At 38.8% G+C, this 144179-nt stretch overlaps 1 long non-coding RNA gene across 4 annotated transcripts; it reads left to right on the top strand.

Moving 5' to 3' along the window:
- The first annotated feature begins 40851 nt into the window (after positions 1–40851).
- LOC135328745 (uncharacterized) lies at positions 40852–108316 on the top strand. Of its 4 annotated transcripts, XR_010389771.1 has the most exons (6): positions 40852–40921; positions 44201–44318; positions 46266–46330; positions 88028–88079; positions 98637–98800; positions 107235–108316. It is a non-coding gene; the product is annotated as an uncharacterized LOC135328745 (long non-coding RNA). The 4 variants fall into 4 exon arrangements; XR_010389773.1 differs by lacking the exon at positions 46266–46330; XR_010389770.1 differs by lacking the exons at positions 98637–98800; positions 107235–108316 and having other exon boundaries at positions 88028–91115.
- Positions 108317–144179: the final 35863 nt, after the last annotated feature.

Raw genomic sequence — 144179 nt, 5'->3', positions numbered from 1 at the left:
GTCTCCAGTGTCCTATGGACTATGCCAAATGCTGTAGTAAAGTAAATCTTCTATTTTACATTCTATTTTTGATTGAAAATTGCTGCCATGATGCAGAAGCTATGCGGGCATCCTTAAGGAGTTAAAATGTTTGCTAGCAAAGTTATGGACATCTGTAATGAATGGGATTATCTGTACTACTCATCAGTACAGAAAGAATAGCACTAATAATGCAAGTAAATTCTCCTCTTGCAGATGTTTTTCTGTTTCATCTTAGAAGTGAATCTGTTCACTCATAAATCTTGCTTTGGTTCTAAAAAAAAAGAAAGAAAGAATTAGTATTCTAGTAAGTCCTCTCCATGGAATGACATTCATCATTTTCAATGTAAACGAAATGTTGCAAGAACTGATAGTCTCTGTTTTTCTTGCATGAATTAAAAAGATACGTGAATTTTGGAGAAAAAAAAAAGAGAACTATTATGTACTCGATTTCAAACACTGTGAAGTATGGACTCCATCTCACAAAGTGTTCCTAATAGGCAACAGTTCGTAATAGCAACTAGCAAAGGAGTTACTCCAAAATTGCCAGCAGAAGCTTTTTGCCACTGAAGAAAAACATTCACTAAGAAAGGAATTAATTCTGTCTCTGTATTCACCCACAGATTCTCCATTTATGTGTACAGAAGATACACATGTATATATGGAGGTATCTTTTTTCCTGAGTAGTCCATACGATCAGCTCTTAAGGGTTCTGTGGAATATTAATATTTAATTTGCTTGTTGTGAGCCAGACCTCTCTCACATGCACAGCAATATAATTAACAAAACAGACATATTTTTAGTAAGTATCCTTCATTATCACAACCTTCTTCCAAAACCTCCCATCTTTCGAGGGAAAAAAATCCAAAGAAACCCCACAACCTTTCCCTCCCACACTACTATCCATTTATCCAAGGATGGGGCAAAATGTGAAGTTCAATTTGTGCACACAAATATCTGCCAGTTTAGAGGATGTCAAGTTTCCACTCTCTGAAATGAACAGGTATGCTCTTACAGTAAGAACTAACGAAGTCTGACCCTCCATTAGCTATAGAACAAGTGTCAGTTTAGGTTTTTTTAATCATCTTAATGCAATTTTTCTACTACATAGGGAAACCAATCTCCATATTTCAACATGTTAGTTTAAATGAGTGGTCTCTAGCCTGTACTGCGATCAGTAAACCTACTACAGATTTGTCTTTTTCTCAGGACATAATTTTTTTCTTTACAAGCATTTGTCAGTGGTGCCGCTTACTTGCAGTACTCCAGAATAACCAGGAATTAAATGTACACTGTCTGAGGCTTTCAGAGGAGGCTAAATGAGCTAGGCCTCCAATCTCATTGAAGGACAGTTGTGCTTGGTCCCTTCATCATTCTTAAATCCCACTGAAACTCCTAGAGTTGGCTCATGCTAGAGAGTCAAATATGTCATAAAAAACAAGCGGTTAAATGACTGCTCTGTTAGCAGAAGTAAAAGAGAAAAGTCACTCTGCTGACTCCCCAAAATAGCTTCCTTCTGTAAATAGCCTGGTGAGATCTCTTGGCACATTATGATACATTAGTTTCCTTTAGAACAACTGATAATAACCTGAGACTCACAGATTCAAACTCTGCTTCCAGTAATATTCCAGCCTCTCACTGCAAAATTTGGCCAACTCAGTCTTAAATACAACACCTAGAACGTTAACAAAATATGTTTCACGTGGCTGGTAAAGTGGCTGCTTTTTATTTCAAAGCCACTGACTTCAAAGGCTGCTTGGATTGTGTGCGTGTGTGTTTTCTTTTAAAAATCTTCATACTGTTTCTGTCTTTTTTCTCACTATCAAATAGATCATTACATTTTCAACACTTAAGGACAAAAATTCTTCCTTCAGATCTGCACGGCAGATCTTGACAGTAATATTCTGCTCTTCCGCACATGCCGGGAACTCCCGTTGACATCAAGGAGAGAATTGTGCAGGTGGGTCTAAGGAGGATGCCAGCACCAAGACCTTCTAGGTCAGGGTCTGGTGGGAAATCTGACCCCATTTTCCAAACTGGTTAGTGCCTTGGGATTTTGATGCCCAGTATCCCCTATCCGTTTGGAAAGTAATCTTGAGGAGCTATTGAACATCCATTTTCTGATAACAACTGCATTCAAAATTCCAGCTATGCCCTTCAGGGCCACGGGGACACTCCCTCATATTCACTTGCATGTTATTCCCTTGCCAGCTGGGATATTCCTGGTAGGTGTAGCAGGAGAATGAAGATTTGATTACCCTTGTCACCTAGTTAGTTGGCTGTGTATTCAGGAATAACCTCCTATTTTTGCTTGTCATTCTTTATGCTAAATTAAGTGATAAGACGCTTAAAACTGTGTTGTATGTTTCCCATGAGCTTTGGCATCAGGAAGTTTATGTTTGGAGTCACGGTTATTCCTATCCCACAAACTCATTGATAATATGAACTCCACTGCAAGCATCAGTTGATGGCCAAGGGAGGGAGTTTTTGTTTATTGTCGGGGGGGGGGGGGCTTTTGGGGTGAAGGTGTTGATTCTTCTTTATTAGTGCTAATAAAGTATTTGTGAAACAGAAGAGACTTTGACAGACAGCTGGTTATTACACTTCAAAATGCCAGAAGGTTGGTGGCTGTTCTCCATTAACATGTGAGGCTTTGTTTCATTTCTCTTTTGATTTTTACCATAAACGTATTCTCACTATTCTAAGCATACTCTTTTCCCATCTCTTCAAACAATGACAACAATTCAAAAGCCAGAAAAAGCCCAAGTATGAAAAGGAATTCAGCCATGTTAGCATTTCTTCCCAAAAAACCCAGCCACCATGGAAAAGGATTAGCCATTTAAATGGGCACGATTAAAAAAAAATTAGGATAGATTTGTTCCTTCTCTCCTCAATTCAGTCTTCCATTGTGTATGTCTAATGAATGACACAAGGAGGGTGAATAAGTTAAATAAGGCAAATAAGGCCTTGGTTAACTTAACTAGTTATATGATTAATTCTTTGCTCTAGCTATTTTATTCATGTGGGAGTGTCTGTGTGTGTTATGAAATATATATTCAAAATCAGTGGCTCAGTTATTTGAAGTTGTCAGGTTCTTATTTACACCAATTTACATCTAGTGTCACATAGAGCAGCTTAAAGGGAACCTTACTGTTAGCAAAATTCAGGCCAAGATGCAGGACTACGGAGAGTCAGTCTTTAAATAATCAGACAACTGCTTTTATAGTCCTGGCACAAACATTTCTCAGACATACCCTAACTGACCTCTGTAAAGCACTTTTTAAGGAGAATAACCAGATAGAGCCTTGCCTTACGTGCTGACATCTCTCTGTTGCAGCTCCCTCCTGCCCCGCAGTCAAACCAGAAAGGAATAAAGGGGACCTGAGAAACAGCCAGTGATGACCAGAGAGAGATTCAGCTATCCACCTCTCTATTGACTGGGAAAGAGCCTGGGACAAGTTTACTATTAGATCAATATACTAGTTGCTAATGTGAGATTAATCTGAGCAATGCAATGCATCTAAGCAGGTACAGTTCTTATTAATCATGAAGAAATATAGATGGGCATGGAGGGATGGAGTAACCAGCAATCGTCTCAGAAGATTTCTAATGACTGCTGCTGCTGCCTGCTCTGGGACTCATGTACATGTACACGAAGCTTGTTTCAAAAATTCACAATTCAGAGAACATTCCTGGTGGGACACGTGGACTCCTGTTGCATGAGCAACATTCTTAGCACTAGGTTAGCTTGCAGTACCTGTATCAGCAGATTGCAGTTCTGCTTTCTGCAAATATTTCTTAAATATTTGCACAAAACTTGCTAGTCTACAATAAAAAGAAAATAACAGAGAATGAATATAAAGGTTGGGTGAGTAAATGTGCTTAAAATTTCCAATGACTGTGTTGTCAGAAATCTTTTTCAGTCACTTCTATGTAACAGAAAACAGTGACTGCACCTTTCCTTCACTCTGCCTTGCCAATCTCTGCTATTTGAAAATGCTGCTTAAATACCATCCACACAGTTTTAAATACAGAAGCTGAATGGGCACAGGCTATAACGATTTTGCATCAGTCTTTTCAATTGTCATCAAAATGAACAAAAAAGTGGTAGGAAGAGGATTCAGTCAGCTAAACAGCTCTGGGCCCTCTTGAGGGAAATAAAATTTATCACAGGCTATCAAATTTTTATTTTGGTATTTGTGATAATTTCTGTATAACAGAGGGTGGAAAGCTGTGACATGTAATTCAGCCATGTAAGAGGTGGGTGCTTTTCTGCCTTTTTGCTGGAAAATGGAAAGAGTCACGATAATCTCTGACCTTCCCAAAGGGTTTGAAGGGCATATTTGACCCTCAGCAAGAAAGCATTTTTCCAGACTTACCAAAGTATGCATACGGAGGAAGTACATTCCTCTACTGCAAATCAGTGTACATCTTTCAACAGAGATTAGTTTTAATTCCAAATTTTAACAATGCCTGATGATCTATTTCTACAGAAACTTTCAAAACATCAGTAGCAAAAACCCTGACCTGTTTTTTTCCACGTCAGGAGAATTGCTTGCAATCGTATCTCTGCCCTCACCCGTGTCCTATGTCCTCTGTGCGCGCTTATTAACAACAGGGAAAACTGACATTTTCTTATATTTAGAGCTGACATGAAAACCTACCCCAAATTTGCATCGTTTACGCTTGAGGGTCATCCGGGGGCCTGCGGCTCCGAGGCTGCGCGGCCCAGGGGACAGGCGGCCGGCGGGCGCCTCGTGCGGGGGGCAGCGGCCGGCGCTGGCAGAGCCCCTCGCCGCCTAGCGGCCGCCGCGCCTCCCTCGCCGCCGCGCCGCGGCCCGCTGCCCCGCCGCGCCCCGCGCTCCCTCCGTAGCGGCACAAGCCTCCAAGGCGCGGATTTCCCTTCCTGGTGAGCGTCTTCGGGGCTCTTGTTCTCTCGGGTTATCGTTTGCTTCTTATTTTAACTGTGGAATTGGGGTGTACTTTTTTTTATTCTTACTATTGCCTGTCGCAGTTTTTCAGAAACACACATACAACAGCTCTTGAGGATCAAACGGAACAAATGGGAAGCTGAATAAATCAACGTATTATTGGCAGTGGAGTAAAACTGTTTCCAGCAGAGGAATTGCCTCTTGCTGTGCGTTTGTTGAGGGCGACTCCGTTATCCTTCCGGACACTTTTTAGGTGTAGTAATTAGTAGCAGCCCTGAACACTTTTATCCTACAAGCCTGGAAAGTCGCTGAACGCCGGCATTCCCGCAGCCCCCGAGGTGCTGCGCTCTCACCGCCGGCGGTCAGGGACACGGCTGCAGGGCCCCTGCTCGAAGGCGCCGTGTCACTGCAGACGGCCTCCGCCAGGCGGGCAGTGACCCTAAGCCCTGCCGTGACCTAGGTGCTAACGTGCCCTGTAAAATATGTATTTCCACTAAACACGAGTAGTGTATTTCTCAGTGTTAGTGTTTCAGGCATTTCATTTATATTTTAAGACTGTAATTAATTAGTTCTTGAAGTGGTGCAAAAATAAAATAGGACTGTTTTAACTTGGTCAGATACTCCCTTGGTCAGATCTGCCTTTGTGCTGCATAATGAAAATGCAGTACCAACTGTAAAGTGTCTGAGGTCAGAAAGTGCCTTCCTCTTTGTCTGGTCTCTATTAACTCTCCCTGGAAAAAGCTGTCTTCTAACAGATTTTTTTTCCCAGCATGCCTTTTTGGGACTGAATCTTTAAATTTCACAGAACCAAGCTGATACAGCTTTCAAATGTAACCTGCTGCTATTTGCTCTCTCTCTCTTTTCCAGCTGGTAAGTGTTAGCTCCCATCGCCTTTGCTTACAGGTTTTCATTTCTTAGTCCTGGCAAGTACATTTTCACATAGGGCAATCCTCACCCCCCCCCCCCCCATAAGTCATAACAGAATCATTTAAACACAGATGTAGCCATTTTATGGTTGTTGCTAAGATTGTTTGGCAAAGGTTATGCATACTGTGAAAACTGTCTTCTGCAGAGAGATACCTGTGTATGAGGAAAGGTGGACTCCAGCCTCATTCAAGCCATTTGTTTGATAGGGAAGGGAAACCTGGGAAGAACACTTCCCCTGATGCTGTCTCTTTGCTACACCAGCCTGAGTGTAAGCGGAGCCCAGGGTCAATGAAATAATAAAGCAGAAGATTAGTCGTGGGAATGGGAAGATGGGGTGGAGATACTTTTTTGTTTTTTCCTGACTGTTCAAATAGAAGTTAGCCCAGCAAATAGAAAAGATGGACATGTCTACCAGAGAAAAGGTCTCCTGACTGAAAGCAATGTTTTAATCTGCTGGACATGGTTCAGTCCTTAATGTAGACATGAATGTGTCACTTTTAAAAATATGTTTTGTGTCTCATAGCACTCCTAACAGATCTTGGTCATCTAAAGGTAAAGTCATATTTAACATAATGTGAGCTAATACCTGCTAGTTAACTCATGTAAGTAAAGCCCAAAGAGGAGTCAAAGGTCTCTTTTGGAGTACCAGGCGAAGCATCATTAATATCTTTAGAAATCTTCACTAAAAATCAAAAGCGATGTGCACCACTTAAAAAACAAATCTATAAAAGTGATGAAGTCATAAAAGTAGACTAGGTATGTTTCAAGTTAATTGCAATAAATGCATATACCATGATTACTTTGCTCACTGGGGAATAACTCTACTAATTTTTTGCTCTTAAAAAGGATTTGTATTAAACTTCATCTTGACATAAATTCAAAATTTTACTTATACTCTGAATAAATGTAAGCCAAAGTAAAAACGAAAATATGAGTTGGAATCAAATTAAATGTTAGGGTAATTTTTTTAGGCTACTTTAGGGAATGCGCACTGGATATAAATTTCTCTGAGTATTATTTACAGCATAGAAAATATTTAAATATACAGGAGAAATTTATGCTCCTTATTTAAACTAAGTTATCTCAGGGGTAAATTTGGCCCAGCAGGTTTTAAGCTATTCATGATACAATCAGAATATCAAAAAATAATTTTTAGCAGCATTTGTCTCATAAATGGGCAGTTTTGATACTGCAGGATTTATAATTACTTTGTACATTTCATACATATAGCACAAAAGATCCAAAAACTGCATTTGCTTTGATAGCCTATTATGCCTGACATGAATTACATATCACATCTTGTTAGGGAAATTTATCTTATGTGGGAGATTTTCAAATTACATTTGCAAAATATATAAACACCGAATGAGTCTGTAGCTTAAAAATAAACTAAGGAACACACATTTAAGGGCAATTACAATCATTGTGAACAGCATTTGGCCATATTTCAGGGTATTTATTCTTGAATTAGTTCTCTTGCTGTGTGGGAGGAGTTGCTTTGCCCCCAGCATAGGAAATTTAGCTCCCGGTGCTGAGGAGCACAGCACAGCCCTGGGGAAATGTTATGGGAGCAGTAATGTTGTTTTCTTTTGTTTATAGTGGCATGAAAAGCAATGGGGGAGAAAAAACATCACCTTTGCAGCTGCCATCCCCTGGTCACCAATTTCTTCTGGTCCCTGCAGTCCCTGTGCCCCTGCGGTCTGTGCCCTGGCTGCCCCCTGCGTTGCAGGGTCTGGCCGGAGCGCCTCGGGGTGGCAGGATTTCTTTCTCTTCCGGGCTGGGAAGAGCGTTTTGAGCACCTCTCACTTCCCACAGCCTCTTACAACTCCTCATGCCAGGTGTGTTGAGGAGTGGGAAGAAACAGAGGAATCATCCGGTTGCTGACAAATGAAGGGCTGAAAGGTGCCCATGCCACCCTAGGTGGCACGAACACACAGTAGTGCCTCCACAAACTTCTTAGGGATAGTGGGGTCTAGGGAGGCCCAGGAATACCCAAGCCCTGATCCTCTTCTATGGTGCGCGGTGTCGCTGGGTTTTGTATGAATCTCATCCTGGTAAGACACGAGGCTGAGGCTGTGCCCTGCCCACAGGCAGTGAGGGATGGTTGGGAAGGTGAGGAGGCTGTACCCGCCCAACAGGTGCAGCAGTGCATCTCTCTCCTGCTCCCTTCCCCGAGCTGCTAATGGTATCACTCCTTTCAAAGGCAGAATAGCTCCAGGCAAATCTGTTCTGCAGATTGTTTCCATCCGGTGTTCCCCATGGTTCTGGCTCTGTCTGTATATTGTAGATATAGTAACTTTGCAGCTTGTAAAGATTTGTCTGCTCTCCAACCCCCTCCCCCCACTCACTCCTTAAATCAGTGACTGGGAAAAGTACATTCATATTATAGGTATCAGAAAATGTAGTTACAGACCAAAGACTTCAATGTGCCACGGGCTCTAGTAAGACCAAGTTATTCCCCGTCCTCCTGCTTGGTGAGCTCTAGCAGCTAGGCCATACTGTACCCCTTAGGAAATCACTGTCCCACTGCTAAGCCATAGGGAAGTCTGGATGTCAGAAGGCTGCATACTCCCAATGCTCAGTCGTTGAGGGGCACAGCTGAGACACAAGAGCCCTGGGGAAACAGCCAGTACCTGGCTGGCACTTCTAGATATTACCATTGCATGAATGTTTACTAATAATTACTAACTTCTGCAGCGGTTTGCACTAAATACAGGTTCCAGTTTGATGCATCCATTTTGTGGCTTCTCATACTCCAGTTACCTGAACATACACATGCCCACATGCACACACACTCGCTCGCTCGCTCAAATCACTGCTCCCTGCTCCCACCAAGCACTTGCACATCACTTGTGTTTTGCTGAAAATAATGACACTATTGCCCCTGTGCTTGGAGACTAGGCTATGGCAGAGCTGGGTCTGTGATCTGAAACTCTCTTCTATGAGAAACCAGGATGTTCCCTCACTGCCAGCTCTCAGCATGAAACGAATTCCTTTTTTCAGTTTTTCTTCCTTGATTTCTCCCACTTCTTTCTCAAACACCCACTCCCACAAAATGTATACTTTTGTGTTCATGCAAGCAATCCCTCATGTAGCCTGTGAAGAAATGGACACCAACGGGTGCGTTTGGTGTTGATTTTTAGAAAAATGCCTAGAATGTAAATCTTCTGGTATGCAACTCCATGCTTGATTCCCATGGAATCCATTTCTCCAGGACTTGCACAGACAGATACAGATTTGCGAACGGAATTTGGTCCACTGTATCTGGGATCTCCAGCTCCCCTATGTATACCCCGCTAGTCATATTCTGCTTTGCAGAATGAATTTCGCTGAACACCTTCAAGTTCCTGTAAGCAAACAAAACCCTTTCTTCCTGCATCGGAGATGGAATTTTAAAGCTTGAGGGCTGCAGCTCTCCGTCTGATACCTTGTTATGCCAAGTTGGAGCACACAGTAAATTTCTTACAGCCGAGTTATAAACCCCCTGAAAATAGGTTTTATTATGGAAATGCAAACACAACCATGGCTATAGCAACATGAAAGGCTCTGCTGTAATAATGCTCAGATCCAACTCTTTGTGCACAATTGGCATAGAAAAGTATTTGATTTTTGTCATTTTTTTGCTGTTACATGTCAGTGTCACTTCACAGTTGGTCTCAGTTTATAACCAAATGCATAAAAATTGTTAGTAATCCTCATTTATAGCTAGGAACTGAGAAGCGCCATCTCAGACATTACTTTACCTATCAAACATGGCTAAAACAGCTATTGACATTTGGAACAGTTATTCCTGGAGAGAAAGATTTGATGTTCACAGTTAACTAAACAGAGTGTCTATTGAGTTTAGTGTCTCTCACACACTTAAGTATTAGGCTTACTGGCCTAGCTTTGATAATCAGTTTGCTTTAGCCAAGAAGGAAAAAAAGACAGAAGCAGGAGAAGGGGGAGAATCATGAACACTCTCAGTCTAAGATACTGTCTTTTGCCATAAGTGCAAATGCTCTGCATATTTTCAGAATCCTGAGATTTTCCTAAAAATATCCTCATGTTTCTATTTCTGCTTTTCAGTTAGAAAGAAGGTGACCAAAAAAAAGCCCCAAATATTTCATTGTACTCCAACAGTTTCCATCACATAAATAAAGTCACCCCTTTATGGAAAGTTGTGCTCTATGCTGATCTCTTTGAGGGGAGAGACAAATTGTAGTAAGCAAATATGCTGAAAATCGGAGAAAAAACACTTGCTGTTCCCAAACTCCCTAGCACACTGTGCTGAATCACCCTGCCCTAAAATCCCCAAATGTAACAATTTCATTTCTATGGTTGGAGAGTGCTTTTCAAGCACAAGGTCAGGTTTTGCTTAAATTACTCAAAAGAGTAGATCTACTAAGTTCAGTAAATTGGGTTCCATTGTGAGTGTAAGGTTATCAGTATTCAGCCATATGCCTTCACCATAAAAGCAACCCCTTACCTGTGCCTGCCTATTTTCCTAAAGTATTTTTAACGATCAGAAGCATGAATCTCTACTTCACTGGATCAGACCCATCCCTTACATGTCAGTCATCCTTGCCCTCATTTCAGTTCAGCAACTTTAGCAAATTTATTTTGACTGCCATGGACTTGATACTCAAATGTGCTAAGCATCAGCTTTCCAGAAATGGTTAAGAAAACAGACTAACCTAGCAGGCTAAACCTAAAGACTGATCTGGTTGGTTTGTTTTTAATATGAACATCCCTCCTCTCAATAGTTTAATTAGTGATTATATGTAAATTAAATAATTTTAAGCGGACACTTTACAGATGAGGTAATTTGGCTTGGCACAGGAAAAATGAAGCACAGTCTGAAAACTCTAAATAAATATGAAAACCTACCCTCTCAAGATTTCCAGTGTTTCCCTCCCCCTCCCTGCCCTACACCTCAGGATGTATCTCCAGCTGGAGCAGGCCAGGCAAATGCCATGTGTTTGTAATACACATATAACTGTATTGGCTCTTCTGCTGCTATTGTGGTGCTCTTGGAGATACTCTGTATAAAATATAAGCCTCTATAGAGGGACATAAAGTTTAAATGTAAACTCTGTGGTGAGATCATATTGCCCAGGCCAATTTAGATTATCTTTAATTTCCAGGCTTTGCTTCCATAAGAGCTATCTAGGAACAACTACTAAATTTTACCCAGTTTTTAAAACTTCACATATCTAAGCATTATTACTTTTGCATATATACTGTTTGGACCCAGAGGCACTATTGTCTTAGTCTCTTGTCTGGAGAGAGAAAAACTGAGGCCTTACATTTTCAGAAAGGAATGGTCTTCACCGGGTATGAAATGCATGGCCATATTGAAGTCAAAAATCAGTAAGGCTTTGCCTCTGGTGGGCATCTGGCCCTCAACCAGTCTCACTCAAAACTATTTTCAGAGGCTTAGAGGAATTTCCAGCAGTCTTTTCACACATAGACAGTTTGTAATAGTTTGTTGTTTGGGATCCTGGGTTGTGTATTCATCAGTTTCCAACAATTTGTTGTGACAGTACTTAAAGCACTCATGAGTGATACTCTCCAGGCAACTAAATGAATAGCATATTGCTATGAGCAAAAGTATTTTTACTGTTCTTTTAGTGACTTTTATGTTTAAACTACAACTGTCATTTAATATGCAGATTCTTTTTTATTTTTATTTTTTGTTCAATTGGAATAACTAGGTATGTCAATTATTGAACCTTCCCAAAGAAGGGTGCTAACGTGGAACGTAAGCGGGAACAGTTTTTTATTTGGCGTTGGAAGGTTTGTCTGTTTGTGATCTAGAGGGATTTGCCTATTGTGGACTTTTTTTTTCCATTATTTGACTCATTTCAATGGTGAAGCAATTAATGTTGTCTGAAAAACTTTCCATCAGAATTGTCCTTTTTTTTCATCCTTAACATTTTGTAGACACTCAGCCGGTCTGTTTCCTGATTTTTATTGTCTATTTTATTGCTATTTGCCTAAGAATCTGCCATTTTTTCTGATGTTTATTGGTCACTGTTCATTTTTAATTTATTGCCACTTCCTTGTTTTTTCATCATATTTGTCAATGTAGTTATGGTTGGAATTATATGCACACAATCAGTAATGCAGTTGGGGAGTACTTCATCTTTTGGCTAACTGAAAAAGTCCCTTTGAATGATTAATAGATGAAATGTAGAAAGTCTAGCATTTCAAAGTTGCCAAAACTTGTGGAATATTTTACATTTCAGTGGAGTCATCTGTTTAACAGCCCCTGTTTTGTTTTGTGTATTACTCTCCCATACATATGCTTTTGGTTTTGAATCTTTATTGGTTTTGTCCTTTATTTCCACTCTTTCCTTAGTACAGACACATAGGAAATCATAACTGAAATAATATTCATAGTTTGGTATATGGTGCGAATAGAAGCAAATATTCCCTGTTTCCATCTGAGAAGCAGACCAGGATAAAAAAAAAAAAAAAATTGTATCAGAGCTGGTGCACCGATGCTTAAAATGGAAGCGGGATCAACATCATTTTTAATAAAAGAAGTAGGTTAGGCCTGGGAAGAAAATAACAAATACAACAAGCTGAAATATTCTTGTACTAAGTTAGTATCAAATCCTTGAAGATGTTTAGAACATTGCATTGTGATGGAAAGCTCCCCATGAGATTTGAAAGTAAATTTTACATATTTTATTATTAAGAAATATATTTGGAAGTTCAAAAAGTGTGGATCACATTCTGTTTTATGCAGGGTATTAAATTTATACTTTTGGAGCTGGAAGTAAAATATGGTCCATGATTTCTAAACCCTAAAATGTTTTTGGCACTTTGGGAGGAAGTGAAGAATGACTGTTTAAAATCTATTTCCTTTCAGCCTCACTGCTATATGTCATCTGTTAGCAAATATCCACTAGCACTATTAATAGCTAACAGGAATATATATTTTAAGCCTTTGTTTTTGGGGGGGTGGAAAATACACAAAAAAGTGCTCTCAGAGCTGATAACAACCCTAATTAATTGGATAGTGGAGTTGTTATTTTTTTAAATCCTGTTTGAAGGAAAAAGTATTTAGCCATGTAAAAGTATAAGACTGTGCATAAGAATTAATTAAATCACCTGAATAGTGAGATGTCACAATGTATTGATGTGGCATTACTCTTAGGTGAACTCTGAAACTATTTAATTGACTCTGAAATGACCAAATAAAATTTGGACTCTGTAGTGTAATGCATGCTCATTGTTTCAACAGATGTCAAGAGGAATGGAGGTAGTACCTGAGCGATGAGGTATTGGCTGAATTCCTCACCTCAGCAAAACTCATAAGCTCATTTGTAGTTTTAGACATAAAAGTGGGGGCCAGAGGGAGACACACGCTTAGCACACATCTGCTAAGATGCTTTGCTGACTTGGGGCCTTATAACTTGCCTCTTCTGCTGCTTAAATTCTCGACTCTTTTTAATTGATGGCAGGAGTTCCCCTAACTCCAGGACACAGAACAGGGATGCAAGTGAATCATTTGTACTAAGAAAATACAGTCTAGAGCCAATGCTGTCTTATGCAGTAACAGCAGCCAAGGCTAAGGGATCAGAGAGCTAGCAGGGAAAAGAGGGAAAGAGAAAGAAAACATTGCCTCATCCATACTCTCAGAGAAACTTAATCATTCTTTATCTAAGGGAGAAGACTGTTACTTGGCTCTTGATAACTTTAATCAGTGTTCCACAGGTGTTTTTCTTAAATCCGCAGCCCCTGGAATCATGTGATTATGCAAAACTTCGAGGTTTCATTGAAATTTAATTTTGTCTGCAACCAACAGAGCTAGAATTTTGAAAATTAAAATCCTCAAATGCAGAATAACAAAATAAAAAGATTCCAGAAATTGTTATTAAAAAACGAAAAAATAAGGTCCACTCATAATATTTATAGACCAAAGGAGGAGGAACTTCTTAAATGCATGGTATGCCCATGCTGCCCCACCCCAAGATACCGCAGAGTCCACGCATGTAAGCTGCAGTGGCCAGTGAATACCGATTAATTGCAAAAGAGTGCAGCCCACCTTTGAAATGTCTTCTCTCCTTTGCTGTGCCTTCTTACTGCCTCTTTTGTTTCTGCCCTGCAGTTGTTGAATGTCTCTACCCCACAGCTGGACCCTGAAAGGCCTAGTAAGAGTAAGACGGGTCCTTGGTTCATTTAAGATGACCACAGTGAAATAAATTTATCCAGAATTGATGCCTTGCTCCTATGTTACTTGACGTCTCACTGAAGATTTTAATCGCTGAGGTGAACAATTATGTTCTGCCATGCAACCCAAAGTGCATCAAATTGTCTGTTTATAAGTTGCCTGGTGTTTCTCTCCCCATAACCTTTTATTCCATGTTAGTTTGCAAGCCCCTAGAGTGCAAGTGCTGTCTGGATGTGAGTGAAGTGAAGCATCAAGCGATCTACAGGCATGGTACTGTAAATAAATATTAAATGTGGTGAACAGAAGAAAGCTTATTTAATATTGCTATGGTATTACAATAGTATCATGGAAAGGTGGGGCTTTTCAAACTTAAAAGCTTTGTTGTCAAAGGCATATGTAGACTGCCTGTGCCTTTCTTTATAAATAAATAAATAAACAGATAGATAAAAGATGGTGCTAACACAGGATCTTATGTCCACCAGCCTCAGCCGGAGCTCTGAGTAAGGAATGAGGCAGGATGGACCCAGAGCTTTTCAGCATTCGAAAGTAGGTGTGTATACTTCCGGCTGCCATTTTCTATTTGCTCCTCTTGAGAAAACAAAACAAAACAAAAAACTCCTATTAAATCCTTTTAAACATTTCAAAGCTGCTGAGCAGACTTGACCACCTTTCTCCAACTCCTCTGCTTTTACTCTTCTTTAAAAAAAAAAAGAACTAAACCCTCCCAAGCTCCCCAAGGAAATTAACTACAAAAAACTATGCTAATGGAACATTAAAGTTGTAATGTAAAACCATAAAAGTCAGGAAATTCAGAGTTAGGGCTCCCATGGTACCTCTAAGTCTGTCACCTCATGCACATGCACTACGATAGGACCCTCGGAAATGAACAATTGGGGTAAATGCAAGTATCTTGTTATCCACCCAGGTATTTTATCTATTCTTAAGGTTGTTTTGTTGCTGGTAGGGTGACGTTACATGGCATTTTTTGGAACTGAGTCTTGGAAGGTGCTGAGACATATGTTGCCATTAACATGAAAGGTGCTCATCATGGTGCAGAATCAGGGCCCAGGACCATGACAAGTGACTGTTTGCAGAACAGCATCACTGCACAGGCTGGGGCAGCTAGAGATTCAGGGTGCTCCTATAAATTTAAAAGCACAGAAGATGCATAGATTTGTATTTCTTTTATGTGTAACTTTAACATAAGGTTAGTTAATCTCAAGCAGCAGCAGTATGAGAGCTGCAGTTTTGTTTGGGCAGGAGATCAAGTTCTTAGCAGAATGATTTTAGAAGGAAAAAAAGCAAAGAAAAAGAGGAGGAGGGACTGGGGCAGCTGTGCACAAGCGATGGCAGATACCTTATTCTGTGATTCTGTAAAAATAATATTGTAGCGATAGCATTTATGAGGGGGATTTATAGGACAATTTTGCAGCCCACATGTGTGTAAGAGTCACCAAAGCAATTCATATTGAGGAAAGAGGGCAACACATTTCAGCAAAGCAATTTTTAACAAATATCCTTTCTGATATGCAATATATATATTTATATAATTGAAGGTCTGTGTACAATAAACCAAGCAGATTCCTGTCTTTCCCAGGTTTTACCTTTTGACACCCTCCTCAGCCCTAAGCATGAACAGTGAGCCACTATTCAATAGGCACAACTGACCAGAAGAATCAAAACAATTCTTGGAAAAATTAGGTTATCATTCATTAGCTCTCTATCATTTGGCCACCAGTAGGCTGCAGGATATGAGGGCCATTTAATTAGGCCCTGCACTACTCTCTGGTGTGAAAAAGGCTCTCAAAAGCTTTGATTCCCCACAGCTTCACAGCAGGAAGTTGTTGGCGATAATTGACACAGGATTTCCTTGTTAACCAGCAGCAGACATGCTGGATTAAAGCGACAGAGATCTAGAGAAGAAAGTGAAAAGAGATAAGAAGCTCGGAAAGACTTCTGCTTATTTTGCACTTGAGGATGATGAGCAAATAGCAATAACAAACTGGAGTGCTGCTCCCTCTGAGTAAGGCCTCCACTTATCAGACCCATTTCAGCTTGACTGATCAAAGATTGACTTCCCTTAAAATAACATAGGCCTGGGGTTTGTTAGTTTATTAAGCTGCAGGTTTTATGAATTATCAGAGTTTTAAAGATGGATTGCAGTTTATGTGAAGGAGTAGAGGATTATCAGGTTTTCATCTAAACAATTATAAAATATCACAGCTGAAAGCTTGCTTGCAAATGACATAATTTTCTCCTGCAAACTAAACAGGTCATTGTATGCCTTCATGTAAGCATTTCCAACAAGTGCACAAATACAGTAAAATTAACTCTGCAGTTGAGATGATAGCCTTGTAAAAATATATATTTTAACTTCCGAAGCACACACAAACCTCATATTCCCTTGTGCTGTTCCAAAGGTAATTGTATTTAATTTTTGACTGGCACCTTTTAGGTCTAGTTATGTTAAAGAAAGGAAAGAGAGAAATGGCCTATTGAGATGTTTCTTAAAATGTGGTCGTGATAAATGATACTGAAACAGATCCACATGAGTATAGTTAAATGAAACGTCCACTTTAGAGCAGAGACAATTATTGGATATCACTTAATAACTTAACCTTACAACAGCACATGTGGCATTAATAAAGAACTGAGAGTAATAAAAGCTACTACTACTGCTACGCTCGGTACATGCAGGCAGACGTATGTATGCGTATGGGTTGGAGCGAGGGGAAAACCAGGGTCCTGGGGGGCAGAAGGAGAAGGGAAAGGAAGGTAGGAAAGAGGACCAAGGCAGGACCAGGTGGTGGACTGTGGGTGGACAAGATGGGAAGGGAGAGGCAGGTGCAATCAGGGATGGGACACAGGCAGGCAGTGTCAGTATCTGTGATTCTGAGCCCACATCTGCAGCTTTTTGCTGGCTCCTGGGTACCTGTGAACTCCCTCACCCAGCAGAGCCTCAGTCTTCCTTCCCCTTGAGGCAGCCCTACAAGGAACTGCAGGGTCTGTGGTCATCAGCTCTTCTGTCAGCAGAGGAGAGAAGTGTATGGACCTACAGCTTCCACCCACCCTCTCCACTACCAGGGTTTGGTTTAGTTTTTTTCAAGCATAACTTTATTTTTAAAAGGATGGAGAGATATGGCCACCGCCACCCCTTCTCACCCCTCCTCCCCCTAAAAAGTTAAGGGAGCAACAGTGCAATATTTTGTTCAGGCATTGAAGTGTTGGGAAGAAACCAAAATTGTGCTCAGTCTCCGCACAAACCAAATTAATTCACAAGGCATATTCCCACTTCTGGAAAGAGGAGGGGAAAAGAGATTATGTGACTACTGCTACTTCCAGGATTCTGCAGCTAAACCCTGCGGTCCCTGGAAATCCCTACAGGGTGGAAAGATTCAGGAAAAAACTGTCCACGGGGCTGCATGCTATGCCTAAGGCTTCTGATGTTTTAGCTATTTTTGGCTGGAAAGTGGCAGTTCAACTGCACGCTGAGGAAAAAAAGTGAGGCTTCAGTAATTATTTTTATTATAGCACAGAAGCTGCTGTTAATGATTTTCCAAAATGATAATAAAACACTTCCACTCCCCCACCTGTTCCTAAGCTCTAGAATAACTCATCTTAACCATTTTAACATATTCTGAGCCCAGAAACTTCTGTCCTGGCAACTGAAGCCAGGAGGATGGAAAATGGACATAAAAACAGTCTCAACAACATGTTGTGGGTTTTTTTTTAAGTCCTCAAAGGAAGTCAGTAATGTCCTCTGCAATGAAGATAGCGCATGGACAATACTGAACTGCAGTGCCCCATAGCAGTTTCAGTACCACTAGGTTTAGATTCTCCCATGATTTTAACCCATCTGAGTAATGTCACCATCCCAAATTCATGCCATGAAATCCTCCCAGAAACCACATCATGAGGAGCTACGCACTTCTGTACACAATCTCACATCCTAACAGTTTTCTTAGGATTATTTAAGAAGCACTAGTCATTGATTACCCTCCACTGTACTGTAGCTTCTCTTAACACAACAAAATTGACAAATAATTTTTCATGATGGCATCTTATCCTTCTCCCTGAAATTGGCATCTAGTTCAATGAAGTGAGACTGAGCCCAGGCAGCCAGCTAAGCACGTTGGAAATCAGTGCAGCTGTGCTCAGGCTAATTCAGCCTCAGCACCTTTTTACTCCTAACATTCTTTTTCCATGATAATGAACTACGTTTTACGAAGTGGTGGGCTACTATGATGTAGACTTTATAGTGTAACCTGATGAACTGAAGGCTTCTACATTAGACTTACTGTATCACTGGACATGAACTGGAACCAAAGATCTGGATATTAACAACCCGATTTTTAGTGAGAGAGACTGAAACCCAGACCCCCACTTTTCATCTGGTTCCAATCTCTGTCATGGACTACATTAAAATTTTAGGTCAAAACACCTTGGACTAGACTGAAATATCTCCTCCCTTCCAGTCCTATGTTTCTAACATCCTTCAGCAAGTAAGGTTAAAAATCAATACCTTAATTATGTGGTTTACCATGTCCTTCTTTCTATTTCCTTTCTGACATGCTTTATAATTCCCCCTATCATTTTTACCTCTCCTTATTTTAAATTGGTTGCATATAAATTAATTATCGTGTTCTCCTGTGTATTAGCAACATCCTTTTCAGCAAGGACACCCAGCTGGTAAATTACCATGTGTTTTAATCATGCTGATATAGCACCCGATTCTAGAGGCCCTGCATACATAGAACTTAATGAAGATCAGTGGCGGTTTTACATGTGGAGGATTTGCTGCATGAGGCCCAGAGTGTGGTATCTGTTTAAAGACCGAGAATTTCTTTCTGTTGACAGATAGCGGTCTCATATTTAATCCTGCAGTTCCTTGGCATTTGCACTAAGGTGGCTAATGCACAAAACCTCACTATTACATGATCAAAGTAAAGACTGTTTATTCTCACATAACTTCATTTCTAGCTACTGCAATACCGTTGTCTTAAGCTGTTTTCTTACAGGCCTGATACAGATCTTGTTGTAACCAAATACTCAAGTGAATCCTTGTGCCATATTGCTCTGTCATGTCACATAAAAATATGGTCAGCAGAAAAAAATGAAAGTCTGATTGATTCAGTATTTCAGGGTTCTAGAGCAACCTGGTCTTATTCAATACAGAGCAGGCAGAACTGAGAGCAAATACATGCTGCCATTGCAGCACTGGCCCCTTGTGAAGGATTAGTACCATCATATGTTAAAATGCTAAGTGCTATCTTTTTGTTTTGAAATATACAGTGTCATCCTATTTGAAAAAGACAGTTTTGTACATTTTGAAGGGAAGAACACAGATTGGTGAGTTTCTTGATATTTTTGGTATTTATTGCTTCTAATATTCCGTGCAGTTTTTAATGGTAAAGAACAGAGTTAAATTAAAACTACACTTCTTTGAGTTCTCTTAGTTCCAATGTTCACTGCATTTTTTAAAGATAGGATTACTTCAGTGGGCACAGCAACAGAATGAAAAACATTTCTTTTTATATAATGTAAATAAAAAGCCTATTCTATTTCAGTTTTGACACAGCAAATCTAGATTTGTGGTCAACTAGTAACTGGCTTCCTGGACTAATCCATCTTAATGCTAGCAAAAGTGTTTGTTAATTTTCCTGGGAAAGAAGGTTTCTTTAATTCACATATCTACATATGGTAGATATGATTCTTTCATTTACAATGGCATTTGATAAAATCCTACTTTTATAAATGATGCATCTGCTTTTAATGTCTTAAATCCCGTGATTGAATAGACAAATCTTCCCCCTTGTCTTGTTTTTTTTTTAATATTTAAAAGGCCTTACTGCCTTAAAACATACATCAAGCAACATTGTAATAGAGAAATACACTTTTAAGACAAAGTGACAGATTTACATATCTGTGTGATGTGACTCTCTTGACAACCAATAAATGTATTATATTGATGAAGTGAATATGTCCTCTATCTGGTCATTTTCAACTGGAAACTAATAACCAGCATCACCGTATCAGGCATGCAATAACCTGGGTTAAAACTAGGTTCATCAAATAAATCACTCAGGAATTTTTCTATTTCTTTCCCAAGACACGTTGCACATCTGCTTAGTGAAAGGAGGAAAGAAGCAATATTTCTTTGATCAAAGTCTTTTTTAATATCCTTGTATCTGTCCTTTGGGAATGCTATCTCTGGACCTAGGCCTGGGAGAGACGCTCAGCATCTCCTGGAAGGTGCTAAGCACCCTTTTACTGCCATTGACTGAGGCAAGAATATTCAGTTCCAGCAAGATAGGGCTTCGTTTAGATCAGTTGCTGATGCTGCATCACTTTCTAATGATCCAGTGAATGACATAAATTCAAGATTTCTAAAAACCAAACAAACACAAGGTGTTTTTAATGAGTCCCAGTTTATATCAACAGCTTTCATGAGGAAAACAAAATTCTTAGCCAGAAAAGTATACTGTATTAAATTCACCCCAAGGCTCTATCTCATAGACATGAAACACCTATGCATATATAGCGATCTCTAAGAAACACTTTGAAAAGCCATGTTGTGCTTTTAACTTTTTATAAAGTCTTATTAATATCATTTAGAGTTGCCATGTGGCTGGCTTCCTGCTTGGCCTCTTTTACTATAGACTTGGCAGTTGTTATCCCAAGCACTGCACATGTGCAGACTAGGCTGAGTGTGGGTAGCAGCCATTTGTCTGAGGCGGCTGGGTTTCGTCATATTTCAAACTGGCAACCCTAATGCCTGTTCTTACGAGATACAAATCTGATATGAAACTCCCAGAGTCGAGTTAAGGCTTGGCCTGGCACCCATGAATCAGCTCCTTCACGTGAGAATGGCTGGAGCAGCGCACTGATCTCAGGCGAATTTCTCCACTGTTTCCACGTCAGTGAGAGCCTTGGTGGAGCCAATGCGAGTTGGGTTAGGCCTTGACAATTTACAGGATCAAGCCTTTAAAATGCAACCTCCCCCCTCCACACACCCCCTTCTGGTTGTGGATATGGGACTGTTGCTTGGTTAGGAGGTGGCAGGCATGACCACAGCATCCTTTGCCCAGCCTTGCCAGTGTTTTAGATCAGAACTGTGCTGAAAATGTAGTGATAATACAAAGAAGAGGAAATGGCAGCTATGCAGCTTTTCTTTAGCATGGTGTTTCCTACCTCCTGAAAGAGAGGAGAAGATCTGGAAGCAGCTCAGACAGCAGCCTTTCAGCACTCTGATGTTCTCCAGCCCCGCAGCTCCCCTGAAGAGCCCAGACCATCTCCATTGCTTGGCGCTTCCACACAAGGGCGAAAGCCCTGCAGGAAGCACAGCACATATCTGGTGGAGAATCCTAGATTTCTACAGTCTGTTTTAGTTTCATTGCGGCGCAGAACAATATAGACACAAACTAAAGAATTGTGGATAGGAGTCAGTTTCACATGCTTGAGGCCAAATATTTAACTAACTTTTAAAATAGGCAATATGGGCCTGCTGTCATTTTTCTTACCTGTTCCCTAGGTGCTACCCAAGAACCATGTCTCTGATACAAACTAAAATGGGATGTGTTATGGGACCATTGTTATATTTCTAGGCAAGGCTCATGGCCCTGGAGTCACCTAGCACTTCTCATTATGAAGCACTATTCCCATGAGCTATATGGGTAGGCTTTTTTCCATGTTTCATTGTCTTACTCAGGCTTGGATTTTTGGGTAAGGCTATAGCAGAAATGATTCAACAGCAATTTCAAATACAGTAAGGGATATGCCTCCTGCAGTTTTGTGCAAATTCCATGTCCATCCTGCTTTGGCCTATCCATGAGCCTCTTTCTTAGCTCTTGTTCACTAGAGCCTTGTTAGCGCTTGAATTTGCATCAAGAATGTCTCCTTCCTATACAGGGTCTAGCTGAAAGCTGGACCATGTTATGAAGTGAGGGGAATAGTGTAGGGAGAAGGGGAGATGTTAGGGGACAGAGACAGAAGGATCTTTAACTGTCTTTCCTCTAGATCCTGGATTTGTAAGTAAGAATATACCTGCAGATCTCTGCTGACAACAAATAGCTGGGAAACCCACCCATGAAGCTGATGTCTCAGCCCCCTCCAGAGGCTGCTCCATAGATGGGGTAACAATCTACTAGTGCTATTTATTGCTCTAGTAGCAGAAGTGACAAAACCCTGTCTTTAGGTATAATGCTGCTAGTGACTCATGGCTATCAATATGGTTCCACACAAAAGAAGTACTTCACTTTTTAATTGTCTATAAAAAAGGTATAATCTACAGTAAAAGTAAATCCACTCATTTTGTGTAATTATATATATATAATACAAACAATACACAAGAAACAATACAAATACAAAAACCCTCTAGTAATACATATATCCACATAAACAGTAGTTAAATGGGAGCATATTCATGACAATAAAACTCCCAGAATAATTTATTAGATAATATATCCAAGGCAAAGCAAACATGCACTTCTTTAAATGTGTGTGCAGCTGTGCATTTTTTATCTTGCATTTGTATGTGTGTTTTGTACCTATTCACCAGAAAAAGCAGGATCAAATACTTTAGAATGTAACTTTAAAATGGCTGTTTTAATTTCATAATGCATGTACTTTACACAGAATATACTTTATGTGTGAGTAATAATTGTTCCATGTTTCCTTTTATGACCCTTTCATGAAACAGTTTTTCTTTTTGGATTCAGAGTGAGTGGATGGTCCATGTCCAGCCCTGCCAGAATCACACGCTGGCAGGCTCTGAAGGTGCAGTTTCTCTTCAGTAATTGCCTAATTTTTATACCACTTAAGGCAGCACTACCTGGAGAGGCTTCAAATTACACCTTGACCTTTCAGGAAAGTCAGCCCACTGTGTACAGAGACTTGGCTCCTACTGTTTGTTGTAAGGTGTCCAAGTGAGTTGGTTGAAATAATCTGTGATACTGTGTTTATTGTCACAAAGTGAAATTCAGCCTAGTGCTCTATGCCCACTAAAGATCTCCACCTCACCTAAGATCGGAAGTCAAATCCCAGTTCTGCTGATTCCACAGGACTTGTTTCTTTGCTCAGGAGATAAGTGGAATTGAAAAGCTCCTGCGAACTTGACATGGGTCCAGCAGACTTGGGTGAATTTCACTCAAAGATTGTCCTTAACTGGATGTCATACAACTTTTAAGAAGCCATTTGCTACCAAAGTAGTGTGCAGGATTGCTGAACTAACATGACTTTTAAAAGAAAAGGAGAAAAACTTACTCATTGTGACTTGGAAGCAAAAGCTGGGGTTTTTGGCACTGTGATGAAAATATCTGCATGCATCTGCATAAGTAGGAAAATTCTCTGCTCAGAACTGCCTTTGAAGATAGTATGCTTGACTAAATGGGTCTAGCATTTCCTTTCAATACACTAAAGGTTTGTATCCTGTGAAACAGCAATCCCAGAACTGTACTGGTCTGCTGTTTACATTGTCACTCAGTCTAGAATGATTAAGAAAGGAGATTTGGGCTAGCTCTCACAAGGTTTTGGATGCAGGTATATGCAGGTGAATTGACTGCAGGTCTGTTTATCTCTGTTTCTCCAGAATAGGGAGTGGTGGGGAGAAAGATGAAATGGATGGGCCCTGGTTCAGGTTCCCCTTTTGCCCTGGCAGCACCTGGGGTGGAGGAAAATTACCTTCCTCCAGTAAACAGCAGTGGGGGGAGATATCTCTGAGGAGCAGTGACTCCAAAGGCGACGGGACAGATGGAGAACATACAGTTTACACATCATCCCATGCCTAGAGTTCCTCCTGAAAAAAACAAATATAGTCTTAAATATTGAAAATCTGAATTCTGAACTACAGTTATTAGAAAAGTGAAAAAAAAAGTGAATGTTCGGGGAATCATTGATAGCAATATCTCATGACAGAGGCAGTTTTTGTCTGTGCTCCAAGCTTATGTTGTCTTTATTAAAAACTAGTAGTTGTGCTAGTAACTTGCTTTGTTTTTTAACTCCTAAACATGAAAAGCAAATGTGAATCAGCCTCTTTAAATTAAATATGAGAAACAATTATATTTTGACAGTTTAATTGCATTCTTTCTCCAACATGGCATTCTAAACAAGATACCACATGTATTTAGCATGCTGATTATATTTTTAGATTGTTTTGCAATTAAGAAAGTATCCCTAAAAGAGATAAAATAATTGGTTGACTAAATGACTATTTCTTGAGGGAACAATATTAAGAAATGAATGTTGAATGGCTATATCCATAATAATTAGCTTTTAAATCACTGCTTAAAGGTTTTAGGTTTTTAGCCTTCAAAATTGTATCTGTCGTTCAATTTGCTGCATATTATTCAAATTTGCTTATGTAAAAAAAGAAAAAAAATAACCACTGCCAGCAAAACAGCCTTCAGTATAGCGGACATGGGATCTCTTGACTATCAGTGTAAAAAAAGGCAGGCATCTGAAATGTCTTTCACCAGAAGGACAGTCCTAGTGCACATGTGTGATGGGCACTGTGTCATTGCAAATGGAGAAAAAGGCACTAACTCATTTCTAAAATCACGTGAATGTATTCAAGCACAGTCCAGTTTCCCAAGAGTGCTGGATGGCCTTTATTATTATTATTATTATTTCAAACAAAGCTGCTTCTTTCTCCTTTAGAGAAAATGCAGATTCAATACCAGAAAGGTTCATGAATTTCTGTTATTTTGCTCAGTAGTTCATTTAAATGGAGTGATGGGATCTGAGTTTGAAAAAGAACACACCTGCACCCCAGTTTAAAACAACTCTTGGGTCACAGTCTTCTGAAACTTTGTTTTAGAAATAAAAGAAGCTACTTAAAATTTCCAAGTCGGAATCAAACTTGCAATGCTGTTGAAACAAAACTGTGATTTTAATTGACATTTCAATCCACAGACATCTCTCAAACATTTTATTATGACAAAATATTTTCATTCAACTTCTCAGACCAACAAAAAGCTAAAAAAATCAACTTATTTCAGTGAAGTCAAAGCCAGTCTTTATACTGATCATTTTCTATGTAAATTTTTATAAAGCAAAGCCAGTATTCAGACGGGAGACACAGTAGGTTTATGATTCACAACAGGACCAGATGGAATTTCCTGGAACTTGTTTTTAAGATACCAAATAAAATCACATTTAGAAGGAAGAAAGTGAAAGGCTGAACTGCAGCTGAGTCTGAAACAGCATTGTTGAGACTTTTCATTAGGAAAATAAAGTTTGATCTGTTTGTGATGCTCTTTATGTTGATTTCATACATTTACTACTGAGGTGTGTACAAAAATATGTGGGCAGAGATGCCAGCTGTTCACAGAGGAATGATTTGTAAGGGAAAAGGAAGGTTAGGAACATATGGGACAGAGTGAAGAAGACATGCTGGTGAGAACTGGAGTGAAACAATGCTGAGTGGTCTAATCAGCTGAAAATGTTCCCAAGCCCTAGTAGCAGTATAGCAGAGATGGCCCAGGGTTAAGAACAGAACCAGATAGGTAAGGAGAGATAATTTGGAATAACCAGTAGATACAGCTGGAATAAATGCACAGACATTTCGACACACAAGTTCACAGCATCACGCTTTACCTATTCTTCTATAAAGTGACTGTGAATGTATTGTCCACTCTGGTGTTTTGCCCTTTTATTATTCTAGTGCAACCCAGTTTTATAAAAGGATGATTTCAAGTAACTGGCAAACCTAAAAAATAAGGTAATAATAGACAGTCCCAAATGCAAGCTCCCAGAGAAACAACACAGTACTAGATATACCTCATCAGGTGCAGGAAATGGTTTCAGAACTGTTATTTCAGGGGTCAGGAAAGAATGAAGTGTCTTCTGGTGGCAAAGTATAGCCCAAAACTCTTTCCAGCCCATGGGAAAGCAGTGGGAAGCATTCCTGAACTGTGAAGAGCGTGAAGAAATTCACAGTAGAAACCTGAAGGAAGGCTATATGCCTTGCATGTATTGCTGTTTTTTCAACAGTTACTGTACCAATAAAGGATACTGCTTCCCCACAAATTCTTCTCCTCAATACTGCAGTAGTAAAACTGAATAAGCTTACAGAGCTGTAGCTTGTTGCTGAGATTCCTTCCTCAGCCGTCTTAATTCAACAGACTCGATTCAGCCTAGATATGCTGATAATCCTGTCTAAAAAAAAAAAAAACAAAAACAAAAAAAAAACCTGGGAATCTCTCTCTAGTTCAGAATTAGACTTTGGAATTTTCTTAACCTGTAGCTGTTTTTTTGGCACAGGGGACAGACTTTAAATGAGCACAAACTGGTGAGCTACAGAGTTAGAGAGAGGATTAATTAGCTTCAGGCCAGATATTCTGGGGGAAACAGACCAGAAGTAATATCTATTCCAAGGAGAAATGCTGATAGGCTGTGGAATTAAAGGCCAGCTCTTTCTTGTCTTTCCTTATAGTCTGGAGTTTGCCTTACAGCTCATCATATTTTTGGCTTCTGGCACATATTTTATTAACTTCCATTATATATAGAAACAAAACAGACCACTATTGAAAAAAAATGCTGTGAGTAAAAAAAGAAATGTAATGGCATATTCAAAGAGTAATTAAAGACTCTGTTATGAAAGTTAAAAGCCAAGAAGAGTTTGAGAGACTTTCACACACAAAATTCTGCACAGAATTTATATGAACCCTTTTGTGTTCACATTTGTGAGCCATGTGACTCCCCGTGAGATTTAGTTTGGCTTCTCAGTCTAAAGCATTACAAATACTGAAAACTGAGGACTAAAAATTTGGCTTGCATTTATATCAAACTATAGCTTCAGTTAAGATGATGCAGAAGGCTATAGAATCTGGACCTCACTTAACTCATTCCAGTTTGCTCAGTTACTGTCACTATTAGAAAGGACTTCATCTGCCAAAATCCTCTAAGCCCAACAGAATCTGATAAAGATGCCTGCAAAGGTAAAAACTGTAAAACTTATCAGTATACTGTGCATGGGCTGAATGCCATAAAGAATGAAAGATACACAGGAATGCAGGTTTGTTTTTCCTTTCTGTTCTTCCTGTTCCAGAGATCCGGTCTTATCTCAGATATTTGTAAGTGGCACTAGGGCCACACAAAGCATTAACACAAAATATGCTGTCAAATGCCATGTGATTATGGAGCTAGACTATGGGCAAGGTAAAGGCTGGTAGCTGTGGAAGTAGTTGATGCTACTCTTATTGTTTTTCTTTTGCAGCAAGCATTTTGCTGTGCACAAACAGTCTGGTCTGTTCCTCAGTTTAGGTGTAATAGTTAAGACATCCTGGAGAATAAGCAAGAGAGCCCCCAGTAATTTTAACCATGTCTTCTGGAAGAAATCTGCCCAGGAAAAAATGCCTATTTTAGCTTGTCACTGTTTCACAGAGATTAATGAAGAAGATGGAGGGGCTGCTCAGGAGTTTCCTCACTCTCCCCTGTGCGCTGCAGAATTGGCATTACAGCAGCTTCAAATACTTCGGCCTCTGTTGTGACAACTGTAGGCCAACAGGAAGAAGGTGCAGCTGGAAGAAAACAGTCCACAGAAGTGAGGAAGGCTATGTATTTTTGTAACCACCACAAAAGCACCTTAAATCAGGTAAGCTGTGAAGAGGAGAGTGCAGGCAGGCTCAATTGTTATTAAGTTCAGCTTCCCTGAAAATAGCAGTTTATAGTTACACCTGACCTAAACTTGCTATGAAATCTGCAAAACATAGAACACAGTTAATATCTGATTTCACTGTGTGTTAAAATTCAATTCCTGGGACAAATGGTAAGCTCATGTAAACCGATGCAGTTTCCACGGAGTAAATGGATCTCTGGCATTTCATCCCAGCTAAAGATTGGGCCTAACATTTGTTAAAAGATTTTCCAAGTTTGCACATCTTTTAAGTGAACAAGCACCTTACTCCTTACAAAGTCTGAGAGATCTATAGTTCTGCAGCAAACTCATCGAAAACCTACCTTTTTCATGTGGTTTTAACCTAAAACCTTATGTGCTTTCCAGAAATCTTTCTTTGAGTCTTAGGACTCATTAGAGCTTGAAAATCAAAGTGGAGGCATGAAAGGAGGGAAACCACATGAACTGAGAATACAAATCCACGTATAATCAAGTGTGAATCTGAATTATAACCTCAGGCCAGCAACCATCAAATTTTAGGAGGTTCCTGAACCCATGAGCCCAGGAGGAGCTGGTGCATGTGAGACAGTCTGCCACTATAACGCATGTGCTGCAGTTCCAGCAGAGACGAGACATTGATGTCTTTGTATGAATAGCACTCTGGGACACCAGTTGTTTTAAAGTGTACTAACTCATTTATTTCCTCACACATATGTCCTCTACCTCATAGCTACAAGCCAATGGGAAGTTATTAAATATCATTACACAGGCCTTTAGCTGGATGGGAACTGAACATCATGCCGCATCAGAGTAACTTTCTTTTCCTTCTGTCCCTCCCTGGTTCATTTCAGTGCTTAAAATAAAGGGAATGGACTGAAATCTTAAAGCATATTACATAAATAAAAGCACAATATAATTCCTCATTGAAATAAATTATCTTTTCATATAAAAATCTTCTAAAGCCCATTTCTAGAAGAGTAATAGAGCTGTCAGTCCAACACCTGCAGGGTTGGAAATAATTTACTTAGCCTTACTGACTTTTAGGCAGGTTCTTCATTTGATGAATGACCCAATTAAACATCTGTTAATCACAACATTATCTCATCTCGAGGTGAAATACCTATTTCTCATATCCTATCTTTCTGTGAGATAACATCAGATATTCCCTGATGCACGAGGCAAGATGCATCTTATGGTTTAAATAAATTTGCTGGGGAAAAATAGCCTTGGCCTACTCACCCGTCCTGAGGAAACAATTGGGAGGCCTGTGTTTTTTATTGCCCTTCCCCCATCAGCACAACCTTCCCATAACCTCAGGCTCCTGAACTCTCTTGTACATTTTAGGCCTTGATAATAAAGCAACATCTGCAAACTTACAAGTGCTTTACTTGAGTTAATTGAGTAAATTGAAGCAAGATGCGGTGCAGGGGTGATCTATGATCCCAGGTTGCGGGCCTAGAAGGGAGACAACAGATTTACTGCAAAGACAGTGGGCGGCCTTTTGTTCAGGCCCTGGTTCACGGGAAGTTTGAGGTCACGAGGGATTAAAATATCTTCAGAAACAAATGGAATAATTTGACTGAAATATAAGGCACACAGTGCCAGCTTATGCCAGGAAAACAGGTGTGATTTATGTTCCTGCAATCCAACACATTTTTGTGATATCTGCCCCATTAGGTTGAATTTATAGATTATTGGGAGAATATGTATCCTTGTCTCTCCTTTTTTGACATATTTGTACTCTGGGGAGCAGTTCCAAGTACTGCAAAACAAATAAAACAGTGCATTACCTTGTATTCACAAGAACAAGGGCCAGTTCTATTTAAATCTTAGAAAAAAAAGAAACAAACCAAAAACAAAAGCCCCACCCCCCATTTACTAAACTTGTTTGGGAATTACTTATTAAAAAAGACATTAAACAGGTAATGCTTTTTCTCCTATAATCTGTACAAGTCATTAAGTTTAAACACAATTCGCCACCTTGAAGCAATTGGATACATTGTAATTTGTTTTATGGTCTCACAGATGCAAGGTATTTGCGGAGCTATAAATACATAAAAGTGGTTTATATGAGCAACCAGTGCTCAGCCTGAGTTAGGAAAGGAGAACCTCTCCTGCTTTTGCTATTCACACACACGCGCGCGCGCACACACACACACACACACACTCTCTATATATCTGCTCATATTATTTTTTTAAAGCCTGGCTCACTTTTAGTGGGATATATTGTCCCTTTTGTAGTTTCTCTGCTGCTTTATTAAATCCCAAATTCCTTGCAAAACTGTACAATTTTAATAACACAAATCCATGCAGGTCATAAAGCTGTCGAAATGTACATAGCACCAGCCGTGATCAGCTGCAGTGATATCATCAACCCTGATTAGCTAGAGCTGGTCACACGACAAGGTTTTATTAGAAGTGTCATTTACATTTTTGACAGTTTTACAAGGCTTAATGGCTTTGTATTAAATACATTGTGTTTCAGGGAAACTGACAGTTCAGAGTATCTTGTAAATACAATGCTGTGGCATTTCCTCAGAAGCAACATTCAGGAAAAATGAAACATCTAGTATTCCTATTGTAAACATGGACATTTCACAAAAAAACTTTACCCAAACCATTTAAATCCAAGAATCAGAAAAAGCTAAGAAAATGTATTTTCTTTTATCTAGTGGGGGGGTTACTTCTATATCAAGCTATGTATGTCATCTTGTGACACACTAAAACTTTTGGTGACAAAAACATTAGCAATCACAGAAAAAAACAAGGAATTTTCCCCAAAGAAGTTAATGGAAAACTGCTCTTCACAGCTCTTTGCAAAAGTTTCCTAAGAAAACCTGATTTTTTTTTTTACAAACACTTGTATTTACTAGCTCTCTAACTGATTAAATTTGTACAACCTATTATTTAGTATATGAATTAGCTTCTTATTCCCAGATGTATTTCACTCACTGCTGTTCCTGTGCCAATTTCTCAACAATACAGCACAAATATTGCTTATCATTTACACACACAGTTTTTATGATTTTCATTATATCAGCATGATAAAAATGGTGCAACCTACGTGTTACCACCTCTTCTTTATGTGATGACCAGCATGAATTTATTCATGCCAGTAAAGGTTATACCAATACCAGGGGATGAAAGATTTTTGGTGATATGGTTGAATACACACTAGAGATTAACTCTTCAGGTTAAAAGATGAACAGTGGCAAAACAATACTCCCAAATAAAGTAGTTTTACCAGCACAAGAAAATGATCTTGCCCTGGACCTTAAATGGTAAAAGATTGATGCTGTTTATTTCTCTGACTTGAGCTGAATAAAGCATTAGAACTACCGTGACATTTTTTGAATGTATCGTTCCTTAAAGGCTTAATTCAAAAAGAAAAAATAATTCAACCTGTGATAACTTGCCATCTTTGCTGATACCAAGGAACAGAAAGGGAGCTGCTGTTTGGTTTTGCCACATGCATGTTTGTTTCAAGTTTACATTATTTCTAGAGATGACTCTGGCATGTCCCTGCACTTATTAAAAAGCACAGGCTTTTTAACCACTCACTGATTACCTAAAATGGGATCAGCCATTTGATTCACCCTAATTCTGCATATGTTATTTCAACAATAGTGTCTCTAGCCCAGATGCAAGCAATAGATCGACTCAACAGATTGCTGCCAATACAAAAGCACTGCAGTGTCCATAGCAATTATCCCCAAACACTGCAGGAGTTCAAGAGACAGACTGGTATTTAGGGTAAAGCACTGCAGAGTACCTTTGGTAAAGCGATTCTGTCATGGCTTGTCCGGTGAAGCTCTGTAGGCCGTCTCCTGTTCCTGATTTGCAGGCAGTACTTTCTCCCAGGAATAACCATGTAAGGGGTGAATATAATTTATGTTGCTCTTCACAACTCTCTCCTCCCCTCATTCATTCCACTGAGCCCCGTTACCACTTGTTCCCTTCCCAAGGCATCTCCTCCCTATCTGGTCAGGCCAGCCAGAGGACAGTTGTTAAGAGCCACCTCGTACAGGGCAATCACCCTTCCTATCTGTCATTGGATCCTTTGTTGAGACTGTAAAAAAGTCAGTTTGACCTAACACCAGGCATTTTCTAGGTCAGAACTTGCCCACCGTAGAAGAGAGGAACACACGGGTTATTGCAACACAGAGATCCGTGGTTTTTAGGTTGGCAAGAGGGAAAGGAGCAGCCGGACCCAAGTCCATGTCGGGCGGTGTATGGGCTGTAGAGAAACCACTTGTGTGAGCACATCGCTCTTCTCCCCACTCCCCAGCTCCTCTGGCAGCATGCTGCTCTTGTCGCTGAGGGCCCCCTCGGGCAGGTTGCCTCCCAAGGCAGACGGTGCTTCCTCCCGTCTGTGGCCCTGCAAACCGTGGCCTCCACTGTCTCAGCAGCAGGTTGTGGATGGACTGTTCTGTATTAAAGTTTGGAAATGAAAGTGAAAGCACATGTGAGACCTGCTGAACAGAGCAGCAGAACCGGAGACTTAGCTTTATGCCAGAAGCCACAAGCAGATAGAAATCACAGGTTAGTCAGGAAATTACTTGCATTTAATTTGGGGCCATGTCTCCTGGGAGGAGGCTAGCCTTTTCCTGTTGTGCAGTGATGTTGCCCCTGGGTATAATTTGCCTTTTTCATAAGCAAGGGTGCTATCTCCTCCTTCCTCAAAGAGACCTTTCAAAGCCAGCTGAGGAGAATCAAATGTGGCACATTAGCAACAGGACAATGGCAAAGTCATTATAAATTGCCTTCCTCACTGTGAGCTTCAGTAATCTTGATGTATTACTAGCATGATTCTGCAATAAAACTGAAGCAGCTAGTTCCTCCACTTGAATTAAAAACACCCTTCCCTACCACTTCAGAGAGGCAACCCCGCTCCCATCTTCTGGGGATGACGTGAGGTACCAGGCAAATAAGTCTCCTTCTCTTTACTCTTATACCCAAGAAAAGGATCGTTTCTGACCAACTGTGGACACAGCCACAGGGCACAGCACACTTTGCAAGTCTCACAAGAAGCAGCAGCAGACTCTGTCTTCCTTCCTAGCTCACGTGTGCTTTGCACACTCCTGGATACAGAGAAGCTGTCTGGGGAGGAGAGATGAGAGGGACCTGGCTATGTCCCTGCGCTGGCAGACACCCTTGGGCATGCGGCCCTGGTTTTTGGAGGAGCTGGCTGTTTCGCTTAGCAATCTCCAGAACACCCAAGGCAGATCTGGCCAGGACCCAGGCACCATATTTCCTTCTCCCCCACAACACATATATTGGAGAAGGCTAAATCTAAGTTCTGGTTGTACAAACTACTCCTAAGTGAAGAAGCCGTAATCATTTCAAAGTCTGCTTCACCTGAGACTCCCACCTCCCCTTCCGCAGCAGGTTGCAGATGGTAAGTGAGGGCTGTACAATTGCCATCTTGCCACATTTCCCTCAACCCAGAGGAGCTGCCCTTCGCAGATAGAGAGGTCATCTCTGAAAGCCCTAATTAAGAGCTGGAGCAAAAGTTGATACCCTGCTCTTGCCCCCAAGTTTCATAAGTACTGCAGCCTGTGGTCCGTAGCTAAGTATGCGCTTATTGCAGGCAGAGATTCTGGTTGTACCAGTGACTTCTTGACTGAGGCAAGGCTGGGGAAGCCATCTTAAAAATGGATAGGATGTTGTAACGTAAAGCATCCGCCAACTTTTCCCCTTGTTTTTTCCTCCTGCTTTCCACACAAACAATAGCAGTTTTTACAAGCATGTGTCTGCCATAAATAGAGGACTCACTATAAAAATAGCATTTCATTCAGAGCAAATAAGTTTTCAAAAGTGCATTTTCTATAGGGCCAGGTTTTTCAACAGTTCTTGGCTCCTGCTTCCCGATAGAATTCATAAAAATGTTACTCTGGATCAAGTGAGTACACTCTTAGTATAATTATGCTTTTTTCTCCCTTCTTAATCCAAATATAAACATTAATGGTTGTGCTCAGGTGTAATTGTTATTCCTATTCAAGATGTTTTGCCACTGTTACTCTGAAACTTCTATATTTTGTGTCAGATTTGTTTTGACCAATTATTAATTCAGTGTCAGCAACTTCACATTTTGCAGCCTTTTGGCAATCAATGACTCTCAGTTAATGTCCCTTTATCACTAATTTACATCAACTGTGTATGAGGCCATCCTGTCAACTAATTAGTCTGACAGTGTGATTTTCTGTATGGTACATACTAACATTCTACAGGGTTCACTTGCTGAAAATGGCCAAATCTCACAGATCTGATGCTGATGTCTCTCTCTGATGGCATAAATTGTGGTAAGACCACATGATCATTACCATAATGTGATCATTAGCATAATGTGATCATTATCAAAATATGAGCAGGGTTAGTCATGTGGGACTTGCAAAATTCATGACTTCCATCACAACTGCAATGTTTGTTCTTAAACTTTCTGGGAGCGCTGATTGTGGGCACCAGCTCTTCCCATGTTGCACACCCTGAGCTAGCTAGCAGTTAAGCCTCACAGACATGGCATGTCCGCTCTGAAGCGTCAGCATGCCTCTGTTCCCAGGACTGTTCAGCACTTCAAAAGAACAACAGACTAAATAGTTAAATGAAACAAAACAAAACAAAACTAAACAAACCCACCATTGCTTCACAAGCACTGCAGCCATAGCCTGCCTTGAAGGGGTTAATGAATTCCAGTTTGGTAAAAGTCTGGATAACTAAGACTTTCCCATGGCAGTAAAAGTCCATATTAAACTCAACTGGTCTTGGTTCCTCAGGCCTCACACAATCTCTTTTTGAAGCAGGACTACTGGATGTTGGTGGGAGTTTGGTCAAGGAGAGGGTTTAAGGAGAGACTTTGAGGGATGCAATCTCAGGGGACAGGGCGGGGGTTTCTGTCAGAGCCAGTTGCAGGATCAGGCCTAGCTCAGGTCTCCAGGACTGGGTTCAGGTAACTTGAGCCAGATATGTTAGGAAGAAAAATGTACATGTTTCTGGTATTTCATAAGCTGTATTTTTCCCATATGCTGAAGTATTTTTCCCATATGCTGAAGAGAATCTATTTACAATATTAAAACAATATAGACGATAACAGTGGTTAGTGGGCTACCAAAATAATTTAGTTAAGCCCAAGTCTAATTAAAAATATCCCATTAGCTGTGAATCTGTGGGGGGCAATTTAAAATAATGCTTAAAAATAGTGTTTCCTGGGGTTATAATGTGGAGGTTTACTTTTCTTTTTTCTTTAGTTATTTCTTTTCTTTTTTTGTTTTGTTTTGTTTAAAGGGTAAATTAACATCTGACTGCAGGCTTCAGCATTGGCTTGCCTTTAATACCACATATTGTCACTTCCATTAAAAAGAAAAAAATCAGATTTTTTTCATTTTCCTCCTTTGTCTACAATATGTGTAAGGAAAAGTGACCGAAAGGAGAGGTTAAGAATAGTTCCTTCTTTCAAATCTATGTTGATTGAATTAAAATGTTTGAATTTTATTGAATAGGGAAAAAGAGATTTTTAAAAGCCTATCTGTAGCGCCCTATAAAAGCATTTTTTTTAATAAAACTTCTGTTTAAAACGTATGTTATTAGCAGTATATCCTGTGCTGCATATTAATAAAACAATGGAATTTTGTATTTCTTTTTCTCATAAATTACATAATTCAAACCTTAAAACACCTTTAATGAACACTGACTCGGCATGTGGCACTTAATAAAACTGGGCTAAACTCGTTTTCTGCCTGACAGGCTACCAGTGGAGAATGTGCCCTACAAGTAAATGATTAAGAGGCAGAAATCTTTTCTGGACTACTATTAAACACTTCAAAGATTTTCAAAGTCAGATAAAATGAAAAGCAAATGTGTTTCACTGCCTCTCAAATACCTCAAATGTTTTAGCAGGTGCAAGCAATGAAACCTTCTGTAGTGACAGCACTTTAGGGTCTGCAAAGTGCACCCTACTGAATTATGGGAAAGCAGGGCTTACTTCATAAAAATTCATGATTTTAGATGAGGAGAGATGCATGTTCTTAATACCCATCTACATATGTAGCACAGAAGGAGAGTCCCGTTGTGTGTCTCTGTCCTGTCTCCTTGGTTAAGACAGGCTTGTCTTAACCCTTTCTAGAATTGCTGGACTGTTTTATGTTGAGTTTCATAGTCTTTAACCCTTGCAAGCTTTGCCTTTATTTTAATGCATTAACAGAGGAGCTGGCAGTCTATCTTCTATGTTGTTTGTGCTCCAACAGATAATGCAGTCTGGGAGAGGAAAATTCAGCCAATGGGCAAGAACAGTTGCTGGGAACCAGGGTGTCTTGGATTCTAGTCCTTACTCTGCAACAAACTTCTTAAGTAGTTCCAGTGCCGTTATTTAATCTCCCTGTGCCTCAGTTTCCCCCGTGCACTATGTGGGCAATGGTACTTCTTGCCTCCTGGGGTGGTACAGGTACTTAATACTGCGAAGCATTCAGATATCAAGGAACAGGGCTGATAGTCTGGCTGCTTTTTTAAATGGCACTTACAGCCTAAGATGACTGGGGAAATTTCTTTACTATTAATTTCTCTGGCATATAAAGGAAAGTCTACACATATTAAATAGTTGTAGCTGCTTTGAACTTTCTCTTCCAGAAAACTGTAAATGAAAGTAGGGCTTATAAAAGCACAGATAGGTACCATCTGGGCAGGTGCTGGTAACTGCTCTCAGGCTCTGCCAATTTACCAGACCATGTACCTCAACCTTGGTCTGCAACTACTTGAATTTTGATTCAGGAGGATTTTATCAGATGGTGGCACAGGTTTTGAGAGCCTGACCAACAGCCCCTTTCTTGTGCAAGATTGTCACTTTTCCTTTGATCTTTTGTTTTAACATTTAACTGACAAATAGTTTTTAAAGGATTAATATATGACTAATACAAGCTAAAAATGCTATGGACCAGAATATTATGGGCTATATGCAATCAGAGGAAGAGCAGAAAAAGTGGTAGGATAGTTTTAAGCAAACTACTCTGGGATTCTGTAATGAATCTGTATTTATTAGAATGTATATTAATCAGGAATTAATTCTTTATATGTCCTCTATAAATGGAATGTAAATATTTTTATTTGTGTTTATTTGTGTCCCAAAAGAGATTGTGTAACTAGAAAGTTCGATCATTTTTTCCTGGGCTAGTGAGAGCATATTCCCCTACCTCAGTCTCCAGCAACCCCATGCAACCAGGCCGTACTGTGGCTGTCCTGGCCTGGATAGGTTCTGCGGTGTGGCTGTGCTTGCCCCTGTCCCAGGGAGCTAGCAAAGGAAAGCCTGAGCACGTTCACTAGCCACATAACAAACCCAAACTCTGTGTTGCACTGAGGAGACAGAGCTATTTCAAACAAAATGCTGCACAGGAGAGAGGACCATTATGGGAGTGGAAGAGCACAGATTTAATAAAGTCTCATTATCCCACTACTCGGCATCTGTGGAATCTATTTACCCTTGTGTCAAAGTGCTAAGTGAAGTGTCCAGCATAAACTCTCTGATGAATAATAACATGCATGATTAACTTTAAAACCCCACTAACATAACTACATGCAAACAACTACACTTAGTGCAGTGTTATGGTGGAAATTTTTACATGACCAACAGCTTGACATTCAGTGCTATGCTTCCCACAGCAGCTGCAGCTTCACCCTTTCACACCAATATATTACTTCCCATGGATAAATGTAGTGATAGTAATTCTTCTGTTAGGATGTCTGTAAGTGTGTAGATGGGAGGATGTAGAGTGAAATCATGTTACAAGCACAAATGTAGTCAGTTGGGCAATAATAGAACCACACGAGTAGTCCCACATTAAAATAAATTCACAGAGTCTGACATTATAGAAGCTGAGAACAAGTGTTTTACCATGTAATCCATAAAGAAAATTCATATAATATATAAAATAATCCAGATCAACTGAAAATATTTATGGGCTAGTCATGCAGCTGGTGTAAATCAGCATAGTTCCACTGAAGTCAATGGAGCAACACCAGTTCTAGGCATATGAAGGTTTGGCACCCAATTTGGATTTTCAGCAAGAAAACGCAGAGCTATTTCTCCTGTGGATTTGATGACTGAACCTCTGTTTGAAAGGTTGTGTTTTGAAATTCTGAATCAAGAAAATCGTATACTACATTTTGGGTTTTGAAAAGCTTTTGCTGGTTGTGGAAACATTTAATTCATCACAGGTGGCACTGAGTATTATCGGAGATAGGGTAATGGAAACCTCTAAGGATTGAGGAGATCTTTAACATTTTACATGTGTATTTACCCTTTTTATTTTCTAATGCAAGTACAGGATTGTAGGGCATTGGAGTCTGATCCATACTCCATTACATTCAGGAAGAGTCTTTTCATTGGCTTCCAAAATCTCTGGGTCATTCCTTTGGTCAGCCAGACACTTCTGAGTTGTACATATATGTATATCTCATGTATTGTCTATATTTATTTTGTGAGATGGGAAAAAGTAACATGCCTACCATTTACTGAGATGTTTGCACATGAACATTACATCACACATTTAAATAAATACAGATGAATTTATTTCAGCATGTGGATATCCAGATGTCTATGCTTGCCTGGCATACATCTGGATAACTGAAGCGTTCTCTTTCCACTTGTTTATAACTCCTTTCTTTCTGAACCAGTCTTTTTTCCAACTTATCCAAGCCCACATTTCTCATTGGAGAGTGCATGACAAGTTTGAACTGTTTTCGGTTACCCTAGCACAAGTAAAACATTTGAAACAATTCTTTAAGCATGCTCAAAACCAAACATATGGATTTTTACCGAACTTTCCAAAAGCAACAAAAGTATCATTCTAAAGAAGTATTTTCTTTTGGAAACTTATTAAGGGGCTTAGAAAGGAAGTACCTTTTTAACTAGCAAGGAACACTCAACTACCAGAGAATTATATTTAAGGAGTTTTAAAGGGCTATTTCTGGTCAAATTCATATCCTGTGCTGTCCTCTTATGTCAGAAAGGTTGGGTAAATTTTGAATTCACTGCCAACACAGATAAAATACATGAAAGCACCTTTTAAAGCATACATTGAAACTGTAAGTTGGGAATTTGGTCTTAACTTTTGCCACATTCTCAGAGCAGTTTGTTATTATGCCAGGTTGTGCTCCTGAAGCAGCAACGTTTGGAGATGTTGACTTCTAGTCTGGCTAGAATCTGGAACAAGGTATCGGGTCTGCTATAACAGGAAACTTAGAAATGGGAGAGAGGGAAGGAAACTGACTCTGAACTCCAACCTCAGTGTCACAGAGGGTTGCCACAGCTTCTTGTAGTGTGGCAAAGAAAGTGCCTTATGCTTAGGCCCAGCTAACATAAGTGCAAACAGAGCAGACAACACCTGAGCAGAGGAGACTGTTAACCTAAGCACCTTGGCTAGATCCTAAAAGAAGCAATGTAGATAATCCCCATACGGTACATTCTTTTTCTAACAGACTTTGAGTGTCAAATTTTTGGAGCTCTCTTTAATTTTAAGATATGAGGTTCTTTCTTAAGTGAAGTAGTAGAAATTAAGTTACCTTGTTCTTTAACACAAAACAGCAGTGGGTAGTCCAGAGTCATTATGATGCACTAGTAAAGAACACTTTACAGCTGGAGTTTGGGCTGCATCAATGCTCCTGTCCAAACAGGAAATTCAGATCCAGAACTTGCTTTACTTCTGCTTATTTTTTACTGTAACCAGGATAAAAGATATCCATGATTTAAATCACCATAGACTTTTGAAATATTCAAAACTACATCTTGAGGTGAATATTCTTGAATTTCAGACCAGCATCACTCATAACTTCTGAGCCATACTCTTTGCGTGTTCTCGCTCTCGGTCATACATGCCCTGAACATACACTATAAAATCACGGGGGCTTGTGCTGCTAGTCATGAGAAAGGATGTCACACTGCCCCCCGTCATTGAAGTGTACTTTACGCTAGCGTTCATCAGCCACAGTAAGGGGTACCTCAGGGCTCTGTTCTTAGGACAGCTATTGCTGCTTTGCTTTTGTGATCCTTAAACTGCCAGCGTTCTCATGAGAAACTGCACAGAGAGCAAATGTAACAGTGAGTGTAAGTAGTATTTTGAGGACATAGGTGACTGTGAAACACTATCCTGACTTTCCTCCCCATTTAGTCATGCCTTTCAATCCACCCCCGCTTGCAGGTGACATGAATTCGATTATCCCAGCTGCTCAACCACCCAGTGAAAAACAGCAGCTCCCATCCAGAAGCAAATCAGCATGAAATCAGACAATTGACAGTGGTTCCTCAGAAACTCCCTTTAATGTAGTTACATTGGGGACCAAGTTGCCTGTTCAAAACAAGCTGATCTGTCACATCTGATCCAACAGAACATCACTGTGTCTGCATTCATCCCATCCAGCCCTTTCATGTTTTCAGATTACAGTGGTGGCAGGAGGGAATCCTGAGGTGTTTAACAAATACTTTTATTTTATAAGCTCTGTTAAATAGTTAGACAAATATTCTGTAATCCTTCAGGCTCATCTTAGGTCAACCACATAGTTAATGAACAACGATACCAAATGAGTAAGTTGAAATTGAAGCTGTGGCGAAAATGCTCCATCCCTTCATCACATGCATGTATGCACACATGCAGAGAGTCTGTTAAGCATTTACATTTTGGTTCAAACTCACTTGCCACACTCAAGTCACTTTTAATAAGAGGGTTTAAACCAAGGGCATTTAATCTTTTATGATCAACAACAATATTTAAATGCTAGAATATATGAAATCTACTTATATCTACCCCTTCTTGCCTAAGTAATATTTCCTTAGCTAATGAAGTGGATGTTTAAAAACAGATTGTTAGAACCATGTTTGTAAAAGTCTGCTTTACTTTTCAAATGACTCACAGTAGATTCTGTAGAGGTTTCTATTTTTATTTATTTTTTTTACAATTTAATCTTTAACATGATGCAAATACGTCTTAGCTGAAACACAGAATTCCTACTTTTGGACTTGCCATACAAAACCAGCTCCGTCCCCATATGGTCTATAACCATTGTTTTCTTTGCCAAAGGCTAAAATTTATGGCAAAGTATACAAGCACAGTACTATGTAGACATCAACTAGTCTACATCTTAAAGTACTGATTAAACAGAAGACCTAGAAAATGCAAATGCCTAGATTTCCACGCTAGAGTTGTAATGATTCATTCTTGTTTTACACTGTGTCAGAAGAATGACAGGCACTGTACAGAAGAAATATAAGCCTCTGTCCTCCAGATGCAGGTAGAAATTGTGTGGGTTTATTGTACTGTAAATTGTGCAGCCTCCATATATTGCCTTCCAAAAAAACTTCAAGTGTCTCCTGGTAGCAGGAGGGAAGCCTGTGGGGTCCTTATTCAAGAAACTGTAAGTGCAAAATGGGGTCATTTTTTCCTTCCTTTTAAATACTTCATTCTTCATTTCTGCACGTTGACTTCGTATCCTTTTATGCAGATGGGGTCATTTTTTCCTAGAACTGTGTAGGATTTTAGGCACCTAAACTGTTGCCATCTTCCTGTCATCTTTTCATTGTCAAGAGACAAAGCCCTGTGCAGCACTGGAGAAATTTAAGGGAAATATTTCTCAGCAAGGTCCTGATGCTGTAAGGTGCTTAGCATCAGATAGAACCGGGTCCTCAGATAGAACCTATTCTGTTTTTAAATGGTCTGCGAGGGACACACTTTGCCTGCAATTCATTCCAGCCCAAGATTGTGAACATAGCATACAATAGATGGATTGGTGTAAAACTATCCTAGATAACTGCTCATACATCTTTCCTCTGTCAGTGAAATTTACCATGATGTGTTCAAAGCCAAGAGGCATTATTTGTGCTGTCCTGGATCTGTTAAGGAATGGCAGGGGGAGGACAGAGATACTTAGGGATTTAAAAGCAGAGAGAACTCTATGAAAGAGATAAAAGGAGTCAAATGCACAAACCCTATTTGAAGTCCTTAAAGCATAAGAAAAGAAAGTATTAGACTTACCACATAGGGAGAGCTGGAATTTGTGTAGCTCTGGCCCCTGTGAACTGTAGCTGCTATTTTAGGGGTGGTCTGAATGTTTGAAAAGCTAGCTTGAATTCACAAAACTTTTCCCTGTTACTTATAATACTGTCCTTTTTCTCTCTCTCTTAAAATCAGTTCTTTTTATTCTTGTTGTTTTTATGAAATACATCCTAGCTGATGCATCTATTGTCATGTTGGATATCAAAACCAGGAGTGAAGTCCATGGAAGCTGTGCAATGGAAGGAAGTGAAATGTATTTTATACTGCAGCTGTCTCCCATTATAAGTATTTCTCTTCTCCATAGTGCTAATACGCTAGGTCTCGGACAGCCATGATTATGCTAATAATTTTCTCTACAAGAATTCTCTGCATCTTTACTATCTTCTCTCTCATATAACCTATTTCTATCATTGAACCTTCTTTCCCTTTCTGCTCCTTTTTTATCGCATTTTCTCCTAAACAAAACCAAGCTCAATATTGATCAAGTCAGTTTTCAAAACAAATGGCTTCCGATGAGTTTGTACTCAGGTAGCATTTCTCCTTTATTCAGTGCCTCCAACATTTACAGATCTTTTCTGATTTAACATTCACACTGATTGCCCTCAAAAAAATGTTGTTAGTTTCAGCAATATAGATCAAGGAAGAGCTCAAAGGATATTGTTTGCTGAGCTGCCTGTCAGAGGCTTGTCTTAACCTTACTACTAAATAATAAGGACATTCAAATTGCTTTGTTCACTGGATTTACAACATTGTGCTAGGAAACTCAGTAATTTCATGACCAAGTAAATTCTGCATGTTTCCTATGTCCTGTCAGCTCCAAAAATATTGAGGAAAGACCTTTTATTTACAGTAGTTTGTCAAATGGGTCCCAGACCACAGTGGTGAAAAACCTGCAGAGATGGAAACAACAGAAAAGATTTAGTCAGACCTTTCAAACATTGCATGTATTCCCAGCTCTCTGAGCCTGTTTCCCAGCTCCCTGACACAGACATATTAAGAGGCTCGTATGAACGAGGGTGTCTCTAAGTGTCAGAAGGACAGTTTTGTGAACATCTTCCAACTTGAAAATCACTGCCTGAAGCCTTAATGGCTTTCAATATTGCAGAGAAATAACCAAATTCACAAGGTTCACTTCCAAATCAGAACAACAGCCAGTTCCTAAGACAATTCACACCATTGTTGCTATTCACAATCACCTTCTGAGTGTCGGTTTTGTATCAATACTACACTTTTTTTCCTAAAGTTGAGAATAAGTATATTTCTTTGCCTTTTGGGCTTTTGTCCCTGTCTTGACTGTATAGGGTTGACCATCTCCCAGAGTTATTGTCTCAAAACTACACAGCACTTCTTCACTAGGACTGTGAGTATAATATGTTCTTTGCCTCATCAGAAGCTCTGCTCTGTAGAGTTATCTCAAAGAAAAATAGCAGGTGGGTTTCCTCCACTGCTGGATATAGTGAATCTTTTCTTGAATGTAATATCTGTGACTCACAGGTTTTTTTAATATCAGGCATGAGCCAAAGAGTGCAGTTATTTGCTGTGATCATAGTTACTGTTATTATTTCCACTACACCATAAAGAAGCACTGATACTATAAAGCCATGTTTTTTCGATATTGGAGATTTATATAGGTTAGTTCTTAACAGTGAGAAAAGTAAAAGCAAAATATTCTCTTCTAATTTTGGTGAACTTTATTTCTAAGCCAAATAGGCACTGGGACTACAACTTCATTTCATAACCAGCACAAGCACCTCAGGCAAAAGTCTGTGCACGCTGAGGTGTGCCCTACTACAGACTAGGTAACACCATGTAATTAATTGCACTTTTCATGGCCTACAATGCTGACCCTTTCCTGAATTCCAACCTATATATGTATATGTATGTATATGTATGTATAATATGTGTATATAATGTGTGTGTGTACATATATATATGCATGTGTGTTTGTATATGCGCATATGTATACACATACATACGTATATATGTACATCCATGACTCCACAACAGTATTCCAAAGCAAATGTGCATGGTGAAGAAGACACGTCAGGAGGTATGACATGTATGCTCCTAAAAAGAACTTCTGGTGCACTGAAGGCATTTTGTCATATTTGGGTGATTTTGTAAAATCTCTCCTGGAAATTCTTTCCGATAACCAGAAGGTTCACTGTGAGAGAGCTACTGAAGTGACATCTAAACAATAGCCCATCTTTTGCTGAAGTAAAAGGTATTTCCCTACTGACCAAATTAGCTCAGTATTTCTCTAATCCACAGATTTCTTAATAACTTATATATGGCCATACAAAAAGAGTCAAGGGAAACCTTTAGCTGTTTTCTGATATCACATAACTGAGTGAATAGAAAGAACAGTGAAATAGCAAGAGTACCCAGGAGTAGTCACTGTGTTGTTGGTCTACTGCTAGGAATACAGTTTTATCACATACACCAGCTAATAAGGTACAGTGGTATCGGCAGCATTCTTCAGGACTGTGACTGTTGTAATAAGACAAAGATCTTTCAGGTGAGATGGTCATCCAAGAGAAAGATTTGGTGATAGTCACCTTGCAAAGACATCATCTGAAGACTGCAGCTGTATGACAAGAGAGAGAGTTGAACATTTACCATGACTCAAGATTTACGTAAGTAGTATCTGATAGCTTTGTTAATGGCTCCTAGTGCTTGTTTATGTCTCAACTCATTGCAGCCTAGGGACTGGCTATGACCAGACGCAAGCTCTGCAACTCCTGACCAGAATTATTTGCAGTTACTCACACATGAAGATACTTTCCTTTGGGAGGACTTGGTTTTGAGGAGATAGCTCATGGAATTTAGTGCTGTCAGCCTAAGTGCAGGTGTAAGAGTCTGGCCCATATGTTCTTGGCTCATCTTCAGAAAGTGAATATTGGCTTATTTGAGTAATTAGGCCATGTGGATCAAAAATGGGATAAAGAAGATGGGCATTCCTCTTTAACACCTGCTTGATGTGTCTTACAATGCTTTTGTGTTGAAAATCCAGTATTAGAGCCCTAAATTCAGCTGTATCCTTATGCGACTTCAGTGGTGAACCCCAGTTGCCTCTCTCAGGACGACCAAACAGAGCAGCAGTTGTCTATGTGGCCCACCACAAAGCAAAGGTGTAAGCATAGATGCTTTCAATAACACAAGAAGTTACCACCCTTAACTGTTATCTACTGTTCCCCAGTCAAAGGTTCCTGTAGCCCAGCTGAGATGTTATAACTGATCTGTTGATTGCACGCAGTCCATTTCAGAGAGATTTGCTTATATCACTTCTAGAGTGATATGTGGTGAGGCAGATAGTTATCACTGGTTTGAAATAGCTTCTCTTCAGTACATAGTCAAAAATAATAATATTTGGATACTAATTAGTGGATGAATTACAAGCCCATGCTTAGGCAAGAAAATATCTTTTCTTTTTTCTGAACTTCAGCATTTCTGTACATGCTTTCATCTGCCTCATTGACCACTAGCCATATTTAATCAAGGATTCAGAGAAACTCTTTTCTAATTATTAATCCAAGATCAGGATGCAGTAATTTTTAAAATAGGGAAATAGGGATTCTCTATAAATTTTTGGAGCATTCCTATGAGGTTCACAGGAAACTTCTGATTCTGAAATTCAGGATTTCATTGAGTGATCACAATGGAATCCTCTCTTCTTAACCAGGTGGTATTTGTCAAGACTCATAGCTGTAATTACAGATGTAATCAAATAGGCTTCTTTACAGGCATACTGTTCAAGTTCCAGCTCTGTGTCCTTTGTTTAGCGCCGACTATATTATCTGGAACTCTAAGGGACAGCTAGTGAACAAACACTATATCCAAGTAAATCTGCCACATAATCCTTTTGAAATTCAATTTCATAGTTTTTTTCTGATGTGAGTGAGTGCTACTCAACAAGTATCATGAGTCAAGCTCGAGTCTTTGCCCTTTTAATTTCCATGAGCAGGACCAATAAAAGGTTCTGCAAAATGCTGGATTATAGGCTGAGCAGGCTAGATGCAGAAGCCAAATTAACAACCTGCCATGGTGTAGAAAGCTGCAGATTTCCTCTGATGAATGGAGCTCATAGTAATTTTTTTTTTCTGAGTGAGAATTGAAACATTATTGTACAACTATTAGTTTCCAGGAAAAAAATGTAATTGCTTCTAGATGCTGCTCGTTGTTTTCAAGAGCTCTTTAACCTTTAACTTTTTCAGTACAAAGGAAGCCTTGCTGTGCAGTGAATCTAACAAGACCATCATTTATAGTTGGCAGAGTTCATTAGTCAGTCGTAACAGTTTAATTATTAGCATTTTAATGCATGAGTGTTTAACTAGACAAAACAACAGTCCTTTAGGTACAGCATGAGACTTCTTAAAAGAAAACGAATTAATTGGTGCTGTTGTTTATACTGTGTCTCATTACTAAAATTAGACAACTAAAATTCAAGAAATTTTGAGTCAGATTTTATCACCCATTAAATTAACAGTATATTTGATGGCCTTTTCAATACATTTCAGTTTAAATGAAAATATTTCTCTTTAGGAGGAATAAAAGCTCTTTTGTATTTTGTTTCTTAAAAACAGATTGTGGTGAACTGGATGAAGCCAATTTCTTAAGTCTGATGCCTGCCTCAGAACTTACTTTTGCAGTAAGTTGATTTCCCTCTGAGTTACCTCTGCTTCAAAACTGCTAATTAAGCTAGTGTGTCAGCCATGAGGCAGGCTACTAGATATTTGAGGTAAATAGTCTGAAAATTAAAAAGCTGTATATTTCTCAAAGGCTCACCTTTAAAAAATTGATTTTTTTTTCATTAAAATGTTTGCACCAGTCCAATTCCTGTTTCTTAAAAAAAATTGCAAAAAATTTCTCCTTCTCTCTAAATTAAATTCATTCTCTAGGATGCTATTTGTTTTCTAGATTGCAGTCTTGGCTTAATCCTTGTAGGTCTTTTTCTTTTTTCTTCTCCTTCTTCTTTTTTTAAGGATTTCTGGAAATAGCAGTTGTGTGGGAGCTGCAGGTCTGAAGGGGGCTATTTGGGAAAGGGTTGGATTGCTTGGGAGATCAAAAGGAGAGAATTAAAAAAATGTGGATGCTTATCAGAACAGCACTTCCGGACTGTCAAGGAATCTCATTTCTAACTGTGGACCAAAGGAAAATATGTGAACGTGGGTTATCTTCATTATCTTGGTATGGCAGGTTAATGGTGCTAGTGGAATATGTACTAAGAAATCCAACAGTGTTGTGTCATCTCATGGTGATGATACCACTAAGCAGTGTCACTGCTGCACTCTTTTTATTGTGTTTACAGTCTACATATGTGGAGGGGTAACTTTTATTTATTCTTTTCAACCTCTGGCACACAGTGACCAGCAAATGAGGTATGATACAGTTTCCTCCCTTCATCCACCCTTATTCTGCTTTCCCCTTCTCTTCCCTCCCCATCCCTCTCTGTCCCCTCCAGAGCACAATATACTTGATGGATTAGAGCAAGACAGGGACTAAAAAGCTTGAAAAGCATTGGCTTATAGCATCTTGATGAGGGCGGGAGGAGAAGTGTGTAAATAGATTGATAGATTCACTGATTTCTTTAAGTCCTGAGATCCTAAGCTGGCTTAGATCAGTGGACCTATACCTACATATCCCATCAGAACCATTTGGCCCTTGATGTGTCTGGCTGTGATCTGATGTCTCAGTTCTGAGGGTGGTGACAGACTTCTGCAAATTATGGGGTGCCCTGAGTGCTGGTAAAATAGGTGGTTTCAGGACCTGATCCTTAGTCACTTATTTCACCGTAATTTGACAGATTATAGTACATGGCAAGGAAAGTTTCCCAGAGCCTTAATGGAATTAAGGGGAGATGGTACCTGTGAACAATTTTTGTTAAAGATTTCCAGATAAACTGGTTGCGTGTCTGTAGCAGCCCTGTGTTTGTGGATGATGAAATGAGTTGCAACGAGACTTAAGAATCATTTTAAAACTGTCACTTCTTACAATTTATTGCAGAGAAGAGTGTTACATCATATTTACAACAACATTAAATTAGAAACTTCAGGTTTTATGTAAGGAAGAAATACCTATTCTGTGCAAGCATATAATGACACCTACCTAGCTTTGCTATCATTTTATTAGTGCTCATTAATTTTAGAAGGATATTTATAATCAGAAATAAGCATTTTTCCTGGAAAAGCCTTTTCCCCAGCATTTCCAGACAAAATGTGTCTTTAGTCAGTCAAAGGGTTTTTATTTTCAAGGAATGGTATTTCAGGAGTGGAAATGCCAGCTCCCTGTTGCTGAGATGTAGTTTCTGGAAGTCTCTTCCAGATGTGAAGCTTTAAGGAATTAAATTATATTGGGAAAATGGATTATCCCTACTGGAGAGCATTTTATCACCTAGTTAGGTTTAGGAAGCTCAGGTGATACAGAAGAGTAGGGGAATGAGATGTTAGTAGAAATTGCTTCAAATCACAAAACAACAGGAGAAGACTGTCACTGGTAATACATGGATATCATTGTGAAGTCTATTGCTAAGTTATTATAAAATCAACATGTTATCATCCAGTCAAGTGACTGCAGAAAGATGGATGTTAGAAAGAAAGAGCAAGTTTGAATTGTCCATACACAGCATAGCAAGAGAGTTGCTAAGCAAATGTGATAATGTTTTGATGGAAGAGTGACTCTGAATAATCAGCCAGCCTGCTGACAGAGGAATGCCACCTGATCTATGGGGCGTGCATTTTTTACACGATTTCTGCAGCTGTTTTTTCTTGATTTCTGCTCCCACTGTCCATCTGATTATGCTTTGCCTGCGTGTGTGTGTGCTCATGTGGGCATGTGTGTGTGAGTGTATGTGTGTTTTGTACGTATCATCAGATGTTAGCTTGCCCTCTGAGGGTATCGGTGTCCTAATTAGCACATCAGTATTATGCAAAAGGTAGAAGCATTTCTGGTTCCCTTTAGACACAGAGGGCTTGCTTATCCTACACAGTCTTGTCTCAGAACAAGGGAAGTTTGTTCCTGGAGTACTTGGTTGGTGTCCTCTCCCTGGGAATGGGACAATAATTCCCCTTGGGAATTCTTCTTGAGGTTTAAATAGACTTGCAGCCTGGCTTTCTATAAGCCTACTTGTGTCTGTATCATCCTTTGCTTGCTGCTGGAGTCAAAGCTTATGGCTAACACAGGAACACAGACTTAGGTGTGCATTCACAAAGCTTTTTAAAATATCCTGCTTGTCCATAGTTTTTACCTGTATACAAGGGAGAGCTGGAGGTGTCTGTCTCTTTGCTAGTGCTCTAGACATTAAAACACGCTTAAAATTTATTAGAATTGTAAAGTAAAGCGCTCAGAAATCAAGAAATATGAAAGTTAAGGCAGATACATAAATTTATTCCTCTTTAAAATATGAATAGCAGTGTAGGCAGTTTTTAATTGCATAGCCATGTTCTGCTTTTCCTAGGTTTATGCGTGAGTGAGAGAGCAACGCAGTGCACACATGTATTGCTATGCAGTCTGAGAGAGCATATATTAAACCTCTTTGTCTTACCCATAAATAGAGATGATTCCAAATGAAAGCCCTAGCTTCAAGCTAGCTAGAGACCTTAGGGAGTTCAAAATCAGGATCTGGATTTGGATCTGAATTTAGCAGCTTAGGCCCATCTGCAATAAATACATACAGGATGAAATGTAGATAACTGAGATATAAGGCTATATAGACTTCAAAGTGGCTCTGATAAAATCATGATAACCACAAGAAAGAAGTGGTGTGTGATCTCAGATGAGATATCCCCAAGATGTCTATACAGCTTAATTTTCCCACATTGTGTCCTTTTATCTTCAATGGATAAAAGGTGAATTATTATTATTATAGGCAGTGGAGTAGTAACGCCTGTTATTCAGGTTGTCTAGCACTTTCCATTGTTCCCCCTCTAGTCACTTGCTTATAACTTTTGCAGACTTTAAACTTCTGAGCTGAAGTTTCCCATACTTGGTGTTTACCTCAGGTTGAATTTGATCAAGAATAGGTATTCCACTTTCAAGACTGTAGCAATAGTGCTGGCAATAAATCATGTCAACATTTGCTTCTGCATTTGTAAACTGTCATTTTAAGATCGCTGGAAAGAGGACAAGAAAGCGAGCAAACAGACAACTTTAAAAGCCTGCACCGTCATACTTACCTTATCAAGAAAGCTATCATGTTAAATCTCATCTGACAGAAAGTCAGACAGCAGGTAGGCGTGAGATGAAGTAGAAAATGGCATTTCTCACATGATGGTACCTGTGCTTTCCTTCTCACAGGAGCAGCCCCAGCTTGAATATACTAATCCACTTGCTTTAATATTTGTAGGATTCAGTTTTCACATAGCAATGCAAAAAATAGAAAAGGCCCAAGCATGAGAAATCTGCACACCCTGAGAGCTGTCCCACATTCCCCACCCAATCAGCAGATGGGAGCTCTGCTCAGTGAACCTGCCATGGTAGCTGATAATTATTGTTGTATTAATTGGTGCTGTCCAGACTAGACAGAATGTAAAAGATCCCACTGTGTCCAATAATTAATGTTTTTCCCTCACTGCAATATCATTAATAAGGGGTTCCTCCAAGAAACAAGTAATTGGATGGTTCAGCTTCATTAGGGTATTTTTAGATAAGGTTTGGTCTAGAGACATATAGGAAAGCTTATTATGTTTATTTAGACCATATTATCTATTGCTAATGTGTTATACTGATTTTGTATCTTCCACATTCTCTGGGATTGCAATGATAAAAGGAATGTACAAATTATGATTTAAATGAACAGAAATACTGCCTCTAATTTACTTATATTAAAATGATGAAAAAATGTCATCTCAAAATAAATATCACCAGTACCCTGTAAGTCTCCCCTTTTCTCTGAGACACACAAAGGTATTGTCACAAGAAGACAAAAGTCAGATTTTGCTAATTAGAGATGAGTGTAGTGGAGAACTCTTGTTTTGGCAATTATCTGAGCAGCTTTTGAAAATGGAATGTGTAAATCTGGTTTTGGAAAATAACTTTGAAAAGGGTCTTTTTCAGAAGTATCATTTACATGGTCATGTGTGACTTTATTATTCTGCAAAGATGCCTTGGGAATCTGACTCACATGAAAACTTGATATGCAAGTGAGCTATAGACCAGGATGTGGCGGATTTACACAGGAAACATATATGGCTAGTCAAAACAGCTCTGTTTTACCACAAAGGAGCTTTGCACGGATTTTATGTGGGAGCTTATTCTTAAACATAGCATATAGCCAGTTTTTCACAACCCAAAGTTGTTCCAGTTTAATTTTTTAGGGCAACTTAGCCAAATGGGTCCTATTCACAGCTGCATCCTTCTTAGTCTTATCACAAGACATAGATCCCCCACTAGGAAATGATAATCCACAGTTTAGTATCTGTATTATACTTAGTGCAAACACAAGAGACCACATTCATCCCCAAGTAATTCTCTAAATATGAGAGATCTTGTTACAACAGGGAGGCACCTGGCCCACAGTGTGTCAGGCAGTGGAATGGACTCATCACACATTCTAAATAAAAACATCATTCTAGAGAAAAACATAATCAGGGAAAGTACTGAGAGACTTAGATTATTTTAGTTGATCCTTATTAAGTTATTGCGTCAGTCAACATTTTCAGTAAGTTCTTATTGTAGAAGGGATATCGAGCCAGAATCTGATTTCAGGTATTTACAAATCTAGAATAATTCCATTAACTTCTCACTGGGGCAAATGAAAAAAGAATATACTTCCTGCCTCCCCCCTGTATACCTTTTTGCAAATAATCCTGCATATTGATAGTGCTATACAAACTGTTACCACCATTACTATTTTTGAAATGAGAATTCTTATAAACAGATGAAATAAACAGATATATATATATATAAAACAGATATATATCTTATAAGCAGATAAAATTCTTAAAAATATCTAGACTTACCACACTAAATTCCTCCAAGTAGAATTTTATACAGCTCCAGCAAAGTCAGCACATTGTAATATCCTTTTGTAATGGGATGTAATTTTAAGTAAGATATTTCATTAGTGTAAATGGTCTTAAACAGACACACAGAATTTTGCTCCTTATCCCTTTCCTATCCCAATGTTGCTGGATCCCTACCTACTCTAGGACAGTATAGAGTAAATCACAATTCTGCTAATGTCAGGGGTGTTACACCAGCATAAGTCATAGTACAATAAAGTCCTTGGAGTCCCGGGTTCCTCAATAAGATTCACAAAAGTAAATTCCATTAGCATGTGTAGAAATACATCTTTTTCATAATAATATGGCTATAAACTTTTGTACTTGAGAACAGCAGTGGAGACACCCCCTTGAAAGCCAGATATTGATAGCTTGCTTTATATTTAAAGATGTCAACAGAATACAATGGTTCTCAGCATCCATATTAGTTATCTTTAGTAAGAGAGAAGAAGATTTAAAGTAAGGGAATGAGGTTTGCAATGTAACAAGATAAAGTCATCTCCAGCAGCCTAGGGGATTTCTTTAATCTTATTTTTAGAGAAGAGCTGAGGAGCTTTTGCAAAACCGAGTTGTTTGGATTCAGTTTCTATTTTATCTCATCCACCAAAGTTTAGAGTTGAAGGGGGGAACAGATAAAAGTTTTGAGCAAACTGGGTGGTTTTACATTGCTGTCATCAACCTTCTTAATCTGGTTTTGGTTTTGCAAAACCTGTCTTAATCCAGCTGTCTCTTTATCCAGCCTACCAAAACACGAGGTCTTAGAAAAGTTTTAAATTAAGAGATTTTGTTTAGAACTCATATTTTCTTATATTTTATATCTAGAAGACTACCAATTAATTTTTTCCATAAACAGTACTGTGTGTCTATGACACGCGTTTGATAGTCATAAGCAGATATATTTCATTTAGATTCTTTCCTGTGGAAAATTGTCCCCAAATTAATTTTGCCCAAGGAAAATTTTAGTATCAGAGAAGCATCTTTTTTTTATTTACAGGAAAATTTAATTTTTAATATTTCAACCCATCTGAATGTTTTGATTTAAACTAGAAAGCTCATTTCCAAGATTCAGGAATGGGTCTGCATTTTGCTTTTCAAGCCCATGATGTTAAAACACAAAGAAGCTTCTCTGTAGAAGAGAGTAATCTGGAGTGAGACTATGGTTCACTAAGGGAGGAGAGGGGATCAGAAATAAAATATCTTTTTTTTAGTAATTTGGTCCACATATACTGAAAAAAACATACAAAATACAACCAGAATATACAGAAAAAAACATACAAAATACATCCAGGATATATTATTTTGACTCTGCTTCTTCTTCCCCTGAAAGATGAAAGATTTATTGCTGAAGACTTCTGCTAGGAACATCTTCTTGTATGAGGGGAATCCGTTATCTGCTCTGAAATATGCAACAGTTCAATCAACAGAGAATTAAATATTTCTAAATCGGTAATTTTCTAATTGGTAATTCCTGGTTACCAGTGTTGTAACGAGCGTTGTGCTTCCTCTCAGTCAGCCTTCTCAAAGCTGGAATAATGAAAACAATTCCAAGATTCCTCTTGGAGCTAGCAAAGAACCACCAAACTTTTAAATTTCTCATTGACCATCAAACTAGCCACATAAAGCAGAAAATTTCATACATTTTATTGCAATCATTCACCATGGCCTTTGACCTGGGACCAGAATTTAGATCAAAAAAAATCTTGTTTCCCTTGCGTGTCACCTCCTTCCTTTCAGAGAAAAAAGCAGATAAATCAGCACTTGCTTTTCTGGATTGCCCTGCAGCAATTGATTCTTTTAATACTGCCAAATATTTTTGTCTTGTCTCCAAAAAGCTTCTGGGGCTAAATGTAGAAGTCCTGAAGGACCTCAGGCCTTTTCTTAAAGACTGAGCATTCTTAGCATTTGTTCCTACATCTCTGAAGTTCCTGCAGGCAAAGATTTACAAGCTCTGTCCTTTCCCTGATATTGCTCAACAATGAGGCTATTGGAAGAACAAGAAAGACAGTGTGGTTTGAAATGTCAGTAGTGAGAAGACTATAGTTACTTCTACATCTTCTTGCTATCAAATACAACATCTTACAGATTTGCCAGTGCCCAGCTGCAACAAATATGTGGATGTGCATCTGCTGGAACTCGCTGGTCGATGGTTGGAAAAGGGTGTGTTCAACAAGGCTTGTTTCTTTTACAGTCAAGGGACTTTGCCCTTGAATTGCAAAGTCAGTCTTGGCCTACCTTTAATGCACTTGTGTAGTTACACAGTTGGCAATGACGGCCAAAAGTAACTGCATCTGTCTGCACTAGGCCCAAAGAGTATGATCCACCCTATAGACATGGTTCTAGCCCTTGTGATTCAGAAGCAGATGAGCTCTACCCTACATGACTGTAATTTGTAAAAGAGGAACAAAGACAGAAGTGCTAGGAAGAACCATAATTCAACAACCTGTTTGCTCAGTGATACAGGTCAGCTCTCGACACCAGATCCACAGAAAACAGAATCGAGTTTAAGGTTCTGTCTTCCTATTCAAAATTACCTGCCTTTAATTCTTCATGAAACCATTAGCTTCCATGACAACTGAATCACCAGAAAACAGCAATCAAAATAAAATCCTATAAACTAAACAAATGAAGTGATTACTTGCACAGGCAAAGATGTTATTTCTGTTCCTCTCCTTAGACACTTGGGATGCTAGGGTTTGGGTACCTGGGCTGATGGAAATAATTTTACACTACCACTCATTAAGTGCTCTAAAAGCAGAAAGCCTGCATAAGCAGGTTCTTCTTTTCTCTCTGCCATGTTCAGTTGCTGTGTTACCATGTGGAAAATGCATGCTGATTATCAATGCAGTATGCGATTGTCCAGTGTTTTTTTATTTTGTTTGTTGCAGCTTAAACTGAAACTGGGAGAGACAAGCCTTCTGTGGCTATCACACAACCAGACTGACAGCTTTGAAAATTTGCTTAAAAACAAATCCTCAGTGCCTCAGGCAATCTGGACACCGACACCAATGGCTAGGAGAAAAGAAAGAAACTTAGGAGGCAATGTCTCCTTATGCTCACTGCCAGCCCTTGAATTACTGGGAAGGCATTCCTAGAAAAAGGGCCTCCAGTCAAGTCAGTGAATGGAAGAGCTGCCTCCAGAAAAATCAATTCTGTGTGGTAAGAACCCCGTGCCTCTGTTCTGGAGGCCTTCCTTCTTTGAAGCTGAAAAATCAATGAAGCTTCAAAACTTCATCTCAGCTCTAAATTGTTGTAAATCTTATTTGTGCTATGAAAGGAAACAAGGTACGCTGAATGGGTAATCAATTGGCTGATATGCTCTGGAAGTCCTGCCGCTTCCGAGTACAAGGAAAATCCTTTCCCTGTCTCCAGAAGGTATTTTCTTTTTTGCATTGCTTGGGGTGCTCCTACTTTAGCACAAAGAGAATATCCCATGCTGACACTTGTTGTAGAATCATTTTCATTTAAACATGACTTGACTGAAAAACGAGCCAGTTGTATTTCAAGGGGATAGGCAACACTAGGAGGAGAAAGAAAGCGGGGATAAAAACCACACTGATTGCGATTACAATAAATGATACAAACACACACACACACACACACACACACACACAAAGAGGAAATTGAAGAATGGAATCTGACTCTGCTTGCAAAGTAAACTGTGTACAGATTTACTTTTAAGATGAACAGATGTTTTTGAGATTAAGGGAAACTACTGTGTAAAACCTCTGCTGGGTGCCTAATAGTTAAGATTCCTCAGTCCCTGGTTTCAGGACTCTCTACTTTCTAGTAAATTATGAAATGGTCCAAAAAATTCATAACTGCTGCATCTCTCCAATTCCTGATTTTATATTCAGTTCCCAGTGTTATCAGAGATCACTTCCTGGCATGAGACCCAGAGATCTGTCATTTTGCTCTTTAATGTTGCATAACCTTATTGTTGGCAGCCCTGGAAAAGAGACAAACATTTGATAAATAGTGCACATATTTCCTCCAGCAAAATATGCACAGTTGAATCCTTCATGAGACATCAAATATGGTTGCTGTTCATGCATATTGCCAGACTTACTTTTTTATGTCATCTGCAGAGAATACAGAAACTACAGAAGGGAGCATGCAAGATTTTACCTTGCCACCTACATGGCAGCAGGCTGGAAGCCACAGCCTTAAGGGCTGTAAGGGTTTCCCTTACAGACTCACTATTGAAGAGTGCTTATAATACATTTTACCCATTTCATACATGTCCAGTGCCTGAGAGAGGCACTTCAGTGTAAATTTTACATCTGCTGCTCAATTCTCAAGTACCCACTCAGGGACATGAAAGTACTTGACAAATTTTGTCTTTTAAAGAGATATTTCCAAATACAGCATTGTTATAGTACCTTTCAACTACAATCTCTATGTAAGAAGGTTTCAATTAATAAAATATATATTAGACTGATGTGCCATGGGACTTAGGAGATAGCTGTTGGGATGCCTGCACCTTTGCAATGCCTGATGATATAGCAATAGGTAACACTTGTATATTCCTGTTTCTTGTGACTGGAAAGGTTTAATGCACACTTCATGCATTACAAAAATATATTTTAGCATACTGGAGAGATAAGACATATGTATTCTGTCTTACACCATTATATGAGAGGATTGTTTACCTTTAATTTTTAGTCCACAATGGTCTTATCTTCAGAAAATGGCAAAATTCAGTTAGCTTTTTACAGTTTCCACATTTGGCTTCTTTCATAGCAGTACTGAACACATGCTCACACAGACAGATATATATGCTATATATATGTACACACACACACAAACACACACAAACACCAGACGCGCAAAAGGGGACTCATACTTTTCTGGTGAATTGGCTCACTCTTAAAATGGCTTTTTAAATAAATGAAAAAAAATCAAATTGAGAACTATAAAATGTAATTCAGTCTTTTCCAGACATCTCAGATGTGTATTACTGACTCCAAAGAAGAACAACCATGCCTGGGAAATGTGTTTGCAATATTTACACAACAACGCTGTCCGCTGTTGTGGTGGCTAATGAAGAGATAAGCCGTGAAATACAACACTCCATGGACAGATGCAAAAATTAAACTGTAAATCCATGGTGAGTCCAAAACAGGCAAAAGAGATGCTTCTCCATGCTGTAATGGACTTTTTAATTATTATATTTTCTTTTCACACTAGCTGATTTCTGAGAAGTAACTAAGTGTTGCATCATATTTACAGCACATTTGAATGCAACTGTTATGTTTGTCTAAGCTCTGATTGACAAGTTAACGTAATGATGAAAGGATACAGTTTTAATGACAATAGAAGTATTTAATTTATATTTTCACTTCTCTTTATTTGTATTATATATTTATATCTCAATAAGATCTTCAGCTAGAATGATAATACTGAAACTAATGACGCACCAGCTGAAAACTGGGTGGTCCATGATATGTAGAATTAATATAGCTCCATGTGTGATCCCAAGACCATGAAGGCATCTTCAGACCTCTTAAATTACTTCAAGGGGGCTTGGATCAGGCCATGAATGGATGGATAGAACGTCATCTTGAATAATTTCAGAGATTTTTTCTTATTTCCCCTCCTATTTCCCTCCTAGGACTCTTTGAATTCAGTAGGTAGCTAAAAAAATAGAGACAGAAAATGAATATGCTGAACAAAAGGGTGTTTGGGGTATTCACAAATCAAAACACCGGTCTAAAATATATGTAAGTATAAAGAGGACCTGAGCACATTAATACTACAAAGCAGGTACCTAATGAAAAATATATTGTGTTGCTAATTTACTCTGAAGCTTCTTGTCTATTTATAGCCTTCAAAGTACCTTCATTAAGAAGATGTGAGGCACCAGTTTGATTACCTTTTCATATGCATTACAGATGCAGTGTAAAATGATGTAATTTCTTGATTGTTCTTATTAGACTTTTGCAATATATATATATGTATATACAGTATTTTTGTAAAATCTAATAGGCAAACAATTGACATTAGAACCTTTTTTTCTAATTCACAAATAAATCTAATGCAAAGGTGGTGCCAGCACTGGTTATTGTCTCAATTTGATTTACATTCTCCATGCTGTGCCTGGTATATACAAGTAGGGGCAAAATGGCTGATGTTTGCAAATGCCCGAAAGGCTAATAAAGATCACCCTGCTCCCAGCATGCTCTCTGCTGTCAGAAACCAGCAATTAACTTAATAGGGTTCTTGAAATGCAGTAGATCCATGAAATGTGGCATGTGTTGACATTCTTTGGCTGATCTAAACAACCTCCCATCACTGAGTAGCAGGATATGTTTGCTATTTGAATTATTTAGGAGCTTGTTATGTGAATTATAAAGCAGCACTTTGCAGTATTAAGTCTAATATTTTATGATCTGCAATTGATTAGGTAGGCTTTTGGGATTACCTATAAAGGTTAGGATAAAACATTCCAGATTCTGGCAATTCATCTGCAGAGCTGAAGTTTCAAGCTGCATGCAGCAAAAGGTGGCGGAAAAAAGTCATCTTTTACCTTTTCTTCCGAAAACAATAACATGCTTTGCTTTTTACATAGACACTTGCAAAAAAGGTCTGTTTTGAGAAGAGATGCCCTATGGCAATAGGTATACAGATGGGTAACTGACTCATTCAGAGAACTTTAGCTGCATCAATATTTTTATGAGTTCTAGCAGCTATTCATTCAGCAAGATGTTTATATGCGGGAGAAGACAAGAAACCCACGTGCAGGGAGGACGAAGGAGGGGAAAAACCCCAAACAGACTGGATTTGCACAGGAGAAAATAGTCAGGCTTGAGATAGAGTCAAACAAAGGTAGCGGATGATAAATAAGAGGATGTGTAAGAAAGCGTAAAAGCAAGAGTGAAAAAACACAGAGGAAGAAGAGATGAAAGAATAAATCTAAGACAAGGTGCAGAGAGAGGATGAAAAAGACATAGGCGACAAAGGAAGAAACAAAGCAAGATTTTCAAAGGAATTAAGAATAACCCATGAGGTCTCACAAAGCTTGTGTCTGGTCCTGCTTACTTCTTTCTCATTGCTTTGCTAGTTCTGTGCTACTGGCTATTGCCGCTAACAATAGATGTAGGAATATTGGGTTACTATAAACATAATTAGCAGATTTAATGCTTCTGCCCCTGCAGGGAAGAACAAGAAATCTCTGATCTTTTCTGACTAGCCTTTCAGTCAGCACAGGAATGAAATCTATCAGACCTTCAAAAGTTGTGTCACTCCCATTAAGAGCCACACTTGCATTTATTTTAAAATAAAGCCTGACCAAGTAGCATTTTGTTGAACCCTGTGATGGTCAGGAAGAATTTTGAGATCCTCATGCAATATATACCTCAAAATTACATGAGACTTCAGTAAGATCCTTTGACACATTTGGCAATAGCAGAACAGACATCTTTCAGAGTGTAATAAGCTGCCCAAAGGCCCTGGAAAATTGTTCTAGAACATTTTCAGTAAATGTCTTTTTTTCTTTAAGGTCTTGGAGTCGAAAATTATCCTCACCATGTTGACTCAATGTTGAAAGTGGCTTTTCACTAAACAAAAGAACATCCCTGGCCTTGGACCTAGGCGCTATTTTTTCCAAACTGGTACTGGTACTAGCCTCATACCCTTAGCTAGGAATCACCCTGAAAAGGCTGCAGGAGCACTCCCGGTTTAAAGAGGCGCCACTGACAGACCATTTCAGTAACCAGTGGCTCAGCTGCTTTGGAATATGCACATTCAGTAAAGAGGAGGATAGCTATCTGGCGAGAAGCAGAATTTGTTTCGAGGGGACTGGGCTGCTAAAGAACTAATAATTGATAGAGCCTTTGGCAGTTCAGCCACTTTTCCAGACTCAGTATCTCAGACTGTCCACTCCTTTATGTCTCTTTAGGAACATGGTTTTCATGCAATAAGTTGGTTGTTACCAGCTGAGACTAGTCAGTACAAGTCTGTAAAAACGTATATTATTTGGCACTATCAGATACATTTATTTCTGTCAGGCCAAACACAAAATAAATATAGGAAAGGAATAAAACTCCTCAGTGTTGCTGAGTGGAGCCGTACAGAGCTATGAAAACTGTGCCCTGGCTACAATACAACACTGCATGTCCTTGGAGTTAGCTAGAGAGCTTTCTATGAGATGAATGTAAAATCAGTCCTCTTCATTACCCTGACTCGGATTCAGCATCTTTCCTTCACCTACAACCCATTAAAGTCGACTTTCAAAACAAATGCTCCTTCTAAACTTAAGAACAGCCAAACTTGCTGCTCACATTGTACTCTACTATTGACACAGGGTGAACAGCCTGGCCAGCAATTATATTGCTTTGCAGCTCATCTGAAAAAAAGTCGCTCAGCAGTCAATGGCTGGTGTAAGGACAGCGTAGTCTGCATTTACGCCCAGGCCGCGGTGCGGCGGGTGAGGCGTGCGGGTCCCTCCCGCTGGTGCGGGTCCCTCCCGGGCAGCGGCCGCGCTCGGCGCCTGGGAAGCCCCGTCGCAGGGCACGCAGACGCTAATCGGCTGCAGAGCTCGGCGTGCTGGTGGCAGCAGCCTCCCTCTCCCCAAGCAGCTCAGTTCCCTTTAAAGCGCCGTGACGCGTTGAGACTTTCTCGTGACTACTTTCCATGCTCAAAAGGAAAGGGGCGGTGGGGCCGCCCGCTGCCCATCCTGGGGCGATGCGGCCGTGCAGGCGCCCAGCCCCTAGCTCCGCCCGCACAGCTGGCTCACCGCTGCCCTCCCCGCCCCGGGGCCCGCGAGCGCAGCCCGCAGAGCGGCGCCGCGGGGGCAGAGAGTGCCGGCCGTGCCACGGGGAGCCGGAGCCCTCCGAGCTCCTGGTGCTCTCTGCGCTGAAGTGCGTCTGCCTTGTAATTTCTGAGTAACACAATCACAAACGTCAGAGTCTTATCCTTACTCAGCAAACAGTTTGCTAAACACAGCTCGTAATGCTTGTGGAGCACACTGATCTGCTTCCCAGCAATGGAGATCGAAGCACGTTGAATCTGGGAGTGGTGGTATTACAAAAGGGAGAAAAAAATAAGGCAGAATAGTACGGAACGGCATTGGTTTATAATAGTCACAATATTACAGCCAGCAGCCTTAGATTAATGTGATGTGAGTTATTGTATGCTACTCCTTTCGCATATGCATGGATTTTCTGAAAAACTATTTATTTTTAACTACTCCCTACTGTTCTGAATGCAGTTATTGACAAGTAACAAGGTATGGATTGTTACTGCTTTTCTTGTCATAAATCCCTGTAGACATTTTAGTTAGCGTGAATTAAATCACAATCATGTGTCATTTATTTTGCATAAAATGAGACATAAGTAGTCTTAATCATATAGCTATAGAAAGAACAACCACACCATTGTTTTCTATATTTGAACAATAATTCTATATTTAAACTTAAACATTGTAATTAGCAGCTTTGTTTGCCTTGCTTAGAAGTAAGGTAGGTAAGATTGACACCTCACTTTTGACACCAGACATTAGATTTAATAAGCATAATTTTCATTTATTTAAGTCTAGACTGATTTTTTATCAATGTATTTATTGTAGAAAGCAAATGTACATAAAGCAAGTTGGCATATTTATGAAGAAAGCTGAAATGACTTTTATGTGTTGCTTTGTCCAACTGATAAAATACCTACTGGCATGAAAATACCTATAACAAGAGCTGAAATCACACCAAACTCTAATTGACATGTGATTTTAAAAAATGCTCAAAGTAATAATATACTATCTCCCAAGTAAAGATTCTTCTGTTCACACTTTATCCGTTTCCAAGAATCTTTTTGTCATGTAAATTTGCATTGATTAGTTTTTAATTTGAGTTTCTAAAAATGTGCTCTGAATACTTAATTCCAGCAAAAGTAGATTTTTTTTTCTGGTACTAATAACAATAATTGCAGTCCACAAATGTGGAGCCTTGATGGATATTTTTTAATACCCGTACACATCAGCTGCTTCAATGAGCTTTAATTTCACTGAAAGCCCAATATTAGTTACCTATGCTGGTAAACTTAAAGTGTTCAGTCAAGTATTGCTATTCAAAAGGAACAACGCTCTTTAAGTCCCAGTCCTGCTCTTTTGGTCCTTTTTTATGCAAGCAAAATTGTCTGTCGCTAGGCCAAAAATTGCAGAACAAGGTGTAGCAGGATTTGACACATGAGCAAATGAGAATTTTGTCAAAACTAAGATCTGTGAGTATGAATTCGCTATGGACATGTTTGAAAGTCCTTTGCTGGCACAGGGACCCTGCTCTGTCTTGGGAAAGCTTTGGATCAGGCCTTAAATGGAGAATGGCATTTCCTAAGACTCAGGGGCCAAACCTCAACTGGGAATAGCTATTACTCCAGGAAAACTTAACTGAAAGCAAGGTGAGCTTTGCTGCTGAACACTTGCAGTACGACAGTGTCTTTATTGAAATTATGTATATTGTTGAATACTAGTGCTTCTTCATCAACTGCAATGAAAGGAATGCAAATATAGGTGATGACTGCAAAAAGAGTAGTCGTTAACCTGCATATAAAATCACAAAAGCCAGAGTATATCTCCAAAATAAACAATAAATCTGATGACAAAACATCTTTCAACAAAAAATAAATAGAAAGGAGTAAGCTCTAGGATTTACCAATAAGAAAAAAAGAGCTAAAATTAATTAATATTTTAGCTAAATATAGAAATATAAGCATTTGCACAAAGCTTGTTTTTTTCCAATAGTAATCTTAAAAAATACAGATTGTTTTAAAATTGTTTTAGGTGTTAGAAGATGCCTCACAAAGAATACTAGCTTTTTATGGGCCTTTTTTTAAATCAAGGTAGACAATTAATTTCCTATTTCTGGACATCTAAAACCTCATGTGTTTTTATAAAATGACATTCATATCCATATTTTTTATTGTTCATACATTACTTTTGAAGCAAGCTTTTTACTTTCTTTCTCCTTTAAAGCAAAAACATATCAAATATTACAGTATAGGCATAAAAACAAACCCTGTTTGAAATAATCTAAAGATTAAACTTTATTTTTCTTAGCTGATTGTATTATTTGAACAATAATATTTTCAAAAAAAATTATTCATATGACTGATGAAAGAAAGTACCTGATACATATTTTTATTCAAATATTACTCCCGTGGAATATTGGCAACATTTTATGTTTCAGTCTAAGCTACAAATTCCTTCAGAACAAATCAAATGTCTTTAAAGAATATTTCTGTTTGAAAAGGAATTAAGCTTTCCTGAAAGAATTTTAAAGGTTGTGATATTCGCAGTCTGATAAAGCAGCACCTTTAATGAAATTCTAATTAGCAATTTCATGCACTTTGCTATTAGTCATATCAGATTAGTGCACATTTTCACAGCCTTCCTTTAATTAAGTGCACTTATTCCGAGTTTCAAACACTTTCCTTATAAGATGAAAACTATGCTGAAATGTTATTTAGTAAACAGCAGACGTGTGAAAGTAAAGGTAATATCTGTGTGCTGATGGACATTTTTAAACTGTCCACAGATTTATACATTTATAGTTCCTGCCAGCTGGTTTATGTGATTTGTTTTATGCTGTTTATTTGCATGCATTTTGGATGTGCCTTTAAAAAATGCACAGAGATGAAGTACAGCTTTTCAAATGGCTCAAAAGATATTCGAAAGTTTTTAGTGGCTGATTCACAGATTTCCGATTCAAGCAACAAAAACAAAATCTGGATTTAAAAAATGCAGATGGTCCAGTCTCAAGTAACCATATTTACCTTTCTGGATATCACTGTCTGTCACATCATGGTCTATGCAATCGCAGCAGAGGTCCTTGATATAAATATTGCATATGGGCCCGATATTTTACCCACCCAAATGATCAGCAAAATTCCCATACGCTTCAGTGGGAATAGGCTGGGGCCTTATCTCTGTTATAACAATATTGCATTGCAAAGGCAAATACTTCTAAAATACTGTACGTAACACTCATCTCTCTGCAAGCTGATTAACTTGTGGTCAGCATTGTAAAAGGTGAGAGATTACAAATAATGCATTAATTCACAGTACACCTTGCTTTGCATGATAGAAGCAACACTGGGAATGATTTAACATACATAATGATAAGCAAGCCTATTATGTACATGTAGATAAAGGATATAACCCATTTCTTACTCCATTTACAAAGCCACATCTATAAAAACACCAACAAAATAATTTTTCATGTTTTCCGTATTTTTTAAAACATACAAGAATGGTTTCCCATTCTCCAGACAAAATGTGTTGTTTTGTTTTCAAATGCTGCCCTTCCAGGTACTGCTGCTGGGGGTCTGTTGTGTTCCAGGATTTGCATTTTATTATATTAGCTAATTGCACATGTTTTTAAAAACATATTCTCTTGCTGATGTCGTTCATTTAGACTGTAACATTTCTGACATTTTTAGGTAGTCCCCCAGGCCTCATAGCCCTTTTAGCAGGGTCCTTTCAATGAGGGGTGTTTGCTTTATGATTACTGACTGACATCTCAATAACTTAGAACATATTGAGGAGTGCACGTCTATTGAGCAGCTTTTTTAAATGCATGGTCCACTTTGTCAAGTCATGTGCGAGCCATAATTTAGGCTAATAATTACCAGACATGAATGCTATGAAACATTGATGTCTACACTTTTCCCCCCTCCAAGTACTGAATTTTAATACATTCAGAAAAGGTTTTCCTAAGGCCAAGATAAGCCCCCCAAAAAGCTCATATGGAAGCACTTTAAAAGTGATAAATGATTTGGAATCTACACTGTCTACTGATGTACGTCTCAGGAAAGAAAATTAGAGCTAACAGGTGTTAGATAGGGAATGGTGAAGCATTTTAATAGAATTGTCAAAACGCTAGTCCCAGATGCTGACATTAATGCATGCAACAAGGAATGTAATGCTGCACTGCCATTAAATGATTATTTGTTTAAATTTCAGGTGTATGTCAGGAAATCCTAACTTTGTCCACTACTTCTCTGTACAGGCCATCCCTCCTGTGCTTTCCTCTATGATTTGCATCAAAGTGTAATGGTTATATGGCTCACATCTGCATGCTTTAAATAATCCATGCCTGTCAAATTTCATTTTTTACTCTCAGATCAGAACCATCATAACCCCTTCTCTGCTAGCCTTGAAGTCACTAAAAATGTATTTGTACATTTCGGAGAAAATATTTAAATACTGCAAGTTATGGGATAATTAATCTTTGAACTATTTTCTTACTTCAGATGCGTTTACTAAGTAATCTGCATGAACTTGTAATTATTATGTATTTATAAGATATTTTTCATGTAATCACAAAGTTGTTACATGGCCATATGAATCTTGTAAATTATAATGATACTGAGGGGTAAGGGATATGCGGGGGGGAGAACTCTGCTGCCTACATTAAAAAGCTTTTCCAGAAATCTTTGGAATTCTCTTCAGTGAGGTAGCCTGAGAAGGCAGAAAAAGCACGTCCTTTAGAGATTACTAGAATTTCTGCCAACAAAAGAGATCCAATATCCATGCACAGTTCAGCTGGGTAAAGGGGGAGAAGGGAGTGGAGGCAGTGACATTTTTTTATCTTTTATTTTAACAATATATCATTAATTTAAAAGTTGCTGTTATTTTTCAGAGAAATTGCTGCAGTTTACAGTCTGCTGAAAGCTCAGCATCCATTCATGCTTTAAAGACAAAAGAGAGATTTCTCTTTCTAATCTTTGCAGAAGCCTAAATAGGATGTAGCCTGTAGTCAGACCGTCTCCAACCGTAATCTTGTCAGAGCTCAACACACATGCATAGGCGTGCTCACAAACACACACGCGCGCGCACGCACACACACACACACACACAGAGCATTACAATCGCAGTGTTAATAACACTATTTCTCCAGCATAGCTGAAAGAAAGGAAGGAAGAGAGCTGTGCGATTAATGTCATTTTAAAATATTTGGGAGGCTATAAATAGATATTAGAACAAGTGGATGATTAGAACTGAGCAACAGAGCGGGTCAGATCAGAAACATGGGACGGATGAGCCTTGGATATACAGTCATAAGTGGAAATCTATGCTATAAAGGCAGGTTGGTTAGTTCATAACTGGCACTCTTATCTCTCTGTAGAGCCTGGGGTTAAAAGGCAATGACTTTTTGGAAGCTTTTCCTTTCAGATGAGATATAAAACCAATGCCTGCCTAACCACTTATGTACATTAATGATCCCACAGTGCTTTCTAAAAGGGGAAAATATTAACCCAGACACCATAATAATATTCTGCTTACTTATAACCTCCATACAATTTAAATTCAATCTGGTATTGTTATTTTTGACTTCCTGACCCAAATCAGTGTGCATGTAGCTCTGAGCTGTTAAGCAGATGATCATTCCATTCCAGCAGTAGATCCATCTCTCTAGTGCCTTGGAAGAGATTTCTTAGTTTGTGTTTCAGAGAGCTTCTTCTAGAAAATGTGCTGTATATAAAACCATTGGCTGAACACGACAAAGCATCCACAGGGCCATTTTTACTGTATACATCCTTAGTTTCCTGTGACTACATCATTGCCAGAGACTGCAGATGGAGAAAGGCTCTCAAATCCCTCTGTTGGTAAAAAGGTGAAAATGCTCTAGAAAGATTTTCCTCCTCTTTCCCCTGTCTACCCACAGCTCCTGCAGACAGTGCCTACCGTATGCACAAGAAGGAAGTGTGTTCCTGCAAAAGTCAGAACCGGGCATACGCTCTCACTTTACAACAAAACACTTGGGAGCTGTAGGGACAGCAACTCTCTTGGTTCCCATCCTGTCTGGGTTTTCCTGGGGGATCCTGTGCATGAAGAACATTCACACCCCCCCCCACCAAAGCTGAGCTAGAGCAGTGCACCGTCACAGAGGGGGCTCTGCTTTCCCCCGCCTACTCAGCAAATTAGCAGAGCCGAAGCAGATGCTGAAAATGGTCAGTGAAACAAAACAGACAGCTCCCTGGTAGCTGCAAAAACATTGCCCCTCACTCACCAGAGTGGGGAGTGGAGCTCGGTGGTCAGGGCAGATGGCGTGGTCAGAGGGATTCTTGTGGCTTCTTCTCAGAGCCAAAAGGGAAGAAATCAGAAAACTGCTAACATCACTGGAAGGGCAGACTATCCGACTTACTTCCTGCACCTATTTTCTATTGCAGTGCCCCCCGAGTTTATTATTTCCTTCCCTAGTTTGTTTACAATGTTGAATGCTTGAAAATAAGGAAGTTCAGCCTGAAAAGGCCACCTGAGGATGGGGGATTTGGTTTACCCAGATTTCAGGGCAGAGGCTGGAGCCAATTTAGTTACTTGTCAAGTAAAACTCGTGCCACACTTCAAACCAGCCTTCTGCTGTCTCTAACCACCTGGCAGAGGGTTGCTCACATAATTGCATGCAAACATGCCACTTACCAGCTCTACACTTGCAAATGCTGGTAGAGTGGCGTCGTCTAGAGGGCTAAACAGACCAGAGGGTATGCATGAGCCACTCTGTGTATCTGCTAGAACATGAAAGAGACATTGTTTTGTCACTTGCTCATTAGTGATTGCAACAGAACCACTTCAATGGGGACTTCTGCTGAAAAGGAACTGCATGAAGTATCTTGTCGTCATTCCTTCAGAAAGTGGCATGGTCCTCTCCAGTCTGTGGTCCCAAACAAGTATAAGAGTCTGCCTGCTGCCACATGATTGTATGAAATGGAATGAGCTCCAGTTTCCCTTTATGAGCTTTTATAATCGACAGTATGGTGGAAGATTGCTTGATAACTATGCCTGAGAATTTCTGTTTCTGATTGTCCTGACAAGAAGCCATGAGATGTTTTTAATTGCTCATATTTTACAATACAACACTGGGCTTGTACATTATAGTTCAGTATCATTAGTGCAGGTGGCTGCTATCATTTTAGAAACATTTTTGTGGTATTTGCAGCCAATTAACTTTTCCTTGGTATTTTTTCTTCCTCTTTGTAATGAAGGTATGGCTCTTGGTGTAATTCATGTTAACTAGAAATGAGCCCAGAGATCAGATTTTGAATCCCTCAAAGCTCTTTGGTGTGGAGATCCGTGATTTTGAGCTGGCCCATTATAGAGATAAATTTGGAGTCTGTATCCTCTCCTGTCAAAGTTTTTGGATTTTAGTTCAGACCCATTGCTAAAATTAGCTCAAATCAGTAGTATTTTCAGTGGCCTACTCACCTCTGCTGTCACAGTCCTCTTACCCAGCCAAGATCCATTCCCATCTACGTAACAAATTACGTATGCGATGAATGGCCAAATATGAAAGATGGGACTAGTTGGGCACCTTGTCCAAGAAACAGTAATTCAAACTGGAATGGGTCAGAGGAGGGTTACTAAGATGATTCCTTGGTATGGAGCATGCCTTATGATAAAAGATGAAAACAGCCTTACTTGTCCAGCTCTGGAAATAAAAGGTTGAGGGTATATGAATACTGTCTAGAGTACAGCAGGACAAGCTAGAGAACTCAACTTAAAAGAGGAAGAAATTAGTATAAAACTAGTCATGAATAAATAAACGCAGGCTTAGAATTTGAAGGTATCTAGCTCCTCAAAAAACAGGCTCTGCAGCAGTCTTCCAATTACCGGTTGCAAAGACATGCAACAACATTCGCCGTTGAGCTTTTTGTTATTGACTATTAAGGCATAGGGATGGAATGAAACGCTTGATCCCCCCATATACAGGATATGTTTTCCCATAGCAAGTGGCTTATAAAAACCATATATAAATGTACAGCAGAAAAAAATGGTTTGATGAGTACACTAAGGTCCCATGTGACTAGAACTAGAGGCATACGTCTCGGTTTGCGTGCTCTCACCTGAGAGCACATATTATGATTTATTTCATTATTTTACTGCAAGGTAGAGCCCCCATCTCTGGAAAAAATTCAGTCCTTTCTGGTAGAGACAACTGATAGGATGACAGAGAGGAGAATCGTTGTGTTTCTAAAAAAACTGTCTCACTGGGACTGGACAGGATAATCATGCCAGAGAACCACCAGATTATGCTACTAAAGAAGTAGAGGAAGTCTTGTTTTCTTTTCTTTTGCAGAACAAATTCAAAACAATGGAAATTTTCCACAAATGTAAAGGGAGAGGGAGGAATGCATACACAGGGAGTAGAAGATTCAAATATTTTGATTAGTTCATCACATTTGTTATGATTTTGACTTTTTAAAAGTTTGAATGCATAGACAATGGTTGAAATAAAATGTGTTTTAGAAAATCAAAATAATTCTGAGCCTGAAGGACTTTCTAGGAGTGCTCCAATCTGGTATTTCACCGCAGCTGTGTAAATCACTTCTGTGAATCTTTTAGATTTCAGGGAAACAGCCTATTGTTACAGAAGGATGTACATACAGACACCCCCCCCCCCCCCCGAGTGTGCCCTAATGGGGTGGTCATTGCCCCTGGGAGGCAGTACGGGTGATACAGGCTGGACCCTGATGACACACTGTACCTCACAGACTGCTCTGTGTCAAGGGTGCGTTTACCAGTAAGTACAATTATTTGGTGCCCTCTCAGGTTGTATGGGGGACCATGCAGAATTTCCCTCATGGAGTCAAAAGTGAGGACATGGAAAGACCACTTCCCCTCATTCCATATTGCATTTCTTATTTCCACTGAGTGTTATCATCAGGTGGAAACTTCACATCTTCCCGGTATTAATCACACAGCTCTGGCATTCAGACTCAGACTTAATGGGAGGCATCAGCAAGACTAAGAGCAGAAGAAACAGCAGCAGCTGCTGAGCTCCACTGCCTCCAGCAGGAATGGGGACTGCGCAGACCCTTTTAGCTGACTGAGGCATAGGTAATGTCCCCACAGTCTGGCACAAGCAGCTTTCCCCTCCACTAGCAAACAGCAATGGCATGAGCTATTCAAAGGGCATTTTACTACAGATAGCAGCTGTGATAGTGAATTTCTAGTTAGCAAGTGTTCACCTGATGCAGTAACCCCTACAGCTTGTTGATGGGGTTGAGTAAAAACATTTCTGAAGGTCTGTCCTTCTCTGTGAACTGCTGAGGTGTGTGGGATGTATTCTCAGGGAGAACTAAATACTTATTTTGGGATGAGAAAAAGAAAAGGTGATTAAGTGTGGTAAGATATCCCTCTACGGTCAGGCAGATCTGAAGGAGATCATCAGGGGAAACTCGGTGACCTCAAAGGCCATGAGAATATATCAGAAGTGTCTCCACTTGCGTGGGAGAAGATATGGACCTGGGACAGACCTTAGACTGATGTAAAAGGAGCTCTGGCAATTTACATCAGCTGAGAAACACTCCCCTCATCCCCTTGTGTAGCTACAGTGCTGTTCCCTACATGAAGCGGAATAATCTTTCTCACAGCAATTCTCCTTTACGACGATATTGCAGCGTGCCCTGACCCCAAGATCGTTTCTGCACTAGCAGAGTAACCTCCCTCAGCTCAGCCAAGAAACGTGCATGAGCCTTACATAAAAGAGGTATTTCACCGAGACTATATTTCTTGCTTAGAGTAGTCGTGCTCCCCATAGCATTGCCACTTACGCAGTATGTGAATGCTTTTCATTAAATGCAAATAACATATTTTCTATTGACTCGAGCCTAGGCTCCTTGTACCATTCATCATTATGCATACCTAATATATTTTGCAAACCCCCAATTCTCCAGATTTCTGCCTTTTGAGGCATTTCTGAAATCAAATAAAAATATTACACCCCTGTTTACTTTTAGACATGTATTTTTTTCAAAGCAAATGCATTCTGTGTTTTAAGTAAGATACCACCATGTATTTATGGGAGTTTAATAAGTTCTTCCATTAATAACATAGACAAACTAATTTACCAGAACGTGTCTGTTTTAAACTTTGGGAACAAAGAGTGGGAGTATGAAAATCAATCTTTCCTTTGTACTTGAGCCACTGACCCATTAAAGCTTTGAAGATCATTTCTTTAAGAAATTGTGAGGAGTTATTTAACTACAAACAGCAGCTACCTTCCCATTCCAGCTGCGTAATCAAGCGTAATAAATTAGAGGAAAAAAATAAAGGTTCACTCCATTTTTTTTTATAACTGAAAATTCTTAATAGCACTTTGACAAATCGGCCCACAGCAGAAAGAAATCAGCATTCTTCCTAAGACTGCTGTTTAGCACAAGTTAAAACATTTCTTAAAAGGTATTTTTTGTCTTTAATGATGGTTCAAAAATGTTCTTAGCTGCCCAGGCTTAATTATTTAACTTAAATTAATTGTAAAAGTTACCTATCACTGGGAAAAGTTAGCAAACCTGCGAACTACAACACTGCTAATGGCTGCATGCATGAAAATGTAAAACAATTCCCTTTTGCTTCAGAAATGAACTCGTAACAGCATTACTTATTGTTAGTTATCATTCATAACTATTTCACAGTTCAACACTGATAATGTGCTCAGTTATGTAAGAGTGGAAATTTAAAATGATCTTCATCTTAAATGGCTTAAGCAATCTACATGCCAAACAATTATAATGATGTTCTACTTATCAGAAACTCAAATGGAAAAAGTCTATTTGAGATGTTACTAAAACCTGTCTGAGAAAAGTGTGTGCCTTTTTAAAAGATCTAAAATATGGATAGTGTAAAATGATTTTTAAATAACACATCTGTTGATTCAATATTGAAGGACTCTACTTATGACAAAATGCACAAAAGTTTTCAAAGAATTCAGATAACCTAAAATAGCATTAGCACCATGCTTAAAGAAAGCTGGTCAGGAGCAGAGTACAGGGCTCTGTGAAGGTGTATAATTTTACCCTGCAGCTTTTCCCATTCCCAAGACTGAAAGGACCACAGAGAAGGGGTAAAACATAGAATTTGTGTCTGCCTTTGGGATGCATTTTTGCTAAATCTGTGGGGGCTGTCACCTTTTCAAACAGTGGTATCTGAAGTCCCTTCTCCTGACCACACAAGATATGCAGAAAAGGTTGTGAGAAAAGAATAGTTTAATAAATATTTTGCAATTCTATAAATTAGGACATATTGCAATTCACATTTTCAGAGCAGGGCACATGAGGTTTGGCAGTTTATACCTTGGAGTCCAGCCCCTATACCAGACACAGTCACTGCCACAGAGTACCTGGACCGATACTGGTATTTGTCTGTACAAGATTACGAGCAATTCTAGACAAACTTGCAGTCATTTCCTGCCCATTTTGCCTTCAGACTGCCCAAACAGTAAGACTCAGTTAACTCAGTGAGTAATATTTTGCACATACATTCTTCAGTCAGTTCTATTTTAATTAGAACTGCCACTTAATTTGTATTTATGTATGTTTTTCAGAACATTCACCTCTGTTCTTCAAGCAGGTCTGTTTACTGGTCTGAGAGAAACGCAGTGCAGCTGCAACAGTTTGCAAGTTTGTGGAAAGTTTTTCTTCATAGAAATATCCAAAAATGCACATCCTGAACTGGTGTAAATACATCATGTGGATCCACTGGCCCACAGTCCAGTTCCTCGGGGATATTTAGATGTATATATTTTATTGACTAAAGGATTAAGTTGCTTTGAGGATCTCAGCTGAAATCCTCAGTTTCACAGACTTTAGAGAAATTATGCCATGTATTGCTACTCCAGCGGACTCCAGGGCCAGTTTCGACCAGCTCAGAGTTCCGCTTCTAGTTTGCTCTAAAACTGCCCCAATTATGCAAACCTTTTCATTAAGACAAACCATGCCTGGAATTCTCATGAGAACAGCTTCTCCTAAAGTATTTCACTGTTTTCTCCTAATGGAGCTGGTTGAACATATCTGCCTGAATCTTATTAATTATTAATTTTATTCTGCTTTTGGCTAGATGAGCTTCTTGCACTGGGTAAAAGAGTTTGGGCAAATAATGTTCAGACAATAGGTTGCCTGTGAACTCTTCACTTTCAACTATTTGCTAATCATTATTCATGACATACATTAGTCACCCTGAAGCTCTACAGTGTGTACCCATCCTGCAGTGAGTGAGCGCCGTCTTCAGCAGAAAGTCAGTGGAATTCATCGTGCAAGTAAGGAAATCCCCTGCAGACCCAATAACCCCGCTGTGTGTCATCCGTGAAGAATGTACATGAGACTGTCAGTACCAAAGGTCTCTCAGTGACCATTACACGCAGTGAAGATAACAGCAGGAGTGGGAAGAAGGATGTCACACACAGAGCATTGCCTAACTGATATGATACGTCTCTTGCTTCTTGACCAAATCCCCGAGATCCGCATTCAGCAACATATTTACGCACATGCTTGAGTCTGTCTTGCAGAAAAGAGCATACCTCTGTGCTGATTTTCTTTTTAATAGGAAAGTAACTAAAAGTAAATGAAGACAAACCCACTTTGAATCTTACTACAAAATTCTCATTTGTTTTGCAATTAATGAAACTTGGGGATTCCCAGTGTTGCCAAAAACAAGAAAGCTGACTACGCAGCCCTTACAAAGAGGTCTTTTAAATTCTTTTCATGTCAGAAATAATCACAAATCTGTATTTTTTATCTATTTCTTTCCGGTTTCTTAAAGACGTGAAGAAGAGAAAATAAATCCCTGATGAAGAAATTTTATTTTAGTCAGGTCCTGAAAATGGGGAAAAGTTTATTAAGTGAGGGGAGTTATTATCTTGACCTTTCCTCATTCAGTCATTCAGAACTTCAAAGCTATACCTGGTGTTTCTTCACTCCGTTAGTACCAGAGATGAAAAAGTGCCAGGAACTGCATAAGATACAGTGGACAGGAATTTCAAAAGCACACAAGTCCAGGCCGTCTGGACGTACAGTTCTAAGTCCCTAAGGTGCTTCTGAAAAGAAAGTTCCATACTAGAAATACCTTTGTTATCCTCGTTTCAGTTAATTATCTGATAAACAAATCACACATTGAAAATTACATTTAGAGTTCCTTTTTTCAAATCAGTGACCTTTCTTTTAAAGTATCCTTCTGATTTCAGTTTGTAACATCATTAGAATGACACATTTTTATGTCAGTTATTAATGTACTAACAGGCCTGCCCTAGCAACTAAGTCCACATATTCTTCACCAATGGAGATCATGAAATACAGACGGCTTTTAGATCCATTTTACTTTGTTGCAACACTGCTTTGCAGATACTGAATTAGAGCCCATTTAAACCATTCAAGCATATAATCAAATTTCAGTAATGAGTTATTAATTAAGCAGGGGCATCCAATTCTGTGCTAACTGCCTCATAAACAATCGACAGGAGATTTGTGAATTTTGACTTCCTGACACTATTAAACAAATCAATATTAGGTTTCAGACACAGCAATTCAGACAGTTTTCCCTGTTATTTGGCAATCGTCTGCCTAGAATACTAATGAAAGAATTAAGAGCTGTAGATTTTGCATGTGTTCCATCAAAAAGATCCTTATCTGTGGGGAATTGGGGCCTGATTTGCATGGCAGAAGACTTTGCTTTTGTAGGTACAATTTTTCTCAATATGTCACTCATTAGTATTTATAAACTACTGAGCAGTGAAGCCTTCAGCCCCTATTCATAATGAACAGTCATATCCCTGCTGGAGATACAACTGAACAAAGCAGTTTATTTATTTATTTAGTAGTCCTTTTAATTTATAGCTAACCTAACCTGCAGAAAAACCTGCATCTAAGGATATCTCTGAACAACTTATGATTTATTTTGTGGAGAAGGCTTTAGATTGGAGGAGGGGAATACACCCCCTCCCCCCACACACACACAGAGACATATGTGTAGTTATGTAGTAATATATGTACATATGTAATAGCTTAGTACAATTTATTTACATGCAGCAAAACAGTGCCTAACAATTACTTCTGAAAATTTTCAAAGTCATTTGTAGGTATACCTTTTTCTATCACTCTCCCGCCTCTCAAAGTGAATTCAGGCCCCAGTTCAGTCTCTCCTTATGTAGCCAAGCTCTGAAGTTAAGCAGGCACTTCAGTGTTTTGCTGGATTAGGGATTAGTGCTGCGAAAAGTGCTGGGTTAACAGTACTGCAGGATGAAGTCCAGAGAACAAGTACAATAGTGATGCCACTTCCGCCTGCCGCCCTTTGCCTTTCTGGGTTGAACTTCACCTAGGGATAAGTGAGTGTTTAGTTTTCATGCTCGTATAGTCTTTGGCCCCTTAATGAAGCAGACAGCAGGGGCTATCAGCACATACTGAGATAGTAACTTTTGTAAGGAGGATTAGCTGTCTGCTGAGAACTGGACTGAGACAGCACATGTCCAGTTCCTCAGGTGATCTGTAAGGCCCAGCTCAGGATTCTGGATCTGCTTATCTAAGTGTTTTGGATACTTTTCCTGGAAATTTCTCACCCTTCTCTCCAGAACTGGGAGAAGCCAAACTGTGATCCAGAATCTTGCCCTAAAATTTCTCCTCCACTTCCATCTGTGATTTGATATTTTGCTGAAACGGTTTTTGGCTTAGATATGCTAAAGGAGGTTGCTTTCTCATGTCAGTTAGCTCTTTCCCAGGCTGCAAATAGATTTTTCTTTTGTTTCAGTATCTGCAGTTCAGTCCTGGCTGTAAGAAAAATGCAGAAGGGTATATTAGACTCAGAAATTAAGTTGATGTTTCTGTTACATAACCTTTAGTTTGTTACACAGAACTCTCTCTTGACAACAAAAATGCAAATCTTGTTTGATTAGCAAAATTTGTGTTGTAGTTACACAAACTGGTATCCAACAATTTACAGGATAAAATCTTCACTAGCACTGAAATCAGTGTGAAAATATGTTAGAGACCAAGTCTTTCAAAAACAATTGTGGGGAGGAAGGATAAAAAGTACTGCAGACTGATCAGTTCCAAACTGGGTCAGGATTTCATCTACAGGAACAAGTCTCCTGGCGTTATTTTTCCTTTAGAGTACTAATGTGAAAACCGTACTCCAGGACTCACTTGTTCTAAGCACAGAGCAAAAAGATGGTATCTTATCCAAATAGTTTATAGTCTAAAGTACAAGTCAATGACAATGGATATGCATATGCAGGTAATGTTGTCAAATGACAATACAAGGAAATTAAGCTCCCTACTAAATGGCAAGGAGAATGTGGAATTGAGTATATCTTAGGTTTGAATTTTGTTTTGTTTTCCCTTTCTACCAGCCTTTCTCTCTCTTTATTTCCTTCTCTCTAGGATCTTAAGACATCTAACTCATTAAAAATCTTGTTTTTAATTATCTGCCAGGAAAAAAATTAGCATAATTAAGGGCATTAAAATCTAGATTAACAATGAACCTAAATACATGGCACTGCTTCCAAGAAGAGAATGTTTCTTTTAGATAGCCATAGAATACCCAAAGATTTTATTTCAATTTCTGTCTAGATTTCTGTTCAATGTATCACTGAAACCGTATTTCTCTGCACTGAACGTATCACTTGATCTGTTCAGCAGTGTGCTCTCATTTTCATGTTGTGTTCAGCCCCATTTAAAAGTAAGCACTTGCCTCAACACTGTTCCCTGTGGTGGGCCGCATTTTTAAAAGGACAGCTTCAACATGAAATGTAGGTAAGGCTGCAGCTTGTGAAACTGGTTGATGTAATGTTCCCTTAAATATTAACCTCAAATCTAGGAAATGTATTCAGTTTCCAAAATCACTTTAAAAATCGTTTCTTTGCCCTCCTTGTTGTTTGCACTTTGGAGGAAAACAATATTGTTTGGTTTTGTAATCAAACAAAAAGATTTTCTTTTCCCATATAGGTGTGAGAAAGACCCCCCTCCAACCTGATGAAACTCCATGTTTCCTCTGAGATGTAGTCAGATAGGGACCTCCCCCTGCTCAGGTCCTCACTGCTAGCCTCAGGCAGTGATGAGTGACACTGGACATCACCACTGCTATTCATGAAGACTTCGAATAAAATTGAACAGGAGTAGCATCGTGTACAGTGTCTGCAAGAACAGTGTCTTACTGATCTGAAATTAAACGCCCTGTGCTGCATTAGCATCCAATAAAATAGACATGTTCTGCCACAACACACAGCAGGGTAATAACTTCACTGACAATCCAGTGAGTCCGTTTGCCCAAGGCAGGTCAGATCTTCTCTACATCCTATATGGACCTGTTCAGCGAGGTCTGGTATTATTCTAGGTGTCCAGAAACTGTAAAAAAATACACTTCCCCAAGCAACAGAGCCAAAACATCCTTAGCACTTTCTCAGTAAATCCCCACTCTCCTGCTAGTGCCCCATATCAGGGACAGGCTGCAGCAGGTGCACATTTCTCACGGACACAGCAATCTGCAAGGCTGAGCTCAGCCTCAAGTCACAAATCTTGTAGGAAACCAGGTTTCATCAGCTCCACCGCTTGCAGAGCTGCTTTGCTCTTAAGGTGAAAATATCCCTTCAGTGTAGAAAAATATGAAGCCTGCATAAATTAAAAATGGGAGCTATGTTACACGTTACTGTCATTTAATTAACATCTCATAATGTGTTGCTTAAGGAATCAAGGCTTTATCAGGATGAAGCCTGTAAGCATTTTCCTTATTTAATCAAAAATGTAGATCACATCACATTTTACTTCCTTAAAAATTACATACTTATTGAAAATGCTATGATTAAAATTTATATGAAGAGCCATTTCTCTGAATTAATTCTTCTCCCTCTAAAAATTCAGTGTCAAAGAGGAACATGGAAATCAGTGTATAAAATTTTGAAATCTGCAAAGATAGATGTGTAGGTTCATTTCACTTTATTAAATTTTGTTCATTGTCCACTGATTACAGATTGTCAGTATTTATCCCATAACACTATATATGTGTGTATACCGATATTATAGCTTGGGCCGGCCACCTCTTCTTTAGACTGCCTGGCAGCTCCTAATATAACAATCTCTTTTTTCATTTGGTTTTCTTTTCTTAATTTTTCTGGATTTGAACTATTTGGACTGAAACTGTGTCTTCTATGTGCCTGCTTCTAGATATTAATATATTTATTTCAGCCACTGCCATTCAGGTCAGAGAGAGGGTGAGAATGTTGTTTTGTTCCTACTAAAAACTCTTGTATGTTTTGGAGCAGAGTGTAGTTTAGCTGAAATGAGGGGAAGGGGAAGGAAGTAAAGCATCTTTAACCATCCTTAAGAAAAGATACACCTGTCCGGGACAAATTTCAAGACTTCAAAAAGCCACAAACACTTAATGCAGGTTTAGATTTTAGCAGCTATGTGCCTCCAAAGGTTTCATCTGCACAGGGTGTCTTCCAGCCTACACGGAGCAGAGCATCCCCTCACCTATAGTTCTGAGGGGCTGGAAACTGTTGAGTCCCAGCACGGAAGACAGGAGTACAGAGCCAGTTCTCCTTGCTCACCACATCTTTGGCCCAAGCACATCCACATTCCAAAGATATAATGCTCAGGGCCAGAGAGGAGAGGGGAAAGACATGGGGGGAGCAGAGGCAGGGACAGACAATTTGGACAAGTTGTGCAAAGATGGCAGCATAGTCATTAAAAGCAAGGTGGTTGAGGAGGAGATGTGAATCAGAGAACTGCTGGAATTTTTTTTCTTTTAACCTTAAAAGAAAATAGGAAAATGCATATTAAGAAGCTATGTTAGAATATTAAGCAAATGCAAGTTTTCTAAACTTGAGAAACATCAGGATTAAAACTGCCTGAGAGGTATAATTTCTCTCTCAAGTGCATGGACAGAACAATAAAATCTGTAACTAAGTGACAACATTATTTTTCTCCTTGAGAACCCTGCCTCATTCAGTGTCCGGAGACTTACTCTGGGGACAAACTGGAGCTGGTTTCTAAAGGAAGAAGCAATCTGCCTGGTTGCAAGGCAACGAATGAGGCTGGAAGAGAAACAGTGGTCTTATAGGTACCCTGGAAAATGGCATGCTATGCTCACCTCCACAGCATCCCTGCTGGATAATAGGCAAATGAGCTTTAGTTTTTGAAGATGATCACTATGTGTGCTTCCCCACCTTCCAGTGGCCCAGCTTGGCACCGAGCCCAACTTGCAAAACTGCAGAGGAAGTACTCCTAGTTGGAGCTGATGAAAAGAGGACCTTGGGTACATAACAAGTCACGTAATTCTAATGTCTTCTGAAAACTCAAACTTTTGGGGACTACTAACCCAAATTAGTGGGCATTTTGCTGGCATCTTCTTAGCGCTTCAGTTCCTATTTGTGAGGCACCCCCTCCTCTCACAGATGTACTCTGTAAATAAATTCATTGATGTTTGTGAAGCAATTACTCACCACAGCATTAATGCCACAGACTTGCCTCCAAAGAGAGTCATCGTTCTCTTTTCAGAGGGTAATTTGAACAGGGTACAGTAAATTAGGTATAGGACCCACGTTCAATAAAGAAAATATAGTACCTAATAGCTACTTATTAGGTGAGCACCATGCATTTTGTGCCCTGAATGAGACCAGAGGTTTATGAAAAAGAATAGTGTGTGACTATGTAATTAAAGGCTATACCATGACAGGGACACACAAGGGGCCTGGAATACGCTTCTGAGCACTTGATTACAACCCTACTATCGTTCTTTCACATGTAGAAGGAGTTTGTGTGTAATCTCATGTAAAGTGGTAATGCACTTCCTGCTGTTGTAAAGCAGAGCTTGAAGGGTCAGTATAATGCGCTGGTGAAGCTGGGGTTAGTGTTGTTTTTTTGCTGTCTTTTCCCCTTTATGGCATCAATGGCAAAATTGTGTGCCACACAGCTTCACCTGGAAAGGTAATAGGAGTAGCTTTTATTACCCTATTCACTGACAGGAAAGGACAAGTTGGCCTGAAACGCTTAGTAGAAGGCTATGCTGATCATTTTCTAAGGGCTTAATTAAGTTATATTAATCTGAATTTGTATGGAGTTGTGACTGACCTTATTAAATGATTAAGTGTAATGAAATGCATTAAACCTTTGCCCTTTACCTGGCCAGACACTACAGAATGACAAGAATTATCTCACAATAGTTCTGCATATGTACTATTGATTATAGAAATCTAACACATAATCAAAGTAATAACAAGAATTAAGAAGAGCAAGCCTTCCATCTAAAAAAGCCCCAAATATTGCTTTAACTGTTTTATTTTATATAAAATAAATTATCCAGTCAGACTGAGCTTGATTATGAATTTCATGTAAGCTTTTCTTGAAATTTAGTCCAGCTAGAAATTAGAGGCTTGAAACGTAAATTTTAGGGAAAGAGCAGCTCTTTTGGGTAGAAAATAATCAATCATCTTCTGAATGTTAACATCTCCTTTCAAGGCTCACTGGCATTCTCTCTGAACTGTGTGGTGTATCTGTTTGAAAAAGAGAAGGTACTTTCACAGGTAGATGTTGTGCTTGGAGCCAGAAGAACAGGCATTTCATCTGTGAGCCCTCTCAGGAACAGACTGCGAGAGGCCTGGTGGCTAAGCCAGTTCTTGCCTGGACTCTGAAGTTCAAGGGTCTCTTCTAACAGTGTGCCTGAGATTTCCCCTTTTAGCTATTGGCAGGTCATCCAAGTCTATCTGTGCCTCTGGCCACAGCTTGTGAAGTAGGAATATTGATGTTTGCCCATCTGGGGGTAATCTTGCACAGATCTGTTCATGCATGTCTGAAAGGGACTCAATCGTCCTGACCTTTGAAAAAAGAAACCTAAGAGGCATTTCTCTGGCAGGTATTCTAATCTGAACTGGTGCATATAATAGAATTGATAGGATTGTCACTTTATGCATGAAGTTAAGAAAAATTACCTGTCTATATCTCAGCACAATTGTCTTACTCCAGCCGCCTCTCTTCTGTAGTTGCCATCACAGTGTCTTTGGCAGGGCACCCTAGAAGCCACTGGCTGACTATCATGGCAATTGCTGGGCTGTGCACTTGTCGCAATTCCAGCCATTGCCTGTGTGTGCAGTTCACTGTATAGTCCAGGAGAAAGCCTGGTGAAGAGGACCGGAAGATTTCTTTGAAGGTTCAGCAGAGCTCTAGAGAATTACTTCTGGGCTAAGGCTGACCAAGAACGATTCTGAGCTTGAAAGTCAGAGGTCAGTGAAATTTACATAAAATATACAGCATGGATTTACTGCAAAGGTACCAAAGTGCACCCTACATAAACATAGAGCTAAATAGATTCAATTGAATGAGGAAAAAAATAAGAAAATCTGCCATGAATTGCCTTAGTCTGCACAGTGCATTTACTAGTGTATTTCATATTGGTTCTCAGGTGCTGGTGGACTGAGGTCTAGGAACAAAAGAGAGAAGGAAAATGACAGCAGGACTGCATTCTAGGGGACTAAAGAAAAAAGTTTGTAAACAATGGTAATGATTATGTGTGATCCCCATGCACCCAGGAAACTTGTCAGGATCTCATTTCATAATCACTGTGTGACACATCAGAGTCCAATAGGCATCTATATAAAGAGAAGTGTACAAGTCCCTCTTAAATAATTAGTTGTTATTGTATTCAGGGAAAGGAACTGGAGACAAGGTCCCAGTAACTATAATTTTTTTAAAAAATTACTACCTATATCAGGTGAAGGAAATTAACTGATTTGGTGATCACATCTGACAGAGTGATAAAGGTTGCTTAATACCTTTTGAGCTTTTTATGCTTTTGATATCATATCTCATTTTCTGCATGAATGGAAAACTCAACTGATTTAAAGAAATCTGTGCTTTAATTTACAGCAGATGAATTTTAGATCATCTGATAGCCACATTTCCAGCAATCACTGAAATTGTATCATTGGTGGCTGCCTTTCTAGACATCGGCACACTCAGCATGTAAACACATGAACCGTGCAGATTTCTGAGCGCTTAGCCATTAATCCAGTTCTAAACTTTGAGTTTGGCTCCCTGCACAGAGCGGGGCAGTGTTCAGGTGGAGCTGGAGATAAGCTTCAGATTTATGTCTGAATGCACACATCCATGCAAGCAAGTCTCAGTGGAAGTACTGTAGGGCCAAACACTATGGGTGGAAAGAGTAAGACTATACGACAACTTTTGGCAAGGTGCTCTGCTTCAGTACAAAACATGTTTGTATATATATATAAAAGGGCCATTGTTGCTTTTTGACATATAATGTCCGATATAATAGCAACTCATATATACCTGTAGGTACTCATAGCCATTTTGGATAGCTGGGGAAGCTAATGATTCATATTTAATTATCACAAGTGATGGGATGGTTAAGCCAAGGCAAGTCAAGCTTCCACACTTTAAACAAGATCTGGACATACAGCATGACCCCTAAAAACAACCTATCCCTGCATCAACAGTGACAAACCTTCTCCTGGATGAGTCAGAGCTCTGTTTGTGCTGGTTTTCACCATTTGCCTTTCAAAATGCTTCCCGTGCTTCTTTCAACCATTCCATTGTATAGTCCCTTCCTCTGCACATATCCACCACTGTTTCATGTTTACTCCTCAGGCTTTTCCTCACCATACCAGAGCACCCTTCCTCACTATATCCCTGTGACAATCTGTGATTTACAGCGGAGGACCTAAGAAACTGAGAAGTGTCTCCCTGGAAGGCCATTGGGAAGGGCATGTTGCACAGCTCTGAGGTCAGGGACTGTTGAGACTGAACTACTGCCCCAGCTCTGAGGCATTATTTGAAGCCATCCCCATGTCTATCACTTCCACCAAGCACCAGGCTGGGTAGCAATATCCTGGGTCAGAATATTATGGGACTGGGAGAACGAGAGCATCATGCAAGTGGCATTTTTGAGCTAGAAGGTTAGCAGTTAATGGTAGGACAGAGATCCGCCTGTCAAGACAGTCACCAAATCCCAGCATAATTTACATAAATACTTTGAGTTACATGTGGGCTATTGTAATCTTATATGTTTGGAAGATTTCCCTTTCCCTTGGTAAGTTCCCACTTACTATTGGAAATAACACTTAAGTCCTATGTGAAAACCCTTAACTGTACAAAAAAAACCCACCAAATTGTCCCATGCCCTAAGTCCCATACTAAACTCACAAATTTCTACAAGTAGCTGGAAACACAAAGGAGTTTTGAAGTTCTTCTCTAAATTTTTCATGTTTTCTACATTCGTCTTCATTTTTCTTTTTATTATTATGAGGGGAGAAAGGGATAGCTTTGCACAACTTGATCTGTGCTTATTGTGATGATTACTTTTGGGTTTAAGTTCAGTACTACACAATCAAGAAGTAGCCTCAGTCATAACTGGCTGTTTTGCACATCAGTGTCCTATGTCCAGTGCAGAACCAACTTAATTTCATATATCCGTTTCACAGTCTCACTTTGAAGATTTTCTGATGTGTTTCTCATCTCTGACTTTCTCTCCTTCTTAGACATAAGACTTTCTGCATCATATAAACTATTTAGTTATTTATGGGAAGGATTGTTAAAATCTGTTTCAGGAAAACAAAAAATTATCAAAGTGGAAAGGTTTGCAATACAATCTCTAGAGCAGTCACGATCTCTAGAGTAGTCATATGTCTGGGTTTGTCTAATCTCCTTCTGAACTTTGCACCAATGCTGGGCCTTAGGACCTCCTTTGTCCTCCATACTGTTTTCTTGTGTTCTGTAAATTCTGCGCATAAAATTTATTTGAAGGCTGAGAGAGACAGCAAAAACTTCTAAACACAGTTAGATATTTCAAGTGGTAGTCTTAAAATTTAAGCTGTTCTATAGCTCCTGATAACTGATTCTTTGGTTTAAGCCTCAGACTTCAGTTACAGGGTTATGCTTATTATGATCTATTATTTACATAGTAGTATAAACATGGACGAGGTTTTACAGATGACTAAATATAAATTCCATGGAGAGGAAGTATTTTAAATATATGTAAAAAGCAATATAAATTCCACCTTCCCATAGCTAATAATGATTTTTAAATGAATACCTCATTTGCAAAAAGGATGACAGTAAACCATACCAGCTATAGGATTTTGTTGATAGCATTTTCTTTGGCTAATAAACACGCTTCTCGTACTGGAGGAGTATGCACGTGCATTCTGGCTTACTCAGTTCTGACACAGCATTCAACTCGCTAGGAATGTTATGCTTTGCATGAGAAAGGCGCACCTTTTGTGGCGCTTCAGATATTGCCTTGTTTTAACAACATTTGCAGAAACAAATGATGATAACGATCACGCCTGATTGTGTATGAATAACTGCACTTTTCACGCTTTCATGGGAGTCTGGGAAAGGAAGAGGATGCTCACAGATGAATGAGGGAGGAATCTGCCCATATGTTATAAAGGAATTCTGAGCATCAGCTACTGCATCAACAGACTGCCCCAAACTATGATTAGAAAAAAAACCTTATCCAGTGCCTGCCTAATCCTGGAACTTGCTTGAAACCCCTGCCTTGAGTTTTGAGCCCAGCCCTGGCACATGCTTTGGGTTGTACCTCTGTGCATGCCCAGAACTGCCCTACTGCCTCAGCCCCTAAGGCCCAGGCTGAGCCCAAACATTGGTGCAAATTCACATTGTGGCCCTTTGCTTTTACAATGGCTGTGTCTGCTGCTTCCTCACACCAACTTTTTACAATAGCTGTAGGGTTAAAGAAGGTGGAGCGGGTGGAAGACTCCTTCAGGTCCTGTTCCCAGGATGCTTTATACATTGTATTCAGTAAAAGCTTTCCATAAAACACAGGGACTTAGGGCAGAACCAAAAATCTCCCTTCGTCATCTTGATGAAATGAATTTTGCATGTCTTTCTGCACAGTTCTGTCCTGGCAGCTGCAGACCAGTCTGTAGCCAGGCAGCAAGAGCACTTTCAGAGCTGGATGGGCGTTTAATTCCCACACCTGAGGAGACTGTACTGAACTGCACTTATCTGTGTAGACATCACCCAACCTCTCTTTACACTACTCTAAAAAAAAAGTAAAAGGTTCTTACACTTCTGGTAAAGTCTGCTTGAGAATTGAGACCTATTAGGCTAAGGTATTATAGTTAATGTTATGCCTCAAGATAGGAATTTAGGAGATTTTTCAAAGGCAGGAGTTAGCCTCCTAGCAGCATTTAACTTTTCATAGGATATGAGGGCTAGCTTCTAACATGCCGTGAAATAGCATCCTCTTTGGTATTGTTTATTTGACTCATGCCCCTTTCAAGAAGAAAGAAAACAATTCTGATCATTTAGATAAACATAATTCTAAATGGATTCTAAAGTTTTGGTAAGCATCAAACTTTAAGAGAAAATCATATTACTTTACAGTATTTCTTGAGACTATATCAATTCCAGACTCCTTGCCATTGTGCCGTAGCTCTGGAAAACAATTCATGAATGTTAAAACAATCTAACAGAAATAAATGAAATAAGTATGAAAAAGAATAGGGCTGGATCTGGGGATTTTTTCCTACTACAGCTCCCACCTCCCTCTTTCTGTCATATCTGGTTGGTGATTAGCATTTGGCTGTGGGTTTTGTTATTATTTTCAGCACTGTAGTAGAGCATACATTAATTGGGATAATTATTGTAATTTAACTGTAATTTAACTCAGTAATCAAACTCATAAACCAAGCATTATCAAATTTATAAACTCAGCATGCTCAAGTATCCTCAGCGATAATGAACTTGCTCAGTCAGACTACTCTTTTGCAATTGATGATAATGTCAGAAAGATTTGGACTGTGTGCATTTAGTATTTTCCACTGCTGTGTTACATAGACAAGAAAAAAATAGCCAATACTTGAGAACAGAGTGCTCAGTGTGATTAATTTTGTTAACATTTACCAGTAACCACTTCATTTTTTGTTTGTTTATTTTAACTCTGCAGAAGAGTTTGTTTAATTTTTGCTCCAATGACAGTGAAACCTTTTTATTGCTTTGTGTACCTCAGTCTCTTCCTCATAATCATCTTTGGATAAGACAAACAAGTGTCTAGTATCTAGAAAACTTCATTTCTACAGACTCAGAAAATTCTGGCATCTTTACATAGGTCAAATGTTGTGCCAACAGAAGCAGGGCTGACTTCCTAACATTGTTGTATTAACATACCTCAATTTTAGCCTGGGGGAGAGGGAAATGATGTTGTTTGGAATGAGATGGTAATTTACTTTCCATGCTTTCTCAGTCCTAAGGCGTCTTTTTAGGATGAGACAGCCAGCTGTGTAAATTGAAATTGGTGAACAATTGTCCACTGGAGGCTCTAACATCTGAAAAGCAGAGTTATACTCTCTTCTCTGTCCATGTAGAATATGGTGTTTTTATTTTACAGGGATAAGGGATTTACTGTTAAATTAACGGACATTTCAAACTCCAGTGGCAACACATGTTACTGCCTGCATTACTGGAAAATAACTTGCATCTGTGCGAGTTATCACTTGGAAATAAAAGCTTCCGGTTACTATGGAATGGCACGAGAGAATAATGCGTTCTACCAGTGTGCCAGGGGAAATGAGGTCACAGACTCTTTCCAAATGCCTTGCAAGTGGATATCTCATGTACAAGTTAGGACAGGCATTAAATTGGTTATGCTTCAACTTCTGACTTTTGTTTTCATTAACATCTGCACTCTCACATGGCCTGGAGCATTTTGTCCCTTTTATAGCCTTTCTCAGTAAAGCCATGGAAAGCTGATCTCAAATTCACATTAATGGCCTTGGATTTTCAGGTCATTCCTTATAGCAAAGGCTCAGTTCTGTTGCTTTTTTCGTGGAGCGACTCATATACCCTAGTGGATATCCTCACCTTCACACTCTATCTTCATATCAGTGTCTTGAATTGTACTTGGCTAAGTCATTACATCAGTCTCCAGAGTAACTTAGACATAAGTGCTTCTTGACCAAAAGGATCTAAAAGCCACCAAACTGCAAGCCACACAGCACTGCTGATTAATGGGAATTTACCCTACACACCATAAAAAGCTGAGGTCTGTACATAGTCTTCAAGGTTTAAGTGTGGTCATACACATTATCTGATCCCTTTCTTCCTGAGCTGGGATCAGGATAAATAGTAGATCTTTTCTTGTTCTTTTGCAATAAGGCTGTGTAATTTGCAAGGAGTGGTTCAGATATAGTGCTCATATATATTGAAGTGGTCATATATTTTGAAGGCAAACTTTCTAAAAAAATACCTTGCTTCTCTGTAAACAGAAAATTAGCTTGTGCATTCCAGCAAGAGTCAACAGTGCAGCAAATGTATCATATATCTTTTCAACCATTTTGATTCAAGTGTCTTAACCCACATGACAGGAAAACCTAGTGGAAATCATAGTGTTGCTACCACCAATGCAGCTACATAATTGCAAGTTGTTGGTATAAAGACAACAATTTGTTGAGTGTAGATGAAAAACAAGTGAAAACAACTATTGGACCAAATAGCTCAAGCACTTCATTCGTTATTAGAAATAGCACAGGTATGATTGTGAGTCAGATCCTCTTTCTCTTCAGAGAAATAGCGGTGTCGTCTTCTTTTCCACATGCAGCAAAGTAGATGGATAGGAGGGAGATGACTGGCACACAGTACTGAAAGGACTAGAATGGCTTGTCATTGCTACATTCCCACAAGCCAGGCTAGGAGGAACTTCCCCTGATAAGAGTGAAATTTTGCTATGAACCAAGTGAAGCTTTCCTCTAACAGGATTTTTTTTTAAAGTACACTGATATCACTGAAGCGAGTTAAAACTTTTGCTCCAGCTCAGGGTAAGCAAACACTGCTTTAGAAGGGTGTTCATTATAAGCCATTTTAACCTCAGCTTAAATGCTTGTTTTTCCCTCCTTTTTCATAGTTGCCTTCCTGGGTATAAAAATGATCATGCGGTAACATTCATATCCACACCGATACCTTGTCAAGCAGATGACCAACTGTCTTTTTCATTTAGATATGGTAAAAGGTTATTCTGAGGGATAAGAGATAGGTTATATCCCTAAAACCTAGCAAAGTATTAAAAAAATTGTACCCATACATTGGAAAATTCTGCAAGTATCACTAAAAATGACAAATCTTAATTTTCTCAGGCCTAATCCTGAGATGTATTTTGGACACATGACTTCCAAGGTCAAAGGAAGATAAGAGCCTGGAAAATACCCTATCACATACATCATTGTTTATTCCTTTTCTAATAAAGGAGTTTCAAGAAACAAAAACATATTATGCCTTAACTGACAGTCTTATAATAGCTGCTTTTGATTTAGAAGATAAAATTAAATTAGCAGATAAGCTCTTTTATTTCTATTCAGCCACTAGTGTATTCGAATAGGGTGTAACTTGTCCCTTTAAAAAGCACAGTAACAAAAACAAACTAAAAGGCAGTCACTTATCAATCTATGTTTTTGTACAACTCTCTAGAAACTCTGCATTGCAGTCATTATTTAAATCTCATAAACAAGACAAACTCTCAGTGATTCTTGAGATTGGAATTCATGGGAATTGTCTAAACAAAACGTATTCACTCCTCTTATGTGTAACCAAATTCATAACTGTTGTTGTCTTTTTATTCTTTACAGATGGTTTGTATCTCCAGAGATTTATAGAAGAATTCATAAATTGGCATCACTGGTATGTAAGAAATGTGAAGCAGCTTCTGCTCCCATTGTTCCCTGACTGTGAACCTGCCACTGGCTGAAAGAGTTTGCTTAAAATACCAAACTTGCAGTACAGCTCCAGTGTGATATGAAGCTGACCCTTCCCTGTTTTGGGGGCTCCTTAGAATGCAATATACAGCTTGATAAGTATGAATTGTCATCTCTTTAGGTCATCTGTTTCTACATCCTCTCATTCTCCTGCCCTGGCATTGCAGCCTAAGGAGACAGGAGATACTGATTAAGTAACTCAAAGGAAATGATTGTAACCAAATGCTCTGCTGAGTGCACCCTCGAAGAGCTCCAAAATCATAATAAGTGAACTGGTGCACTTGTTGTCAGGAGCAGCATATTCATCCAATAGTGACCTGTCAAATTGACTTATTAGCATGGCTGATAGTACTCCAGCATTTTTAGCGCTAGAGAATAGCAGGGAGCATCACATGTGCTTTTGAATATGTTATGAAGAGTATCAGAAAAAATGCATTATTTGTACTTTCACAGAAGATTTGTAGAAAGGCAAGAAATTGAATCCAGATTGCCAGATTACTTATGCAGGGTCTTATGCACAAGACTAGCCTCCCTTTTGAATCCTGACGTTCTGGTCTTTTTCTGTTTGACAGTCCTTTCCCATGTTCTTCTTTGTCTTTTGGATGCACTGAGTTGCTCATGTGAGCTAAAATCAGAACAAACAAGATTTTGTCAGATACGACTTTTTAAAACTCTGTTGCATACATATAATATCACACAGGTAGAAAGTAAATATGTACTCCATTTTAGTAGTAGACAAATATGGGAATGCGCATGGGAAACTCACTTGTGGAAGAAGAACAGCTCACTCAGAATGAATCCAACCAAGACCAAAAGAATGCTAGCTGTGGGAAATTCCCAAGATACATACTATCCACCGCTGTTGTATCTGAGTGCCTTCCATGCACAATTAATAACAGCATCTTTTGTACATTTCTCCCTCATTCATCAACTATCGCAGCAATGGGGAGAAAGAGAGGTAAATGCAGTCTTTTTTGGAAGAATTAAAGGGAGAGCCAGTGCTGTGCCAATCGTTTATGATGAAAATGTGTTCTCAAAGAAGAAAGCTTTGAAGTATTTTCTAAAGATATTTAAGATTTGGATTTACCTGATCTTTTCTCACAGTTTGCCCCATAGATCTGATCTCTTCAACTAAGAAAGCTCTGTCCCCATATCTCAGATGTTTCATGACTTGTCTTGTGTCAAAAAAGATACATTTGTCAAAATGATTCCTAGATATATATTCACTTTATGCTCTACATGATTGTAGGCTGATTTGTTAAGACATTAAAAGATTAGGACAAAAGCCTTAAGTTGGCACTGGAAGCCACTGGACAGTAACTTGGGACCAGTGGACAGTCCTGAGTATCATAGACTGAAATGGGAGAAATACCCATTTCATACACAATGAAAGAAAATAATCCAGCCTGGATGCAACAAACATCAGATTTCCATGGCCAGGTAGACAGGATGTTGTTTTCTTGCATTCCAATGATGAAAGAAGACTTGCTTGGGAATTGAAGATACCTGTTCATCCAAAGGCTTTACTCCACCTGGATGTTACACATTTTCAAAATGAGGCAGAAGCAGCCCTTTGGACAGTTGGGAAATGTTTTCCCAATCTGGCTGGCACCAGCTGGCTGGCACAGTCAAGAATTTAATTGAGTAACTCCAAGAATTAAGAGGAATCTGAGCACATTGTAGGGAGTCCATGGGACCAGGAAGGAGCCAAATCTATTTCGTCTATGAAGGTTCCAGGGAGCAGGGATGTAGCCTGATTTACGAGGAGGCATGAACTCTCCACAGGAGAATGTAAAGGGAAGACCCTCAGGGGAACCTTTGATGAGAGAAAATAATCTAGACATAAATAAAGACTTGAATGGATTTGTCCCTTCATTATTTTGGAGCCTGATCCAAAGCCTCGTTAAGTCAATAGAGGAACTCCAGCTGGGATTTAGGTGAAGAATTGAGGGTGCAAATTACACACAACTCATGTCACAAAGGAAAACTTCTGTGTTATAGGGAAATATGCTTGTTAAAATACTGAGCTGACATTGAGAAGCGTTCAGCTATTACAGGATATTCTTTCACTGAATTACTTCTTGCTGTCCAATAAAATAAAATATAGGAAACCCTTCAGTGTTTCATCAAATTCTTGCTCATTTCAAAGAGTACCAACATTTCTGTGTCTGGCTCACATATTAAAAAGTTTGCCTGCATATTAAGTTACATATTTTTTTTTGTCATAGGCTTAGCTTCAGATCTTTCTATGACTTTTACTAGGGGCTATTTTTGAAGGATTCAAGTCTGTTTTGCCAGTATAACCTTCAATTTCTAATGAGTGTTATTTCAAAAGAGAATTTTCTTTTGGTAGGTAAGAAAAAATAAAGTTATCCTGAAATTTAATAAACATTATTTACTCTATAGCTACTAATAAATCCTATCATACATCCTGCTTTCCAAAATGCTACAGGTTATAATCTCTTCCTATCTGGTACCCAGAAGCTAAAGAAATATTGAATTATTTCACTTAGTGGAATCTTAGACTTTTCTTACTCTAGCTTTTTATTTTTCATTTGTACAATGAGGTGACATTCTTACTATCACAAATTCTAGCACAGTTTTTAAAAGATATTGTAATTTTACTTCCTTTTCAGTCAAACATTCTTCTTCCACTATTATGATCATATTTAATCACAAAACTCGTACAGATGATTCATTAACCCTTCATCTCCCATTTCTCCAAGGCCCAGTCCAAGCCCAAGTAGTTAGTGCAAAGGCTTTCCTTGGACATTAGGAGATTTTAGACGAGGAACAAAGCATGCTGCAAATTCACATACATATAAAGTGTGTGTGTGTGTGTATAAATCACTTGTAAACAACTTTAAGTTTCTAAGTAAATGCACACTGTTATAATAATATGTTCCTATTAATATATGTATATATGTATATACTGCACTAGCCCATTAACACCAATAGGCCTTTTAAGATCAACAGCAAAAATAAACCTGCATCTGTAATTCCAGTGACCCTGATGCATTGCTGTCATTCATGTTGTTCTGCTTTCTGTTGAGTTACATTATAATAGACTTACTGGCTTGTATTTTTTACACTCAAACATGTTATAATAATTGCCATGCAACACCTGGGAGACAATTGAAATGAAATGAGCACATGGAGTTCTGTGGCATGAAACATTTCTCCCCTTGAACTTCAGGGATCCTTTCAGTGCTGCTTTACTGTTAATAAATACATAAGCAGTTTTGACAGTTTAAGGAACCAATCTTTTTAAAAATCATGCAAATTAGGCATCTTTGGGGAATTTTTGAAAATGTGTTTGAAGAACTAATTAAAAGGCTGTTAGAAACAGTAATAACCAGCATTTGCCAAATTATTTTCAATTCATAATGCAACTTAAAATCATATTTTATTTACTTAAAAAATAAAAAAATTTTCAGCCTGAAGTTTCTTGCTTCCCCCTTACATCACTAGTTAGATATTAAATATATTACACACATAAAAATGTAAACATCAACATACAAAACCTTTCTCTTTTAGTCATTTTGAATTTTGCTATTAATATTTTAATTTTCCTGTGTGTGTGTGTGTGTGTGTGTGTGTGTGTCTGTGTCTGTGTGTGTCTGTGTATGAATGCATGCATGTGCCTCTGATCTGGCTTATACACTGTACTAAATTGTTCAGTAAATACACTGCAGCAGGATAAGGTCTAACTGGAAGAAAATTGTTGTGAGTTACAGGAAATTAAAAAATTCCTGCAATACCAACCCACTACTCAAAGTCAATCTGTGGTATCCCACAATCCACTTGGCTCTGAAGTCAAGCCAGAATGATTTTTGAAGAGTAATTTCAAGCCTTATAAAGGGTCATATCATGTATTAAAGCCATATTTGCTTCTGTGTTTTGTAAATTTTGAACTCATTACTAAACCTTTGTCTCTTATACCGTATGTCTGGCTCTGAACTCTCCATCAATTTGCTCCTTAAAACTCCAACAAAAAACATGCAACACATTTTGCATATGAAAAAGTGATAAAACATAAATAGCTACGATCTCAAGGTGCCAGCATTTAAGGAAGGCTCTAAGGAGCTTATCATTTTTTTTTTTTTTTACAATTTATACAGCTAACACTCAAGCGAGAGGGTGTCCAAAGCTAAAATTTTCTGACCACCTTTAGGAAGTGCTGAGTGCCCTCAACTTCTGCTGACTTCACCAGAGATTAAGTGAGCTCAGCACCTCTCAGTATCAGGCCCACAGATATATATCTATATCTATTCACATACACAAGCACATATATAATGAACTGCTAACAAATAGTGGATCATCTACTCTCTTCCCTGGCCAAACGCACTGTGAAAGGATCAGACCCAAGGTTAGAGGTAAAACCATATGCAATTTACAATAAGCAAAACGTGTCTGTAAACAAAATACAATTGGAAATCTGGGATCATTTATATAGAAAGTGCCGGCAAAGTGCAGGCATATGTGTACAAAATAGTGCAGCACCTCTACAGATTTCAACAGTTCCATCTATTTCTGAAGCTGCTAAACGGAGCCCTTATGATAACTTGGGACTGAGACACAACACACTTACTTAAGGACAAGGGTTTTATCCCCACAGCACATTCAGAAGCGGGGTGAGACTGTACATCTTTAAAACCAAGAAAGCTGTGTATACAGGTTGGGATTTCATTCCTTTAACCCATCTTCCCCTGAATGATACTGCCATTGATCTGTTCTCACCCAAGGATACCCACAGTATTTTGATACATGCCCACATCACATATTTACACTCACTGATCTAAATATCTCCTGTTTTCCCTGAGTGCTTTCTTTTTTTGTGATAATAATCCTGGAGCGAATCAGCTAGAACAGTCTGGAACAGTCTGAATAGGCATCCAAGGAACATATCCAGGAAAGTGGCTGCAAAACCAGGACAGGATGCAGCTTGGGCAGGAACTGCAGCCCCAGTCGTAGGCAAGAGGGACTGACTGCATGGAAACAAAACACTCCATCCTGTGGCTGTTCTTCTCCCTGTCATGTGGATGGCCCAGCCAGGTCGGATGTGGGCAGGAAGCAAGGGGAAGGATTTTAGAGCTTTGCAGTCACCCTTGCATCATATGGTATGGAGCACTGCCCAGGGCAAACAGGATGCCTAAGTACACTCAGTAAACTGATCTTTGAAGACAGGCATGACCCTTTTGCCTCATGCAGGGATGCTCTCTAAGCCTGGAGCCAGGCCACCAGTGGAATGAACTAACAGGACAGAAAGACACATTTCAGTCCTTTTGTCCTGTGGTGCATGTTCGTACAGTCCGAGCTGACCAGGCAGTCAGCGGAGGAAGAACTACTCCTGGTCTGTAAGCCATATAGACTTACTTGAGAAGACAGGAGATCCTACGATAGCTACACAGACTGCAGACTGAAACTGGCTCTAGCCATAGTGATGCCATGCTCTACTGAGGCTCAAACATGGCTGCAAGCACTGAGTAAGTAGATACACCCCTAAATTCCCTAAAGCTGTACTACCTTTTCTCTTAAGCTACAAGCTCCAAGAGACTCTGGCGACTTGGTCCAGTGGAAAGGCAGAAAGGAAAAGAAGATAAAGAGAAAAAGGCCAGAAGAGCATGAAAAGAGCATTGTTTTAACAACCAACAGGTCACTGAGTTGGAGGGAAGAGAAATGAGCCACTGTATTTTAGTATCAGGAAATGGTTTCACTGTGTGAAGAGCTGGTACAATAGCTATGATACCACCCTGAGCCTTGTATGTCCTCAATCAGTCAAAAGGAATCTACTCCTTTTTCTGCCTTGGACACCGCTTGTGGTCCTGAGCAGCTCATTTCAGCTACATCTTTACTGATAAGACAGCTTTATTTGTGAGAAAACAGCTAGACTGCTCAGTGACACTCAACCTGTGATGAATGACGGCAGTAAAGACTGAGCAGAGCAATCTCAAACCCTCTGAAATACTGCACAACTGAAGTTAGAAGTTCTGCTGCGTTTAAGTGTTTTGTGATTCAGTGGTTAGCATGAAGACAAACCTTTAATCTCTGTGAGCCCTATTCAGATAGCCTCTTCTAGCAGTCTTACTTAGGTTCCTAACTTGGTTCAAGAGCGTGATGAGTTATTTAGACTACTCAGTCTCTGATACATTCAGATGCTGATTCTCTGCACAGTCAATGTATAGTAGACTCGATGCTTATTTTAGCAACTTAACAGGAGGCTTAAATACAACCTTCATTTTTCCCTCTGTAAAACAGGGGCAATAGTACTTATAGTACTTATATACTTACGGTACTTATATACTTATGAATAGTACTCTGGAGGTGTGGAGATGAGAAATATTTTGAGAAAGATTATGGGAAATTTTTACACTATTATGATGTAGAGCATCCAGACAAAAATCAAGAGACTGGACACTAAACCAGACCTGGACCAAATTAAAGGATTATAGAGGCTGCAGAGGAATTCTGCTACAACCTGTGAGACACTCTAAATTTGCTCTGAGCCAAATGAGAGACAAATTCTTCTGTCTGATAATGCAAGACAGGTGAGTGATATGTGTGATCTCCATGAATCACTGGCCATCCCAGGCTGAAAATAGTACAATATTAACAAATTTTCTACTTGAAGAGAGAAATTTCATGACATATGAATACAAGGCATTAGAGATAAAAGAACTACTGGTAAAAAAACATGTATGAAACAGATTTGTAGATTTGACTATGAGCATTAGTGTAGTGATACAGCATCTGATTAAAAATGTGAAAGAAAAAAACCTTTAGGAAAGGAGAAGAAAGGAGAAAGTTTATTTTGTTTCTATTGCAAGGAAGGCTGTATTGTGTAGAAAATAGCATGTTGGTGTTATAACACTTAAAAGATTTAAACATACTAATTGTTGATGAACCTTACTTGATATAGACATACATTGAGAGAATGTTACATACTATCCTGCACTTATCATGGTATCTCTGCTTCTAATGGAACAAAAAATCCTCTAAGCCCCAATAAGATACAGGCTAAATAACATAAAAGAGTGAACACAAGTCTGTCATAATTATACATGTGGTTGTTATAAAATGGTGTTGATAAATTTCTCTAAAACCATACAACTCACATTTGGGGTTCGGTTTGAGGTAATGTGCATCAGAACCACAAACTGAAGTAAGAGACATGCTTGGAAGTCCTGTCTAATTTAGAAATACATTCAACTGAAAGATGTCTCAATGGAGACTTATAGAGAGAAGTTATACAAATTTCCTCTGCAGAAGCATATACATATGTCAGGACAGACATTACTCCAGTGTCACCATTATTGTCCCATAAGCACTAAATGTTGATTTGATGGCAAACCAGACGATTCTACACAAATACGGGAATCAGGTTTTTTGGGGTAACTTTAAAATCTGTTTGAACAAATGTACCATCCCAATGAAGTTAGTTGTCTCCTGGAAATTAAATGGCTGGGAATATTCTAAAGATGCCTTGAAGAAACAAATACAGTCAGTTAAGGTAAAGAACTGGACCTTCAGCCTGCCAGATACGGGGACACAAACAGAACTCCAAATTTACAAATTATACATCTCTTTCTATATATGCTGCCTTGACTCTGCCCAAAAAATAGGGAAAACAACAAGAAAGCAGATGTGATATAATTACGTGATATAATTATTATGCTCTCTTGCACATTATGTAACACCTGTTCAGGAGACAAGAATAGCTGACTTACAGGAGCCGTTTTAAAGTATTTTGTTGTGGCATCTGTTGCTTACATATTACAGAGATGGTCACTGCCGGAAACCCAAATTAGATTGATAGAAAAGAAACATAGCTTATTCAAATATTTGCACTACCAGGTGCAGATGTGATTTTCTCCAGTGAATATAGGATGCAAAAAAAAAGATTGGTGGTCTGTAATGGGACAGTGGTAGCTCTACCATAACTGTGGTTAGGATTGTTTCCATTATAAATCCAGCTTTGTACTCCCACTGCTACAAATCACAATAAAATATTTTCAGCTTCAAATATGGCATATGTGGCCCCTGGCCAGGAAATTGTTTGGGCAAATTGGAGGTCATATGTCAAATATCAATTTTTTTTTTTTTTTTTTGAAAGTGAGTCAGAGTTTGGGCATTTCTATTCTCACTATTTAGTCACACCCTAAATAGCTGCTGTACCACATAGCTCATCCAGAAAACATAAAATAATGTTAATTATAAATATCTTCCTGAGAGCCTGCACCTAAGTCCGAGATGTAAAAAGCATATTTAAAAATGCCTTTCCTGACAAATTCAGAAATACAAAAGTGATTAATGAATAAATCTTCTCTGGATTTACAGCAAGCTGGAAATTTGCCATGCTGAAGAGATATATGAAAACAGTTATATCAGAAAGGTCTCAGTCTATAGATGAGGGATATCACAATGATGTGTGTCCATCTCAGGACTGAATGAATGGGGATTCTCTTTGGATAACTGGAATAACAAGAGAAAACAAGATAAACATCCTTAAAATAGTAGTTCCCCCTATGTAAACTACTACATGTATTTGTGGTGGCAAAATGCCAGTGTGGTTCTCTTTTGGACAGCGTATATAGAAACATTTGTCTGTCTCATCCATGTTGTTAATGGAAGAATATTAAATTATATGAACTGACAGCCTTAAGCTGGATAATCAAATGGTCTTGGAGGCTGGGCCTGTTACGGTATTTTTGAAAAGGGAGCACCCAGATCAAGGCAAAGAATTACTGGATAAAATCCTGGACTCCACTGAAGTTAATGAAAACATTGCCATTGATGTCAGCACGGCACTTGTTACCTGCCAGTTTGGTTGCGCCTTTGCTCCATGGTGTGCTCTGCAGTCTGGGCCCACAGTTGTGCACCATGGCTATCTGCTCTCTGCACTGCACGGCAAAAAAATCTTGCGGTGTACCATTTCCTTTGGAGACAAATTCATGGACAAGGATGGAGGGAGCTTCAGAAACTCTAGCAGATGTTCTTCTCAGGACAATAGAGATGTCAGCACTGGAGGCAGCTCAGGAAAGCATGTACAGTGCAGACAGTCCCTGAAGACATTTAAGATTTCCAGATTTCCAACCTAAAGTGAGTTTCCACACTTAGACAAAACCAAACTGCAGAGAGTAAATCCTATCTCAGTCAGATTTTAAGAATCTGAGTATTATAGGTTTTTCTTTAAAAACAATTCCTCTTTTTAACATGCCTATGTATCAATGTGTACTTCAATGTGCTTTAAGTATGCACATGCAAAAGAAATATTCCTGACCAAAGTTAGCTTTTACTTCACAATGGAACACACGCATATCATCATGTGGAATTTGACCATCGTTATATTGACTAACATATTTGTGGCACTGCTTCTCCAGGAATTTGGTTCCTAGCAATATAAGATCAGGTTCATTTGATGTTTGTATTGAATCTTGCCATTGGTTTTGCCATAATTGAGCTGCTTTTGATAATCCATTAAACAGTTTCTGGAAAGTATTCAAGTGCTAAAATATCTTTTTATTAAGCTAATGAAAATCACTAGCCTGATAAAAAGAGATGCAATTATGAAATCCACCCTGGAACAGCTTAACATCTTTCATTTCATCCTGGTAAAATAACAATTCAGCCATACTTCTTAAATAGGAACCCTTCTTTTAAAGGGTTATGATTGAATGTTTTAGGTTAGCTGTAAATATTGGCAATACCTTAGGGGAAGTCTGAAAAGCACACTGATACTTAACACAAAAGTACCAAGCTTCAAAAGAATCATTAAAAGTTCCTAAAAACAATAGCAACCAAATTAATATTTAACAAAATTATGACATTTCTAAATGAAATGCAAAGACTCATGATTGGCCAATCTCCATTTCTCAAAAGCCACTAAAATACTCTCTGCTTTTATCTTCCTGGAAATAAAAGAAGATAGCTACGGTCTGGCTTGAATTCTGTACTATAATAAAAGTCTGACAACCTAACAAAGATGAATTCTTTTTCACCCGTTTTTTAAATAGCCATTCATGGTAACTTTAAACTCAGTTTCACTGTAATAATGGGCTATTCTTTTCAGTGTTGAACTCTGCAAATTAGTTCAACCAAGGATGAGTCTGACTGAAATTCCCATTGACTTCAGGGAGCTAGGAATTTAGCACCACTTGATTTAAAGGTGTTAGGAGCACATGTTGAGACCTAGATGCCAAAAGCAGTACATACCCCACTTCTAACCTTGCAGAATTTTGCGTTGTTCAAAGTCTTGACCCAACAATTGTTGCTTGAGTCTACTTATAACCTAAACTCATGTCATTTGATTCCTTTATTCCTTCAAATTTTGGATACATGGAACTGACATAATCCAAGATTTGAAGCCCACGGACTTCACATACCTAAACAACACATCACATTGATCTCTATATTAATTGAATAGGGTAGCTATCTCCTTCTTCCCTCTAATAACTATTTATTTATCTCTTTACTTAATCTTCAGAGAATAAAAAGGCTTTCCAGGATCCTAGTAGGAGGCCTGAATTAGCTTCTTAGAGAACAGATGTCTCCATCCCATATCTTCTGGAGATGCCCTTTTACGGCCCCTTTCTGTGCAGAGTGACTGTGAAGTCTGAACACTCTCATGGGGCAGAGCTGGACCTCCAGGTGAGAGCTGCTAGCTATACTATGCTGTGTTTATTCTTTGGATTTTTGTGAGACCTAATTCACCACAATGATTATCTGGTCACTTTCTGAGACCCTCACCCAAAGCACATACATGTCAGCAAGGGCCTCCCTATTAACTTCAGTATTATTTGGATTAGGCCCTAAATATATATATATATATTTTAATCTTGGTGGGTATTGGTTTACACTGCCCCCGCAAGAAGTATGTCATAAAACATGAAACTCAGGGGAAAGGGCTTTAAATCATCTTTGAACCCCTGGGGCCTTAAGCTGCCCAGTCCAAAGATTGATATAGACAATCTCTGTGCGCTCTCTTCTAAGTTGCTGTGGCTCCACTAGCATCTCTCTCCTGTCCTTAGCCTACTCTCTATGCCACCTTTCACCTTCCCTGTGATGTCTACCATGGTACTGAGCAGCAGAACCAAGCACAAGGAGTCTACCTGTCCCCTGCACACCATTAAAGATGGAAGAAATTAGGGTTTTTTGAAGCATTGCTTTGTTCTTCAAGGTGAAGATGCAGGTACAAAGACCTCTCACAAATATGTCCCTCCTTTACTAAAGTCTTCCTGTGAAGACATGTATTTGAAAATGCCCAAATTCATTCTAGCTTCTTCTGAAAGGATAGCTCTGAGTTTTTTCTATTTGAAACCATTTTTCACTTCCAAATGTCCTTCATGTTTATTGAAAAATAAGTGCAGAAATTAAATATGAAAAGCCTCACACACATCCAGGATAATTGTATTACATCTGGCTAGGTGAAGTATTCACTTTTATCCATAAAGAGTTTGTTTTTCAATCTCTCAGAATTTCAGTTAAAAAAAAAATCCTTTTATTTAAACAGTTTTTAAACAATGATTTTTGATTGTTTCATTTGGAGTTTCCAGCAAGCCAAGAAAAAGCTAGCAAGCTTTGTTCTCGGTGATCTCCCTTCCACTAGAAGGCAGCATGATGAGGAAACTGCCACAGCAATATGATGAGAGATGGGAAAACGAGGAGCAAGACTGAGAATGAAAAAGAATGGGGACAGAAGATGAAGCAGGGAAGGAATAGTTAAACGGCAAAGGCAAGAAATAGTTAAATGGAGCATGAGACTATTTCTTATCATGCTCTAGACTTCTGCCTCTTGCTGACCTGGCAGGGTACATCCTACGAGTCCCTCCGTACAGAGGATAGTGAAGTTAGCTAGGAGCCCAGAACTTAAAAGCAAGTGGTAGTACAAAGCCCCCAGGAAGAATTATAACTGACAGTACATCATTTCTAAACAGATTTCAGACCTGGATAGTGGAAGGATGTTCACTTTTTCAACACAGGAAAATTCCATGGAAAACAGATATTGCTGGGGGGAGAGGGGGTGGAGAAGGTGAAGGGAAATAATTCAGCCAAATCCAACTTTCTGTCAAAAGAAAACTTTGTTCGAAAATATTCAATCAATCTTATTTCAGACATACTCTTAAACTGGAGACCATGCATGTTTTTAAAATCTTTGCACTCCCATCTCCCTGTATAACGTAAATCTTGAAGCTCAGTTGAACCTAAATTCTTCTAAATTTTAACAGTGTTCTTAGAGTAGGAAGGGGCATTTATAAAATGGAAGTTAGAGCTGGGGTTTAATATGAAAGGAGGGAGAGTTTGTGAATGGGTTATGTCACTTATATTGGACAATATCAAGTATATTGACAGACTGTATGTGTGCCTTTATTTCAATATGATCACTGAATAAAATTATCATTTAATAAATTATAAATAAAACATTAATACTATTTTCCTTTTCCATACCTTTTTAACCTGTAATCATGGCTAGCAATTCAATGGCTGGTATTTCATTTCATTCCTTATCCTTATTTAAGCCTTGCTTACTTGAACAGAAATATCTTGCACCTGTACATTTTGAAGAGAATTAAGCAGCCAGCAATGCTTCTTATATTCTTCAGTTTTAGATGCAAGTTCATGGATTGATAATTTAGCACAGATTAAATTTGGGGGAGATAAATCTATTTCACAGCTAGCTTGATAATCTTCCAATTGATACCCTACAATACTTTGTTTTCTCACAGAATCAACCAGTCTTCTTTCACATGTATTGTCTGGGATCCTACTGAGGGGATCATTGCCACTTTTTCTAAAACCCGGGATGCAGTCAAGATTAGGCCATTTGCAACTCCATGCTCTAGAAGTAAGCCCTATCATCCAAGTGTGTAAGCCTTTACAGCACTAAAACGATGCTTTATTCACCTATCCAGGTCTCTGTACAGTTTCTCGACCTCCTTACTATCTGAGGGCAGGTAGAGGATCCCAGGGGTTCTCATCAGGAACCACAGGGATCATCTCTATGTGTATGGCTGATTGTGGTCAAAACCAAGCCACTCAACAAAGCCATGTCCTTTCTATACTGAGAGTTTGGATTGGGTTTTGACTTCTAGCACCAGTTTTGAATCCAGATTTGTTGGGGACATTAATGATCTCGGTATCAATCTGACTTTGAGGGAGAGGAGATACCTCTTGTAAGCCAAGGCCTCTTCTCAACACAGGTAAGAGATGCAAGTTACAGAAATACCGGCATGGACTTATAGCCTCGCAGCTGTGGGGATCTCTGCTTCAAAGTGGTTTTTTTGTGTCTGTATTTTAAGTGGGCTTAGCTACTACAGGACACGGGAAGTTTTTGTTTGGAACTGACTGACTCAGTCATCTGAGGTAGAAGTGAATTGATAGTCATTCCAAGTTCTCCATAATCCATCTCTTCAAAATCATGAAATAGCATAGAAATGCCAAAGTTTAAATTCTGTGCCTGCTTCTTCCTCCCTACTGCCCATATGGTTAGGTCAGCTCTGACTCCCTTTTTCCTTCCCCATGAGGAACCTTATGGTCCTTGTATCTCTCCCTCTCAGTGTTGTAATTCAAATGTTAAAATATTATGTTTCATTTAGAACTGTGGAAATCAGACATCATCCACACGACTTTGCCTTGTAGTTTGAGCAGAGCCCTTTCTGAGTGTCTGGATTGCAGAACAGGTAGCGAAGAACATTTCACAGCCTGGTGTCTTAGCTCCACAGCAGGTATATTTCGCAAAGCATTTTATCACAGCACTGCAACAGGTGCAATTCATAGTTTTCTGTCAAGGCATTTCATCTAGTGTAAAGCATAACATCTTGGCAATACACAAAACTCTTTCTGGGGGATATTTTATAGCATACACCTGAAAAGACATCAGGAGAGCAAACACCATTTAGGGAAAAGGCTAAGAACACGGTTAACCCCTAAGGTTCCAAGCAATCATTGCCAAAGTCTATTTATTCTACTATGGAATTTGTATACAGCCACAGGGGATATAAAATGGAATTGAAATCTCAGAAAGAGTTTGACTATGACTCGAAGATAACAAGGCAGAGCTACTTTGTTCATTCTGGCTGAGGTACCTATGCCCCATGAATCACACAACGTAACAGAATTTCAATGCATGACAGTACTGAATGTCTTGCTGGGTTTCTATTTGCTTTTTTAAATTAACCCACAGTTAACTCTCTCTGCTGAACCTACTCACAGAGCAATGACAAATCACCAGAAATGAGGACTGTCTGAAGAGCGACATGCAGCTTGTATCCTGCACCTGCAAATCTAGGGAACTGACAAGCCACAGTAAATCTCCAGTCATTCACCATTAGTCAGAAAGCCCTGGGAGGATACACAAATAGATCCATTAAATAGGAAGGGCAAAATGAGAAAACTTATCATCTTCACTGCTTGTGGCAGTGTAGGCTATGATGAGGGCATCTTACACTTGAAGAAGGAAAACAACTTGTTTTCTAAGCAAGGAAAAGTGAATAAAAACTAAGTTACTTACTATTAACCTCCTATAGCCTCCATACCTCCACTGATGACACTTCAGAGATGGGACCATCACCAACCTCTCATTGCCTGGCAAATGTGTGTGTGCATGGGGGAGTCACACTGTGCAGGAAGTGGGTCATGAACCTGATCCACCAGGTCCTCACTTCAGGAGCTAACCATGCAAAGCTCAGCAAGGCCTAAAGGTACATAAAAAGAAGGAGGCTTCTGGAAAGTAATTTTTAGACTTGAAAGCAGAATGCAGTGAGCTTCTAACATGCAATAGCATCAAGTTTTTTCTCACGCTACCTTCACAAAAAAACCCTAGATATACCACCCTCGTTACAGCCTGACAGCTGCACTGCAACAGCTGGCTACTGCGACTTCCCCCGGCAAGGGCTGCAGGCACGTCAGACAGCAACATCTATGGGACCAGTTCTGAGTCCTCACACTCAGCTGGCCTGGGATACAGGCGGGGTGCAGAGGGACACGAGCTTTGTTGGAGCTGTCTAGAGCCTCGGGCTAAGATTCAGCAGCTGCACAGCCAGGTTAGCTCAGTGTTGTTTCCCCCATCTTGCTTAGCAGAGGCTGTAGGAAAAGACAGAAGACTCTTATTCTGGGCACAGTATTGTGCTAGCATTGCTGCACAGCTTTCAGATCGCAGCTAGCAGATATTTGCCAGCTCCTCTGGCTGAGGAGACTGACTGTCTATAAACCAGCCCAGAGCTGTAAACAAGTGTGAGCATTTGCATAGTATCAAAATGTGGACACTCTTGAATCGTGCTGATTTTGTTTTTACACCATTGCACTATTCATTTTAAGCTTCTGCTTTTTTAATGGCTAATGTGAATTCAGAAGTTTGCATACCTTCAGTATGTATAAGAGTGTTGATGTCTACATTTTTTCAAATTAGCGTTTACTTTGTTGAGGTAGAATAAATAAAGTTTGTATGATAATTTGAAAAGAAAAATCCCATGAAAGTACACTTCCTAACCATGGAAACACAGTTCTCAAATGCAAAAATGTGTATGCTATATCATAAGAATACATGTGGAAACTTCAATGAAATATTTCCTGGAAATCTTGTATTTTGGACAAACCTATGCAATATTATAAAATATTAAACATCACAAGTTAAATCTGAATACAATTTTTCTTCAAAATCACTAAATTTCCTCTGTCTGTGCAAATGTCCCTATGTAATGTTTTATGATCTATTTCTTGAAAATACATTGGGATATCAAGATATATTTCATTAATTATTCAGTCTATGAAGGTTCTTCTATTTTCAAAAAATATTTTTATTTCTAGTTGATATTTCTCCACAGAATCAGTAATACTAATACAAGTTTAACTCAGTCTTATTGAAAACAATAAATATCTTCTGTAGATACACTGAGCCATGAACACATCTCTAAGTTCATTAACTACCAGAGAAATCTACTAGTGACTAATTTGATATGGAGAAAGATGGATGAGATGATCTGGTCCTGCAGTTTGTGGGTTGTCAGGTGTTAACTAATGATATCATTAATAACAGCTGAGGACTGCTGTTAGCAGAATCAGCTGCTTAGAAACTGGTGTGCTTAAAAAGTCAGTTTACAGGCTGCCCTGTAGCTTTTTGGGGGAATGGGGAGTCAGGGGGGTGGAGGGGGAAGAAATAAGAGGTTTTATAGTGCTTCAGCTGCCTTTGATCCTGTGGTTTAGGGTGTGTTTGCTGAAGAAATCAATTTCTTTTGATTTAAAACCAAAAGTTTGGTTAAACTCATGCCTGAAGTAATTCTTGTGGAGTTATACTAATGATCAATATTTTAGGGCAACAACACAAGCTTTTTTAGGTGCTGTACTTTCTTTCAAGCCCCTTTGAATTTATAAATGTAATATAAGGGTACCATAAACTAAACAATATTAGGAGTTGTAAATACAGTCTGTGAAAACAGCATAAGAATCTAGTAACACAGAAAAGGTGTTTTAGTCAGGAACCAGTCTTATAAAGTTCAGGATAGAAAGATGTCACCATGACTGAGAAGGTCTTTCTCCTAAGGATAACAGGAAAAAAAATTAGGAAAGGTACAGGAAAGGCACAGTTGATGGAATGCCATTTTTATGACTCTGGAAAACATCCAGAATCTAAGTTGAGGTACTGAGCTTTGTTTTCTATGTAGATGAATCCCTCTGAAGTGTAACCTATACCCCTGCTGCTTTGTCAGCAATGGATTTCTGAGGGGACTCTTTGGAAACAGCTCAATATTATTTGCTGGACTCAAACAGATTTCAGGTTTGAAAGGTTTCTATAAAAACAGGGGAGAGGTACTTCTAAACTTGATGTTCTTCTGATATGAAGGAAATACCTTTTAAACAGTTCAGCTTTCCTCCAACACTAGTCTCTTACTCCTCCGATACTAATCGTTTTCTCAGAGAAAGATAACTTAGAGACATCATTTTATCATATTTACTTGAGATTTAATAGGTGAAGCTGCTATAGGTTGTGAGAAACATTGCAACAGTAGGATACTGTAAAGCCAAATCACATCTTTGCTTATCTCTTTGCTGTATCAAATTAGACAACTGAAAAGATTCTTCTTTCCATGAGTATTAAAAATGTGATGTTTGGTGTTCTAACGGTATAACTTTTTAGAAATGCAATTTTGTAAAATACATATAATGAAAACTAGCAGTGTTCTTCTGGAAGAGAAATAGGTCTGTGTAAAGTTCTTTAGAAAAATCAATCTGCATTCACTAGCAATTCCAAATAATTTTTTCAATCTAGCAACTTTTTCAAGTAATAAAACATCATTACTTTATATTACTTTACATAGAGAGATAACTTATACTCTGGCTGATCGACAACTTTCTTATTCAGCCTTTGACATCAATTATCTATTATCTATTCTTCTGTAAATATCTACTGTCTAAATCTCATGCAAAAGAATTCTACCTTTACAGAGGAAAAAGTGCCTTCACTAACAACAGAACTATCCAACATTCGAATGACTACATTTATTCAGTGTTCAATAGGACTGGGCAAACAATTTAATCAGCACAAAGCCACCCCAAATGTGTTGGAGTTAATGAGGTTTTTTAAGTCAAAGCTTGAACATCTTTATGATTCCCTTAAGAAGCAGAGTCTCTGGGCAGGAACATCTCCTCCCTGCAGCTCTCCCAGGCTGCTTTGCAGAGGTGAGCGGGGGAAGGAAATCCCTGGGAATATGTTCCTGGGCCTTGCAAATGCCTGGCTGCTGTTACAGCCCCTTGGAAACACTGGTAGCTGGATAAGCAGGCTTGAGGCTACTATAATTTAGGCCAATAGCTTGTGTGGTGTTACGTTTGCAAAAAATCATGTACTTAGTCACGGGTTTGACCCAAACTCTGGAACTTTTCAGAAAAGAAAAGCCCCAAAGTGTTCAGGCCCTCATCAACTCTGATTGGGTTGGGCAAGGGAGAGATGAGACGCTTTAGCAACAGATATCCTATACATCAGTCACCCCAAGCACAGCCCAAACACCTGAGCAACAGTCAGGGACATGGTGCAAAGCCTCTGAGCCTCACCAGGTTTAGGCCTGCTCCCAAATCCTCCCCTCAAGCCAGTTACCCTGGGAGGCTAACTGCAACTAGAGGGCTCAGATGGACCAGAGATTCAGTCTCTGCTCTGTTCTTTCACAGACTATTAGAAGTGGCAATAGGAGAGTGCGAGCTGAGTTACTGTATATTGGGACTGCAACTTTTTATATGCTATACTTGGTTTCTAGAGATGGCTACTGTTCCATAAAATAATAAAAGAAAAGCACATGCGCTAATAAAGCAGTTATGGGATAGACTGAATTGACATTACAGGAGCAGTTCAGGTCTAGTGAGCATATAATATGCATTTAAAAAGAGCAACTCATTGCATCTCTTCCTAACCTTCCAAAGAGCTTCCCACTGTTTGGAACATTAATAATGTTATACAGTGAAAGAGAGTACGTGTATTTAAGGTGGACCTGAGGTCTGTAATCAATTCAAATTTTCTAACTTTTTTTTCTGAAAGAAAGAAAGTTTTTCTTTAAAAATCTAATGGCTTTTTTGGTTAAAGAAGTAGAAGTAATATTGATGCGTCTATTCTACATTTCTTGAACATCCATAGACCTGTCTGGACTGCTTCAAATGCTCAGCATCTGCTTCACTTTTGTCAGGGAAGCTAAAAACTTTCACCAAATTCTCAGTTAAAGGAGCTACTCATGGGGTTTTCTTCAAGTTGATGCTAGTTCAGGTCGGAGTGTCCCATTTTTGTCATTATGTGTTTTAAAGCATAATTTAATCATAATTTTCTCTAGTGTCATTGTTTACACCTTATTTTCTAGCATTGCTATTTGAACGCAGTGATGTGCTTCCATAAATCTGGAAGCACAGAAACTGGCAACTTGGATTTTGGACCAATGTCTTGCAAACAACAAAGGAAAAAGTGAAAGTAGTTAAAAGTCCAGGCCTACACCACAGCAAATGATGAAGTAAGACATATTAGGACTTCTTGACAGCCATTTAAAGAAATATACATTACTGAGATGTGTAATAGGACAAATCTAGCTGTTAAACTTATTTTCTTTCTTACCAGGAGTGTCCAAATGGCTGTCCTGGAGACTGGGAGCCCCATTCTGTGCTGTGGTGATGTTGTCCTTCATGTCGCTGAGGAGGAAGCTGGTTCTGAGCTGCTTTTCCATTCCCAAGAACCAGGGGAGAGCAACCACAAAGCTACCAAGATGGAAAATGGCAGGAATAAGTTCTCCTGAATGCCATGGCACTTGCCATGTACCCTGTCTGCAATGGCAGGAGCCGCTGAGCACTGTGCTTTGCATCCTCCTGCCCTGCATTCTGCTGCTCCTGGCAAACCTTCTTCTGTGCCCCATCTCGAGCATTCTTCTGAGACAGCCACTATCAGAAGTTAGGGTCAGGATCTGACTTTCCCTGTCTATCAGTAAAGTTGATGTAATCTTTGCATTTCTGAAGATGCTAGCAAAGATGGCATTAATGCTAATAAAGGACCACTGGGAAGCTTTTCTTTATAATATGGATATGCCTCTACTATCAGCTGTCATTTCACAAGGTTGCAGCAAGCTTTCATGGGATGCTGATTTATTGCTGACCTGCCTCATATTCAGAACATGTATTAGCCAACATCTAAACGGGTCTGTTCTCCATATGTATTATATATCTTTATACAAAGAGATATTGCAAAGTTTCCTGGGAAAGAACACTTTCTTCTTCTTTGTCTATGGCAGCTGACATTCTGGTGCCCTGCTCTTCACTGAGTCCTTCAGATACTAATGAATAAAAATATTAATAAATAATAGCTAAAGCTACTTTAGTCCTCTATCAGTATTGTTGCAAGTAAGTCCCTTCACAATATTTACCAGAATTTTGGAAAGGCCCTCCCTCCCCACCAGCCTTTAAAATATCCTGACTTTGAGACAAGAAACACCATTAGCTGCTGTGTGACTATCCAGGTTCATGTTCTGGTTCCTGTGTCTCCCATGGCAGCCTAGACCTGAATTTTATGGTTGACGCTCTGCATTCTGCAGTGTTCTAGACATCATTTGCAAAACACACTGCTGACTTGTACAACAGTTTCAGAGAATTTTAATGGAGATTTTTACTGAATTAAATACAGAATATTTACTCCTAAGACAGTACAGTACTCTCTGTACTGTTTTATTTGATACTATGTTCAGTTAAGTATATACCATCTGAGCATTTTCAGTCTCCAATATATTACGGTTTGTTGTCTTTAGACATCACAGCTCAAAATGATCATAATAGCCAATACTGACCTGGTTTCTATTCTAAATTACTATATTCTAAGTTAGAAGCTGAGATTCTGAGAGAAAATTCGGAAGCAAGAGGGTGAATTTCACTGCAAATGCTGCAGTCACAGAATACAGACACAAAACTTATGTACCTCTCTCTCATATCTCTGCAGTTTGCTTTTAAAAACTCCTGGTAACAAGGAACGCAAGAGACCGTCCTTGAGACTGAACTCTGCCTTGTTTTCACGACAGCAGTTAGATCCTGAGATGAATAGCTGGGACTTAAAGCACTTTTTTAAAAAAAGAAAAACCTTGCCAATTCTAACATTTGCTACCAACTCAGAAATAGCATTCTGTAATATTTTTCTATGCCTTTAGCTCTCAGTCCTTAAGGGAAGGTTTATGCTTCACAGAAACAAAGGTGCTGTAGATCCCCCACAAAACAAATCAGTTTGAGATTTGAAGGGTGATGACTTTGTTCTTTTCACTTTTTTCTTCTAAATATTGGTCTGATCTTAATATACAAGTCAAGAAAAGGCAAAAATAATCTCAGCCCTTGGGAATACTATCAGCTGTTGTTTACCTGTGAGTCCTCTTCTAGTGGGTGTCAGAAATGAAAAGCCTCATTGTTCAAAGGCAGATAAATAAAACGCATATGCTGTAGACATTCAGGGAGTATATGTATCTAGACACTGTACAGAACTCTGCCATTAGCTAATAATAGCATTAACAGTTCAGAAGTAAAAAAAAAAAAAAAAAAAAAAAAGTCTCTAATACTTAGTCTTAGCAGCTGATAATGTAAAATAGGGTGGCATTTGGAAGCATAGGATGATGCCAGTCCCTGGGGAGAGAAAGGTGTTAACTTCTAATAGCTTTTCAGTAATAGCCAAGCATCTGCAGTCCCCCATAAAAAAGGGTTTTTAAAAATTAATAGAGCTGAATGTGCTTCACACTGAGGAGAATGCCAGATTAATAAGCGCATTAAGGACCGCTTTGGATTGGAAATAATTATGGAAGATGACAAGGAGCAGAGGTGGCATTGGTGGTGCTTTCAGGAATGCATTTTAAAAAGCAGTTTAAAGAGCCTTCAGATGTTGGTATTATCCTGCGTGACCAAATTAAGAGCAAATGAGAAAAGTTTATCTGGCATTTTGGAGTATTGAAAGGGCTTAGTGTTATAAATTATACAGTATGAGGATAGGCAGTGGTGAGTAAATTCATGTTAAACATTATTGGCAGTTTAAATAGCAACTGCTTTATAAAGCACTAAATATTTTAATTTGGAATAAAAGTATATTCGCTCCCCCTTCGAAAAGGCATGTTTGACTTATTTATTTGCCCAATCATTAGACATTTTCTCGTGATGAATTAGTATATATTGTTCCTAATAGGCTGTTATAAATGTAGAATAATAGAGATGGTTTATAGGTTTAGAATTGATTTCAAGCTTTACTGATGAAAAAGTTGAAAGCCACAATGACATCTTAATCTTTAGCTGCAGGTTAGGCCATAACTATTCATATCAAGGCTATTTCCAAATGAGTCTATCATTTATCAATATTTAATCTTCTTGTTTTAGCTCCCTTTTTACTACCTGCTCTTTCAGCCATTACAGAACAAATATCTTCACGCCATGTTTCTTGATGTTATTAATACAAACCAAACCAAATTTGGTTTCTTGATGATATTAATACAAACCAAACTGAGTTTGGTTATTTGATGATACAAATACAAACCCAAGCTTCCAGGTTTTATTGTCTATATGATTCTCTGGCTCAGCAGGGACTTTGTGCATACTTTACAGCTGTTGCAATCCTACCTGATGAGCAGTTAATACAAAGACTGCCACCCACAAGCCACACCAGGCAGGCCACTGTCCTTCCACAGCAAATAAAACAACAAAGTGCTATTTCGTCTCTGCTTGATGATTAATGTTTCCATAATTATCAAAATACTAAAGAAAAAGTTAAAAAATGAGCTTTTACATGAAGACAAATGTTCCAAATTGTTTTAAGAAAGACTTTGTTTTATTAGGCTAAATGTCTATTGCTTTTTTCTTTTACCTGATGACCTATTTGCAAGAAGTTACAAAAAAGAATGCCATTAAGATCCAATTTTCTAATAATTACTTTTAGAAAAGGCAAAAATAATATTGAAATAACCTCTAGGTGAGTGATACTTGTAAAGAGGCAAACCCCACAATTATAGCAGCATCTCCCATTAAACAGTTCTAAGTACTGTATATGCAACATGCTGGAGACTCATTATTTCAAATCCAATTTCTCAAAGATTTATTTTTCTTTTGAAACAATTTCTGACAGCTTTTGATCTTCTAAACTGAAAAAAATCAAAGAAATCTGTTTCTCTGGCATATTAATAGCAAAGGAATTTCTGGATGCTGCAAAGTAGGAACTGAATATAATAGCATCTCAGTTTTATTCATCTTCAAAGAAAACCAAATATATTTTTGAGACTAAAAAAATAGGATACCCTACAGATTTTGAAGGGATGGGATAAACCTCTTTGCACAAGAAAAGATGACAAGAAATTCATCTTGAAGGACATTCACTATGCCTCTGTCCATTTAATACATTTACAAGCCAGCTGCCATGAGTTAATCTAGCTTTTACATCTGAAGCAAAATTCTTTTATAATTTGGGTCCCATATACTTAAGAGATTTTTTTTCTTTTCTAAATTCTTTAGATAGTGTAGATCAACCTGCCAAAAGACATGGCACTGGAGTATACGCTGTTGCCTAAAATTTGTGCTTTTTTGTAAAAGTGATATACGAGAATCTTAAAATCTTTCATTCATGGCTGCATCACTCCAACTTTTTGGAGGTTTAAAAATGAAGTAACTAATAAGAATGTATAAGGCAATTATCAGGGTGTCTGTATGTTGTATGTGCACAGACATGTCTATATTAACACAGTAAAACTAATATATATTTAAACCCTTACATAAGAAATAGTTTATAAGCCACATTATACAAAGATTCATAAATTTTGGTAATCTTGTAGAGTTTTTCTTGTACAGCTGACTGGTCAAAATATTATCTTTCCTTAATACCATTCTGGCAGCTGAATAGGTCCAAAACATTCATCATATACAATCATGAGCTTAGCTATGGCTGCCATAGAAAGTTGCAATCCTGTAAGTATTGTGTTACTTACAGTGCCTGAGCTTGTCAAGAGCAGGTCGATGTAAGTGATATCTCAGAGAAGGGGCTGGCCGTTAAAAATTGGTAAGATATGGTGTTTTCCAGAGATAAATTACACAAGAAAGAGAATTTAGACTATAGGGAGGGAAGTCAGGCACTGCAAAGAAACTACGAATAAGACAGAGAAACTCTTGGTATGGAAACTGCTTGATTACACACACTCAGTAATGAAAATCATAACATGAGCACGTGATTACCATCCAAAAAAGAACAAAAATAAGGACTTAAGCACATTAATGGACATAAAGTGAATTGTAAAACCTGCAATGACTCTGGTAGCCCAGGTGCTTTGATGTGTATTAGCCAACTGAACGGCATATGGTTTCTAGAGGCAATTCATGGATACCATAAAATATCCCTTTTCAAAACACCTTTTATTTATATGTATAAGGGAAAAGTTGATGGTTTTGATTTTATCTTAAATAACAGCAAAAAACAAACCTTGATAGGAATGCTTAGCTGTCATGAATTGTCATCATTTAATTGTCTATGGCAAATTATACTAGATGAAATTCAAAGGATTCCAAAGATGGCATATAATATTTCAGATGGCACAGATGGCAATAGTCTCTTCATGATTAGGCTTGAAGTCACAATAGAGGTTATCATAATAAAATGATGATGTTTGGAAGGGTTTAAGTAGAAATAAAGGAAAACAGACATCTTAAAAATTACACTTGGGGGAAAAAAAACTCTTTGACTCCGCATGAAGTGGATTCCAAATTCATAGAAACCAGTACCAGCTATTCTCTCATCTTATGTTTGCCTAGAATGTCTCTTTCCAAATATCAGTTTGACAGAAAAAGCAATATCTTCTGACAGCTTCCCATACTTCATTATAACCATTAAAACAGTAATTTCTAAATGGGTAGTTCTAACATTCATTTGCTGGTTTTCGTAATAGAAAGAAATATTACTTCCTATAAACTATGGAGCACATATACATAGGATGGTGGAGGAATATTGCTGCTTTCATTTCCAGAGATTTGAGGCTACTGAAATTGGATAAGGCTAAAGAAAATGTCTAAAAATTCATGTGTAAATGTAAGTTAGCAAGAATTAATGTAGAGTAGCTCAAACTTTCCATGGATCACCTAGCACAATTAAATGAAAGAGGAGTCAAAGTGTTAAGTCTTGACCTGGATGCAGATCCAGTGAAATATTCAAAGATTATAGTTTCACAGTTTTGGTCAAGCAGCTGCAGAAAATAGATCTGAAATTTCTTTGAGTTTAGAGCTGGGATTTCTCTTTGGGGACTCTTCTGATTTCAATACAAAGTCTGTCTGTTTAGGATGGGTAACAAGAATTGCTGAACAAACGAGTTCCTTGGAAGTTTGCATAGTTCTAAAGCTGTAAAATGCCTCTCAGAACTCAGCTTAGAAAGAAGAGAAGATACAGAAAGTGAGATCTAGTCAGATACCAAGGGTCTGAATATGGTTTTCGAGAAGATTTTTTGGTATGATTCTTCAGCCACAAGCTATTCACTCAATGGTCTTCATTTTCTAATTCATCTGAAAGAATTATTCTCTTTACTGACACAAGTTATTAACTGGAACACTATGATTAGAAGAATATGACAGTCATGATCCTCCAGCCTTCCAAATCAACAAGGCTTTAATAATATAGCAACCATTTATGAAGTCTGGAAAGCCACTATGTGATGCTTGCTCTTCATAAAAAGCCAGGAAACTTGGAGATTTATAGATTATTATGTCTCACTTTACATTAGGAAAAAGTGATAAATAACCTGCTTTGAAAGGCAATAGAACAGCAGCTGTATAAATTCAATCTGATGGTGAACCAGCAAAATTTTGCAAAATAGAAACTATGTCAACTTAATTTTATACAATTACTCTTAACTGCTAAAACAGAGCACCCAGTCTTCTTGACTCTTCCTTGAACTTAATTTATTTGTAAATTTTTGAAGCAGGGCTGTCTCTTCCTACGTGCTTGTATAATGTCTAGCGTCATGGGATGTTTATTCAGGTTGCAGCCATAACCACGGTGTTAACAGGAATAAAAATTTTCAAAACTTCTTTAATAGTATTTTATAAAAATATTACCAAAGGTTGGCCGCAGACTGAAAATTTACATCCCAATCAGAAATAAATATCTCCAAATTTCTAATGTGTTTGAATATGAGGTGTAGATTAAAATCCATTCTCAACATAAAGGGAAATAAGTCAGGAGGCAGTAATACAGTTTTTGTTATATTTTATATAACTGGCCAGAAATTTGACTATTGTAGTCCAGAACTATCAGTCAGAATTAGAGAGGTTAAAAATGAGCTTTGAAGTTACAACTGGCTTATACACTTGCCTCAAAAGGATCATAAACAGCAAGTTGTTCTTTGCATATAATATTTCAGATGGGAAACTGTTATAAAGAAACTCCAGGGATTTCAACTCTGCTTGAGGAAGCATATGTTCTTTTCATAAAATCATTGTTCGTAACTCTGGAAACCTCTATACCACCCAAAATACACTGCACTGAGATATACGGTCTAATGTATTCTATTTAAGAATTATATAGAAAGAACTAGACAAAAAGAGGGAGAAAGAGAATTAACTTATGCCTGTGACTACTCAATTTCTTCAGATTTGCAACTGTACATCAATAATACTTGTGTGTAAGATATGAAAACATTTCATGCACTGAATAAACTTCAACTTAGAGTGCAGTATCTACAGGACTAGAAGTTTTGACTTAATCCCCCACGTAAGTACGGGGTACACTTATGCTTTATATACAGGTATAAAATAGTAATAATAGTATTTTTTAATGGCATTAAATAAAATAAGTAGTTTTTCTCCCTGTTTTTCAACAGAGTAGTTTCCACAAGGAATGCACATAATCTCCTGAAGCGAGGTATAGAAGAGCCTGAGAATCATGTTTGTTTCCTTTAGTTTTCAACTGGCATCTGACTACAGTAAAATTGATGGCTCCATCTGAAGGACCTCCCCAACACTGGAAAATTATCTGGTTTTAATATGGTTCTTCTAAATTTTATGGAATTACTGTGGAGTAAATAGCTGCCACTTAAAAAGCCTCTTATGGGATCTTGCTAACATGAACTAAAGTGAGATTGTTTCTGGCAAAGTTGAACCTCTCCCACCTTTGGGCTAACATTCCTGTCCAAATCGGATACACCAGTGTGTTAAATGAATGCGAATGTTCTTTGACAGACAGATTGAAATAAGGGGAACTCTTTGCTTTATCTGTTGGGATGAGAACAATGTTACATGTTGGCCAAGACATAGGGATAGGACTATAGTTCTGACAGCAACAAGGAAAATGAAGAGCAGTTGTGTGTGCATGCTTGTGTGTGTGTGGACCTGGAGTCTGAGTTAGAAGTATCCAACAGGACAGGATGCCAGAGGTAATCACAACTTGTACTTCACACACACGTACTCACATCCTGAGTCTCCTCTAGCTCCCCAGCGCTTGTGACCCAACAATCAAATCCCAAAACTTCTCTCAGCCCAAAATCCAATGTTATCCAATTGCCATGTCTCCAAGCCATAAAGCACCCGCTCCCTTTCTAGAAGAGCTACCTTCCCCCTTACTAACCTGCCCTTTTATCTGAAACTCCTTAAAAATACAAAACCTTAGCTCCTTTCTAAGCAGACCTGCCCTGACCAAAAATTTCTTAGGCAAAACTCTGAAGGTAAGAAAGAAAAACACATCCAGAAAAAGAGAGGTGGTTCTAGGCAAGGGGCAGGAAAGATTATGAAGTAGCTAAATCCAGTCAGGGTCTTCTCTCTGCTGTGATCCTTGCCAATATCATGAGCCATGTCAGTGATATTATGAATGAAATCACCGGCTGAGTGCCTTGCCCCAAAAAAAGCACAGAAGCAGATCTAATGCTGTGTGAATGCAGTATGGGAAGCACCCACCAGGATGCACATGAGTGTTCCTCTTCTAACCCCTGGGAAAACCTCCACGCAGGTCTCCATCAGCTCACTGTTAAGGGAGGAGCTGTCAGGAAATTATAGGGATAAAAGGAATATGGCCTATAGATAGGAGCATAAGATGGATTGTTGGGGAAATGCCAGAAGAGACACCCTCTACATTTTTCCTCTATTCATGATGCCAGCTCTTTCTGACTTGCTGAACAAGAAAGCCTCACAAGGTAGGCCAAAGACATCTACATAAGGTCACAGTCATTCCACATGGATAACAAGGATCTGTGCTCCATGTCTTTTCGTCTGTGCTCTCTAAGAGTTCAAAGAACTACTACTGAGGGGTTTGAGAAAGGTGGCTAGGAAATAGAATGGAAACATCATGTGATGACATTGTATGAGAGGATCCAAAAAGCTTCATATCTAAAGAAACTCTGTGACCATGGTGAGCTTCAGAGCTGCTACTTGGAAGGCTTTTCCTGCAAGTTTCCGTATATTTACAAAACCTGCCTCAAATTCTCAACAGAGTGGAGACAACCAACTAGCAGCCAAATACAGCAAGGCCAGATGTTAGTGCAGCGGCTTCCTGCTTCTGCGGTTGTCCTCTCATTTTCAGGCTCAGAATGAGTATATGGTGCATCTGGATGCACTGAAGTGCTTAAATTTTATGAATTCTGGCCATTCACACTGTTTTCAGGCTGGCATCAATTTGGTGTGGTGAAGAACAGGATATTTCTTCTGCATTTATGTTGTATTGGCCATTGGATAACATTATTTTACAATAGTACTATCAGTTTTCCCACCAGTCACACCTTTCCCCTTTCAGACTGACTGACATTTCAGGCATGACAGTGAATCTGTAACTTCAAACAGAAAGTGTGAAGCATGAGCTCAGACACAACTCACCTCACAACTGTGAGGTGAAAAATGCTTTAGTATCATTCAACAGCTAACTAATTACCAACATGTATTGGATAGGCCGAAGGTGTCTGTACAACTCCCTTTACCAAGAGGAAACTGAAAGTTTGTAGCAGATCTGGAAACGAAACAGGGCAGATCTAGACCAAGTTGAGGTGAAATTCATTCACATTAAATTGTTGACAATGTTATTGTGCCTCATGTTACAAAGTCTTCCTATAATCTGATGTTCATCTTCATACTAGCTTGAATCAGAGCACTTCATTTCAAAGAGAAAAGAACACTGAGTCAGCAAACTGACAATGAAAAATTCAGCTATTGATGCAAATATTATAATGTTGAAGGTATTCTCATTTGAGTTATGAATTGCTGAAGTCAGAAAACTTTGCTTTGTCACAGAAGACTTGCTGGTACCTGGAGGGAAAAACATATTTTCAGCAGAACTGAATGAAAAATCAGACAAGAAACTTGACTTAATACCACCCTCAGATAAAACCATTCTCACTGGATTCAGAAAATGGATCAAGATGTTCAAAATAAGTTTCTGCTCTGCAGTGAGATAAGTCTACTGTCGTTGCTGTTGTCACCAGTTTGCTTGTATATGTGATAAGAGTTTGAAAGCGAGGTGCTAGAAGATGTTTTGTTTTGTTACTGCTAACCAAGCTGGCTGTGGTTAGAATATATGTCAATGTATCTGAAGTTACAAGCAAATTACATGAAGTGTGTAAGGTACAGCAAGGTTTAAACAGATGGTGCACATTCAATGACAGGAAGCTGCTAACCTGATAGGACACTTCTCCAAAGTAGGTCATAATGACCACTGGGAACACTGCAGTAGCCACTTGAAAGCTCTGGCAACTACTAACATGAAAAGCATCCTGAATCGTTTCATCAGAGCTTTAACAGTAGAATAACATCTATTTTCAGATCCACATAATGAAGTGGTTGGCAAACATGTCAGTAATGGCTGTCAAGAGCAAAGTACTTGTTTTGAACTCCAAAATCTTCTTTCATGGTGATCCATTTGAACCGGCACATCATTTTGAAATCTAAGCATGGCTTTGTTGGATTGTTTCCTCTCTGGTGTGTTTTCATGACTAAATAATTTCAGCTTGTATTTGCAAGTAAAGAACATGATGGTTTTGAATATGCACGCGGAAGCTGAGATCTCATCAAGAAAATTCAGTTTTGAATGTAAGTAAGAGGTGCTCTTCTTCACTTTTTAGTTCACAGTAATATATCAAATGAAGTACAGGAAGCCTTCATAGTGTTCAAATGTAATTTTCTCTAATACTTCAAGAAAGTGATTAGATAAGAAACATCAGAAGAACACAGATCTGGTTTCAACGTAGCCGCTATGGAGAAACAACAAACTACTTGAATTACCCAGCAATGGTGACCTGAGGCTGCAAATCAAGCAAGACCCTCTTCCCTGATTACTATGAAAAAAGAAAGAGAACCCTGACTTGCAGATAGTTCATTATATTCTTGATGCCATTCACAGCTGTAGACTTTTGTGAAGTTAGTTTTCAATGTAGTATTAGTGAAAACATACTGTCATTATAAAGTAGATGTTAAAAGAGATCTCTGTTTAAAACTGCCATCAATTCTTCCTACCAAACCTTCACTTTATTTCTGCCAAAAAGCAATCTCAGCCATCTCAAATTGTAAGTACACAGAAGTGTATTATTCTCTTGTGTTTTAACAATCAATTTAACTATTTCTAGTTAAAATAGGTCTAAGATCATTACAAAACAAGTTATGTAAGTAATATTTCTCAGGGTTGCAAATGCCTAAGGAATGGCAAACACAAAAGGTTCAAAAAGTGTTTGCCTGACGTTTGTCCTCCCTTTCCCTGGAGAAGGTCCACTTATTTCAATGGCTTTATTACAAGAGAGAGTTCTGATCACCGTAAACATTCACAAAGCTTCCATAGTAACACTGTTTTCTCTAGCTTGTGGAGAACAAGATGTTGACCTTAGCATATCCATCTGAGAAAAGGATCCTGTTATTCTCATCTCTGCATATTGTTACATTTTATTTATGTTTGAAAAGTGCTCCAAAGCCTTCCCATTTAAAGCACCAAACAAAGAGGTGCTGGAAGAGGCAAGAGAAAGGGAGAGCTGAAACAAAAGTTGGGTCTAAACTGAAACAAAAGTTGGGTCTAAACTTTGGTGATATTCCAGTTTGGAGCAGAATCTCAAGATTCTGGTCTCTTCCATTTGTTATTCTAATTTCTGTTATCTGTAAAGTCCTAAACGAATTCAAACCAACAAAAATATGAAGAAATATTTTCTAATGCTTTAATTAAAAACTTCTACTCTCTAGTCACTTCTACTGTCATTTAATTCATATTAACTGTAATGTGGAGGCAAAACAGAACACAGATTTTTTTTTTCATATATGAATGCTTAATGAACCAGGTAAAGATGGAAATACTCTGTCGCTTGTTTTAAATAAATTATTAAGAAACAACGTTATCCTGAATCCTGAATATTCACGTTAAAGGGGAGAGCAACTTTCATTTCGTGATCCATGTATTTATTTTAATCTGCTCATTCGTTGAAAAAATGAATGAGATTTTAAACATACACAGCAGTTTTACAAGGAGCAACTTTTTTTCTAATTATGTATTCTTTATGTATTAATCAGTGCTACAATTTCCTGTGACATTTAACACAGACACAAGTTATTTTCATTCCAAAATTTAGCAGTTCACTGTATCGCTATACACATGGCACAAGCATTGCAAATGTAAATAAATGTAGGCGTCTGGGTTTTAACCACTGCTCTCAGAGAAACGTCTTTTTAATGTGGTATAACTTACAATCACGCTGAATGTCATCACAGCTTTCGAGAGTGGGCAAGTCTTCATGCAAACTTAATTTTTCACTGAAAAAAATTCTGGCATTTGTGCAAAAATAATGAAGCCCATAAAAAGGAAAGAGAGGAATGTAGCTAATAATTCTATTTATGTTCTTACGCACTGCATTTCATTTACTAGAAACAGCATGACTAAATTCTAATAAATAAATATACTAATTAGCCATTGGAAATGCAAATTTCAACTACAATCTTTAATGCACTATAATAAAACCCATTACAAGCACCAGCTTTGTAGATACTTTGATTGTAAATAAGAGATTAGTTTTAAATTCAGATGTGCTGAACAGGTTGGCATAATTTCAGGTAGCAGTGGATTTAGGCTGCTTGCCAACCTGTGAGAAGGGCAGATTTATTAATACTTGCACTGTTTCTACTCTCATATATTCAGTCTGAGTATTTGCTATTTGCTACATTAAATTATAGTGGGTGGCAGATATAAAGATGCTTTTTGTTTTCCAGTTTCTTGCAGATCACTTTCCTTAGTTTTAGTAGATTCCATCAGGCCATATTGTCTTAGAGTTTTGTTTCACTTTTCAATCATGTACAAATAATGTATCTTAATGACCACAGGGCAAGACATAGTCTCTCTGAAAGTGAGAAAAATAATGTGGCATTTCCCTCACAACAGGGGTATCGCGAACACATGCCTCCACCATCCTTCGTTTTCTCATTAATGAGAAAGGTCTCTCGTGTTGTCCATCCCAATACCCATGAAATCAATGAACAATGAACGTTCTCCCACAGCTAATCTGCAGATGGTCTCAACTATCCTAACTCCACGCCAATTTACACTGGCCAAAAATCTACCCCTCGCTTCACATTGACTCAGATTACCACTGCAAAAGGCTGTGTGTGGCATCACTTGCAAAGACAAAGATCTTGATCCTGCACCACACATGTCAGTAGAAGTTTTGGCCCCAGTGCCTGTGGGAGAAAATCAAACACTTAATTTGGGGTAGGGGGTCACGAAGATGTGATTTATATTGATGTTTCTTACTAGGCTGTATTGTTATTAAGACTTCTATCCTTCTATGTGGTATTTCTGTGGCTCCAAACTGTTACCCAAGCCTGCCTGAGAGAAGGGTATGTTACAGCTATGTTACCCTAAACCATCTTTTCCTAAACAGTACTACCCTGCTGACAAGTTATCAGATAGTACTAAAACTCTTTGAGCTTTCCCAGCCTCAGTCATCGATCTTCCTAAGATGAGGAATTCAATTGGCACTTTGCTAAACATAATTGATGAGTTTTACTGGCCCAACCTTTAAGATGTTTTAAGCAGCCTTTATTAAGGATTGGAAATGGATAGTTTGGCTTTAGAACCCAAATCTCAAGTCTACTGAAACTTTCTGAAAGGAGCTGAGCCTTCCCCTTTTCATTTACATATATAATAATTAAAGTCACTCAGCTCTTGGCAGACTTTTGATTCCTACCACTGAGCTTCTTTTTTCAGTTCACCTACATAAAGCCACAACTTCAAAATGTGAGAGAGAAAATGGCTTAAATGTTGTCTAAAATGAAGGATTATCAGTGTCACAAGGAATCTGAGCATTGACAGCCTAAGCTGCAAATCACAATTGTATCTATTTTATTTGTTAGTTTACATCTAATCATTTAAAAGAAATGCAGCTGACTCCAAACTACTAGGTTGTGCACAGCTAATTAATGTGACTACAAGTTGTTACCACTGTTTTCCTTCCCAATCCCCTCACCTTAATCATTGTCTCAAATACCCACTTGTTGCATCCTGCCTTATATTAAATTCTAAATGCTTTGGTGCTGGGAGTCTTTCTGGTTCTGCTTTAGCACAGCCCCAAACATAGGAGTCTGAGCAGGACCTGAGGGACTTTTGTAATAGGAATAATTAATACTGAAATTGGGAGATGCTTTGACCTGAAGAGGAAAAGCTAAAAAAGGGAAATTGATTGAGGTGTCTAAAATGAAGTCTGTTTTCCTAAAAAAAGGCCTGAGTGGCATCTCCAAGTGATGATATAATACAGCAATAGATCTTTTTAATATACCAGGTAAGCACAGAATCTGAGGTAAACAACTTTGACGTGGTGCAAACACTCTGGGGCAAGCGATCCCTTCTTGTCTTAAGCAGCAGACAGCTTGTGCTCTTTATCTTGAAATTTCTCTCACATTCCTTGACGACATATAAGTTTCCTCAGCAATTTTCATGGCCGAGTCCCAGCAAAGGTCCAAGCACCCTAAGAAAATCCCGCGGTCTGTGCACCCAGTATTTTTTCTCTCTCTGTTTTGAAGTGACAGTAGACCTTCCCCACCACCCTAGCTTAAGGACATATGTAAGAAACACCCTTTCAGTAGCAGTTGGAGAGTATCAGGGTTATTTCCTCATAAGGAAGAATGACAAGTTTTAATTGGTTCGGGATAAACTTTGGTACTCATGGAATCCAACGGACAGGTTCCAGTTTTTCAGGCCTTGGAGAATTGTGGCCAGTAGTCTTATTGCTGTCCACTGCAGATTAATCAGCACTTTTGCATCTTTTACAAACAGAATATTTTGTAAAATCATCACATAGTTTGGTTAATAGTCTAGATATCCCTGTGGGGCATTTTTCAGTCTGCAGCATTGTCTTCAGAAATCCAAAGGTTTTTATACAAATTTATCAATTATTTATGAAAAGAGTGCTTAACTGTAGTACGACAGGTCTGGAAACCAAAATTCAATATTCATGAAAGCAGGCCAAGCTGTACTCACCTTGGTGAAGCCTTGTCTCCTTCCACTACTGCTGCATTTGACTCCCAGCCTTGAAGATGCTGAACTATGTTATTAATACATTATCTTAATGATTGTTTGAGCGAAAACAATAATCTGTAATTTCCTGAATATACAAAAAAATTCCCATGAGATTTTACATTTTGATCTTTTATTTCTCATACCCTGCTGAATGCCCTACAGAAATTATTAATTTCTAGCCTTGCTACATCCCTTTTTCTTAGTTATGACTTGCTGCTGCCAAAGAATAAAATGTGATTCAGCCCTCCAGCGCATGAAGAGGGCTCACTGGGGCTGACTCTAGTCCATTCCCTGTCATTGCAACCTGCTGTTTCTGCACAAATAACATAGCTTTGGGGGTAAAACAGCTAGACTAGATATTTGCAAGGCAGGAGGGTATTAATGATCGTAAAACATACTTTCCAACCCTGTCCCGAGAGACACTTTCAAAGTTGTTTTATGAGAGACTAGAGAGATCCATTAATAGAGTGAAGTAATTGTTACCTGTTGGCACAGATTTACAACTATTTCATGCCTCGGATTACAGAACCATAAGTGTCTTTGTTACAACCGTGTTGTCTGCAGCAAACAAAAGAGATGCTCACAGAATTAGAGATATGGATGCTAGGCTGTGCGATATATATTTTTTTACATCCAGAAAAAAATCACTCAGATAAACAGAAAATTTGGTATCATAAGCTCTTATAAAAAATATAAACAATAAGTGGAGTAATTTTCCATAAAATTAACATGATGAAATCTACAATATATTGTTTATGTAGAGGCAGACACAAAATTAAACTATATTTCATCTTTTATTTACAGTATTAAACAGAGGCACAATATCAGATCCTGATGTGGCTGTGCTAATTCAGGATGTTCTTGCTTTTGTCTTATTTCCAATATTTAGTTCTTAAAATAGTCTTGAATGCTAATCTGGTATATTTATATACATATACATATATAAATTCATACAATTATACTGTATAATTATAATACAATATTATATTAAGTATTATTATATATAACTATTATAATAAGTATTATTTAGTACATATAAGTATATATATATTACTATATATAACTATTATAATAAGTAGCCTTTTTGCACGAGGCCAGCAGCATGAGAGAGACTCAAAACTTCAAGTGGCCATCTGAAAGTTGACTCTTCCTTGACTGTCTTTTCAGTTCTTTGGGGTTCCTGTAAGAGTTCGGTACTGCCTCTGTTCCATCACTGGGCAGATTGGGGGACTGAGCATCACAGCCATGAGTAGCATGGCTTGTACTATTTGTATTCTCTATTTTCCACTGCTCTTAGGGAGCAAGCGTAACTCAGACAGTCTTGAAGTTGCTCTTATTCCATGAGCCAAGTGACTTCCTGAACAGGATGAGAACCTGTGAAGCATTGAGGTAGCTCGGAGGTATGTGCACCAGGGTTTGGTGTCCAAAATCACATAAAGGGAGGAAAAAAAGCAGGTTGACAAAAACTGTGTTTCTATGTGTTTAGGGAAATGATACGACTAGCCCACTTATGACAAGCATAGGTATGCACATATACGCAAAGGCTTTCTTTCCGGATTACTCGCTGGGGCGTATGAAAATTAGGCCTCTCTCACTGTCTGTGAGATGTGGAATCACCACCCCACCCAAACTTCTCTGCGATCCCATCCACCTCAAAAACCCATGGCCTCATTTTCTCCTTTACTGCACCCACTCCATTCCCAGCAGCTCAGCTGAGCTTTTCAATATCTTCAATGACTACTCATACCCAAAGGCTCTCACTGTCAGGTTGCCCAGCTGCCTATGATCTTTTGCTTAAAATCAGTCTGCTCCCTACATATCATCTCTTACTACTGCTCTGCCACTATTCTGTGTTGCCTGAAGCCTCTCAGGATCAGGAGTCCACTCTATAGGTGGGAACAGAACTGACATCTACAGACTTAAAGTCTTCCATACAAGCCTGTATGGTCTACGTCCTCAGGTTGTAGGCAGATACTGTATTATGGCATATTTTTTCATGCCATAATGTGCCAACACAACAGTTAAATGTGAGCACTATGGGCAAGGCCCTGGATGCACAATAAAAAAAAAAAAATCAGAAAATGAAGTCTTTCAAAGACCTAACAATGTTTTCTCCTCTGCCCCCACTTCCTTGAACTTTGCAAAAGCCATGAGATGATGCAGGGCAAGGAAGCACCTGGCCTCATGCAGGCCACCATTGACTCCCTAGACTGGAGCTTTTAGAGGCCTCCATTACTTTCTTTTAGGGGAGAAACTCCTGCATAGGCTTCTCTAGCAAGCAGACTTTTGCAGGAGAGCAGGCAGACTAGAGCAAACCAAACGAGGAAATAAGTATTTGCACAGCTGAAAAACAATTTTTGCAAGTCATTTTCTCTGTTCCCTTTTGGTTTCACTTCAGCTGCTTATGGACCTGTAATTGTCCCCCTTCAAGAGCCAGTTTTACCTGCTGATAGTTTGAACATTTTAATCATAATTTGAAAGTCACTGTGATGTGTTTCATCACCTTCAGCGCGCTCGCCGTAACAATCTTTCTGGGGTATCCAGCAGGCAGAATACAAGGCGATGCGTCAGGAAGAAAAAGCACTTATTTCAGAATAAATGCCTTCAGAAGTTAGTGACTATGATCTAAAAGGTTTAAAAAATAAATGTAAGAATCACAGCTTAAGGTTCATTATGGAATACATTTAAAGGGCTGAAGAGCTCTGGTAACTGCTTGCAAGTACTCAGTAGTTACTGTAGTCAAGACAAGTAGAGAGGTCATTTTAAGTGTAGCTTAACTCAATCAAAAAGAAAAAAAGATTTCCATTCACAAGGGGTCGATGACTAAAACAACACTGGGAAAACTGATATAACGGATTTTGGAATCTCACCTAAAGCAGCAAGAAAAGTAATTACCACATTTATGTCATACAGGAAAAACATGGTCTAAATTATGTTTTCTGATAGAGCTCAACTCCTTTGTGAAGTTTTAGCCCAACAGTTGCATTTTTCTGCTTTGTGGATTTCCGATGAGTTTATGTAAGACTAGGTCAAGGCTGGCTAATGGCCAGGCATGCAACAAACATAAAAGATTTGGTCAGTGTTCTTGAATACAAAATGCACTATCAGTAAATGCATGTTTGGTATAAAGGCACTGAAATTGAGTATTATGCAATAAATTAATTTAATTTGACAATGTATAGTTGTGCAATTGATATTCAGCTGACCTAAACTGGATCTCATATAACTAGCTATGTTATTTTCTTAAAGATTTTCTTTCTTCAAATGGTATTTTTTACTTTTGTTGTGGATTTTGCCTTTTATACAAAAAAAATCACATAAAGAAATACCCAAAACCCAGCTGGGTCCCATATATGTGTTTACTTAAAAAGTGAAATCATGTAGGCTTACTGTAACACATAAAATTGGCCCTCTGGTTATGTTTTGGAGTCTTCAGAAACAAAGAACACAGTGCTTCAATACGGCTTGCAACCCTTTAAAAGAAAACCCACCACCTAAACTATGAAAGAATGCTCAAAGCACTTTAGCACCTAAAGTTGTAGATTATCGCTTGCGTGCTTTTGTAAAACTATTAGACACATATCTGAAGCTTTAGTACCTAAACAGTGTAAATATAACTTCTCTTCTTCCATCTTTGTATTCTTATTTTATATTCCTTGTCTTCGGTTTATATCTCAACTACTTGTTTCAAACAGGAGTGAATCTTTTTATTTTCTTTTTATTTCTGTTGAAAGGTATGAATTCCTGAATGGAAATTTAGTATGTGTACTTCAGGGAAACCCTGCATGAATCTTCATATGATTTACATTAACCTCTCATTAAAAATGAGCATGATCTGGATCCTACTGCATAAGAGTGGCAGAAAGTAAATGATAGTCTCCAGAAACTGGAGCCTTTTTTATCAAACTGGAGACACTGAGACTTGCATTATTATTTGGAACTTTCTGCCTCCTTCCTATACGTTAAGAATACCAAGGTGGCTGTTGGGACTAACAGAAAAAAGCGGGATCTGCATCAGTTTGGGGAGGTGGAGTTATAGGGAGTGATCCCTTCGGGGCTGTCTCTACCGACACGTACTAAAACATCTGAGATTCTAGCTGCAGTTTTAGAGCTGGTCTGTTTGAACCCGTTTTCCCATTATTTTGCATACTGTCAGGAATACGGGGCTAGAAGATTCATTCCCACCTGTCAGACTCAACACCAGAATCACTGCCTAAAATCTACAATTTTCTCATGCAGAAATCCTGAGTAAATAAGGATGTTGGTCCCTGCTGGCCTTAAAATCTAAGAATATATGTCTGATATAGCCACTTCCAAATGAAGATCATCTACCATGCAATTTGTAGAGAGATTGGAGCCATGGTGAGGCAGAGACAAGAATAGCATCAAATAAAGGCAAATATGCCTGAAATCTGCATGCTATTATTCCTGCCCAGAAAAAGGGTCTGCAGGTCCAGGGTGGTGGTAGTTGGGAAGAACATCTGGCGGCTGGAAGGTAACCAGAAATAAGAAACATATGGAACAAGGGCACTGGAGAGGCAGGAATGGGGTTGTTTCCAATACCCCAGATCATAATGTCTAACCCCTGATTTAGTAGAGGCCACTGCATAGGTTTGCATGGTGTTTGTCAGTGCTCTTGTGGAGCATTATTGTTGCCTTGTTTAGTTTCTAAGGGGAATTACAATCTGTTACTATAGTAAATATGTTTTGTGTAAGTGTGTAGAGATTTGTGTGTGTGTGTGTCTTCTGCTTTAAGACATGGTTTTCAGATTCAGAAATAATTTTAAGATTCAGAAAGGGTGGAAGAGCCAAGGAAATGTGAATTGTTTGTATACATTATCTGGGAACTACATGACTTGTCGTTTCCAAGGGAAAGCTCTATAATTTGACTGCAGATCTATATTTAAATTGGGGAAAGAGTCTGAAGGGGGACTTGACACCTCCAATGTAAAAACTCAGATAATACAGACTTCAGGAGTTTCAGAGTTCAAGGTATTTACATATTGATGTTTTCCAGCACTCATGCAAGCAATCTAACTGTACAGGCTTTGCCATCAAACAACTGTTTGGATTGGGTTGGGGATTTTTCAACTCATTTAAGTGAGAATTCCTAGATATCTGAATTTTAAAAGCCAGGTCCCCTGGATTTCCATTTGCATATTTTTGGCAGCAGTCCACCTCATTAATGCAGAAGAGAATCAGCCAATATTATAAGAAAAACACATATGACACTCAAGGGAATTAGAAATATATTGTTAATTTGATGGAGTGTTAATAGGCCTCCTAATGTCACCAGTTTTTCCTAGCAGTTGTCTGCAATGTTTATTTCTTGTTGGACCAACAAAATTACTTGTTCATATTATAGACATGAGCTCAGTAGTGATAGTGGTTCTTTAAGAGAGACATGTTCTTAAGCAGGTTTTCAGCTTTTAGTACTCCTCTTCATTTTAATCAAAGAAAAGTCTCTAAGACAAAGGAGGGAGGAAATCAAACTCTCTGACTTAAATATCTCATGGAAAAATACATATTATTTTTGAATGATGCCTCCTGAGAAACTTTTTATTGACCTCTAAGGCAGAAAAGCTGCAATGGAACAGTTATCAGGTTTAGCTTTTGTGACCCACAGCTGAAATCATTGTAGGCTAGTGGCTAGAGGTAGATTAAATTCAGAATGTCCTGTAAGCTGAAAGAAATATGAATCTCAGCAGTGCTCTTTAAGAAGCATTAAAGAGCGTGTATAAAAACATAAAATTCCTCTATTTTAAGTTACTTTGTATTCTTTTGCTGTTCTTCATAGATCTATAAAGGAGTACGCCATTATTTTCAACCCTTTACTGCTAAGGGCCAGGAGGTTACAAGTTTTGCTCTAGTAATTACCTATCAGTCTAACAAAGTAACCTTAATTAGTGGGATTTTTTCATATCATATATAGGAATAGGGCATGGTGTGAACACATGCTATTATGATTTAACACCTTGCTCAGATCTCATGTATATCCTTTGTCTTCCACCGTCACCACTGTAATTAGGCAGCAGAGGTGCAATATATTCAGATCTTTGTCAATACCTGCCCAAAGCTCTAAATGCATTTGTGATAGAAATGGAGGTTAATATGCAAAGAAAAGCTATAATGATCATTGAAGACAACCAAGCTCCATTTAACTCACTACATGCACACAGATACTTTGCTCATCTGATCACTCTTGCGTCATCTAGATAGATTACTGCTTAGAAAGAGTGTTTTCTTCTCTTTCATTTTGACACAGATCTGTCTTATCTTCCTTTGACTTGACTTTTGATTAGAATAGGTTCAGGAGTGCTGCAAAGGACACCAGTATTTCATAGTCTGTAGATCTTCAGTGCAATTTGTAGTGATTAATCGACTTCCTTATGTATAAATCTCAAGCAGGAAACCCGAAGCATCTATGTTCCATACCTCCCTCTCTCCCTCTACACCTCCAATGCACCAGCAGCTGAGAACCACAAAAAGAGGAAGATCTTGTTAATGAACACAAGGCAGGATTTTTTCCTTCTTTCCCTACCTTGACCACATACACACAGCTATTTTGTGTAAGAGTTGCAAGGGGGAAAAAAAATTAATCCCTGCAACCAGGTATTGCTAGAAATTCTCCTTTGATAAAAGACTGTGTGTAACCTAAGCATCGATTGTTTCACAGTCTCCTAAAATGTTCCAGTTTCTTCTCATTGGTTTCCCATCTTACAGTAAGACCTCAGTCCCCAGTGATTTTCTCCTCCTGATCCTAAGAGCAAAATTTATTCAGTCAGAGATTAAAAACTGTTCTGTACGATCCAGATAACTAATCATGACTAATAGTCCACCTCATGCATTGACCATCAACTCATTGCAGGGAACTCTTTTCACCAAAAAAGTAAAACTATACAAAAGTTCTTATGCAGGAAATGTGATTTTTTTTTTTTTTTTTGGTATAAATGTACCAAGAGACAGTGAGAAAGCAGGGGAAAAAGCCAAATTTCACTGAATAAATGATTTATTTTGAATAACGTTTTATTTTAAATAGCATAATGTCATCCGTTTTCTTCATCAAATACATATTGTGCAGCAAATAGCATAAACAATACCCTTAATATATGATGAAGCTACTTTTACTTTTATTCACACTTTTTCCTCAATATATAATTTGGAACTATCACCAATGCTTCATAATTGCTGTAGCAGTAAATAACTTATTTCTAAGGATCCACATTGCAATTTCTGTTGTGATAAAATAGCACTTGTAGTGACATCTGTGAGTTACCAGTTCCTAAAAGAGCTCTGCTTGCCTGCTACTTTTTAACAACTTTTTAACAACCTCGTGGGAAATCTTCCTCCCAGCCGCCTTAGAATACAGGTCATTAAAGCTGTGTACATGATGAGCCATCTGAAAGGGAAGAGATGCTGCTGCAATACGTAGCAGGAGAATGGATGCAGAATATACAGGATGTGTATGGTGGAGAGGGATGAAAAAGGATGAAAGTGGCATATGCAAATGCAATGAAAACACTGGAAAATGCAAATTATTACAAAGGCCTTGAACTAAGCTTTAAATGAGCCTGAACAATTCCTTCTACTACAGGTAGGGGGATTTCTTGAAGGTAAAGTGGTAATCAGTATCAGCAAGAGTATATGTTTTGCAAATAAACTAACAAGTCACATAAAGTAGGTAGTCAAAAGTAGACATCCAGATGCAGGCTGTTTGTCTAATTTTTCTTCATAGTCTGAGGGGAAAAATAGGCACTGTGAGGGCAATTCATCCCAACCAAAGGTAGAAATCTAAAGTAGGTTGGATGAATTGCACCTTTTGCTTCACTGTTGATTGTAATAGTTGTGTACAAGTCTAGACTCCATCCACATAGCTCAGCTGAAGATGTTCGTATGGAAAGCAGCTGAAACTAGCTGAGATGATCTTTACCCAATGTATGTGCATGCCTCATTAAACTCAGAGAAGAAATAAGTACTAGAGGGAATAAACAAAATCTTGTATTAATGAAAACTGTATCATCACACACCTCTCTGGAGTTTTTGTTTTTATCATATAAGAATTATGCTGCTCAGGTAGCTGGTTGAAAAGTGAAAACTCTTGATACTGCAAAGTGCAGCAATATCATTTAATATAATTAAAAATTGTAATTGTAAACAAAGATATAGGATTTATTAAATGCTTCTTTAGTTAGTGTCTTTTAATCTCAATATATAATGTTACAATACATTTACAAGCCATCTGTCACAAAGAGGAATACAGCATTCTTACCTAGATATGTAAGAGTTAATGCTCAGTAAATATCTGCTTTACACATTTTTGTCTAATGAAGACATAGTGAGAATCTTTTCTCATTAGGTTAATGTGTCAACACATCCAAGTTAAATCATTAGGATAGTTTAACAAAATGACTGTATGAACATATGTACACATGCTTATTGCTCTTAGTTAAGAGACCATATCTTTAAAGCATAGAGGCTTCCTTAATGAGCTAGGAAATGAAATATTGGAGTTTTGAAATCTAAGGCCATAAACCATCTTTGAAGGCAGATATGCAAGCTGATCTCTTTTTTCCACTGGCTCCTGTGCAAGTGACAAGGTATTTATTTTCCCCAATAGGCTTTCTTGCCAGAGAGCAAGAAACTAAAACAAAATGAAAGGCTAAAAAGCTCTACAGGATGAAAGGCTTTGATAGCTTTACTCCTTTACAAGTCATCTGTATATAACAAGGTTTTAAAAATATTTTCATTTTCTAAGTACATTTCCATAGTATCCATCAGCAAAATATCTCAACACTCTCTGCACAAAGTAATGTATGCTTAGGCATAGCCCAATTCTTGCTCTGATCTCTACCAATGTGACAGCATTGACTTCAGTGTGCTTATTCTGTATTTTCGCTAAAGAAAGTGAAATTGGAGGCAGACTTCTCTTTGAGCTGTACCCAGCATTATGTAGTTCAGCAGAATTTACTCAGTTTCTATTAGCATTTATTCAAAATTGGCCACAAGTGTCAAATGAAGCTTCTATTTACAGAAATCAAGGTACTTAATTAAAATCTTACCAATAAAAAAGGGATTTTCCATTGTGTAATTGGAAGTCCAGACCCTTAATCCTACTTAAAAATAACAAGTACTCACACTTTTAAAATAAAGAAATGTCCTTTTTATTTTTACTTTCAGTAGTATGCACGTAGCAAGATCTCTATGGTTTTAACCATTCAATTCTTATAATTTAAATGTTTTTTAACTTCTGGAAAATGTTCATATTTGTTTTGACTTTGAATTTTATTATGTCATGTGAAGTTTCCCTGAGCATTGTCAGGATAGGAAGTTTCCTTTAGAAATGAAATTTTCATGAGGATTAATAGAGGAAAGTAGGCTGAATATTTTTAACTAGTGTTGAAAAAGGTCTAACATTCCTATTGACTTCAGACGTTCAGGTTCAAACACAAAGGGTTTGATTCTGCTTTTCTACCTGACCTTCCAAGGCAAACAGAGATTTGGAGCTTGTGTAACAACAGCTACCTAACATTGTGTACATCCTCTCATCTACAGACTTCAGAGTTTTACAAGACCTATGTCTCATGCCCTAATTTGACAGATAGAGAAACTGAGGTATGGAGGATGGGGTAAGACATATCTAAGGTTATCTCCTGGGACAGTGGTAGAGACAGGGATTGAACCCAGGTCTCCGTGCGGCACCCACTGCTACGTCCAGCAAACCAGGCTACCTGAGAAATGAATTGTCAGGGCCTCAGACTCCACAGCTCCCTTTCAGGAAGCAGTTAAAACATTAAAAAATCAAATCCGGACTATGGAAGACATATATTTTGAATCAACATAATCTTTTCAACAAGAGGGAGCTAAAAATGCGGAAAAACCTGTGCAGCGCTGTTATAACAATTACACCATTGGTTTCCAAACTTATATCCATGATTGTGCTCACTGAGTTTCTTGAGGCACTATAGCAACTTATGAAATGATCGTGAAAGTCTTTATTTAGACATTGTTTAAACAGGACCATCTGGGAATTCTTTTAATATAAGCGGAAACTAATGGCGAACATATCCATTTGTAGGGATCCTGTGCTGGGACTGGTGTGTGCTTGCATGTTCAAATTAAATTGCCTTATTACTTATGTTCTGCATACTAGGCGAGTTATGAATCATTGTCTTTGAATAATTTTGCTTAAAATTTGCAATCATTGTACTGTGCTGGATTACAGTGGACAAAGTATTTTTAATCATTGCTGAGGTGTGGGTGGAGCAGCAGAGGGTATTGTGGGAGTTCTGTAACATTCGCCTTCTTGCATCTGAAGGCAAAAAAACCCTATGAAATTCCTCTTTGTAGAGAACCCCCTGCTCTCCAGAAACCACCATAGATTTTGACAGAATTACATGCCATTTGGCAGGCTTTGTGAAGGTTTGAGACTTGCCAGGCCTTCATTTGCAATGGGAGAAAACTGATCCAAAGCTTAAAGGAGTCAGCTGAGAGAGTTGTCATGGATTCAGTGAACTTTAGGGCAAGCCTAGGTCAGAGATGATGTACTTTAACAAAACATTTCTAAGCAACAAACATGACTTCATCCCAGCTATACCGCTCTGAAGCCAATTCGGTTGCATTTACATTAGCTTCACAAGACTGACAAGGACTGTTGATGTGTCTGTGCTTTTCTCTCTATAGGGTGATTGGCTTCTTAGAATGACCTGGACATTTTACCTAGTGCATTCCCTACAGTTTTAGGGACCTCACATGACTGTGCTGCCCTTGACTTCACCTGCTTTCATTCTGGGACACAAAATAGCAAAAGGCTAAAGCTACTACTACTGCATGTCCACCGTTAAAGAACACCAGGAGCCAGCCTGTGGTGTGTGAGGATTACCGCAGTGAATGCTCTGCAGATCTCTCTGGACTGGGCCAGTACAACCATGTACTGCATGGTTGCCTGCAATAGCCTGCACTGGACTCAGTGACCCACATGAGCTCTTCTACACCCATTTATTCTGCTCCTTTAAATCTTTTGTACTTGCTATCCATAATCCAAGCTGTGCACAGTATTCGTAATCTAGAAACTGACTCTGGGAGGGGTTTACAACAGGTATAAAACAAACCATAACTGCCATTTAGTTGATAGGATCCGAACTGCACGTATAAAAATGCCTGTTGTGCTCTTATTCTAATTATTACCCACTTTCTCTAGTTTTCTCCAGGGATTTGAGTTTTGTTTGTTGTAGCAGACATATCTATTATTAATCTTTAGGCAGTTAGTAGAATAATTTGCAACATTCATTAACAGGTATCACCTTATGGATTACTAAAAAGCATCTATGCTTTTGCTAATGAGCCCCAGTAGTGCAATACTTTACATATTTTATAGCCAGGCAATTATGTGATGCCTTACTTTTATAGTCAATCTGAAGATAAATTGTTTCGAACATAAAGATAGATACCTAACATGAAAGTAGTTACTACTGGGAAATCCTGCCTCCTGAGCTGTTGAGTTGTAACTGTGAAGAGATGACACATTTCCAAAGCTTTCTTTCACTATTTCTAAAATCCTGCAGCCCGCCCCCCCTAAAAATGTGTGCTATTCAGACTTAGGATAAATCATAGTAAATGCAAAGAAAAAGGAGCCAGAGAGTTTCAGAGCTAAACTATTCCTCAGTGGAATATGTTGTTACTTTGATTTTAAACAGGTTCCATTTAAAATAATACAGATAGTTAACACTTGCCCATTTAATGCACTAATAAAATGTGAATTAAATCAGTAAGTAACTGGTGAAATCATTCAGCTCTCAAAAAATGGCAGTGTTTGGAATTAAGCTGCACATTGGCATGAACTAGATACCTCCATAAAGTGAAGAGATCTTCACCAATTTACATATGTGAAGATTCCCACCAGTTTTGCCTTACATTCATCCAGGAAAAAATATTTGCTTAAATTCCAAGGTATCCTTGAGAAACAGCATGCCACTATTTTACTTCCCTGTTATTATAGGCTTCTCATTTCCCCCTTTATACCTTTGTCCTCTGTAAAAATATCAGTAAACCAAATCCAGCACAAGTGGCAGCAGCTCTGGCTTTCTAGCACTGGCCCACCTGTGTCTTAGCGCAGCTCTGGAGGGACCACCTTGAGGCATATGGGAATAATTCACTCTCAAGGCCCATTAAATCTTTAGCCTCTGCTTTGAGACTGCAACAAGGGTGCCAATTAATGTCAATTGTCATGGTGGTTTATGTGACTGGGACACCTGCCCACAAGGAGCTGAACAGAGATCACCAGCTGAGAGACAGTGCTGCACTTGTCTGTGATGCTACAGTATATAAATAATTTCACAGGCAATGAAGCAGCATTGAGTCATCACAACTTTCATTCATTACCAACACAAGTGGGACAGGAGCTAGAGTTTGGCTGGAGGAGAAAGAGCTCTATGACATAGTTCGGTTCTGCTCCAGTCATTTGATCTTTCCAGGACTTTTCTCTTGCGGTGGGGCTGACCTTATATGTTTTGTTCTTGGCTAACTAACAAGAGTCAATGCTTCATTGATAGCTGCTGCTTATACAGCTTTGCAGGTTAGCAGCTATAGACCAGGGCTGTGGAAAAAGCAAAGCAAAGCAAAGCAAAGCAAAAGGGAAGGGAAGGGAAGGGAAGGGATTTTTATTCCATGTAAAAACAGCCAAAATACATGTTCTGCAACAAGCAAAATGTCTGGCTTTCTGTCTCAAACTTGTCAGGTTTTCATGATGTCAGGGCCAAATTATTTAGACAGAAACTTCCTTAAAAATACTTACTATGCACTACCACTCCATAGAGAGCAAGGAGTAGGAGATGCCCTTCCCATCACCATAGATTAGCCTTTCTGTGCACCGCAGAACCACATATTTTACGAACAACCCCCCAGTTAAATAGGGCCAACCCAGATATACAGCAGGTCCCCAGAACCTTACAGCCACTCTACAGCAGACTAGTTGTTAAGGCTGTCCACACCGACTTTGCTGTACAGCCTGCTGGATAGTGTAGCATACATCAGCAGGTGGAGAGAGCGACACCACAGTTATAGTTGAGGTGAGTGGGGAGAAGGTCAAAAACATTTAAACTTTTTAATTAAGTTAGTGTAGCACTTAAGAGATGCACAAGGCATTTGTAAAGTTCTCAGATTCCCGGGTCCAGAAACTAGATTGTCCACCCAGACATCATCTATTCTGATAGGACAACAGAATGGAAAAATCAACAGGGTTTCCTTGAATATCCCCATAGTATATTTTAAGGACAATGGTATATTTTAAATTGATTTTTACTGGTATTTAATAGTTTTTTTTCCTTCAGAACAAGTTATTTGTGATAAGTATGACATGGGTAGCCACATCTGTAACACAAAAGTTTCAAAATCAGTAATGTAATCTATGCATCTCTCAGTGCCCCAGGTTCCCCAGCCTAGTGCACCAAAGCCTACTGCAGAAATACATGAGACAGGACTGAAGACTGTTTTCAGAACACTGACTTCTCTCCTCACTTTGTTCTCTACTTGCTTGCATACTAGCCACAAGAAAGGCAGAGGGGAAATCATAGCAGTTAGATGTAAAACTCTCAGATAAAATCCTGCCCTTAATTGCATGAATAAAACTGGCGCTGTCAGAGCAAAGCAGAGAGAAAAAAATTGGCCTAATGTGTGCAAGCCACAGGATCCTCAGACTGTGCATAAAAGCCAGAGGTATTGTCAGCAAGATGAACTTACCCCTATGACTTAAGGAAAGGTATCCCATTAGTATCATTTTGTTGTCATTCATCTTGTAAGAATGGAAAGAGGAAAGCAAAGCCAGTTTGCTGAACATATTGCTATCACAAATGGCTTTTCTAAACAGTTCTTAAAAAAGTGCTCAGAAGATCTTAAAATATCCTTTCTTTCTATCATGTATATTAACATATTAACAAGGCCCATTAAAAATGGAATTTCCCTTAAAACTGCCCTTAACTTTCTGTCCTGAAGTATTGCATAGCACTGCTGTAGAAGGTTAGATTTGCAGAATTAATTTCAGCCAAAACCTAGATGAATTTCTTTACTAGCTGTTTGTTTTTTCGTGACTGTTCATGTCACCTTTTTTTGGTTTTTTTAGCACCCCAAAAAATTTGAGAAAGAATCAACCAAGAAAAAAAGGAAGGAATTAGCTATTTAATTAAAAATGTAAAATTTCTGTGCAAAATTTCACTTAGAATTTGTTTTCAGGAAACTAAAAAATTTTTATCAGCTCTGGTATCAGTAGATAATGTGTGGTTTTTTTAATGTGTACCTGTGTTTATATAAGATTTGAGGTGTAGCTATCTGTGTAAAGTGAAATCACAGATGGAATAAGATTCATATCTGTTTCTCTTCAACTCTCTTCTTTATGGATGATCTATCATGCCAGATGCAAGTTATTTAAGTAATTTTTGTTCTATACTTCCACAAAGGTGGGATAGAAATATTCAAGGAGTTCAAGGAGTCAAGCAGTTATTGTAATTTACCATTCCTATAACGTTTTTTAGCTTATCAAAAAAAGAGAGCAGCATTAATAAGAAAACAGCACCTGTAAGCTTCTACTCTCCATAACTCACTGTACCGTATTGCCACCTCTACACGGTGGCTCCTGGATATAACTGCCTACATATTTCATTTGTGTTTCAAAAATTCATTACCTGTTGTGTCAAAATTTTACCAGAGTTGCTCATACAATGGTTATATGCATGTATTGACTGCACCCTGAGGCTGTAGCAACGACGTCGAGCAGCAAACAGGTTTCTAGAACACAGGGAGAGTTTAATGGCCGTGTCCCATCTTTAGGGAGAAAATATGAAGAAAGGCAGGGGAGAGGCAATTCTGAGTAGATACAGAAAAATAAACTAGGTGTTGAATGAGCAGAAGAACTAACGAATCTTGGGCTTCCTCCAGGCTTGTGCATCCCAGCCTTCCAATAGATGATACTTAAGTTTTCGCTTCTGCCTCATATGTTCGTGCATTTCCCCTTTCTTTTCCCAGATGCAAGTGTGCACTGATTTGCACTAGAATAATATTTGGCCTTGCTGTTTGATTTTCAGAGGATCTGAGGACCCACAGCCTCTGTTAAAATTAATTGATCCCTCAGGACTAACAACAGGGAGGTCCCTCAGGACCTCCACTCTCCAGATCTCTCCTGTGCATAACACAATGTTAAAGGTAAAGCCCATCCACCATGTGGTTGCATCCTTTCTGCAACAAATAGTAGAATGGCACTGGGATCAGAAAACTGCAGGTAACAGAGATGTTTTCATCCGGGTTTTCATTTTCTTATCCCTTTAATGTCAGACTCGCCGTAAATGAAAATGGCCATCGAAATATTCACTTCTACCTATCTAACAGGGGCATTCGGTTGCCACATCAGCAGCCAAATTTTAGATGGATCCCATGGAGCTGTGAGGGAGGACAAAGGTGTATGCTCATGTTTATTCTGTGTCGGAGCGTGGTGTGATTGTCTCAGAGAGCTGGACACTCTAAACAGGAACTGATGCATAGCTACAGGTTTTCTCACTTAGCCAATTGCCCTGCACTCTGGCTGTGGGTATGTAATTGGCATAATCATTGCCCAGGTACAGTGCAGTGTGTGCATCCCCGTGCTCTGGCACTCAGCCATCACTCACCCAATCAGGGATTTGCATAATCCTTTTGCAGCTCTATCCCAGCAACTTCACTCTGGATATTCAAATCCCTCCATTCTTGTTGGCTGCTGCAGTTCCTCTGTGCTGATTGGTTTCTCTGCTGTTTCATTTTTCAGATGTTTTCCAGCAATAGAGACATTTCCTTTGCTTTTGGTGTCCTTTCCCATGAAAAGAAGAGAAAAATCAAACTAAAACCTCCATATAGATTGGTCTATATCCCTGATGAAGAGAAAAAGCTTGAAAAATGATGCTCTTCAGTTACTTCCCTTTCTATTCCCTTTTGATCTTGCCTGTCCCATCCTCCCACACAGAGCAAGGCTCTTGTGCCCAGAATAACTGTCCTCTTTGTGGTTCCACCTGGAGATCCATACCCCAATGCCCACGCTATCTTCACAATACAATAGGTACAGCTCAGCTGAGGAGAGCAGCTTTTCAGACCCTTTGGGAAGGTGAAAGGGAGAGTAGAAGAGAGGGGAAAAAATATCAAGCAGAACTTACGAATGTGTAGCTGACCTCCAGAGATATAGCTCCGAGTTACTCCACTGTATTTAATCTGCATAATTTCCACCACTACTTCTGGACCTTCTGATCTTGGACCACTGAATCTAATCTGTTTTCAGGGTAATGCAACATGTAAAAGCAGCTAATGTGAGCACCACAATACCAGTGGCCTTCTTGTGTATCATTTAATATCACTGTATAGTATATAGATATGTAGCTTAGAAGTAGGATACTGATTTCAGTGAAGTGAGTAGAGGAACTCTGAAAGCAGATCTTACGAAAAGCAGAGTGCTTTTCCCTTGATTTTCCCTTCAAACTATTTTATATGAGTGTGTGTAATTCCACTTGCTTTTAATGAGTTATACCAATGCACAAGAAAATCACCTATTATTAGTGCATAATGAATCACCAGTCTTAGAAATAAGGTTGATTACCAACACCGGTGTTATCATAATGTTGAGGTCATGGTTTCTATCTGAAACAATTTGTCAAATCCCAGGTTAATTACTTTGTTTTGAAAGACAAATGGTATTAACTTCAGCTGTTAATGGAGTAAAAGTCTAGCTTCTGAGTTACAGGTTGCACAAATGTTATTTGTGATATACAACACCTTTTCCAAGACCTTTCAAGGAAATAACCTTGGAAGTGATACATGGCATGGCCTAATAGTCTAAGAAAAGTCTTTTGCTGACCGAATAGTCATGCACTCAGATTCCTTACATTTTATGATGTCACAAAACACTATAATCCACAAATCTTTGGTGAATACCTACTTATCTCTAAAGCACCTATACATATTGTCAACAACTTTTTTGTAGAACAGTAAATTCTTGCCACTTATAGGTATTTTAATGTTTCTGCAACTCAGATATTTGCTGATCTGCCTTAGGAAGAAATATGCTTAAGGCAAAATTTTTACTTTATTGCTGTCTGCAGTAGGCAGATATTTTTCTTGCAAGGGATTTCCTGCAATAAATACCATTGTCATTCTTACTACTGAAGTTGTTGCCTTGAAACACCTTGTCCTGAAATACTGCCTTTGCAAGCCATCATTATATAATTACTGCAGCTTTTGACCTAGTTACACAAAACATACAGAATGCAGCTCTTTTCCTTTCAGTATTCCCAGAGAAAAGGCTAAGAAAAAATACTCATCTGGTGAAAAACAGCCAATAGAGCCACAAGGAGAAAGGTGCAAAACCCCTCTGAATTGTATCTAAGACTCTATGCACTTCACAGTCCTAGTGAACGTACATGTTAGTAATGGAGAATCATTGTGAAAAACACAGTAGGAATGTGAAGAAGAAAGGGGCCTGTTTTATCCAATTTCCAGTAAGTACCACAGACCACAGAGTTACAACGGAATTGTTTAAGTTTCCTGTTTTGGTGGCTAGTGCTATTTCTGCACCTTCAGCACTGTATACCAGCCAAGAATTGAAGATGGTGAAGTTTTATTAAGGCAATCGTCTCAATACACCTGTGCCATGTGTGTGTTAGGCCAGAACTCATAAATAGTATAAAGTGTCTAATCAGTCTGTGTCATCCCAGTGCCATCTGGATGGCACCACTCTGGTATGGCCATCTGGAATGAGCCAACTAAATGTGGCAGCTGGGCATGACAAGGGCTCAGACTTAAGGGCAGGTACTAGTTCATACCACTTCACTATTACATTTTGTAGTTCCGTCTCAAAATAACTATGCTGTCCTATGGAAAGTAGCTGTTGCCGTTGCTGCTGTTATTGTTGTTCTGCTTTTGTGGTGTTTTTTCTTTTAATATTCTACATTTAATAAAAAGTTCAAAAAAATTATTTTATTTTACACGTATGTATCCTCTGGTTTGTTTGCCTGTATAGAGAAGCTGACAACTTGCAGCTGAATTTCCGGACCAAAATTACAGGGGGAAGGGACAGAGGGACAGTTCTATAAGAAACTGCTCGAAGAGCTCCTGATAAAGAGGCTAGCATCTCTCCATAAAATATGAGAAGCCAAACTGCAGGGTCAGCACCCCACTGCGCTCTGTTGGTTTGAGGGATGGGTCTAGAATAATCTTGATCTGAAATTGCATACAGTGTATATCTTTGCCCTTCGATTTATGGGGGGAAAAAAGCAAGCTAGAGGAAAAGATGGGTTCAGTGTGCACAGTCCAGCCCAAAACAGCAGCCACATTCAACCACCTTTACATATGGCCAAAGAAGTACCTGCAACCCGTGCCTGGACGCTGAGGATTAATGATTCTGATCCCTATCTTCTTTTCATGGAATTATCTTAACCCAAGTTCTTAAAATGTCTCCTGCTTAGAGAACTGTGTTTGACAACGTCGCAGGGAGGCCTCAATCAATCTCTGTCAGTCAAGCAGAAGTGAGTGGTCAAAAAATGACTAATTTGTCCTTGCAAAAGGCCGAAAACTTGCTGTGAAGCCAGGCAAGTTTGATAGATGAAACCCATTCTTTGATCAGTCTGAATTGTTGTTCTCATTCCCCATAATATATTTGCCCCAGTACCAGTTAGGCAATTTCAATACGATACTTGAGAGTATTATCCTTTTATTATGTAAAATGCAAAAATGCTTTACTAGCATCCCAAATCTCATTGCAGTCTTCAAGTTTAATTTGTTTATCCAAAACTTTCTCTTTTTGCTTCTGAAATATATCTTTCTTACTGGATTGCTGTAACTTCCTGTTTGTAAGTACTAGGAATCATGCTTTCTAAACCACAGTTGTTATTAATAAAGGTTTCAATGACTGAGAAGTCCCTACTTAATGCCTCTTTATTTTACCCATGGGAGATAGTTAAGCTATATTGTTTGATTTGTATACATTGATGTTATGATAACATTGGCCCTTTCTATTTCAGTTGGAGTGGAAATTAATTCCTTGTTGGCTCCTTATTAGACATGTTAGGCACTTTTTATGTCCACTCAGAATCTCTCATTTTCTAACTACTTAAACATTAGTCTATTTTTTATTTTCATTTTCTAATCTCAGGTAGTCTTCTGAGCATAGGAAGAAAAAAAACTCCCATGTCTGGTTCTCCCTTAGCTTGCCCAATTCTTCCATAGATGTGTCTGTATAATTATTGTACTGTTAAACTACCCATCCGGAATTCCTTAGAAATTTACGTCTTATCTCTCTTGGAGGTAAATCACAGTATAATCACCTGCCAAAGCTGGTATTAAGTGTCCAATTAAAAAACAAACCTTTGCAGCTTATCACTTTATGTGGTAACAAACAGATGTGTTTTAGGTGAGTCCTGGGCCAATTTCTATTGAATTGTCTAGTAAGACTCCCACTGGCTTCAGAGAGTGTGGGATGAGGCTGATGGTGGAGGATTTGTTTGGGGTAAGAACTTGATGGATGGCTTTTCAGCCTGGACAACTCCCTCAGGGCTCATTGAAGGCTGGTCCCAACTTCCCCAGTATTTAGACCTTTCCTTTTTAATTTCCACAGCCATACAGTAAAATGCATTTATGATCTTGCATGTTAAGCAGAACTGGAAGTGGTAGCTACCTGAAACATCATTAGGACAAGCTGCTGTACTAGCTGGTGAATTACTAAGTGGCATGTCCTAACAGTGTCTTTGTCACTGGGCCCACTGTGCTGTCTTGTTCTGCAACAGTGAACAGCTGTCACTGCTGTACTTAAAGATGATGTCACTGCAATTGCCTGACTGATGAATTTGGCATGGAGGTTGTCCTGGTTGCACCATTGTGGCTGTACCGTTAATGATGGTACCATTATTAATGAACACAAAGTCAGCACAGTTTTGTGCAAATTATCCCAAGAAAATGTTCCAAGACAGTGTTCAGCCAGTGTTGTTGGGCGTTCAGGTATGTTTATGCTGGAAAGGCTCTGATGTCTTCCATCATTCTACAAGGAACTGTGTTTGCAACCATGAACTTTCAGCCCCTGTGCAGAAGGATAGGAGGAAATCTGTGTAGTAGTAGCAAAGTCTCTAGACTCAGATCAGGCCATGGCATACCCAGAGTGTCGTGCCGGGGGGAAGGGATAGCAGTCGTCTTTGCCTTGCCCGTCCTTTCCCTGCCCATGCTTTGCCAGCAATCTCTGTATCTGGGGGAGGTAACCAACTGGATTCGCTCCTTATTGAACTGTAGGCATTTCACCTCCATGCATAGAGACAGATTGTTTACATTACATTTGGGGTCTCCTATTTCTGTGCAAGTGATGAGTTTGCATACAAAGCTATATGTAGGAAGTATAGGATCTCTTGTAAATCCTTCCTGAACACAAATACCAGTCCAACTAGCTTTAGCATCACTTCTGAATTGTTGTTATAGTTTCCAACAGTCAAGCCAGTCTTGCGAGACTCTCATCTTTTATTGTACATTGGTTTTCTATGGTACTGAATAATTCACAGAACACTCTCCTTTTTTTCAGATATCTTCATTCTTTAATCTCTTATGTGTTCTTTACACACATGATATGATAAAAGGCAGTTTTTCTGTATCCATAGGTGTTTTCATCCCATAAACAAGCCATTTTGTTATAGAATGGTGCAAAAGATATTTGTACTCGCACAGTAGATGTCCTAAAGGTATGTCAATGCACAGAAGATTTTGACTGAATGGAAACTTAAATATTTCTGCAGTGCTTCTGATTCATTCCGCTATTATCATGTACAAAGCCCTCTCCAGTGGACGCTGTTGCAAATGGATGTGTCTGGGTCTTATCTTGAAGACCCTGCCTAAGCAAATCTCCAGCTGAGTCCTGGGTGAGAAGTGAAGTCAGACCCTAGAAGTCTGTTCAAATAAATCAGGGCTGATTATCAGTGAGTGATGAAATGACCGTTTTTGCACAGTGACATACACACATTCGGCTGTTTGAGTTTTTTGTAGTTACATTCATTTCAGTCAACTTGTTAAATGAAAAACAGATGCCACCACCAAGTATTAAAGCTCAAAAAGACGGATTTTCACATTTCTTTTAGTGAGTGTTTTTATCAATAATACACATGAAAAGGGCCTGGGAAGTTTTATTACATTAATTTAGCCACCATAAATCAACACGGAATACAAAACTCATTTAAATTACCACCTTAGGGCCAATGTAGGAATGATGAAGTGTTATGCTCCAATTCTTACGATGGATTTGGTGACAATCCTCTTTTTAAACATTGGTGAATTGCTCGCAAGAGAGGTAGGACTGATGGACTTTGAGACAGTTTCATTGTGTTCATCCAAAGAAGACAGAAAAGCAAAAGCAGACCTTGTGTAAGAGCAACTCACTGTTGAATGTGTATTATCAGTCCACCTGGGCCAATCCACAGAGGAGAGATGTTACAGCTGCCAGCTATGCAGTGTTAGCTCGGCCTTAGAGCAGCTCATGCCTTTGCCTGAGAAAGTCACCAGTTTAATAACCAGTGCATCAGCCTATGGAGGAGTCACCGCACAAAAGGAGGATGAACTGCTGGGGGTCTTAGGTGCTTTGGGCAGGCCAGAAGAAAGTACATAACCCATGGCCTTGTGCCACAAGCCCTCCCTGCCAAAGTGCATCTCCACTCAAGGTATGGCTTGCTGCAGCCCCTGACTACAAGTTATGACTCTCTTGGCTCATTTGGTAGTTGCTGATGCTTTTAGCTCCAAAGAACTGACAGAACTGAAAACTTCAATTCAATCCCTGCTGCGTCAGCCAAGTCAGTAGCGGTCACAGATGCTTTCCTAAGCTGACCACAGCTTGTATCTCAACCCTGTTCTACAGTAATTTGGCTGTGTAATCACTGCAATCTCATACAACTGTATAATTTCCTCTAGAGAGATAATAATAATAATAATAGTAATAATAATATAACTTTTACTGTTGTTGAGCTTTTTTACTGCTATTAATTACTTGCCCAATCAGTCCTTTGACCTTTCCAAGGAGATGGCAAACAATATTGGCAAGTA

The sequence above is a fragment of the Dromaius novaehollandiae genome, chromosome 6, assembly GCF_036370855.1.
Source record: "Dromaius novaehollandiae isolate bDroNov1 chromosome 6, bDroNov1.hap1, whole genome shotgun sequence".
Taxonomy (NCBI): Eukaryota; Metazoa; Chordata; class Aves; order Casuariiformes; family Dromaiidae; genus Dromaius; species Dromaius novaehollandiae.
This window is presented reverse-complemented; position numbering and strand designations above follow the sequence as displayed.